Below are 137726 nucleotides of genomic sequence, written 5' to 3'. Positions count from 1 at the left end.
GTTGTTTTCAAGGCCCATTTCCTGGGTCCTCATGTGACCAAGTTAGCAGCTCAGGGCTGACTCGGAGGCACTGTAGGGAGGCACCTGCCATAGTGTCCCAGGAACAGCATCCCAGCTGCTGGGGTGTGCTGTGCACAAAGGCTGTCTTAGCTTCCTTAGTCACTTTTTACCATGCCCTGGCACCTTATGGGCATCCTAAGGTAGGAGAATGACAAAAATGTTGAGCTGTGAGGGGCAGATGCTGAGCCTGGGCTTCTCTCAGAGCAGAGAGGATGTACCTGTGTCCCTGCTCTCTGTGGGAGTTTGGAGCCTTGGAGGGCTTGGGGAAGAGTGCTTGCCTCAGACCTGGCTTTGCCTCCCTAGCGAGGGAGCTCCACCTCTCACTCCATTCTCGCTTCTGAAGTAGCCGTTAGGTCAGCCCTAGTCTGGGGACCCGACTTAGCTCTGTCTTAGCATGACATCTCAGCTGTATGCAGAGCTGCGTTCTCTCAGGGTGTGGTGGCGCACGCCTGTAACTACAGCAGCTGGGGAGGCTAAGGCAAGAGGATCATGAGTTCAAAGCCAGCCTCAGTAACAGCGAGGTGCTAAGCAACTCAGTGAGATCCTGTCTAAATAAAATACAAAATAGGGCTGGGGATGTGGCTTAATGGTTGGGTGCCCCTGAATTCAGTCCCTGGTACCAAAAAAAAAAAAAGATGAGGTGTCCCCCGCACTCATCCCATCAGCTGCTCTCCAGCTGGCCACTTGCTGCAGCCCTCCCTTGGGAGCGCCTGGTGCATGGAGGGCAGGGCCGCAGTGAAGTCTGGCTTGTGTTCCTCTAACGCGAGTTTCCTTCTGTACCAAAGCTCATGCGGATGGTTCTGAATGAGTCCTTGAAGGCCGTGAGAACACGAGGATGGGAAGAAAAGTGAGTCCTCATGCCGAACCTGAGTCCTGGGGCCACTAAGGCTGGAGGAGGGAGTCCGAGTTTCTCGTGTAATTCTTTGTCATAAAGAGGTTCTGGAGTTCGTGTTGAAGGAGACCCCCAGAGCTAGAAGTTAAAAGTGGTCTAGTGCCCATGGAAGTGCCATTGCTCTGAGCCAGAGCGGTCAGTCCTGAGAGTTAGAATGGAGTCTACTGGGCACACTGGACCGGCAGCTAAAGATGCCCTTTTTTGATAAAAAAAGAGACATGTTCAGCTCTGTTAGTGGTCACTGCTCCCTGTTCTAAATGTGTCCTACCCCTCCCTGCGTCCCACCTTCAGCAGTGGTACCTGGGGTCAGGTAGCCTTTCCTTCCCCACTGTGAGCTATTTTCTCTAGTCTCTGGCTTCCTTGGGCAGCAGTGGGCTTCCGCCCGGGAGTCCTGTGCTCTGCCTGGGTTCAGCTCCAAGTTTTTTAAATTAATAAAAATTACCTGGGGCTGGGGATGTGGCTCAAGCGGGAGCGCACTCGCCTGGCATGCGTGCGGCCCGGGTTCGATCCTCAGCATCACATACAAAAAAAAGATGTCGTGTCCGCTGATAACTAAAAAATAAATATTAAAAAATTCTCTCTCTCTCTTAAAAAAAAAATTACCTATAATTTTTTGTAAGTATAAATGATACATGCACAATTTAAAGAACTCAGAGAACTACTATGGTTTTTTATGTTTGTTTAGGTACTTGGGATTAGACCCAGGGCCTTATACATGCAAAGCATATGCTCTACTGCTGAACTACTTCCCATCCCTGAAAAGTCACTTTCACTTTTTATGGTTGCTTATGAACGCACCTGGAGTGATGGTGTCCGCCTGTGGTCTGTGACTCGGGAGGCTGAGGCTACCCTCAGCAATTTAGCAAGACCCTGTCTCACAAAGGCCTGGGGAGGGAGCCCAGTGGTGGAGCATCCCTGAGCTCTGTCTCCAGTATCCAACGAAACACAGTGCTGCAGGCATCTCTCTGCGGAGCACTCCACGTCTTACTGAGTGTTGGCCTCTGTCTGCCTTCTGCTGCTGCAAGGTTTTGTCTTTATTCTCCTTTTTGAATTTTTTTGGGTGAGTGGGGAGAGTGGATTAGAAGTGTATTTGGAGTTGACTTGTAATTAAAAAGTGTGCCCAAAGGAGCTGCTTTAAATCCACGAACCTGCCATTGCCCAGCTGTCAGAGGGCTGTTGGGACAGATGCAGCTGGAGGCCCAGGCTGCCCTAGCTCCTTGTCTTCAGAGTCACACAGTGAACAGGCCCTGGCCCCAGCCCACTTTCTCTCTTCATGAAGGAGATTCAGCAGGAGTTGGACAGTTCACTGAGTGCCTCGAGGTGTGAATTTCTGAGGGTGAGCCTGCACTCAGGCTGTAGCACCGGGTTTTGTGTGATTTTCATCCTTGAATTCCCAGTGAGGACTCTGTGAGAGCTGGTGGGTCATCCTGAAGGGACCGAGGGCCTAGGGGTGACTTTGTTGTGATTACCTTTTTTTGGTTCACAAGTTAGAAAAGTCGCTCCATCCTTGTGGTAACAGCCACTGGTTGCAGAGGGTATCTTGGGGAGCACTGGTAACCTCTTCCCTGGGCAGGCAGCTTGGGCCTCGCCACATCCCGTCCCAGTGCCCACAGGCAGACAGGTCTTTGTTTCTAGTGCATGAGGTGTCAGCAGGAGCCCAGCAGTGGCCTCCTGCTATGATGTCTTTCTCTTGGTTAGCTCGGGTCTCACCTCCTTTCCTGTGAGTCTGGTGGAGTGTCACTTTTCCTTCCTTAGCCAATTGTTCTGTGTTGGAATTGCCCAGGGGCTCTGGGCTCTGGGCTCTGCACTATTAGGGGCTCTGCACTGTTAGCGCCCCTGGGGTTTTGGGTGTGTCTAGACTGCTAAAGACTGTTTGCTCCCTGGGGATCTCTGATCTGAGGGTCCAGGGCCTCCTGAGATCATTAGGCTCACATTTCAGGAAGAGCTACCACTTGCATGTGTTCTCAGCCTGCACTCCATGTGGCAGGGCTGAGAGGCCAGCAGGTGGCTTGCAGCCCACAGCCCTTCCTGGCCTCTGCCTTTCTCTCCACCTCTGCTCTGTCTTGATGCATATTCCTGAGCTGTACCCTGCAGGGACAGCAGAGAGGACCACTTGGCCAAGGTGGCATAGTGTCCTGCCTCAACCTGGCCTTTCCCACTTGCATCTCGATTGTTGCAGAGGTTGCTGGGGCCCACATGCACACTGTTCCGGTGCTGGCCGTGGCCACGACACCCTTGATTGCCACCCTTCTTGCTGCACAGACCACCTGTGGGTGCAGAGAGTGATGTGTTCCCGGTGGAGGTGCCCACCTGTGTGCATTCTTGCTGGAGCTTTTAGAGGGGACGGGGCACCAGTGGCGTGTGGCCCTTGTGGCTGCTGCTGTATTTGCCCTCTTACTCAGGCAGGTTGAGCAGCTTCTGGAGCTGCTGATCACCGAGATCCTGCACCCCAGCAGCCAGGCCCCCAACGGAGTGAAGAGCCACTTCATCGAGATCTTCCTGGAGGAGCTGACCAAAGTGGGAGCTAAAGAGGTGAGGCCAGTGTCGGTTGGGTGATGGAGCTCAGTGTGGCACGTGCCGGGGACTGACCAGCTCCCCTTGCTTTCCCGCAGCTCACCGCAGATCAGAACCTGCGGTTCATTGACCCCTTCTGCAAGATCGCTGCCTGCACTAAGGAGTAAGTGGCAGGTGGCTGGGGCCTGATCCTTCCTCACTTGCTTCTGGGTGAGACTGCCTTTGGGGATTGCTGCCCCTTTTGACTGTGTTTGGGCTCTGGAGGCTGCTGGCCATGGGGTGAGGTGGGAGGCTGCTCGGCCCTGCTTGTGGAGAGCCAAGTCCAGCAGGCTTTCTGGCTTCCGTTTCACCCTCTCAGCTCCCTGGTTTTGCATAACATTGCTCGGGGCATCTTTGAGACCATCGTGGAGCAGGCCCCATTTGCCATTGAGGACCTCATGAATGAAATGGATGCGCAGAACGGGGAGGATGAGGCGTCAGATGGTGACGGTGAATCTCTGGAAGGTGAGTGTGAATAGGACCTGCCATCCCATAGACTCTGCAGGTGAGGGTCACAGTATACTAAGGTGGGCTTCTGCCCTCCGGTGGCCTGTCCTGGACTGAGCCTGAGTGGCCTGCTGGGCCCCTGTTTCCGTTCCGGAGCTCCCTGGCAACACAGTAGCCAGTGACCTTGGAGAGCACCAGGCACGTGTCTCTGCTTTCCTTGCTTGCTGTGGCCTCCAGTGCGATCAGCACTGTCCAGCTGCCCAGCTCATCCCTTGCTCCCCACTAATACCCAGCCCAGCTCCCTGGAGGCCCTGCTGTGCCAGGCTACAGTGCTCCCTGGGGCCTGCCTGCACCCTGTCCACCTGTCACTCAGGCTGCCTGCCCTCCCCGTTTACAGTGCAGCCCCTGCTCTGCCTTATGCTGGGTTACTCCATGTTGGGTCACTCACGATGACAGCCATCAGCTGCTCTGTCGAGCTCCTTATTCCTGGCCCATGTCTCCCACTAGGACCTGGCGCTCTCTCTGTGTCCCTTGCACCTGGGTACCATGCTGGGTGTAGTCCCTGACTTCCTTAGGTGACTTGGGGTGCTCTGGCAGCAGCAGATCTAGCCTGCCTGCTTCCAGTCTTGCTGTAGGGGCTCTGTGTACCACGTGACATGTCCTGTTGGAAGGGCAGGTCACCCATGGCTTAGGACTCAGTGCCCATGCTGGTGAGCCCTTGGCCTTCCTGGGGTCAGCCCACACCCCTCTGTCCCCAGCGCATCATCTGGGGACATCTGTGTGCGCCTTCCCTGGCCCCCCTTGCCCTCTTCTGTCATCCTGGAGTCTCCAGGCAGGTCCCTGAATCCTGCTTGTGCACCAGAGCAGCCCACGGCCCTGCCGCAGTCACTCTCCACGTGTGCTGCCCCCACAGCTCTGTTGTCCTGTGCCTGCCTTCTGAAGTCAACACCAGCAAACCCCTGAGCACCCAGCCTGGCACGGGGGCCTTGACTGAAGTGGTCTCCCATTGCCCCTGGTCCAGCCCTCTGGTTGGGTTGGCTGCCCTTTGACCTTGCTGTGGAACTTCACCACCAGCTTTGCTGCCTGAGGTCCGCCGAGGCCCATCTAGGAGACCTCCCAACAGCCACCTGCTGTCCTCCCCGTCCTGTGCCTGCTCTGTTCCCAGGGGCTTTGGATTTCACGAGGTCCTTTTCATTTTAGGCTCCATACGCAGGACTGACCTTGAGAAGGGCAAGGGGACAGGAGACGATGAGGACAGTGCTGGCCCTGTCCTCCAGGTAGGTATCTGGGCCTGTGGATGGTGAGCTTAGCCTTTGCTCTCCTGCTCTGCTGCTGACTCCAGAATGGAGGGTGATAGCTATGGACTTGGAGACTGACCTTCATGGAGGTCAGCTTTGGAGGAAGGACAGACGGCAGGCCTGCTTGCCTTCAAAGGGCAGGGCCAGTGAGTGGGATTGGGGTCACGTTCTGGGAGGGTGGGTGCAGAGGCTGGCCCCACAGCAGTCCTTTTGCCACGGACAAGTAGGCGGCCTTCCCAGACCTCCCCTGCTGGGTGGGGAGCTGGCTTCATGAGGGGACACATGCTGAGTGGTTGGCGTTGGGTTGCACTGGGAGCCAAAGCAGCGACCCGAGTTGGAATACAGTGCTTACTGCTGTAAGGTGAAGGAAAATTGGGCACTTTGGGCTAAGAGTAAGATTATTGTCACTTGCTACTTCTGCATCTGGTTGTGGCTGCTGGGAATTCAAGGTTGTGAGTGGGGCTAGCTTTGTAGCCCTCTAAATGTGCCGGGCGGTGCCACTCTGGAGGTACGGAGACCCTGAGCCTGTGCTGGTGTGGGCCAGTGGATTGCAGGGTCCACGTGCTGGACTGAGGTCTGCTTGGGAAGGGACTGACCTGGCCTCCCTTTTTGAAACAGTTTGACTACGAGGCCATTGCTAACAGGCTGTTTGAAGTGGCCAGTCGGCAGAGCACTCCTTCTCAGAACAGGAAGCGCCTCTACAAAGTGATCCAGAAGTGAGTGTCTTTCAGGGCACCTGGCCTGTCCTTCTCCAGCCCTGGAGCTGCCTGTCTTAGCCCCACTGCCTCTGCTGACATTGTGCCCCCGGCACTGTCCCTGAAGCCACTCAGCCAGGCAGAGGACTTCAGAGCTCCCGTAGACAGGTGTCTCACCAAGGGCAGGGTGTCTTGGGCCCCTCAGCAGCTCTGGGTGTGTCCCCAGGATGCAGAAACAAGGCTGTGTGTGACAGTCTGTCTTGCTCTTGCAGGCTGCAGGACCTGGCTGGAGGTGAGGATTGGATTGGCTCCATGTGACCCCATCTTGGAGGTGTTCATCCCTATGGCCCTGTGGTGGTTCCCCGTGCTCCCTTATGGCTTGCGGGGCAGGGCAGGGCAGGCAGGGCGGCAGGCTGAGGGTTTCTGCAGCCCTTGTTCTCTAGTGCTTAGTGATCCTCAGCCCCTGGTGGCTGTGAGACATGGTGCTGGTCCAGGGCTTTGGAGTGGCTGATGGTGGTGTTGCCACTTGGGCAGGGAGCTTCTCCACTCTGCAGCGTGTGGCGTAGGTGACCCAACAGGCCGCTCCTTGGGAGGGTTATGCAGGATTTCAAAATGCAACCAGTTGAAGTATTTTACCTGGGTGCTTGCGTGCCCGCCCCTGGGTTCTGACAGCAGTGTTGACTGTCCTGTTCTTCACTTATTTGCCTGTCAGTCCATCCTCTGTCCACGTGGTGGCCTTTCCCTGCTGGCATCAGGAGCTGAAGGCCAGCAGTTTTAGTGAAGTTCATGCAGTGAAGGGCATGAGTCACACACACTGGGTGGGCCCGTGCAGGGCGCAGCACCCACAGTGGTACAGAAGGGACCCTTGTGCCCCTCCACGGCACTGCTTGTTTGAGAAGTAGACCGGCCTCCATGTGATCTGAGAAGGGCTTCCCAGGTGCTGCTGTTCTGGGCGGGGACGGGTCAGGCTTCACACTGTCCATCTCAGCTGTGGGGTTGTTGCTCAGTACCTCATGCCTGGCAGTAGAACAGGCCCTGTCTTAAGTGCGGCGCGGGCAGGTGTGTGCGGCACATTTCAAGCCACTCTCAGCCTCCTGACTCACCCGGATTCTCAGGCACCTTCCCCGAGGACGACATCCCGGAAAAAACCTACAGGCATCTGCTCGAAGGGAGGCGGGAGCGCAAGATGAGGAGGCGCTCACTGAAGTCAAGGTCAAAGAACAAGAGGAGGAGGACTGGAGGTGACTATTGACGTCCAAGTGGTTCACCTGCTGCCCTGTCCCTTGCCCCTGGTCACCTCTGATGTCTTTTCCTAAGTCTCCTCTTCAGACACAAGTGCCCGCTGGCTTCGAGTTCTGGGACGCCCTGCATGGTCGTGGTCTCAGGGCTTGACCCTGGGACTACTCTCCACCATCCCGCTTCCTTGCCTGAAGCACACTGGCGGTGGGAACTGCCCTGTCCACACCATGGTGCCTTTCTCTGGGCCGCCTACCTCTTTTTTTCCCATGTGCCCCTCCTCTTCCATGTCCTCTGGCAGTCCTTGAGCTTCACAGCTCTTGACCTTGTCAGGGTCATTTTTCCTCCCTGTCCCTCCCTGATGGCCACAGGATTGTGCTGGACAGGGCACCTATGCTAAGGACTGACCTGCATCTGTGCCCTGTGGTAGGCTTGAGTGCCTGCTTGCCCTGGGGCGGGCAGTGCCCTGTGCCAGATATGGCGCTGCAGGGACCTGAAGAACCCTCCCTGCCATCTGGATTGACCTGGCCTGGGCCGCCCACTGCTGTTGAGCCCTTCTGTGTTGTCCCCACCTGGGCAGTGACTTCCCAGCAGCCTGCCCTCAGCTGGGCCCCAGCACCTGAGCCGAATGCACAGGTGTGCAACTTGAATCAAACTCAGGGCTTGGCAGCTGACCCTGAGCCAGGGTCGTCCCTCCTCTCCCTGCGCTGAGCCAGTCCCACCCCCTCCACGCCTTGCTCCAGGTCTGATCCGTCCTCTTGACAACTGGTTTTTCTAGAGATGTGTCTCCAAGCTTGGCCCTCCCTGTCACGAGCATGGGTGACTGTGGAACATGCCATCTGTGCTGATGTGGGTCCCCTGGTGGGCTGTGGCTGCTGTGCCTGCAGGGGATTTGTTTTGGAAGAAGTGTGTTCCCTGTTTCAGCAGGGGAAGGCGAGGAGGAGGCCTCTAGTCCAGACCTGGGCTCAGGGACTGAGAGGAAGAGGAGCCGGAAGAGGGTCAGCCCCAGCGTTGCACGTGCAGAGTCTGGTGGCCAGAGCGGGGTCCAGAAGAGGAGGAAGCCGAGGCAGGGAGGAAGAAGAGGCCGTCGCTGAAGAGCAGGAAATGACGTGGCCAGGCCAGGATGGGTGGCCGCTGAGCTTGCTGTGGCTTTCCTTGTCTGCAGCTGAGGTGGCTGAGGGGCAGGAGCCTGGCCTGTTGCCATGGCCTCTGAGTGCCCACGGCTCCTGAACTTCTGTAAGGGAAGAAGCAGGGGGTGGGGAGAGTGGGGGCCCTTCATTTTGTGCCAGCCTCAGAAAATGCACCTGTGTGTGGTGGCCTTGAGCCAAAGTTCAGACTTTGGGGACTCGGAGCGCCTGTCTCAGCCTGGCCTGCACCACTGGGGTCCATGAAATAAAACACTGTACAGTCCTTTCCACAGCTCTGCTCCTTCTGGGGCATCAGGGTAGACACTGAAGCAACAGGTGGGGCTCCTGAGCACTGTTTGCATTTTATATCCATTTTTGTGGGGAAACAGTCTACCAGTTTTCAGAACCTGGTGAGAGCTGCCAGAGTGTTGGCAGTGCCCAGCTGGACAGGGCTCCAAGACTCCGCCCTGTCACTCACCAGCCTCACCGGGAGCCGGGGTTTCACACAGCTCTTGTTGATTGGCATATCCACGGCAGGAAAATCTGGCTCCTGGCATTCTGGTGGGCCTGGAGACCACAGCTGTGGCAGGAGGCCTGGGCATGCCACACGTGTCCCCACCTGGGCACTCAGCCCCCATCTGTCCTGCCCAATGGGTTCCTGGGGCTGGGGTCGGCTGGGAAGCAAGTTGGAGGCTATGGGGAGGGCAAAGCCATCTGTCACCTCCTACCCCATGGGTGGAGGGGTGCCTTAATGTAGGGGAGAGGTGTTTAAGACTTGGCCTGCTTGGTTGTGGGCTGCAGGATGAACTCTGCAGGGCAGGTATTGGTGGAGCCAACTGCTGGGGCTAGAGGCAGTGTGCCCACTTGCTCAGGGACAGGGTTTTTTGTTGTTTTTAAACTAAAGGCCTGAGAGCCCCACAGCATGGTGGGTCATCTGCCAAGAATCTGCTGAATTCAATGTTTACCTCATCCAGAAGCCCTTCCACAGGCAAGACTGGGCGTCCGAGCAGAGCCTGGGTGCCAGGGCCTGGCGGCACGTGAAGTAAACCATTGCATCTGCACCTGGCACCTGCCCGTCTCCCTGCTCACGGAGGGTGCCTGGCTGACACCCAGGGTTTCTCTGTTCTTTTGTGCTCTCCCGCCAACTCCCTTACTTGTAGGTGTTCCTGGAGCCAAGGTTGCCCTGCCCCTGGCTTTACGGTTCCCTTCCTGCTGGGTGCCCTCACCCCACTTGGTAGCCACCCCACTTGCCCCTTTTGACTCCTATGTGTGTTGCCCCACTGCTGAACCCAGTAATCCCCGTGGGCTCTGGTGTCCATGTGAAGGACCCTCCTCACCCAGGCTGGTGGCTGAGAACCCCCCAGCACAGCCTGCTCCCCTTGGCCCTGTCTACAGACCTGTACGCAAATGTGTGGGCAGTGTGGGGGTACCTGGCCATCAGGTCTCCTGGGTACTCTCTTGCCCTGTGCCTCTGCTGGGTCAGGGCTCCCCACAGCATTTGAAGCCCGTAAGAACATGTAAGAAACAGTTCGTGGGGCCTCTAGTCTCAGTGACCTTGCCCATTAGGGAAACAGCATTTCCCACAGTTCCTTTGTCCTGGGCAGCTTGCACACCTGTCTGCATGCACAAGTGGTAGGGGCCCAGCTACAGGGTGCACACACCAGAGGGTCACTGTGGGGACTGTCCTACAAGTGCAGCTGGTGGGCAGAGGTGCTCCGTGGTGGGTGTGGTGAGGGCCTGCCAGGGCCCCCTAGCCTCTCATTTATTTTTTACCATTCTCATTCCCATGTGGGGATAGAGCCCAGGAGTGCTTAACCACTGAGTCACATCCCAGCCTTTTCTGTACTTTATTTAGAGACGTGGATCCTCCTGTCTCAGCCTCCCAAGCCTCTATGGTTATCTGTGGTCCTTTTAAGACTGGTTCCCCATCTTAAAAAATGTTGAGATGTAATTCAGCCCAGCACTCGGCCTCTGCAGCCCGTCTTGGAGCAATTTATCACCTCAAAAAGAACCTCCAGTGCCATGCTCACTTGTCCTCCAGCAGACGGGGCAGAAAGCCTGGGTGGGCCCTGCTGCAGAAGGCCCTGCCGAGGCAGAGATGGGTTGTAGGTCACAGGGCAGGGACGTTCACTTAGGCTTCCCTGAGTAACTAAATGGTGAGGACATTCTGTGGCTCAGGGACTTGCCGACTTCAAGGAGCAAGCACGCCGTTGCGCTGCCACACTGTTCAGATGTGACATTCTGGGAGGCCGAGCAGTAGCTCCAGGGCTATAAGGCTAGCAGGGCCATCTCGGGGCCATCTCAGGGACACCGCGTCCCTCCAGTACATGTCGGTGCAAACAGACAAGGAGCCCAGCTGCAGCCTGATGACTGGAAGCTGCAAAGGGTGGCTCAGGGCAGTCCAGGCCACCAGAGTGACTCCATTCCACGGCTGGTTCTGGTGGAGAATGACAGTTTTGGCTCACAAGCCGTTGCCTTGGCTAGGACGGTCTCTGCACTGTTCTTCCATAGTGGCAGTTGTGACGGCAACTCCCCCATTTTAGCCTCCTGTTGGGAGGCTGAGGCTTCTGATTCCCAGTGAGGTTAGGCGCTGGTGAGGTGGGCATGGGGCAGAGGGCAGGAATGAAGAGCCCTGGTGCTGGGCACATCCTGGAGAGTGGCCCAGCTGTAGGATGGTGAGTGGAGTTAGGACAGTCCTGCAAGGTAGTGGGACTGGAACACTGACCAGTTCTTGGGAGCCCCCACCTTTGCTTATACTGCTTCATAGACACAGTCTGGCAGGAGGGGACTGTCCCTCCCTGCTGGCTTAGAAGGTCCCAAGATGAGAACCAGACAACAGTTGGGACCCACAGGCCAGACCCATGCCATGGCCCTGGCAGGTTGGATGAGAAGGAGGCCCTGCCACTGTTATGTGGCCCTGCCACTTATGTGGCCCCACAAGAGAAAGGGCCCAGAGTGGGGTCCATGTGCACTGGCCCCCACTGCAGGGTGAGGACCCCTGGTGGAGGTCCATGGGCATGCTTCCCCAGTGGGCTTTTCTACTGGGGAGAGAAAGGTCACCAGAGAACCTAGGGGCACTGGCTTGGAATTAATTCTGAAAGGCGTTGCTGAGGACAGGCTGGTTGCCTTCTGAACTGGACCTGGCGGGAAGAAGCAGTGACACCCGCGCCCATCTCTCCCCACAGCCGCTGCCATTAGGGGTTTTGAGATGTCCCTCAAGTGCCATATGGTGGCCACCAAGCTGTTAGCTGGCATCTCTCTTTGACGGGCGCCCTGCATCCCCTGGAGTTCACTGTGCAGACAGCTCTGCACCCATGTGGGTGTTTGCGCACACCTACCCATTGACACCTGTCACCCGCACACTCACCACTCACCCACCTGCCCTCCTGCCTCCTGGTGTCTCTTCCATGCACCCACCCACCTGCCTGCCACTTGTCTCTATCCAGGCGTGGCCCTCCTGCCCACACCTACCTGCCATCTCTCTCTCGCGATAGCATCTACTAACCTATGACCTTAAGGAACACAAGTGAAAAACCACGGTTAATTCTGTCTGTGAAGTAGCCCATCCCCTGTGGGTGTCGTGTCTCTATGGTGGCATCCCCCACAGGGGCACCTCTCTCTCCAAGGCATCTCCCAATGGTGTCACCTCACCCCCGGTGACATCCCCACATGGACATGCCCACAGAGCCCCTATGTTGACATGGAGTCTGCCTCACTGGGGGCAAGGAGACCAGGCACCTGGCTGGGCTCTGGGGAAGTGGGCCCAGTTTCTCTGGCCTCGCCCCAGGATGTTGCCACGCCCCTGCTCACACAGGCTGTGTCCCCTCCTGCCTGGGACCTGCACAGGCACCGTGCCAGCATCTGCCTCTGGGGGTGCCCCTGGCCCTGGAGTGGGTTCTGGAGAATAGGCTGCTGGGGCGTCTCCAGTCCCTCTGGGGGCTCCTTGTGGTCTCCAGGGAACGGGCTTCCGGGGCAGAAGCTTTTCTCCCAGTGCTCCTGGCTCCCACCAGCCGGAGTCCTGCCTTGCTGAACCTGACCTGCGCTCTGCTCTGCCAGGGGCTGCGTTTCTGCTCATCTCCCTGCCTGGGGATGGAAGTCACAGGGTCAAGGGGATGGTTCCCGAGGTGCTTGTGTGTCTCCTGCCTCCAGGTCTAGTCTGGGCTGGACACAGGCATTGGCTTTTTTAAGTCTTATAGGTTAATTATTAAATTCTGTCTTGATACAAATTAAAGATGTGCCTGGATTTGGGGAGTCGGGCATTATCATAACTTAGCGTAAAAGCCCCGACTCCGGCTGCTTCAACAGGAAAGGCTGCTGGCCCCATGTGAGGTCACAGCACTGCAGGCCTGCGCCCCTTCCAAGCCCACAGCTGCCGGGCTCACCCACTGGGGAGTGACTGCACCCCCGCCACCGTCCCACCACTGACTGGTGTGCTTGGGCCACATGTGGCACTGGTCCCACAGGGGCTGGTCACAGGAGAGGGCACACCCAAGAGCCTGCTGCGCTCTGATGCCAGGCACCTCAGGAGCAGGACATGGGGGCCTTGGGGAGGTGGCGGTGGCCTGTCTTCTCCAGGCTCCACCAGGTGGCAGAGAGGCAGGAGGCTGCACCTTTTCCTAGGGCCAGACTCCTGCTGCAGGTGGATGCCCCCCTGGCCTGGCTGTCTTCCTCTGTGCGAACGACTTCCTGGGTTGACCTGCCCCTTCCTCCCTGGGACAGGAAGAGCTGCGCGGAGAGGACAGCAGGCAGGCACTCCGAGGTGGCTAGCAGCTGGGTTTCCTCTTGAAAGAATCCCCCTGGGGAAAGTTCTGCTCAGACCAGGGCATTTCTCTGGACGAAGGTGCGGAACAAGCTGCTCCTGGGCCTTGTGCCTGCACATATGTCCCCAGTGGCAGCTCCTCCGCAGCAGCTGGGCACTCTCTCAGACTGCACAGAGCTCCTCTGGGAAGGAGGAGGCCTGAACCGGTGGGGGGGTGGGGAGCAGGAGCGGTGTTTAACGGGGGGCCGGATGTTCAGCGCCTGGGGTTTGGTGGCTGTGGCTGGTGTGTCACAGAGGTGTCTGTGTGCTGGTACTAGCTCAGTGGTGGAGCACTTGCCACAAAGCAGAAGGCCAGTCACCTTCCTGACCTTGAGGTCATTGAGAGGCAGGAGAAGTGTGAAGGACCCACGTGTTCCCAAGTTGAAGTTGGTGGTGTACCTGGTGGGTTACTGTATGATTCTTTTTTTTTTTTTTTAAGTTGTAGATGGACACATCTTTATTTATTGATTTCTTTTTATATGATGCTGAACTGGATGCTTCATGCATACGAGGCAAGGGCTCTACCACTGAGCTACAGCCCCAGCCCTGTGTGATTCTTTTTTATCTATGTTTGGAATGCTACATATTTTTCTACAAAAAAGCTGGATGTGGTGGAGCAGGCCTATAATCCCAGTGACTCAGGAGGCAGGAGGTCAAGTTCAAGGCCAGCCTGGGAAATTTAGGGAAAACATCTCAAAATAAAAAATAAAAAGCACTGAGGATGTGACTCAGTGACAGAGCACCCCTGGGTTCAGTCTTCTGTACTGGGGGGGAAAATGCAAAAGAAAAGCAAAAGCAGAAGTATTAGGCCGGTCACAGTGGCACATGCCTGTAATCCCAGTGGCTTGGGAGGCTGAGGTGGGAGGATCACGAATTCAAAGCCAGCCTCAGCAACTTAATGGGCACTTAGCAACTCTAGGACACTGTCTCTAAATTAAAAAGGGCTGGGGGTGTGGCTCAGTGGTTAAGTGCCCCTGGGTTCAATCCCCAGTACCAAAAAAAAAAAAAAAAGGTCATTTTAGGAAACACAATTTTCACAGTTTCCCCTCTGTTGTTGGCTTTTAGGATTTTAGAAATGGGCTGTTTGAAAAGCCAAGCATTCCTGGGAGGAGGGAGTCCATTAGTGGGTTGGTGAATCTGTTGTCCTGTTCCTGTTTATCTAGAAGCAGTGCTTTCCTTCCACTTCTTGTTTGGGTCCCTGCTCTGCGCTCTTCAGGTCTGTGCCCAGGATGGGTGGCTGTGTCCCATGGGGACGCTGTAGGCTGTCTGGGAACCACCAACTTGCTTGTGTGTTTTTACATCATCTGCGTCTTAGAAAACTCTCCCAGCCAACTGGCCCCAGGAGATGCCCTGCCTGTGTTTTCCCAGAAGGCTCTTTGAGGGAAACGCACCTTCTCGGAGAACACGCCTGCTCCAGACACACCAGCGGGCAGGCGTCCACCTGGCCAGCAGTGGTCCCCCACACAGGGCCACTTCACAAATGCCAGAGGTGGGAGGACACGGGCAAGTTCCCCAGCCCTGGCTCACACCATCCTAGGCAACCTGAAGTTGGTGCTATGGCCTGTGACACTGCCCCTCCTGGTGGTGTAGTGCTCCCCGCCACGGGCATCCTGAGCCAGGAAGCAGGCATTCCAGGAGAAAGGGGGGTCTGCCATCTTCAGCTCCCGGCTGCTGCTGTCTGAGGATCCGGAAGGAGCCAGCGTCCTTGCCACCATCCAGGTCGGCTGGGCGTCATGTGGGAAATGGACTCTGCTGGATCAGGCAGAGGGGCCATGACTGTCTTCGCAGACAGGCCCTCTCCCTTGGTCTGCAGCTCTCCCCAGAGCTGGTCCTCCTGATAGGCCCCTGGGGCAGGTGGGAGATTTCTCTGACTGTGGGTGAAGGTCGGCTTTCTGGAATGGCCAGGGCCCTCCATCTTCCTACTATCTAAATTGGGATGCTACAGCCCCTAGGGGGTGGCATGTGCCCTTGTGGGCCCCAGTGGGTCCACCCGCCATCGTGATGCGCTCAGCTTGCTCCACGACGCTCCTTCACGTTTCCCACTGTGGTGCTTGGGGACCTTCAGAAAAGTGCAAATACCACATGGTTGTCCAGGGCTCCGTCGTACCCAGAGCCCCCGTTCTCCAGGACCTGAGAGCTAGCAGGCTGTGGGCAGGAGGCCCTGGGGCTTCTTGCGACTCTGCTGGATTTCCCAGGAGATGCCCTGGGTGGCGGGGTGGGGGCTGCAGTCCCCAGCACAGCCCCTGATGCGTGCAGCAGCCTGCGCCAGATGCTCGCTCTGCTGTGCCGCCTGAGGGTCCCAGGCGAGCCGAGTTAGGAGAAGTGCCCCCCCTCGGCCTCAAGAACTATGGCTTCCATGTGAAAATGCAGGTGTGGCAGAGGGGGCCTTTCAGCAGAAGCCAGGGCAAGGGAAGGACAGGATGGGCTGGCAGGGCTGGCTGTGGGCCTGGGGGTGGCAGGGCTGGCTGTGGGCCTGGGGCACCACCCGCTCGCAGGCTCTCCCCACCCTGTTCCAACCATCACCTGCCCCCTTCCTCCCTCGTTCACCTACCGCCTCTGGTCTGAGCCCAGCCACAGAGCTCATGGGACCCCGCCACGGCTCTGTCCATGGGCCGGGACCCCAGAGCTCTGCCCAGCCTGATTCAGCCTCTCTGGCCTCCAGCATCCCCAGAGGTAGTGAAGGCACTGCAAACCCCGTGGGTACAGACCTGTGTCCCCCATCCATTTCCTCAGGCACAGCAGCACGAGGGCCAGACCGCGGCCTGAGATGGTGTTCAGCTCTTAAATAACCACGCAGACCTAACACCACTGAAGATAGCGTCAAAACCGTGTCCCCTGCCCAGGTAAGCCCCAGGGTGGCCCACCCAGAGGAGCTCACGGTGCGGGGCTCAGGACCTGGTGGGCAGCACAGGAAGCCACGGGCCGTGTCGGTTTCTGCGTCTCTGTGGAGAGTGGCAGGACCTACCTCCTGGTCGAGGATTTGATAAGTGGACACGGTGAGGCACTGGCAGTGTGTCTGGCCCCGAGCGGCTGCGGGCAGGCCGCGGCTGGGGGTCCTACCTTTTCTCCCTCTGCTTCCTGGAGTGGAAGCCACCCTGCCACCTAGAGAGCTGGACGTGGAGCCGGAGGACCTGGTGGGTCCTGAGCCTGTGGGAGCCCGCAGGGGAGAGGGCCCTTCTTTCTCCGGGGACGGTGGGTGCGGGGAGTGGGAGAGCCAGCTTCCTGGGGGAGCAGTTTGTCTAGGGGGAGGCCTGCTTTTGGAGAACACATCGTCACCTAAGGAAGGGGGCAGAGCTTCCGCCAGCCCCCGGGAGAAGGAGCCATCAGCAAACCCTTCAGCTAATTGTCTTCAGCGATCTCTTGAAATCTAAGGGCTGTTACAACAGTAATTTGTGCCTCTTAAATAGTCAACTATAAATAGTGGGACAAACCGAGCGGGAAGCAGGAAGAACAGGGAAGGTGCTCGGAATAGCAACTAACCTAGAAAGCGAGTCGAGTTGACGTTGAGCGGTTGCTGCTGAAGACAAAGGAAAGGGTGAGACCCCCGGGTGCCTCTGCTCCTGCCCCTGCAGGACCCTCCGTGTCCCCGTGGCGGCCACAGCCAGGCCAACGTGGTGAGCACAGAGCGCCTTGAGCCCTCAAGACTTTCCACCTGGCTGGCCACGGGGCCCGGCCTGGCAGTGGGGAGCGTGGTCCTGGCCCTGGAGCCCTGTGGTCACCATGTGGCCTTGTGCCCAACACCAAACAGTAGCAACTCAGGGACAGCCACGCAGGAGGGGACACCCCCATGCAAGCTGAGGCGTCCTCCCCGGCCTCCACCTGTGCTGCATTCACGAGGTGCCCACCTGCCCCTACGAGCGAGGCCCTGTCCTGGGAGGCCACACCTCAGGGAGGTGACTGTCCGCTTGAGGATGGGTGCTGTGGTTCGTGGGCAGGGTGACTCTGCAGGTGTGGCCAGAGCAGTGCTGCCGGCAGCAGGTTCATGAGGCGCCGGGTTCCCGGAGGCCGTCAGCGCAGCCCACCCAGAGGGAGCCTGAACCCGCCACGGGGAGCCCCATCCCTGAGTGCCGCGGGTGGGCAGGAGGGTGGCTCCCAGCCCCTCCCGGCACCCTGCTACCTGGGAGGAGCACCCACCCCACCTCCTGCCCCCAGCAGGAGAGAGGGAGGGCTGGAGACCTGGAGGGCTGGCCCCAGGCATCTTCCCGAGCCTCCAGAACACTCCCGGACTGAGCCAGGGCCAGGTCGTGGGCTCGCCCGGCTGCTGGGGCTCCCACTTCCCACCCGCCTCCTCGCTCCCTCCCTGTGGCTCCCTCTGGGCCCCTCTCCTGCGCACACCCCATGTCCTCGGCTCCTGCCAGCCTCTTCCTCCTGGGGCCTCCCAGCGTTTGAATCTCGCACACCCATCCCTGGAGCCCTGACCTTGCACCTCCAGCAACCTGCCCCAATCTCTGTGGCCTCCTCCTGGGGCTGGGCCGGGGGCCAGGGCCTTGCATCTGGGTCCTGCCCCGCTGGCGGCCCCCACCTCTACCTGAGGTCCCAGCAGTCTCTGGGCAGTGCTGCCCTGGGGACTGCCTCGCTCCCCTGCTCAGAGGAGAGGCCAAGGCTGTCTTGAGGGGCCTGCTCTGGGGTATCCTGCCCCAGGACCCCCAGCCATCCCCAGGGGACAGACTGGGGTGGCAGAGCAGGGCATGGGACTCTTGCAGGGGCACAGGACACTTGTGCTTGGGGCTGTGTCCAAAGGTGGCAGGTGCTGAGCCCTCAGTACTGCCCTGCTGCCCTCTCTGCTCAGGAGGTCACCTCTACCACTTGACCCTCTCCTGTGAGAGCCGCAGCTGCTGCTGGTGGACCCCTCCCTTCTGCCGACCCGCACCCTCCTTGGACCCTGAGCAGCCTCTGTCCATGTGGAGAGTCCAGGGCCTGGGGCACTTGCAGTGCAGTGAGCTCATCCCAGGGACTGTTGCAGAGACCTGGGTGGGTGGTCAGCAGGGGCCCAGCCAGGGGACAGGCCACATGGGTGGGGGAGGGAGTGCGAGGGAGCCCCATCTGCTATGGGCAGAGTGGCCCAGGAGACGGTCTGTGCACGCTGGCCCCGGCAGGTGCTGCCCTGGAGGTGAGGGGTGCTGCTGACCTGGGCTCGGCTCCCTCGGGGTCCACTGGAGATGCAGCCCCCTGCTGCCTTCTGGTTGCAGGTGGCTGTGGGTTCGACACTGGATGCCACTGTTTGCCGCCTGGGATGGACAGGCTGGGTGGCAGGGTTTCAAGGAAGGACCACAGGAAGAAGTTGGCAGTGCCACGGCTACTCAGCCTCCCAGGGGGCATTGGGGGACTCTAGGCCACCTCGTCTGCCATTGCTCCAGATGACCCGTAACACACCTGGGCATTCGAGGCCACCTTGGGTGCGCAGGGCCAGCAGGCCCTCTAGGAGTGGGGCTGTCCCTTGCCTTGTCCCTGGAGGGCCCAGGAAACTGGACGCTGTGTGTTTGCTGCGGCAGCGCTTCCACCCAGGCAGCTCCAGGGCTTCTCTGCTGACGCCTGGACTCAGACCTGGACTGACGCCCCCAGCATGTCACAGACAGACTGACTCGACGGGGGCTGGGGGAGGCGCCAGGCAGGGGCCCAGGGCCAGGGCAGACTTCTGAGGAGTGGGCAAGAGCGCAGCGTGGCAGGCCTTTGCCTCGCAGCACAGTGCTCTACCCCTGAGCCCCAGCCCCAGCCCCGGGTTTCTTTTAAGGGAGGAGCGAGGCTGCCCTCCCTGATCAGCTCAGCTGCCCTGGCCAGGGTCGGGAGAGGGGAGGAAGGGACCGAGCCCAGAGGAAGGTGTCCCCACTGAGGTCCCTGCCTCCCTCAGCTGGCTTGGGATGCCCGGGAGGAGCCTGAGGCCCATGGCTGGTGCAGGGCCAACCCTGTGCCCAGTGCTCTCCCTGTCCCCGCGCCTCCCGGCAGGTTCTTGCAGTCACATGTGCCTGAGCGTCAGGCTGGCAGGGCCATGATGTCCTCTGAGAAGGGAGGGGCCCGTCCCGGTCCTTGGTTGCCAACATCAGAATCCTCTCTGGCACATTCAGCTGGAAAAGGAGTTTGAAAGGATGGCAAGGAGTGTGCAGCCTTATTAGGAACCAGAGAAACAGATGGAAGCTTCCAAGAGCCAGCCATGCCTGAGAGTTTGCCGAGAACTGCCCCCTGCACCCCCTGCTGCTGGGCCACCCTGTGCCCTCGCACAGGAAGGCTCTCCTTGTGAGAATGGCCCCTCTCCTCCCTGGAGACGGCCACTTGCTCCACGTCACCCTCCAACACACATGCCTGCTGAGCCAAGCTGCCTCCTGTGTGAGGTCTCACCCGGGTCAGTGACCTGGGCATTCTCAGACACTGACAGGCCATTCAGAAGACACGGGACAATGAAAAGGAGCAAATTATGCAGGCACACATCAGCCGAGGGGTCTCCAGAAACCAAAGGAAAGGCGGAAGCCCACAGACCACACAGGTAGGGTTCCTTTTGTGCAGCATCCCTGATGAGGCCATGAATCAGAGGCCAGAACCGCAGCCAGCAGGGGCTGAGTGGGAGGCAGGAGGTGTGGCTGAAAGGGTGGGGGACCCGGGAGGCCTGGGTGCTGCCTGTATGGTTGTCGCAGCTGGCGAAGTTCCCCACACTTGTGCTACCCCACCCGGAGCCGAGCGTCGGGCGCCGTCTGCACTGCTTCTCACAGCTCTGGGATCCACTGTCACGGCCCATAATTTCCCCCCTTTTTTCTGCAGTTCTGGGACCAAACCCAGGGCCTCATGCCTCCTGAGCAAGTCCCCCTGGAGCTCCCCCTGCCCAGAGAAGATGTCTGATTGAAGCAGAAATCCAAGGTGCCCAGGACCAGGACGGGCGCAGCCACGCAGGCTGGAAGCCTCCTGAGAACAGGGGGAGAGCACTGTCCAGATCGAAGCCTGTAGCCTGGGGACACAGGTGCCGCTGCCTGAGCCTTGTCCCCAAGTGTCCCCTCCTGGGCTGAGCAGGGGTGTGGGCATCGGGGAGACGAGGGACCTCAGCGCAGAGTCTCCCTGGCTCCCTGGTGTCTGAGAGGCCGGCCCTGGGCCGCGACTCCCCCCCTTCCCGCCCCTGCTGCGTGGGAGAGGGTGAGAGCAACTCCAGGAACAGCTGCAGACACCTGGCCCCACTGCTCCCTGCTGTGTCCCCTGCAGGGCGCCTGCCGCCCCATGACCACCCACCCGCAGGTGTCCACCCTCGTCCTGTGCAGAGGTCACCAGCACAGCAGGTTCCAGAGGAGGTGGAGGGTCTTGGGCTCTGCTCTGACATGAGGAAGGGGCTGGGCCAGGCCCCCCCGGGACCGTGCAGCTGATGCAGGCCACTGGGTGTCGCCCGTGGCGCTGGCAGGAAGGGAGGGAAGCCCATGGCCAGCTCTGCCCCTCCTGGTGCCTGCAGCCTGCACTGCTGTCCCCTCCCCGTCTCCCTACTTGGAAGTGGCTGTGCTCTGGGACTCTGCCTGCTGTGGGCCCAGAGAAGCGGTGCGTGTGGCCTCCATGCCAAGTTCAGCAGCACCAGGACCGCTGTCACCCTCTGCCCCTCCCCTGCCTGAGGTCTGTGGCCACAGCTTCTGGGGCACTTGCGGGGCCCTTCATCCTTCAGACGTCCCCTGCACAGACAAAGCGTCTCCTGCTCCCCTTGACGTGAAAAACCTCCCATGTGTCATCATAGCCCTGTGTGTGCATGTGCGCGTGTGTGCGTGCGTGTGCGTGTGCATGCGAGTGTGTGTGCATGTGCGTGCGTGTGCGCGTGCGTGCGAGTGTGTGTGCATGTGCGCATGTGTGCGTGCGTGCGTGCGTGCGCGCGCACGCATATGTGTGTGTGTGTGTGAGCATGTGTGTGTGGAGAGTGAAGAATGTAGGTTCTAGAATACAGAGTCCAGTGCTTGGCACTGGAACTTACCTGCCACTTAAACTTGGGTTTCCAAAACTCAAGGTCACGCATGCCACATCACAGAATGTCCCCTGGAGCACACAGGCCCTTACAGCCATAGTCCAGGCTCGAGGAGAAAGGGCCGAAGGGATCACCTGTCGGCGGGGGCAGCACACCTAAGGGCCTTTCTGGAAGTCCCACCCTGCCACTCACTCGCACGCTCCTCTGCGAGGAGCTGGGAACGGTTCAGGGTCACCCACGGCTGGGCCATCATGGTGGGGTGTGGCAGAGAGGAGGGAAAGGACGCTGGGCAGGTGGCGGGCAGTCTCCCATGCTCCACTCCGTCTGGGCCCCTTTTCCTTTCCTGGGGCTTCTGGCTGTCCGGCCAGTGTGGTGGTCCAGGCCTGCAGGACTTGGCACCGGGTCTGGAGGAAGGCAGAGACCCGTCCAGTGCCCTCAGGTCCTCAGGGTCAAGGTGGGTCTCCCTGTGCCTGTTTGCAGGTCAGCATTCACAGGCAGGTCCAGGCCGGGTCTGCTGCCCAGGGCCAGGGTGTGGGCCCCAGGCTGCCAGGGTGGCACGGCCTCTGCTTTATCTTGGGTCTGCCAGATGGGCCCCGGAACCTGGTGACGAGTACAACAGTGTCTCAGCCCATAGCAGCCCCGGGAGCCACGTCCCGTTGTGCGGGTGCTGTCTTCCCCAGGTCCTTCACCTCCTGTCCTGAAAGGAGCAGACCTGGGCCTCGGGGTTAGCCATGACACCTACAAAGACCCTGCACCCACAAAGTGCGTGTTGTCCCGGGGCCTGCCTGCAGCCCAGTCCCATGCAGAGCATGGCTCCCTTCACCGCCCAAGGACAAGGGGCCAGGCCCCTTCACAGCCTTCCTGACCCATGGCCACCAGCTGAGCTCCTCTTCAGAATCCCTTCCCAAAGAACCCCACAGATCTGCTTCTGCAGTGCTGGGGTTAAAGGGCCTCAGCTTGGATGGCGGTCAGCCAGCGTCTCCTGCTTCGGCACCCACCCACGCCGCTGGTCTATGTGCAGCCCGCCTGGCTGTGTGCAGTGTCCAGAAACCTGGGTATCCAGCTGCCCATCTTCCTGCCGACATGTCCCCCAGCTGGTGCATCCAGAGTGGACGGGAGCTGCGCGAAGCGGATCCCAGAGCTCTGCTGGTGATGTGCTGAGTGGTCAAAGACAGAATCTGCCAGGCTCCGCTCACTCCCCCTTGCATTTCTTTCTTTCTTTTTTTTTTTTTTTTTTGAGAGAGAGAGAGAGAGAGAGTTTTTTTTTTTAGTATTTATTTTTCAGTTTTCGGTGGACACAACATCTTTGTTTGCATGTGGTACTGAGGATTGAACCCGGGCTGCACGCATGCCACACGAGTGCGCTACCACTTGAGCCACATCCCCAGCCCTCCCCCTTGCATTTCATAGTAGTGAGAGTGCTCTGGAGATTCCTGGAGCAGGAAGTTGGAGTATGGAATAGTGATAAAGAAATACACGGTGTGTACTCTTTCAGGAGATGTGTGTGGTGGCTGTGGATCATTTCACTCCCTTCTCAGAGATGAGGAGACTGAGGGTCAGAGTGGCCACTGGCCTAGGAGCACTAAGGCATTTTCTAGTCATTTGATCTGTTCCCATTTTCTCTTCACTAAAGTGAAGATAATATACTTTAAAAAATAATGCTTATCTTTCAGGATTTTTTTGGGTCCAAATCCTTACCTGCGAAGAATAAAAACTGAACTCGAAACACATATGGACTCCTGGAGGAAAGGCAGGTCCCTGGGGAGCATGTGGCCCTGAGGAAGTGCTCACAGGGCACAGCTGCGCTCTGTGCCTGTGGCTGGGGCTGTCTGCCCAGCATCACGGTCAGCCGTTTGCATCTCATGGTCCTCTGGGAGTGGAGTGTGACTCACTACTTCCTCCGAAAGGCAGGCTTACCTGCAGGGGCACTGCCACCAGGAACGCCACGGTGCCACCGCGTGAGGCCACGGTGCCACCGCGTGAGGCTCCCTCGTCAGGCGCTGGTCCCACGACGTCTTTCACAGACACCATTCAAGTGATGAGGCCTGGAGAGAGTCAGCCGCTGGGCACAGCGGCCCACACTGGGACCCGGCTCTCAGGGAGGCCGAGGCGGGAGGGGCAGCTTAGCACGGCCCTGTCTCAAAATGGATTTCTTAAAAGGGCTGAGCCGTAGCTCCATGGTGGAAAACTGGTTGGTCCACTGTGTGCAAGGCCCTGGGTTCCATCCCAGCACCCGCCAGGAAGAGGAAGGGAGGGAGGGAGTGAAGGAGGGAGGGAGGGAGTGAAGGAAGGAGGGAGGGAGGAAGGGAGGGAAGGGGGGAGGGAGGGAGGGAGGAGGGAAGAAGGAAGGAAGGAGTGAAGGAAGGGAGGGAGGGAAGGAGGGAGTGGAGAAAGGGAGGGAGGGAGGGAAGGTTGAGGCAGAGAAGACCTGGTTAAAGTCATGGGATCCCTTTGACCCAGGAGCCATTTTCTCTGAACAGCCCCGTGGCTCCCCTGACCTGCGAGAGGGGCACCAGGAAGGCAGAGATGGTGACAAGGACAGCCACAGTGCTCAGGAGGTGGCCATGCTGGGGGCAGGCTGATGCAGAAGGAGCCACCAGGACCAGGGGATGGGGGCGCAGGGTGTGCTGGACCTCAAGAGGGACAACAGTCTCCCTGGACAGATCCAAGAGGAAGGGACTTGGGACGCACCGAGCGCCGTGGGAGAGGCTGTGGGAGAGGCGGGCTCAGGTCCAAGGGAATCCAGAGCAGAGCAGCAGGGCCACCAGCTGGGGGTGGGTGGGACAGGTGTGTCCCCAACCGCCCAGGGCTGTTCCACCCTGCTCTTGTCCAGGCACTGGACTGGAGGGAAGCCCCACCTGGGACCCTGGTGGAGGGCCTGGCAAAGGGACCATGGGCCAGTCAGCAGGAGGCAGCTTTACGACCCAACAGAAGACAGCAGGCTCCGCTGTCCGGTCCCCTGTCCCCAGGGCCGAGGAGGCAGTGTCCGTTGGAGGGCAGGACCCTCTTTCTTCCCACCAGCAGGGCCCAGCGTCCTGCGGCGAGGACGTGTGGTGCACTAGGGTGTTCCTCCTCCTCCGAGGCCATTGCGTCTCACATTGGCTCTGGCGCAGTCACCCCTTCCCCAAGGGTCACTCACCCCCCACCCTGCCACCCCCACCTTGCCCCAGAGCAGGGGCAGAGCTGCATCCAGGAGCAGCGCCCTGGTCTCTGGGTGGGTCCAGCTGAGCCGCCGCCCGCACCGTTTCCCTGGCCAAAGGGGAAAGCCCTTGAAGAACCACGCAGCCAGGGGCTCTCTTGCCCCCAGCCACTGCTCTTGAGTGGCCCAAATCCGTGACAATGGGCCACCAGCCCCAGAAGTGGTGGCCCCCTGAGCCTGGCTGCCCCCTGGTGGCTGCTTCCCATGCAGAGGGCCCCAGAGCCCACCAGGGACAGAGCCGCCTGTTCAACTCCCAAGTCACCCCAATGGGGAAATGCCACTGGGCTTTGTTTTCATGCAGGGACTGAGAGTGGGTGCTAGTCCTTGGGAGGTGCGGGCCACTTCACCCATGACAAAGAGGCCCTCTCACATCCTACAGAGATGACGCCCGATTGGCTGAGTGTTTTCAGGAGACTATTTTGCCGTATGAATTTAGAACCTTAAAAAAATAATCCTTCAGGGGACAGGGACTCTTCCTCCCATCTTTTCTTTGTAGCTGCCATAAGGTGAGCGGCTCCCCTGCCGTGATGTACAGGAAGGACCCGGTGACTGTGGACCGCAGAGCCACACCAAGCCTTTCCTCTGGACCTTGCTGTGTCAGGTGTTCTGTCTCCGCGGTGACCCACGAAGCTAACCCAGAAGAAGGACATGTGGAATACCACGCTGCCATTGAGACCCGGGGATCCCCGCTGAGTTCTGCTGAGGACTGAGAGCCATCCCAGTGGCCTGGTGGGCCAGAGGGAGGACAGTGCCCAGTGAGTGAACCGTGTGCCACCAGGGGCGCAGCACCCGGGACCTGGAGGGAGGCTGCCCCACGAGGCCGAGGCCCCGGGCCTCCCTTGTCTGAGGGAGGCTCCCCTGTGGGGAGGCTGGCTCTGGCCATCGAGGTCTCCGGGAGGAATGCAGGAGATGGGTGTGGAAGCATGTGGAGAAGGGCGAGGGGCCAAGCCAGAGCCACAGTGCCAGCCACAGCAACGCAGGCTCGCTGTGAACTCAGGCCTCGGTTGGCAAGGGGCGCACTGGAGAGTCAGCAGAAGTCAGCTGGAGCCAGCAGCCGGGAGCTTTGAGTGAGGACCCCCCCCCCCCACGGGCTACTATAGCTACTTCTCTGGATTTTCCCATTTTTACAATGAAATCGTATTATTATTTACTTACTTGTTTATTTTGGCACCGAGGATTGAACCCAGGGCCAGTGAGCCACACCCCAGCCCTTTTAAAATATTTTACTCAGAGACAGGGTCTTGCTGAGTTGCCTAGGGCCTGGCCTGAAATCCTATTATTTTGATAATAAACGAGCCGCTCAGACAAAATCAGGCAGAAATTAAACGAACGGAGAGCTCTGCCACGTTCAGCCCTGACCAACCCGCAAGCTGTTTTGGGGGGAAGCTGAAAAACGGGTTTTATTTGTGTGGAGAGGCAGAGGACCCAGAACACCCAGGTATCTTGAAAGAGAGCAGTTGGAGGACTCACGCGCCGGGTGTCAAGCTCTGTGGCAGTGCGGTGGCCGACCGTGCACATTGGCAAGAGGGGACAGGGAGACCCTGGGCGCCGCGGCCCGTTTCTGTGCTCCTTGGTTCTCAGCGGAGGTGCTAATGCAGGGCCCAGGGCAGGACTTTCTTTCCAACAAATGGCCTGAAGCTGCTAGATACCCACGTGGAGACCAAGGGACCTGGCCACCCCACCAGACTCAGCCTGAGGTGGGGCCCGCTGCCAAGGCCAAAGCTGGAACCACAAACCCCCCGGGAGAAGAAATCAGGGGAATGGGCCTTTGACTTGGGGTAGGCACAGCTGTTCAGAAAGGACACAGAACCATACAAGGAAATCGGACTCATTGGATCACGTCAAAATTAAAAATTCTGCTCACTAAGAAATAAATAGGCCACGGGCTGGGGCTGGGGCTCAGCAGTGGAGCGCTCACCTAGCACGTGCGAGGCCCTGGGTTCGATCCTCAGCACCACATAAAGATAGATAGATAAATAATAATAAAAAAGAAAGAAACAGAGCAGGACTGAGAGGAGATACACACAAAAGCAGTACAACTCAGCATTAGGAGACAAAATGCAATTCAGAAATGGGGGATCTGAACAGGCGTGTCACCAAAGGAGACTGGCAGAGGGCCAAATGCACACCAAACACAGCAACCTCAACAGGCGTCAGGGAGACCAAGGCCAAAGCCGCACGGAGTTCTCCACAGTGCTCACCAGAATGGCCCACCGAAAGTGAGGGTGTGTTCAGCAAAGGCACAGAGCCCCTGGGACCCCCCCGGGGGAGGGCCTGCAAAGGGCACATCCCTGGGGGAAGAGCTGGTGGCTCCCTTCCCTCTCTGTCCTTCTGTGGCACTGCACACTGAGCCACCGTGCTCTACCTCTGAGCTACACCCCCAGCCCACTTTAAAAATTTGTGAGGGCTAGGGTTGTGACTCACCAGTAGAGCGCTTGCCTAGTGTGTGCACAGCCCTGGGTTCGATCCTTAACATCACATAAAAATAAAATAGTTATTGTGTCCAACTACAATTTAAAAATAAATATTAAAAAAATTTTTTTTGAGACAGGGTCTCACTAAGTTGCTCAGAACCGCCTGGAAGTTGTGATTCCCCTGCCTCAGCCTCCCCAGTTGCTGGGATTACAGGTGTGAGCTACCACCCCTGGCTATAGACCTGGTAGCTTCTAAAACTAAACAGACAACTGCCCTACAACCTCGCAATTGCACTACGAGATCTTTACTAAGAGAAATGAAAAGAGAGAGCCCCAAATTGGCAGCGGCCCAGAGGTCCATCAAGAGGAGAAGAGACGAGCCTGGACCGTGGCTGACGCAGGGCGTTCAGCTCAGCAGCAGGAAGGACTCCATCATCTCATTCCAATATCCATGCGTCCAGGAGCTCTGTGGTGAGGAAAGACCCCCAGAGCAGAGCACCTACGGTGGTCCACTCCTGAAGTTCTAGAGAGGCAAGCCGACAGCGAATCCATAGTGCAGAAGACCCCGACGGTGGTGGCCGCAGGTGGGGTGGGGACGGGCCTGCGGGAGGGAGCAAGGCCTTCTGGAGCTAGGAGCTCTTGTGGGGTTGGGGTCCGGCGCACGGGCGAGTGCGCCTGGGAGACCATGGCCTCGTGCCTCCGTTTTCTGCAGCCCGTCCTTCAAGAGAACCTCAGGTAACTGCTGTGCTCCGGCTGTGGCGCTGTCCCGTGGGGACAGGAGGGTGTTCTGTGTCCACGGCTGACTTCGCAGCCTGCGCACTGTGGTGCAGAGACGGCGCGCCAGGCAGGCGCGTGGTCAGCCAGGAGGTGTGGACCACCTGGCGCCCACGGCTAATGCCCGCCTCCCGACGGGGTCACGGGCTCTTGCCCTAAGTGCTCACAGCCCAGTGTCACAGGAGCAGGAGGCGGGGACAAATGAAGGGCACTCACAACCTGGTCTCCCACCAAAAGGGGTGGATGTGACGTGATGTATCACAGAGACCTCGGGGTGTGGTAGGAGGCCAGGCCAGAAGCCCCTCGGGTGGGACCCATGGAGTCCAGGGGGACGATCCAGGCATGGGAAGCAGAGGGCCTTGCCTGGGACAGGGAGGACCGACGGGAGGACCGTAAAGGGCCCGGGGTCCCTTGGAGGGTGGGGAGGGGTTCGGAGCAGGCCCTGGTAGGGGCTGCACAGCCCTGTGACTGCTCAGTGTGACAAGTGCTGCGGGACAGGTCACCCCAGCACCGTTAGTGTGAGGCTGTGTGAGTTCCCCCTGAATAAAGTGTGAGTGAGTGTCTGTCTGTGTGTGTGTGTATGTGTGTGTGAGTGTGTGTATGTGTGTATGAGTGTGTATGTGTGTGAGTGTGTGTGTGTCTGTATGTGTGTGAGTGTCTGTATGTGTGTGAGTGTGTGAGTGTGTGTCTGTATGTGTGAGTGTGTGTGTGTGAGTGTGTATGTGTGTCTGTATGTGTGTGTGTCTGTGTGTGTTTGTGTCTGTATGTGTGAGTGTGTCTCTGTGTGTGTATGAGTGTGTGAGTGTGTGTGTATGTGCGTGTGTCTGTATGTGTGTGTGAGTGTGTGTATGTGTGTGTGAGTGCGTGTGTATGTGTGTGTGAGTGTGTGTGTGTCTGTATGTGTGTGTGTCTGTATGTGTGTGAGTGTGTGACTGTGTGTATGTGTGTGTGAGTGTGTATATGTGTGTGTGTATATATGTGTGTGAGTGTGTGTGTGTGAATATGTGTGAGTGTGTGTGTGTGAGTGTGTGAGTGTGTGTCTGTATGTGTGTATGTGTGTCTGTGTGTGTGTGTGAGTGTGTGTCTCTGTGTGTCTGTATGTGTGTGTGTGAGTGTGTGTGTGTCTGTGAGTGTGTGTCTGTGTGTGTGAGTGAGTGTCTGTATGTGTGTGAGTGTGTGAGTGTGTGTCTGTATGTGTGAGTGTGTGTGTGTGTGAGTGTGTATGTGTGTCTGTATGTGTGTGTGTCTGTGTGTGTGTGAGTGTGTGTGAGTGTGTGTATATGTGTGTGAGTGTGTGTATGTGTGTATGTGTGTGTGAGTGTGTGTCTCTGTGTGTGTGAGTGTGTGTGTCTGTATGTGTGTGTGTGTCTGTATGTGTGTCTGTGTGTGTATGTATGTGTGTGTGTCTGTATGTGTGTGTATGTATGTGTGTGTGAGTGTGTGTCTGTATGTGTCTGTATGTGTGTGTGAGTGTGTGTATGTGTGTGTGTGTGAGTGTGTGTGAGAGGGAGAGGGAGGGAGGGAGGGAGGGAGGAGGGGTGGGACAGGAAGCTGCCTGGGTGTTCCCTTGGCTGGTGGCTCCTGGGGCCACAGTCCAGGGGGTGCAGAGCCAGTCCTGGCCCTGCGCCATGGCCCCCTTGATGGCCTGGCATTGGGCCACCTGCCATCCCTGTCACTTGCCAGGTGCTGCAGGGGCTTCCTGCTGTGGGGACTGCCTGGTGCCCCCTGGACAGGCGGGGCAGAGTAGGTCCCGAGAACCCCAGGCCACACGGTGACCAGACCCAGGTCCAGATGCGTGCTGCAGGCAGTGAGAGACAAAGTATTGAGGCAAGAAAGGCGACCTTATCTGGAAACCCAGCTGGTCGGGAGGACGGCAGCCATGGGGTCCCTCCTGCTCCACAGACTGGCGAGGGGCTCTTGAAGAGGAGGCCTGAGGACACAGGAACACCAGGGTGGTGCCAATAAAGTCCAGAAGCTCTTTCTGACTGCAGGCCACAGGTGCTATGAGGGTCAGTTGTGTCCCCTGGGTGCCAGTGGCTCCAAGGTTTCTGACACTAGGTCTGTTGTCAGTTAGATGGCCGTCTTAGGCTACACATGGACAGACCACGTGCCTCTGCTGACTGCGTGCAAGACTGAGGTGGCCAGAGGCTGTTGGTGTCCACTGATCCGTGACACGATGGTGCGCTAGTACGTCTCACCAAGCCGCCATCTTCCAGGACCATCACACTGTGAACGTGGTGCAGATGCTGCTGCCACACCACACTTGCCGATGGGCAGGCTGGGAGATAGATAGCTGACCTGCCCTCTCGCAGGATCTCCGGGGGGCCCCAGGTCCTCCATCCCCAGGCCAGCCTCCCTGCAGACAGTGGCTGCACAGCCGGCACCTGCCCTGCCAGCACAGACCTTCTTCCTTCTGTGGCAAAAGGGCTGACCCCACGAGCAGCCACTGGGAGAGGCAAGAGGCTTGCAGACACCTCCAGCCCTCTCAGGGACCGGCTGGCCATTCTGAACCTCTGCCTTCTCTTTTGAGCCTGGAACCCTAATGCCCCGCACAGCCAGTGTAAAGGAGGAGACTGGAGGTGCCCCCAGGGTGCCACGGCCCTCCAGCTGAGGCCCGGGGACTTCCAGGCTGGTGGAGCCAGGCCCACACCCACCTCTCTGCAGGGACATTGGATGCAGGTCACCTCATATCCAGTGTTACTTCCAGAAAAGCACCCTGTATTCTGCGGAACCAGCTTCACGTGAACAGCCCAGCAAACCCCAGTGGCCCTGTGGGTGATCCCCACTGTCTCCTGCTGAGCCCGCAGGGTCACATTGCTGTGCCGTGGGTGGGTGAGCCTGGATTCCTCTGCATGGCTGAGGGACAGTCCCCTTACTTTTGTCCCTCCACCTGCAGGCGGTGGCCTGGGTTGTTTCCAACATCTTTCTGTAATGACGGAACATGTTTTTGTTTCTTTTGTTTGTGTCCCTAGAAGTGGCGAGGTGGTGACCCTGGGTCCACACTGTTTTCCAAAGCTCCTCATCTTTCACATCCCCCACCCCAAGGCCTGTTCTCCTCTATTCCAGCAGTGACCCTAGTGTGCGAAGCAGCTCCTCACCTTGGCCGCCCTAGTGCTGTGACGTGGTGTGTCACTGCAGCTTCCGTGTGCCTTTCCCCGATGATGAGTGTGCTGAGCGTTGTCCCAGCCCCTGATGGGCCTTCTGTCCCTCTGCAGGAACGTGGGTCCATCCCCTCTGCTCACCTTCTGCGGAAGACTTGTCTTCCTTCTCACTGAGTGATGCTCTGCACACCAGTCCCCATCAAAGGGATGACTGCAAACCTTTTCTCCCATCCCATGAGCTGTCTTTCCACAGTTTTGATGATGTCGTTTGTAGCACAAAAGTTTTTTTAAAAATTTAGGAGCCAAAAATCATTCAATGTAATACACCATATGAATACAAAACCCCAACCCCACCGCACCATCTCAAAACATGCAGAAAACAAATTTGACAATGTCAAACACCCTTTCCTTTTATTAAGTAGGAGTAGACAGTGCCACCCTCAAATTGACAAAAGGCACATAAAAACCTGCCATTAATGTCATAATTAATGATAAGATCTGTATTAAAGTTTGCGTTACTGGTGATCGAACCCAGGGCCTCATGAAACTTGGGATACTCTATACCACTGTGCTACAATCCTGGCCCTGAAACCTGTATTTTATTTCCTAAGATAGAAAGAAGATAGATATACCCACCTTCACCGTATCTATTCACCATCATACTGGAGGTGTTAGCCATGTCATTTGGAATAAAAGATAAATAAAATGCATTTATAATTAAAAAGAACAAATAAAAAATGCATCTAGATTGGAAGAGCAGAACTACCATCTATATTCACATCTATCTTCATCTCTACATTATAGTATTTCAAAAATCTTAAGGAATTCAGTAAAAACCATTACAACCTACAAATGAGCTCAGAAAAGTTAAGATTCAAGATCAATATACAAAAATCAATTGTGCTTATGTGTACAAGAAAAGAACAGTGGAAACATGGAATCATGACCTCGATTCTAGTAAGAGCAATATCAAAAGCAAACTAATTAGAAATAGATTTTAGAAAGATGTGAAACTTGAACACTGGCTTGTTTAGGTAGGCCCTAGTGTCTCCCCACATCCCTTCTTGTCTCTAAGGACCCTCACTTCATGGAAATAGGAGAGGGATTGTGCACATTTTGTGTGGTCCTGGGGATTGAACCCAGGGGTGTTCGACACCTGAGCTACATCCCCAGCCCCTTTTATTTCATTTTGAGACAAGATCTCAACAAGTTGTCCAGGTTGGCCTTGGTCTAGTGATCTTCCTGCCTCAGCCTCCCTAGTAGTTGGGAAAAGTTTTAAATTTTAACAAAGTCCAACCTGTCTATTGTTGTTATTTATTTATTTATTCATTTGTTGCCTGAGTTGTTTGTGTCATATCTAAGAAGTTACTGTCTGGTCCAAGGTCATGAACACTAAAGGTTTTCTGATTTCAGACTTACACTCAGGTCTTTGATTTATACTAAGTTTTTTTATATGGTGTGATATAAGAGTCTCACTTCACTTTTTTGTATGTGGATAGTTAAGTTGTCCAAAAACAATTTGTTGGAAGACTGTTCTTTCCGAATTGAGTGGTCTTGGAACACCTTCTGGAAACCAATTGACCCTAAGTGTAAGGGCTTATTTTTGGTCTCTTAATCTGTCTCATTGATCTGAATGTCTGTCCTTACGCCTGCACAAGACTAGTTTGACTGCTACAGCCTTGTGGTGAGTTTCGACTCAAGAAATGTGAGTCCTCCTGCTCATTCTTTAAGATTACATGGTTAATCGGATTCCTCTGGATCCTTTGTATTTCTATATAAATTTCAGGATCAGCTCTTCAATTTCTGCAAAAAAAGGCATCTGGGATTTTGACAGGAATTTAGCTGGAGCTGCAGATCTACTTGGGGAGTAGTAAGTCTCCAATCCACGGATGTGGGGTGTCTTTCCACTGAATTAGGTGTCCCAATGTCTTTCAACAGTATTTTCTAGTTTTCAGTGTATGAATCTTGCACATATCTTAATTTACTCCTACGTATTTTATTCATTTTGATGCCATTATAAAAGGAATTGCCTGAATTTCACTTTCTGCTTGTTCATTTTCAGTGTGTAGAAACACAATAAATGTTTGTATATTGATCTTGCATCCTGCAACCTTGCTGGATTGGTTTGTTAATCCTGATGTTTGCTGGGTGTGATCCTTAGGATTTTCCATATATAAGATCATGTCACATGTGACTAGAGATCATTCCTTGTATGTATGTATGTGTGTGTGTGTGTGTGGGGGGGGGGTCCTGGGGACTGAACACAGGGCCTTGTGAATGTTAGGCAAGCTCTCTACCAACTGAGCTATATCCCCAGCCCCGACTTTTTTAAAAAAATATATTTCTTTTTTAGTTGAAATTGGACACAATACCTTTATTCTATGTATTTTTATGTGGTGCTGAGGATCGAACCCAGGGCCCCGCGTGTGCTGGGCGAGAGCTCTACCGCTGAGCCCCAGCCCCAGCCCCACTCAACTTACTTTTTCAGCTAGTTGCCTCTTCTCTGTTCTCATGCCTGTTGTCGTGACTGACATGCCCAACAGAAGAGGTCTTGGTGGACATCTCCGCGGTATTCCTGGCCTCAGGGGAAGCATTCAGTCTTTTACCAGTAAGTGTGATGGTAAGCCGGGCGGTGGCCACGTCTGTAATGCCAGCAACTTGGGAGGCCGAGGCAGGAGGATTGCAAGTTCAAAGCCAGCCTCAGCAGAGTAGTTAGACACTTAGCCACTCAGGGAGACCCTGTCTCTAAATAGAATATTAAAAAACAAAACCCAACCAATCAAACAAAAATCGGCCGGGATGTGGCTCAGTGGTTAAGCATCCCTGGGTTCAGTCCCCAGTACCAAAAAAACACCCAAGTGTGATGGCAGCTGTGGGTTTTGTGATTGTGCATTATCAGGTTGAGGAAGCTCCTTTCTGTTTCTACTTTGTTAGTTTTTTAAATCATGAGACGGTGTTAGACTTTGTCAGATGCTTTTTCTGCATCTATTGAGATGAACATGTTGCTTTTGCCCTTTATTCTACTGATTAGGGCTTCACATGGACTGATCTTCACACTCTGGGCCAACCCCGCGTCCTTGGCACAAATCCCGCTCACTCATGGGTGTGACTCTTTCCTTTTGTCACTGAACCTGGTGTGTTGGAATTTCACTGAGAACTTTTATATCTGAATTCATGAAGAATGTTGGTTGGTGGTTTTCTCGCGGGTTTGGATGTCAGGTGGACCTGGCCTTACAGAGCGGTTGGAAGTGTCCCTTCTGTTTTTGGAAACCCTTGTTGAGGATCGGTATTAATTCTTCCCTGGCTGTGTAGCCACCACAGCCTGGGTTTTTCTTTGTGAATAATTTGGAAAAAAAAATTACTGATTTGATATCGTTACTGGTTATTAGTCTATTAAAATTTTCTCTTACTTCTTGAGTCAGTGTTGGTAATTTGTGTCTTTTAAAGAATTTGCTATAGTTTGAATCTAGAGTGTCCTCGAAGGCCCATGTGCTCAGTAAAGACTTGGTCCCCAGCTCTGCACTATTGGAAGGTGGTGGGAACCATCCAAGGCCTAGTGGGAGGTTTTAGGTCAGTGGAGGTGTCCTCTCGAAGGGGACAGAGGGACATCAGTCTCTTCCTTTCTTTTTGCTTCTGAGTTACCATGAGGTAAACGGGCCCCCTCCATCACACCTTCCTGGGATGATGTACTGTGCTGCCACAGGCCCAAAGCAACAGGATTGATTGGTCATAGACTGAAACCTCTGAAACCATAGACCAAACAAACCTTTCTTCTTTTTAAGTTAATTTATCTCAAGCATTTGTTACAGTAACAGAAAGTTGACTAGCACAGGATTTTTTAATTTCATCTAGGTTATGTGATTACTTAGAATATTCCCTTATAATTCCTTTCATTTCTGTAAAGTCAGCAGTAATGGCCCCTCTTTCAGTCCTTATTCTAGTAATTTGAGCCTTCTTTCTTTTGTTCTTGATTAGTGTAGCTAGAGATTTATTAGTCGTGTTGATCTTTGAAACAACTTTTAATGATTTTCCCTTTTGATTTTCTATTCTCTATTTCATTTATCCACACTCTAATCTTTGTAATTTTTAAATTTCTACCTTCTTTTGGGTTTGCTCATTTTTTCTAGCTTCTTAAGATGGAAATTTAGGTTATTGATTCGAAATCTTTCTTTTAAAATACACACTTGATGAGCCTGGCACTGTGGCACCCCTGGGGTCCTAGTGACTCAGGAGGCTGGGGCAGAATTGCAGTGTGAGACCGGCCAGCTGGGCAACTTTGCCAGACCCTGTCTCAGAATGAAAAACAGAACAAGTGGCTGGAGATGCAGCTCAGTGGGGGAGCACCCTCCCTCAATCTCCAGCATTGGAAAGAAGAGTATTTTTTTGAGCAGCTTAGGATTCACAGGAAAGCAGAGTTTTCATGCGTCCCAGCAGATGCACACGAGTCTCCGGCCATGCACACCCGCCCCAGAATGAACCCCACAACAGCCACATCAGCTGGAGTCAGTGACACTTAGTTCCCAGGCCCAGTCAGAGACCCCAAGAGTGTGGAAGTGAAGCTTTTCCACCCCCACGGAACCACGTGGGGCTTTCAGACCGGCTTCTTTCACTTAATAATGTGCAACTAAACCCCTCCCTGTGTTTTCACAGTTCCAAGCCAGCCTCAGCAGATCAGTGAGGCATTAGCAACTCAGTGAGACCCTGTCTAAATAGAATATTAAAAAAAAAAAAAAAAAACAAACCAAAAAACGAATGGTTGGGGATATGGTTCAGTGGTTAGGCACCCCTGGGTTCATCTCTTTTTAGTGCTGAGTAGTATTCCGTTGTCTGAATGGGCCAGCCTTCTTCATCCCCTCACCTCCTGGGGGTGCTTGGTTGCTTCCAGGAGGTGACAGTTATGAACAAAGCTGCTACACACAGGTTTTCAGTCCATCTGGGCAAACCCTGAGGATCGTGACTCCTGGATCATATGGAAAGAGTTCACCTGGTTTTATAAAAAACAGCCAGGCTGTCTTCCAGAGAGTTGGTGCCATTCTGCATCCCACCAGCGATACATGAGCGCCTGCTGTTGCACGTCCCCCAGCATCTGGAGCTGCCCAGGGGCAGGTCTTCACCCGGGGGTCGGGGGTCGGAATCCGCTGTCAACGTGCCATTGCTGTCCCACCTCCCTCCCTCCCTCCCCCTCTCTTTACTCTGTCTTTGTGGTGCTGGGGCTGGAACCCAGGGCCTTGCGCCCGCTGGGCGAGGGCTTCCTGGTGGGCATTCGTGGCCTTGACTCTCCTCCGAGCACCCCTGGGGTGCCTCCCATGAATGTAGATACGCTCCTTTTCAGGCATCTGAAGAACCGGCGAGTTCTCCTTCTCATTTCTTTGGGGACCCGCTGGCCGTCCAGGGGTTGGCTGCCTGAGAATTCCCCACGCTCCCTTCTGCTGGTGACGCCAGGTCTGGTTTCCCAGCTCCCCACAGAGGCCACTCTGCCCCTGCCTCCATGGCCTGGTCTCCTGGTCACACACCCAGGAGCCTGTGCTGCAGTGACACTGAACAGCCAGCTCTGAGAGTCCCCAGGGAAAAGCCGCCCACGTCCGAGTCCAGGCCAGGGAGGACAGGCGAGTGGTGGGCGTTTCAGAGCGCAGCCAGGTCGACCGTGGCCACTGTCGGCAGATGGGGCCTCTGGGGGCTGGCCCCTCCTGCCCCTCAGTGGGTCCTAGGCTGCTTCCCAGGGCCTCTGGGGAGGCGGGAGAAATAGGGCTGAAAAGCTGCGAGGCTCTTATCCTTCCAGCTCATCTGCTCTTCCTGGATAAATGCTCCACGGCTGTCGGAAGCCCTGGACTTATTTCCAGAATTCTGGAAAAGTTGATCTCCATGCTTTTTTTCAGTGCTGGGGATTGAATCCAGGGGGCTCTGCCCTGGGCCACATCGTCCGTCGCCCTTTCATTTTTCATTTTGACTTCTGACCTCTGGCCTCTAGAACACGTTCCCACCCGAGGCCACCTGGACTGTGACAATTCCTTAGAGCAGCTCTGGGACACTTATCAGTTTTCAGGGACAGTGCTCTTGAGACTGTGGTCAGTTGTCACAGCAGAGGGAGCAGAGCACTTGAGGGCCAGGTGTGGGCATCCGTCCCCGGCATGGCCACGTCACTTCTGTGTGAATCTCAGGCCCATGTGTAGGCCCACAGCCCTAGCCACCCCAGGAAGCACACTGCCACCATGTGTCCCGCAGGGAGCACGGGGCGTGCGGCAGACCAGCAGGACTCCTTGGGGACAGGACCCTCTCTGGTGACCAGGCCGTGTGAAGGTCCAGGACATACTCGGGCCAGCGGCTCAGCCATCTGTATCACCTTTCTCAAATCTCCTATCCACCTAGTTCGTTTAATTTTAAATTTTAGATGGATGAGCTTTTAAAGTGTTAGTTTTTCCCTAAAGAATAACATCCATAAAACGACGGCAGCTATCTATCCTTGTTCTGATCGGCAGAGAAGTGAGCCCCCGGCCTCTGGAGGCACTGGCCGCCCTGCGAGTTCCTGTTTGTCTGTGGCGGGCTCCTGGGAGACGGTGCCGCGGAGGAGCAGAGGCAGCTGAGCCGCAGGGCTCCTTGGGCTCCGTGGGCTCCTTGACTGAGAGAGCGTTGGCCCACAGCAGCCTGCGATGATGATGATGATCGCAAGGGCCTGCTGCTAGGCAGCCGCACTCCCAGGCCGCGGCTCCTGGACCCACACTCCAGGCCACGGCTCCTGGCCCCAGTTCTGTCTGCTCGCTGCTCGAGAGCCAGTACTCCAGAGACCAGAGTAGGTAGGAGTCAGGTTTGTTCAAAGAACTGATGCCCGAGAAGTTGGAAGAGGAGGAGAAATTGTCCCCCAAACAAAGGCCATCTCAGGGAACTGACACTAAAGGGCTTTGGCGATTGCGGAGGGGCAGGTGCAGCAGGCAGGAGGGCTGCGCTGAGGGGTCTTCCCTCTGAGGCTCACGTTTTCTTTTCTGCTGGAATATCCTTGAGATCAGAACTGACTCTTTCCTCCTGGGCTGGTCCCTATAGTTATTGAGATGAACATATTATTTCCCTGCAAGTTAAACATTATTTCACTTTTAATTAAAGAACAAGAGTCCTTGGCCCCCCTTTGATGTCACCTGAGGACCGTCAGATGTCTTGGGCTCCGGGAACCTGAAGAAGATCCCTGATGAGGACTGATGGTCAGGGTCATCTGGCTCCTCTCCTGCGGCAGTCAACTGTGGCAGTGTCTCAGGGACTGAAAGTGTAGGGAACTAGAATCCACAAAGCTGGCAAGCGGTAAAATCCAAGAAGACTGACCGGGGCTGTTGGTGAAAGGGAGCTTATTTGGCAGCAGTGGTGCAAGATGCATGGCCTGGCCATAATCGCTGCCGTATCTGAGCTCCCAGGGAGCGCCCTCGTGGGCCCAGTGCAGGGTCTGTCCCCAGTGCAGCCCCAGGAGTGCTGAGCCACAGGCTGGGCCGCTGCATCTGCTGACCTTGAGTTTGATGATGGCGGGTGGGCAGTAATGGCTCCCAGTGGACAAGGCCCTTGGCCATAGGAGGCCCCAGGGAGGCGCACATGCGGGACGGGGGTGGGCAGGAAGACCCCACGGAAGGTGTCAGGGCCCTGTAGGGAGGGCCAGCAGGGGAAGGGGAGCCAGAGCCCCTGTGGAAAGCTCACTTTTAGGAAAGCACATGGGAGAGGGTCCTGCGAGACAGCTACCTGGGGCTGGTCAGCAGGGTAGATGGGGGCCAGGTGTTCGTGGTGTCCCATGCAGCTCCTCCCCCAGGGGAGAACTGCTTCAGAACTGCAAAGGCTGAATGAGTCCTCCACGAGTTCACTACTGGAGACCTAATCCACAAAGCCATATGCTCCTGGTGCACCGAGGGGCCTTCGGGAGGCCACCAGGGTTAGATGAGGTCGTGAGGGTGGCCCCATGGCATCAGTGGCTCTACAGGAAGAGGAAGGGACCCAAGCTGCACGCCTGCTGTCTCCCATGTGACGCCCTCTGCCATGTCGTGATGCAGCACACAGCCCCCCCCCCCCCAGGGGCCGAGCAGGGCAGGTGCCACTGGGGAATTCCCAGCCTCCAGAACTGTGACAGACTCGCCAACCCCAGATCCCAGACCCTGCATTCATGGTGAAGCCCTCCGTCCCAGGAGCTCTGTTAGCAACGCACGGCTGGCACTTGGCAGGAGCTACCCCTGTCTCCTGGGCCACATGTCCCTGTGTGTCTGCCATCCCACAGGAGCACCCAGGCTGCACCTGAATAAGGAAGCCCCAGCTTGAGGGGGGCCGGGGTCGCGCCCTGTCCATCAGGTGTCATGTGTTGCAAGTGCTCCCACAAAGCCCAGCACCTGTAGCTGGGACCTTATGTGTAAACAGGTCTTGTGGGTGGGGTGGAGAGGCAAGGGTGGCCTCTGTCAGGACCGGGGCCCAGCCAAGAGGGTGCCCTTCAGGCAAAGTCTTCTTTATTTATTTTTATTTTTATTTTTTTTATAATTTTTTAGTTTTCGGCGGACACAACATCTTTATTTGTATGTGGTGCCGAGGATCGAACCTGGGCTGCACGCATGCCAGGCGAGCACGCTACCGCTTGAGCCACATCCCCAGCCCTAGGCAAAGTCTTCTTTAGCCCTTTCCTCTGACCCTGAGGGCCAGCACCCACTGGCTTCTTCCTCCTGAAACTGACCCCAGAGAGACACAACTGGCTTCTTGCGGGGCTTGACCAGGACCAGAGGACCGGAGCCGTCCTGCCCTGAGCAGGGGTCAGAGCAGCCAGCGTAGCCAGCCCGCCCTGCCCTTGCCTCTGTAGGTGAACACTCACACTGGGGTCGGGCAAGCCCTCTGCACACCTTCAATCCAAAAATGCCTTTAACCTCCAGCCTGGGCCAAGCGGGATCCTAGGGACCTGGGTACTGGTTCCTTCCATGCTCCATGCCTCCCGACTCCAGCCTTGACACTGTGAAATCCACGACCTTGAGGGCAGCAAACCTTAAGCAGATGACCAGTTTTATTTAGCTGCAGGTAGTTTGTAAGTTGTTTGCATCCAAGTCCTGGAAGTCAAATCCTGTTTTCATATTGATCTCTCTTATGAAGCCAGCATCCTTGTGGACGCTCCTGCTGGGAATGCAGGCAGGCGGGCTGTCACCTGTGATGGGACAGTGCAGGGCACGGGGACTCTCCAGGCCACAAGCCTGCAGCATGATGGGCCGGCTGTGTGGAGAGGGCTCTCTCCACGGGCCCAGATGTACAGTCTGCATGGCCACCTTCTGCTCAGGAGGACTAGTCAGACCTGGAAACACAGGGTGGGGTGCTGCTTGTCTCCACCAGACGCGAGCTGTGGTTGGGTTTGCTGTGTGTCTTGGTACATGTGAGCGGCTGTAATGAAGTGGCACCCCCTTTCTCCACAGAAAAGCCCTCTTCACCATGGCTGATTTTAGGACTGTCAGCAAAAGAGTCCAATGTGGATAAACTTCCTATTTTCATGTCGCCCTGTTTACTAGGCCACTGGCCGGGGAGATACCAGCGCTCCAGGTGCTGGACACCCCTTACTAGCTTTTCACAAACAGGTATCCAGTATAGTAGTTTGTAGAAATGTGCAAACAAGGCTCTGGCCTTGAGCTGGGCTTCACAGAGATGTCAACATTTCTAAGATAAGTTACAATTGGGCTCCGTGGTAACAGCTGGCAGGGGAGGAAAGAGAGGGGAGAAGAAGCTCTCCTTTCTCAGGTGTGGTCCTTGAAGGGTTAACGTGCCCAGAACAATGAGAGAAAAAGCTGCTTTATGTGAACTTCTGCAGACTGTGAACTTCTGAGCCCCTCCCCTTACATGCTGGGTATAAAACTCTGAAACTCCCTGAACTCGGGGTTCAGGGGATTAATTGATTATAGCAAAAGCTGTGCCCTCTGAACCTGGCTGCAGCCAAGTAAAACTGTCTCCTGCTGTCTTGGGTGCCCTGCCTGTCTGTCTTTACAACAGTAACAGAGTAGCTGAGCCTGGCAACTCATAAAGAACAGAAACGTATAGCTCAGGTACTGGACTCGGGAAGTCCCAGATCAAGGTGCTAGGGGCTGCTGCTGGGGAGGCCTGCTCCCCGGATGGTGTCTCCCTGAGTGGCAACTTCTCGTGGCAGAGGAGCAGAGGGTGAAGGGACTTTATAGAGGCCTGAATCCCACCCCTGGGGGCTGTGCTCACCACCTCATGGCCCTGCCTCTCAGCTCTGAAGCTGGGGGTAAGTTGCCACATGAATGTTGGGAGAGACCCCGCCATTTAAGCCATAGCCCTGGGGTTAGGATTTAATGGTGCCCCCATCACTAGGTTGAAGCCCTGACCCCCAGGGTCAGAGGCCACCTTATTGGAGACAAGGGTTGTCGGGAGCTGCCCTGGAGCACCCTTTAGTCCTGAAGCAAGAAGTTCTGAACGATTATTCATTCTGCAGCGACTTGGGCGTTACCTCTGCTCAGATAATGAGGGGTGGCCCCAGGAGGGGGGGGGGTGTTGAGCTAACTCACCTGTTCCTCTGTGATCCTACCCCTTTGCCCTTTCTGGGGATAGCATCTTCCATGGAAACTCCCCTTGTGTGTCCCCTATATAAGACTAAAGAATTCCCGTAGAAAAGATGGAGGAACGAGATGGACATCTTTCCCTAAGTACATGTATGAAGACACAGATGGTGTGAAAATACTTTGTGTAGAACCAGAGATATGAAAAGTGTGCTCTCTATGTGTAATATGAATTATGATGCATTCTGCTGTCAGACATAACAAATTAGAATAAAAAAATAAAATTAAAAAAAAGAATAAAGGATTCCAGTGGTGCGCTCTCTCTTTCTGTGGACCCTTAAGTTTGGAGAGACGCCCCTGGATTTTGAAAAGGTACTTCTGTGAGTTTGTGTGCTTTCTCCGCCACTTTCTTAAGTTATTGGAATAGTCAGATTTTGTGAACCCAGCTAGGATAGATGGCGATAAATGGAGGCCCCACCGGAGCTGTTTTAAGGTAGCTGATAAAATATATATGGTTAAAGTGTAGCCCTCTCCCATAAGCATATGACTTATTGTGGAACTAATGTGGATTTGTGTTTTGCGATGTTTTAGATGAGAAGTTTTGAATTCATGAACTGGAAAGTGATGGGCGAGGATGAAGGGAGAGTGGAAAGACTGCCTTATTTGTGGGCCATTAAAATTCCAGAAGTTCTCTGCTTCTAAAAAAGTAAAGTATCTTTAAATTTTTAGAATTTGATTCTTACTTTCTAGAATTACTTGGACACTCTGAATTGGGCAAATAAATTGGCTAAGCCTCTTTCTGCATCCTTACCAAGAATTGAAATCCAGTGAGCGGTAACTCAGCTGCGCGCACACACACAAACACACACACACACACACACACACACACACACACACACACGCAGGGCTCTAGCCTGCCGCTGGCAATGCTTTTAACCTGTAGACAGCCTGGCCTGGGTGCCCACGCACGCCCACTGGCACCAGCATCTGCCACTGGAACCCACTTCTGAGTTGGGGGGCCTTGGGGGCGCCCAGCACTGTGAAGGGAGAGTGCAGAGAGGGAGGCCCAGCTGCAGGACAGCCACCCACTAGGATCCGGGGTCCTAGGAGCCATCCCTGGAAGCACCCAGTGGCACTGCCCCGTAGGGATTCCGAGCGGGAAAAGATCAGGCAAGATCTGGACATCCCGTGGCCGCAGGAAACCGGCAAAACACCTGCCTGCCATAGTTCTGCAGAGGGACCTCGTGGGGAAGAGCGGACAAATCGGACAGAATGGGACCAACTGGAAAGCCCCGGGGACGCTTGACTTTCCAGGGCACAGGGCAAGGGCGCAGGCGCAGGGTGAGCCCAAGCGGCAGCAGCCAGGCTCACCCCACACCCCCTGGCCAGAAGGCCGGGAAACACGGGGCCCATGACCCCAGGGGACATGGACACAAGTCGCTAGGCAAAAGCCCCGTTCCAGCACAGGCACAGACGATGGCCGAATGTGGAGCTGGCCTGGGCTGAACCGTGTGTCCACTGGGTGCAGCCCCAGCCCAGGGACAGGTGCGGGCATGGGTGCGGGCACGGGGCCTGGCATGGGTGGTGACCGGACACTGGGTCAGCGTGGTTCTGGGGACTTTCGCTGCAGGAATCAGGTGTGGCCATGGGACAGGCAAAGAAGCAGACAGCGAAAAGCGGCCTCAGTCAGCCGCGTGGTAACCCAGGCGTTGCCATGACAACCACAGCTTGCCTGGGAGGCGCAGCCTGCGGGCCAACAGCAGCCGCAGAGACCCTCCCAGCTTCACAGGATGCGGTTCAGTCACACCTGCGGGTGACAGGACCCACGCTCCGACCTCGGCCGACTTTGGACTATGGAGAACCAGAAGGGCTCTCCAGCCCGCGCTGGGACAAAATGGCCACCGAGCCCCACCTCCCACGCTCTCCCCGGCTTCCCATTGGTCCTTCCACTGTCACTCACACAGGGCTTTGGTCCCGCCTCCCAGCCACTAACCTGCACTTCCTGCCTCCCAGGGTCCACTTCACAGGGTCCACTCCCCAGGGCCTGCCTTACTTAAGGTGCCCACCTGTAAATACTGGGGAAAGGTCGTTTTCTCAGGCAACATCTAATTTCACAGGCTCCTACGTTGCTGCCCTAATCCCAACTTGTTCTCAAAGCTAAATAATCTGATTTTTATCCCTCAACAGTTTCCCTTAGAATTTCTTTAGGGCTGTATTATTAAGGAAAATGGCAGAGACACTGTCACATTTATGAGTGATGCATATGTTTGCTTGTGTTTTATTTTTGAGGATTATAAGAGTACATTTGATCATCACGAGATAATTAAAGGCTGGCAATCTGAGAAATTTTTTCACAACCTTTCATGACAATCAAATAACCTTATTCTTCTTGGTTTCTAACTATGTAAATACAGAATATAGACAGATATGTGCGCAGAAATTTTGTGATGTCACATAGAGGTAAGGGTGCACCCCTAGTTAGAAGTAAGTTAAAGGGATCCAAATATTATAAGAACCATATGGTTTCATAAGATAATTGTAAGCTATGTCTTGATTCTTAATGCATATTTTTCCAGGTATTTTGATAATCTATTGACATTAATTCATAAAATAATTAACATATATGTCTAATTGTTTAATTAATATGTATCTATTTGCTTCTAATCATTTTCCTTCAACAGAAAACACATAATTTATATTTCTTATACATGCATTTATCTGATGCTCTGTCTTTTTTTTTTTTTTTAGTGTTCGGTGGACACAATATCTTTATTTTATTTTTATGTGGTGCTGAGGATTGAACCCAGAGAGCGCACTATCACTTGAGCCACATCCCCAGCCCTCTGCCTTTTATAGTTAAAAATATTTAAGATAAATTTATTTTGCTATAAAAATTTGCTTTCAGAGATAATACAACTATCAAGTAATCTCTAATTCTCAAATTATTGTACAAATTTTTATAAGATGATAAACATATGATTTTGTCAACAGAAATGTCCACGGGCTTTAACTATATTTTCATTGAGATATTTCTTCTTATCAAGGTTCAATCATTTGTTTAGATTCTAAGATTTATAGAAATTGTTCCAAAGTGTAACCAAAAGAAAAAATTCTAGAAAAGAAAAAGAAGATACTTCCACAGAGAGGAAGCACACAGTGGAGCACCTAAGGAGAAGAAAGGGATCATCTTTGGGTAAACAGGTTCTTTATAGTCTAGATTTTTATGATAAAAGAATTTTCCTAAATAAGCAAATCCTTATATCATTATCTAGACCAATGATAGAGAAAGCTAAAACAATTGAAAAACAGATTTATGTATAAGTGGACTGACTATAATAATCTGAACTGATTAATTCTAGGATATTTCAGGCTTTTCCCCCTAATTTTATTATACTAATATGAACCAAGATTTTGTCCATATTTTGACTGATAATGACCTATTATTAAAATGTTAAGTTTCCATTAAGTAAGGTCTTTATTTGCATAGTGATTTTTTTTTTTTAGTTAAATGCTTTTATTGTTTGAGTACATACATAAATTTATGCCACCAGGGCAGAGGCTGTGGATGACTCATATTTCCAATTTGGGGGAAGGACCCGCTTGGTCTTATAATACCAAGCCAATCCGTGAATTCGGCTCTCTATCAGAATCAGGCGGAATTTAGCATCCTTATCCTTTCTATTCCTCTCAAGATGCTTTCGAACAGCAACTGCTTTCTTAATTAAATGATAGAGATCCTCAGGAAGATCAGGGGCAAGTCCTTTGGACTTCAGGATTCTCAAGATCTTATTGCCAGTCACAAAACGTACTTGTGCAACACCATGTGAGTCCCTCAGTATCACACCGATCTGTGAGGGAGTCAGACCCTTCTTAGCCAGTTTGTAAATCTGGTCCTTCACGTCGTCAGATGTCAACTTCAACCAGGTGGGGACGCTACGGCGAAAGGGCAGAGCCGACTGGGACAGGCCCTTCCCGGGAGCATGCATGCGACCCACGATGGCGGCAGTCAAGGACCAAAAAGAGCACATAGTGATTCTTAATGTCTAAGTCAAGGATTAATTTTAGTGTAGAAATTCACATCCTTGATTATGCAATAAATATTGTAAAATGCTGGCTTAAATTCCAATTTTGATTCTCGGATATTACTTCTGTTTGTTGGATGTTTGTGGGATCTGGGAGAGCATTTTATTAGAACTGGAGCTCTCCAAATTAAGGTAATACATTAGTTTTGAGCAATAAAAGTTATAAACTTTGTGGGAAATTCATTATATAAATTCTGACTGGACCTATAATTCATGAAACAGTGTAAGACTTGTATATTACTCCCTACACTGGGAAATGACCTTAATCATATTTTCTAAAAGACAATTAAGAGGTACCTATTTAAAGGATAATATTCTGAGACATAGGGATATTTTGAGACCTTCTCTCAGGAGAAGATTGAGGGTTCTTTTTAAATTTATCCATTTACATATAATATCAAAATAAATCACTAGTCTATATACTTAAAATTGCAATGATTAATAAAAGATGTCTCATTTTCTTATCCAGCTTCAATTACTGTCACAGAGTAAACCTTAAAAAATGGCCCACTGGGAACTTAGATCAGAGGGGACCTCTCAAAACTAACTTGAACCAGAACAAATTCGGGGAGATTTTCGAGAGATCCAAATTCATGTATTGTAATATTTCAAAATTTATGCCAATGTCTAATAACCTTATCTAGAGAAATACTTAGCTAAACTTTAAAATAGAAGGCTATCTTTAAACAGTTTTAAAGGAGATTTCTTAACCGTGTCCCAGTGACACAGAATAGGGACAATTCTGACAGTTTGTCTGGAGCACAGACAGTTCCCCAGGACAAATCGGTATCCAACAGATAAAGAACGATTTTAGTAAGCCTTTAGAAAAATCCTACTATTTTCATAGAGAGACTTAAAAAGACAATACAGCACCTTAGACTTATAGGGGCCACCCATTTTCTAAAGATGAGTTTTTCATCCAGTTTGCCCTAGATATTCCAAGGGGTTTACAAAGGTCAGCATAATTCTAGCGAAGTTTAGATGTTATATCAGGGTTAAATGGAGCCAAATGAAGAAAAAGAAAGTTAAAGATACAGACAGAAAGAGATTAAAATGCTGATCTCACCACAAGAAAAATAAGCTTCCTAGTTAAAGATTTTACTCCTCTTCTAAGTTATAAACAGATTTTTGGAAGCCTTTAAACATTAAAACAGGGCCTTACTTGGAGCCCCTGTCAACAGTTTATCACTGAAAAAAATTACTCTGGAAATAGTTATCCTTAAAATATTAGACAGACAGCCATAAATAAATCAGCTCAACAGCCCATAACATACTTCAATAAAAACATATAACATGATAGACCTTTTCTCAACCTCAATAATATGACACAATGCCTACATACATTGATATTTTTGAAATTGATAAAACCATAAATCATACATAATTATTAGAGCTAATTTTACTGCACTAAATAAAGTTATTAAGGACTCTCATAGAACTTTTTCTTTTTACACAAAGATTATTTTGACATAAACCCCTCAAAATATCATTGCTAGCTCAATGTCATAAAAAATCTTAAACTAGATCACTGTCTTAAACCACACTGTTACCTTCTTTTTACCCCTAATATTCGAGATACTAACTCCCCCTACTTAGGTCAGCACTAAGTTTGGTAACGATGACAGTTTTTCTGTTCATTTTCCTATTCCATTTTCGTTAGTGGTGAAAAAGAAAATATCTTCCCTATGCTTATGCAGGAGCCTGCAAGCTGCTTGGTACAGGAAGCCACAGGACAGAAATCTTCCCGCCCTTCTCTCACAGGACCCTGCAGCCCAGCTGGGAGGGTTATTTTTATTTGTTTTTAAGGTAGAGCCTTTATCGCAGAGTTTCTCAAACCTGAGCTGCCCGGAACTCCTGCAGGGCCCGCTCTGGCAGGCCTGGGGTGGCAGGTCATTTGCATGGATCCTGCCCAGGTCTTGCTCTTGGGCCTGGCTGGAGCGACCTTCAGAACCAATGCTTTGTAGAGTCAAACCGGCTAATTCTTTAAATCACGGAAATAGCCCCTGACCTTCCATGTTGAAGCAGGAGGAACAGCAGCCGGAGGCCCTCCCCACCACAGCGTCGCCAGCCCCTGGGTCCCATGGAGCGCTTCCTCCGCACAGGAAGACCCGAGATCCTCACAGAAATGCTCAAGCTCAGCCGTGTTCTTAGCCCCATTTAAAATGAGAAAACCCAGACACACAACGAGTAAGACATCTGCCCCAAGACACGGCTGTCAATCACAACCCAGATGCAGACCTGGGCCTGGGCCAGGCAGGGTGGCCACGGGCTGCAGAAGGTCTTGGGCACCCTCATGCTCTGGCTGGAGGGAGGAGAAGACATTGCAGAGGGGCAGGCAGAGAGCCTGCGTCGGCTCCTGAGAAGGGCCATTTTTTGTCGCCCTGGGGATCAGCAGGGAGACTGCAGCTAGATGGCCCAGGTCTGAGAAGGCAGTTTACTCATTTCAGACACCAACAGAAATTCAGTCTGGCATAATAGTGTCGATTATCTTAATAGATAATTATTTGCAATTAGCATTTTAATCTGTATAAGAAGATTGCTTTTAAATGGCTTGACAACAATTCTCAAGGGTTTCAAACATCCCGACAGTTTTACATACTCTGCTAATTTGCAGAAAGTGTAACCACACCCCCCAAAAAGTGTGCAAGAGGCCCACTAGCAAAGACTGTAGCATTGCAAACACGGTAACTTGATCATTGGCGTTTGGCTGTAATTTTGAACACACAAAGGCCAAGCTGAGTTGGGGAGAGCACTGTGGGGTCAGCTCCTAGCCCTAAGTCAGAGTGAGGGTCACAAAGGCCGGGTGCTGGGAGCACAGGCCCTAGCTGGAGTCCACCATCCAGAACAGGCCCGGGGACACAGGTGGGCTGGGCCAGGAGAGCAGACGGGTTTTGCCTGGAGGGCTGTGGCTCAGTGTGGCTCTCACAGGTGCCAGGGAGGAAAGCACCTGCCACTCAAACCCACGTAGCGAGCGAGCGAGCGAGCGCGCGCAGGCCGCCTGTGGTGCCAGTGGGCAGGCCTCCTCCAGTGAGGAAAGGCAGGCTGCTGAGCTGGGAGGGCTGGACGTCTGCATGTGACCAAGACCCTCAGCGGGGCTGAAAGCACAGTCACTGTCTCGCTGCAGGAGGCTGGAAGACAGAGCTCAGGGTGCGGGGGGCAGGTTCCTCCAGAGCCCTCTTGACCTGGGTCCTCACATGCTCTCTCCAGGTATCTCCAGCTCCACAAGGCCAGCGGGCTGACGGGCAGCCTCACCCTGCGGGTGGGACCTCAGCAGCCTCACAGGCCCCAGGGGGCTGTGGTTTGGGGAATGGAGCGGTCCCTGCAGAACCTCATAGTTGGAAGGCACAGCGTGGACGGGAAGGAGCAGGAGGCCCGAGGCAGTCAGGAAGCGAGGGGCAGCCCAGGAAGGGCAGCAGGCCTGGGAGAGGACACGTCCGAGGACACTGTCTGAAGCAGAGTCCAGGGGCACCTCAGCCCCTGCTGGCTCCACACAGGCTGCTTCCTGGTTGTCACAGGAAGTGAAGTCGCCCTGGCCCAGGGCGGGTCGGTGTGGGGGGCCCTTCTTTAGACGAAGCCCCAGGGGTCCAGTGCTCAGCTGGCCTCTCCTCAGGGCCACAGGCAGAGGTGTGAGCTGGAGCCTGGGGTGGTGCCTGGTCATCAGCTCCTGTCCTTGTTGACCAAGAGGCAGGGTGGCCTGTGCTGTCTGCAGGGCAGGCTGAACAGATGTTGGCTGCAAGATGGCCCACGCACTCAACCCCCTCCATCTGGTCCTTTATCACCTGTTTGCCTCAAGGCTGAACATTCAACCCTGCTCAAGGCTGAACACTCAACCCCCCTTGGGCCAACAAGGCAGCGTGCAGACCCAGAGGCCCCATTAGATTTGGGCTATAAAAACTCCCTCCTGCCGGGCCCCTCTCTCTCACTCTCTCTCTCTTGCTCTCTTTGTCTTTCTTGCGTGCGCTCTCTGTCTCTCTCTTGCTCTTGCTCTCTCCCTCTTCATCTCTCCTCTTCCCTTCTCTCTCTCTCTCTCTCTCTCTCTCTCTCTCTCTCTCTCTCTCTCTCCTTTCTCTCTGTTGCACTGCTGCAATGCAGACCTTTTGGCTGCTCCGAGTGTTGTGGTCACTTTCCTTTCAGCCTGCGTCTGAGGGCTCTCCCACTGGGACACAGCTTGGCCACGAGGACCTGCTTGGAAGCCTGTCCTGCCCTGGCCTCATGGCCTGGTCCCGCCTTTGCTGTCCTTTCCAGCCCAGCACAAAATAGGTCCCTGGCCTCTCTCCGAGGCTCCGTTATGTCTCTTCCACAGGGAGAGACGGTGCCCGAGGGTGGGTCTCCATCTTTCCCTGCCCACTCTCACTGCCTTGGCCCTCCTTTGGGACACTGTCTCTCGTCGCCCGTGGTGCATGTGCCTGACAGGACTGGCCCTCTGAGGGGCAGGCGCCATGCTGAACCCCTACCCGGGTTCCAGCCTGGAGCAGGGCGGTCGGCCCTGGTCCTTCACTTTGCCTCTGTCCCCCGCAGGGTACTGTCTCCAATGGCAGGAAAGCAGGGTGGCAGGGGCGGGGCACTATGGGGCTGAAGGAGCCTCAGGCCCAGCTGCGCACAAAGCCAACAGAAGCCCACCCGGGGCCTGCGATTTATCCTCTCTGATGCAAAACTACAAAGGCACCGTGGCTCAGCGGGGTCTGACATCCCCCAGTCGTGTCCCCGCTGTCCTCTGCCAACGAGGGCCCTCAGAGCCGCGCTCAGGTGCTCCCCGAGAGCCGGCTCCCCGCACACCTGGGCCTTGCCTCCTGTTGGATCAGGACCAGGCAGAGCGAGCGCTCACCTCCGCTGCAAAGTGACAAAGGGGATAGAGTTCAGGGTGACACGGTGGGCTCTCAGGGACAGATGAGACCCACACTAGAGGGAGACTGGTCTATGAGCCCAACCAGCCAAGCTTGTCCCCTCTTCGTCCCCCAGGCCAGCCCAGGCTTCCTCACAGGGCGGCCACAGCGTTCCCAGGAGCACAGGCCCCAGCGCACACTCTACGGTCACTACTGTGGTTCTCAGTGTGGTCATCCCTGAGCACACCCAGCGCAGCGTCACCCCTCCTCCTCCTCCTCCTCCTCCTCCTCCTCCTCCTCCTCCCTCCCTCCTCCTCCTCCCTCCCTCCTCCTCCTCCTCCCTCCCTCCTCCTCCTCCTCCCTCCCTCCTCCTCCTCCCCCCTCCTCCTCCTCCCCCCTCCTCCTCCTCCCCCCTCCTCCTCCTCCTCCCTCCTCCTCCTCCCTCCCTCCTCCTCCTCCCTCCTCCTCCCCCTCCCTCCCTCCTCCTCCCCCTCCCTCCCTCCTCCTTCTCCTCCCTCCTCCTCCTCCTCCCTCCTCCTCCCCCTCCCTCCCTCCTCCTCCTCCTCCTCCCCTCCTCCTCCTCCCTCCCTCCTCCTCCTCCCTCCCTCCTCCTCCCTCCCTCCTCCTCCCTCCCTCCTCCTCCCTCCCTCCTCCTCCTCCTCCCTCCTCCTCCTCCTCCCTCCCTCCTTCCTCCTCCCTCCTTCCTCCTCCCTCCCTTCCCTCCCTTCCCTCCTTCCTTCCTTCCTTTTCTCCTTCCTTCCTCCCTCCTCCTCCCTCCTCCTCCTCCTCCTCCTCCCTCCTCCTCCTCCTCCTCCCTCCCTCCTCCTCCTCCTCCTCCTCCTCCTCCCTCCCTCCTCCTCCTCCCTCCCTCCTCCTCCTCCTCCCTCCTCCTCCTCCTCCCTCCCTTCTCCTCCTCCTCCTCCTCCTCCTCCCTCCTCCTCCTCCTCCCTCCTCCCTCCTCCTCCTCCCTCGTCCTCCTCCCTCGTCCTCCTCCTCCTCCTCCCTCCTCCCTCCTCCTCCCTCCCTCCTCCTCCTCCTCCCCCTCCTCCCTCCCTCCTTCCTCCTCCCTCCTTCCTCCTCCCTCCCTCCTCCTCCTCCTCCTCCCTCCCTCCTCCTCCTCCTCCCTCCCTCCTTCCTCCTCCCTCCCTCCCTTCCTTCTCGCTTTCCCTCCTTCCTTCCTACCCTTCTTCCTTCTCTCCTTTCCTTCCTCCTTCCATTTTTCCTGTGTTGGGCATTGAACCCAGGGACACTGACCATGGAACTACCTCCCGACCTTGTTAATTTTTTTTAAAATTTTGAGGCAGGATCTGGCCAAGTTGCTGAGGCTGGCCTTGAACTTGGGATCCTCCTGCCTCAGCCTCCTGAGTTGCTGAGATCACAGGTGTGCACCTCCAAGCCTGGCTCTTTTTCACCATTTTGAATGGTTATCATTGGCTAAAGCAAATCCTACACCACAGGAGCAGCCCAGGCCCCAGGTAGAGGAGAGGATTTCCCCACGCCCACCCTGTGGAAGGAGCTGAATCTTCCAGGGTGATGGCCACGGTGGGAAGGGGCTCCCCAGGAGGACCGTGGAGCTGATGCTGTGGGATGTAGACCCCTGCAAGGCCGCTGTGGACATGTGCACGGGTGCCTCTACCTCATGGCTGTGGGACGGAGGGCCACAGGCCCCGGGAACGGCAGGCATAGGAAGGCTTTAGTGCAAGGGTTTCAGCCAGAGAGGGGACAGGCCCCCAGCCTGGTCCAGCGTCCAGGAAAGTGGAGGCAGGATGTGGGGCACAGCAGCGGGAAGGGCACACCAGCCTGCAGGGAGCAGACCCCCACAGGCACTCGGCGCTCACTGGCCAGGCTTCAAGAGGGGAAAGCCCTGCAGCTGCCCAGCTGTGCTCTGGGCAGAAGGCGGGAGCAGGCGCTCGCTGTGTGGATCCAGCAAGGCCATGGGCAGCATCAGCTGGGAGCCGCGGGACGCACGGCAACTGGCCTCTGCAGCAGGGCCACTCTTGCAAATCCAGACCTAGTCTCCTTTGGTGCAGACATTTAGAAATTTCACAGCCTCTCGGTCACACAGGCTGCTAACTAGCGTTTGTTGACTGCACTGAGGAACGGCTGCTCTCAGCAGGCCACTGCCAGGTGACCAAACAGAGTTCAAGCCCAGATCCCAGCTCCCGGGGGTCCAGCTGTGCTCCACACTCAGTGGGCCCCTGTTGGACCGGGAGGGGCTTCCTCTGCAGCACCAGCCACTCTCGTGCCCACAGTGCCCACGGTGCGCTGCCCTGGGTGGGGACAGCTGCTGCCCATTCAGACTCCCTTCCCGTCTCACTCAGCCTCACGACCCTGAGAGCAGGGGGTCCAGTGCCTGTCCTGGGAGGCCAAGCCACTTGCCAGGGAGGCAGACTGTGAGGTTGAGACTGGCCGCTGAGGGAGCAGGCTGCGCAGGAGCCAGAGGGTGCAGTCCCCAGGAAGAGGGACCCAGACAGGACGGGCACACACTTGCCCAGGTGTCCCTCTTGCCCACGGACTCAGCCTCACCTGAACTTTGAGATGGTCCAGGCCAACCTCTCTGCGGCAGGGGCTTCTGCCTCTGACCACTCCACAGCAGTGGCCTCTCCCCTCAAACTGGGAGCCAGCGTCCCTGTCCAGCCTTTAGCTGGGCACAGCAGGAGGTGGGCCTTCCCTTCTGTTTTTACTCAAATTATTTTCCAGGGACTGAGTAAAGACACTTTATGCTGAAGGGACATTTCCCAGCTGTGTGACCTCAGGCAAGTTACCTAGCTTCTCTGTGCATCCTCAGTTGGAAACCAGGAAGAACAACCATCCCTCCCTGAGCGCTGGAAGGTCATGTGAAGGGCACTTAGAATGGTGCTGTGCGTGCAGCACGTGCAGCAAAGGCCAACTGCTGTCACGCCGTCATCACTGCCTGTCCTGATGTGGTCGCTCAGGTTCACAGGGCGGGGCTCTTTCTGAAGAAGGCATGGACAGAGGCAGAGCAGGCCTGACCCTCGGCTTCTCTCCCTTCAGATCCGAGGTTCCTTTAGGTTCTGTTCCCAAGGGGTGGCAGGAGCTGTAAGTCCCAGCTGCAGGGGAGGCAGGGACAGTGGTAACCAGGCGAGCCTCTGGCTGACCCGGCCCACTGGCGTCTCCCTTGTCCACGGGAGCTTACAGCCAGCCCCGGCTCCCGCGCCGCATGGCTGTATTTACCTTAAGAAGCCTTCGGCATTACATAACCCCGTGGTCCCTGCAGAGACAGGACGTGCACCACAGTGAGCCTCTGGGGCCATGGGGCTCTGCCAAGCTGGTGTGTCCTGACCTCGGGACCTCGGCATGTGGCTGGACACGGAGACAGGGCCTTTGCAGGGTGATTAAGTTAAAGTGAGGTCATCAGGGTGGCCCTAATCCAGCAGACTGGTGTCCGTGTAAGAAGATTAGGCAGGCACAGTAGCACACGCCTGTGTCCCAGCTGCTTGGGAGGCTGCGGCAGGAGGGTCACGAGTTCAAAGCCAGCCTCAGCAACCTAGCGAGGCCCGAAGCAACTTAGGGGGACCCTGTTTCAAAATAGAGAATAAGTGCTGGGATGTGGCTCAGGGGTTAAGCACCCCTGGGTCACACATGGAGAGACATCCCCGTGGGGACAGAGGAAGACACCTCTAAGAGCCCAGGAAAGATCCCCGCAGGGGTCCGCCCTGAGTCACCTTGATCTCAGACTGCCAGCCTCTGGGACGGAGAGGACATCAGCGTCTTGTGAAAGCTGGGCCTACGTCCCTTCTCAGAGCAGCCCTTAAAAACTCACACAGCACATAAACAAATTAAGAATCACCTGTCCCCAGGGGGTGGGGGGCCCTCCTGAGGTCTCCGCAGAAGCGGAGTTTGTTTTGTGCCTGCTAAGGCAGCACGCATGAAGAATGGGCCTCCGGGAGCCAGACTCTGCCTGGGGGCTGGGCACAGCAGGGCCGGGACAGGACGCTCCCGAGGGGAGTATGGGTGAGGGCCCAGCGGACTGGTGGGTGGCTCCCTAGGAGGTGGCTTTGTGGATGAGAGACCCCACAGTGGACCTCCCAGGGTGAGTTCACCGCACACTCCCAGAGGCCTGGTGACCCTGGCCAGGCCCACATGTCGACCCTCTCTGATCAGACAGAAAGCCTCGACTCACTTGGCTGGCCGGTGAGTACCCTGTCCTGAGGGGCAGTGAGGGTACGTACTCCTCCCAGAGTCTCTCGAGAGGGCCCGGACGCTGCTTGGCCGCCTGGCCGTGGGCGTGGACTTGCACAGCCAGCGCAGCCCTGGCTTTCCCGGGAGCTTGCTTCTATCCCAAAGGTGCAGAGTGCCTCTGTCTCCCAATTCCTGGGAGTTGGATGGTGCAGGGTCTGTGAATGGGTTAGGCTTCTCCTACGTGCATCAAAAACACCAAATCTGAGCAGTGAATTTTTAGAAACAGCTTGTCTATATTTTTAACCCCCAGAGAATACCTCAGAGAATATTTGGGCCCAAAATAGTAATAAAGTTTCTCTTTTTAAACTTTCACTTTATTTTTGGTACCGGGGATTGGATCTAGGGGCACGCGATCACTGAGCTACATCCCTGGCCTCGCTAAGTTGCCCAGGCTGGCCTTGAACTTGCGACCCTCCTCCCTCAGCCTCCTGAGTAGCAGGGATCACAGGTGAGTGCCGCCACTCCTGGCTGCAGTTGTGCTTGCTCACCCACGTCCAGGTGGGGTGGGGGCGGGAGGGAAGAGCCCTCCTCTGAGACGGGTGTTTCCCTAGAGGGGAGGGTAGCTGGGGCGGAGGCTGCCCAGGGAAGCCCCCGGGGCTCCTGCCTCCTGGGGAGCTGGACTCCCTGGCGGCCTCGCGGGGGTGGTTGTGGGTCTTGGGTTCAGAAGGATGCAGCACAAGGAAGCGCCCCTCCGCGTGCCCCGCCAGAGCAGCTTTCCCAGGGAGGAGGCTAGGGGTGCTGCGGCAGGGGGCGGGGGGCTCGGGGCAAAAGACACGGAGCGGGGTTCGCGGGCACAGGGCTTGGGGTCTGGTGAGGCCTGCGAGAGACAAGGAGGGGAGGAGGGTCGGTCAGGCAGGTGGCGCCTCAGACCCACGGTCCTCGGGGAAGACCTCCCGGGGTCCTGCCAAGGAAGCTCACGTGTCCCTGACGGGCGGGGGCAGCCCGGGGCAGTGCTGTGAGCCCTGCAGCGTCATCCTGCCTTCTGGGCCCTGCCCCTTGGCCTGGCCTCTGCCCACTGGCCCTCTCTCCTGTCTGCTGGGCCTGCAGTGTGACTCCTGAGAGGGCGCTGGCGGGAGCTTCAGCGCTCACCTGCCCGGGCCTGTGCCCGTGGAGGCCGGGGCCCACCGACTGGCAGCGCGCGGCGCTGGGAGGTGGAGCCTGGACTTGAACCTGGGGCTTTTCTGTTTGTCTGGGTCTGCTCTGGGTTGGAGTCTGGCTTCATGCACAAGACGGTGGCCCTGGCCTCGGTGCTGGGGGGCCAGGCTTCTCCCAGTCCTGCCCACGTGGGTCACTCCTGTGTTCTCAACTGGCCTCTGGGTGTGTGCTGGCCCAGGCCGCCTTGTCCCGCTGGGGGGTCCACACTGCACAGACGTTCTCAGAATCACTCCGTGGGCGAGGGCTTAGCTGGGGGTCTCCAAACTCTTTGCTGCAAAAAAGCTCCCACCTACAGCCTTTGCCTCTGCACAGGTCCATGTTTAAAACAGTCTGTCTCCTGAAGGACCCATGTGGTCGCTTTCCTGACCGGGATTAATTGGAGAACCGGTGTCTCTCCACTTGTGATGGTGTCCCCCTGCTGGGGTTGCCCTGGGGCCATTGGCCTGAGGCTTTCTCAACGCTGGACTTACCTGGCCGTCAAGGGCTCTCTGGGCCCTTCTGAGCTGGGAGCCTCCTCATTTTACAGAAGAAGAGACTCGACCCTTGTGGGTCACTCCCTTGTCTGAGGTCACAGGCCAGCACTGAGCCTGGGTGCTCAGTTCCCCAGCGGCAGCAGCTCCTGGGGGTCCTCACTGCGACTGGCCATGGCCTGTCCTCCCTATGGACTCTCCAGGAGCCAGACCGTGGCACAGGCCCTTGGACAGGGCTTGATGGGAAACCTCTCCAGAGAGGCCACCTAAGAACGGGGAGACCTCCCCAGTTTGGCCTTGGGGTGTGTGTGTGGGGTTCCTCGCAGACTCGGTTTACTTGTCCGTGAAATGAAACACCAGAAAATCACCTTCTGAGAACTAGAGCCAAACTGAACAGGGGGGACTCAGGTGCTGTCCTCCTTCTCGCACCTTGAGAAATTCCCTAGCTCACCTCCTGCCCCCCCACCCCCATTTTAAACATGAGAATCTGGGGACCTGTCACCAGCCTGCTCTGTCATTAACAGAGATGAAACACATTTGTCAGAACTTACGGAATAACAATAAACTTCCAGGGTCACCACCTTCCCTGCGGGTCACCTGTGGGACAGGCAATCACAGGTGCTCTCTTTCTAATACCTGTAACGCTGCAGTCACACGTGACATTTCATACAGCCCCATATAGAGGTTTCAGAAAGGCTAGGACAGGGTTATGGCAGCCACAGGGGTCAGATGGCTGCCCTGAGAGCCCAGGTTACTGACCAGCCAGGAACCAGTTCAGGGGCAGAGCTGGGCAAGCATAGAACTTATTCTAGACCAAGGTCCTGTCGGATGGCAGTTTCACAGTGTCAGCTTGGAGTGGGACTTACGGGCAGGAGAAATGGCACTCTGCTAAAGCCTGAGGACAGGCATTTGGAGGGTCATCACGGTGGTGGTTTTCCTGGGCAAGGCTCATGGTAGGGACCAGGTGAAGGGGTCAGGGTGACACCATGTCCAGTCTTAGGGGTCTCGAGTACCCATCATTTGGTGGTCTGCTGTGCCCCCTTGGCTCGTGGGCCTGCTCTGTGTAGAACCCGAGTTTCTCCCCTAACAGGAAGGCAGCAGTGTCAGTGTCCATGAGCAGTGGGTGCACTGTGGACAGCCAGGCTGGGCCAGAGCGGTGGGCCCTGCTGCTGGGTGCTGGGGGACGCCAAGGAGCAGCGGGCATTTCCTTACATGCACAGCAGGATTTCAGATGCCTCCACCTTGCGTCCTGGCTGTGCCAAGTGGAATGCCCCATGCAGACACGTGCACACTCCCAGGGCGGGTGCATGACTGAGCCGAAGCACAGGCACCTGGTAGAGTCCAGGGAGGTGTCCTCCAAGCCCCCTTCCAACGTGTATGTGTCCCACTGCAGCTTCCCAGGGGGAAAGTCTGCACAGGTCTGAAGGACCACACCTCCTAACCGAACAGAGATCCGATTACATCCAGGAGGTGTTACGCCATCAACGCAAAGTGAAGTGGGCATCAAATGTCAAAGTAATGAGATGCATTTTAACTAGTTTGAAAAAGTGACTGTAAAATGTTTCCTTCATAAGTCTAACATCACTCTCTGGCATATAATAAGAAGTTTACACCTGCCCATCAATAAGCCTCATGTTCATCCTTTCAGAAGCTTCCTGGACAGTGGCATAGACTGCTTTTTAATATAGTGGATCATTGTGTATCTGTTGCTCTTTTTATTTTTAATTTAGCAAACTTTGGAGATCATGTTGTATCAGCGTACACAGCATTACATTAAAATGTTTTAAGTCAAAGTATGAAGTGAACATTCTGGGGTTATTGAACCAGGTGCCCTTGGTTATTTTCAGGTGTTTTGTAATTACAGGTAACACTCCCAAGTCAGCACATCCTCCTAGTCAGCCTGCAGGTGCCTGTGGGAATTTATCCGAGGGCTGGATTACTTACAATGGCAAGGCAGGGATCAGGGTTTTGAAATATTGAATTTCCATGAACCATGCAAACCGCAGCTGCTTTTCCAGGAGGAGGGGAATTTTGAGTACGACAGGTGACTCACTTTTTTCTACTCAGGTATTTTCTGAAAAAAATTGAAGAGGCTTAAAAGGAGGCTCAGCCGAACAGTACAAGCTCTAGGTGTCTTAAATCAGTTTTCTCTTGAAGCCGGTCCAAGCTCAGAAAATCCAGTGAGGACCTGGGCACTGAAGCAGGTGCCGGGTCCACTCAGTATGAAGCGGAGCAAGGGGAGGGCAGATGGCCCTGCTCCTTGGTGAGCCCTGCAGGCAGGTCCTGTCCGGGGCCCTGTGTCCCCGCGGCCCTGAAGGACTCCCTGGCCGGCTGGTAGGATCGTCCTGCCGGCCAGGTATCAGAGAAGGCAGGTGGCCGCTCCCCGGGCGCAGATGACAGTCTTGGGCCAGGAGGGGACAGTGGTCAGTGACTGCGGCTTGGGAGGGGGTGCTCTTCCGGAGGCCAGCTCTGGGGCGCCGGCCCTGGGAGTCAGGTATCGATACCATGTCGCCAGCCCGGGCCACAATAAATAAGTCAGGGAGCGGCACGTGGGTCTGGAAGGCGATCCCAGCCAGAGCTGCGCTCGCAGGACGGTCCCCGCCGCTCCTGGAGGCGACCCCGAGCGGGCGGGGCGCGGCCAACGCCCCCAGGCTCCGGCGGCGGGAGGCCAGGAGGCCAGGAGGCCGGAGGCCGGGGTCTGCGCGGCCTCGCCCGCCGCCTCGCGCCGCCCGCCCGTTGTCCCCGCGGCGGCCGGGTCGCGCCGCGCCGCCCGCGTCCCCCGTGTCCCCCGCCCGCCGCGCGCCGGCGGAACTGTGGCTGGTCGCGCACAGGAAGTGGCGGCGCGGCGAGGGCGGAGGGCGGCGGGCGGCGGGCGGGGCCGCGATGGGGGCCGGGGGCGGCGGGCGCCGCACTCGCTGAGGCCCGACGCAGGGCCGGCCGGGCCCAGGCCGAGACGCAGCGGCCAGCGCGGCCGCCAGCGACCCGGACCGCGACGAGCAGGCGGCGGCTGCAGGTGAGCGGCGGCCCCCGCCCGGGGTCGACCCCGCCGCCCGAGGTCGGGCGTCCCGGCCTGCGCCGCTGCGGGCCCGAGAGAACGGGGCGGCGGGTCCCCGCGGTCCCGGGCCTCCGGGCCTCCCGGGCAGCCTGTCCCGCTCGAGGCCCGGCCTCCTCCCGGCCGCCCGCCTCGAGCCCAGGGGCCTCGGCCCGGGAAGGGGCGCCCCGAGAGGGGCCGGCGGCCGGCCAGGGGGGCGACGCGAGCTCCGGCGGGGCCTCGGGCCCCCTCTCCCGCGGGACCGCGCTCGGGACCCTCGGGGCTCCAAGGGGGACGCCACGCGCGCGCCCCCTGCCTGATTTCGGGGCGCGGGATCCGGGACCCCGCAGGGCGCCCCGGCCCAGCCGCAGGCTGTGGGCTAGTTTCACTTTTTGCTGGCTCAGGCCGAGAGGGAGGGCTGCAGGTGGGACCGCCAGGCAGATGACGCGTGCCCAGGGTTCCGATTTGACTTTGGCGTGGAGACCAAAGGCTGGCCGTGAGCCTCCACCGGTCCAGTCAGGTGATGGGTCAGTCGATAGCCAGAGAGCCTTTTGGGAGGAAAACACCTCCATCCCAGGGCCACCCAAAGGCCCTTGGAGCAGTGGACCCAGGGTACTTAGGAAAGGAGAATTACTGGCAGCTAGGCTGCAGTGGGAAAAATGTAGTGTTTTTTGTTTTTTTGAACTTTGAGAGAAGTTTAGTGAAATAGAGAAAATGATTCTTACCAGTGGCCTCTCTGAAAAAAAAAAAATTAAATCCAGTATTTAAAGTCTTGTCTAAGAGAATAATGCAGCAATTGGGTTATTTTCCTGGGTATATTAAGGTCTTATGAGAGAGAACCGTGTGCAGTGCTGTCCCAGGCAGAATGGGATAAGGGCCACCATGTTAAAAATGAAAACCATCCCAGAGAGCCAGGATACAGGGGTCCCTCTGGCTGGCCAGGTGCTGGCGGGGAAGGCCATGGGACCCATGCTGTTGAAACCAAAAGGCAGTCTCCTTTTTAAACTGCTGCTCATTTAGGGATCGCTGATCCATGTTTCCCCAGTTTGCAAGCCTGGGAGGGGTCTTGTGGGGTCTGAAGGTCGGCTTTGATGCTTTCCTTATTGCCACCCACCCCAGTTTAGGAGTCAGTCCTGCCTCACCCTGTATCCACTTTCCCTGCTCTCAGGAAGCGCCTTGATTACATTGTTTCTGAACACTGCTACTTGGCATGATGGGAACAGAGCCTCTTCTGGCCTTGGGAGAGGCTTCAAGGAGTGATTCCCCCTGCGGCTGGCTGTCCCGCTGACTGTGTGGCCACCTGGGCTCATCTGCAGCCTGTCCACCGCAGGAGGTCTCCATCTTGGCCGTACCTGAGAAGTGTGTCACATCTGGTTAAAGACAGCCAGGTGATGAAGGCCGACATGATGTGGGGACTCTGGCAGTGCAGCCTTGCCCCAGACTGGCCCCTACCAGAAGCCCCCATTGGCAAGGATGTACCCTGTGCTGACAGGTCTATGTGCCAGGGCTGGGGCGGCCAGTGGGAAATGTCAGTTTTATTTTTGATAAGTGACCTGTTCAGTCGCAGTCGTGTCTGCTTCCCGCGCTGTCACCGCACGTGCTGACACGCAGGTGCCTGCCCTCCACGTGTGCTGTGGCTGGCACTGGGGGGTGCCAGACAGTGGTCTGAAGAAAGAGAGGGTCAGTTACTTGCCCACCATCATGTCATAGATGGGCACAGCCAGAATTTGAAGATCCTGGGGACTCCCAGTCCTCAGACCCACCAAACTTCATCTCTGATGGAATTGGAGGTGGAGGAGATATTGAGGTCTATTTGTAAACAGGGGAAACGAGGTGTTGGAGAAGAGCCAAAGTCACTGGCTTTTTGGAGCAGAGAGGAGAAGGACAGTCACTGGCTCAGTCCCATGTGGTCCTTTCCTAGGCTCCTGGCCTTGCTCAGCTCCCACTGTACTGCCCAGGGGTGCAGCCCTTGGGGCCACGTGTCCACCCTAGTCACCGTCAAATCCACCTCTGGCCAAGGCTCAGCCTCCCCTCCCCACACTCCTCTTCCTCCCTTGGCCTGTCAGAATCTCTGTCTTGATTTTCCTGTCACAAGTTGGGCAGGCTGGTATTTAAAGAGCCAAGCGCTGGCCACATCTGTTTCCTCTGTGCTGACTTGTGTGATGCGGGATCCCCACAACTTAGTCCTCCCATCGTCTGCGTGCCCGTTCGGTTGGACTGAATTTTATGAAACAAAACAATTGCTCAGAAATTTTGTGGGGTTTGCTTTGGGTTAACCAGAGTTTGGGGTTTACATGAGCTGTTCTAGGTCATAAAGCAAAGCGACCGTGACAGTCTGTTATTCCTAAAGCCACTTCATGGTGTTGAGGATCATTCTGAACTACTAATTTCAAAATGCTGCACTTGGTAACCATTCTCGTGGGTCACCTCCAGAAGGTCTCCCCTGGTGATTTAGAAGAATCTGCCATGTTCTGATTATCTTTGCAAAACAAGGTATGGAGTTCACACTGATGACACAGGTCGGGTCTGGCTCATTTGTGAGGACAGAGAGTCAGGTTGATGGTGATGAGAGGGCAGTGGGCACTGTGCCCCATTGCCACACTGCCCGTGTAGTGTGGAAGGGCTGCAGAAAGGGCACGTGCAGTGGCAAGCAGGGGCAGCTCGAGGGCCACGGGGAGGCGGTGGCAGGCTCCCGCTGGAGAACTTGTGTCACCTGGGGCCAGGAGCTGGAGCCAATGCCCCTGTGCCAGCTGCGTGCATCAGTGATGGAGACTGTCCCTGTTGCTTTAAAAGTGGGTGGGGAGCGAAACCCATGATAAACGGCCACGTCCAGCCACAGCTCCAGGCAGGACAGTTCTGGGCTCTTCCTCGCAACATTTTGTAAGTGTTTGCTGATATCAAATCTGCCCCTGCTTGATAGCTTGCTCTGTTTATTGTTCTGGGGGGGTGCCAGGGTTGCACCGCTGCGAGCTGCTTTACGTGCCTGTTATTTTGAGTCTCAAGCCCACAAGGAGAGTGGTGCTGCCCCGGGTCCTGATGAGGAGACTGAGGTGGGGAGGCCTGGGCAGCGTTGCCCAGTCTGATGGATCTGGACTTCAGAGGTTGTTTTTCTACCCACCTCCCATGATGCTCCGAAAACTCAATATATGAAAACCCACTTTTCTAAACCAAGGAACTAAGTGATTGGCTCGATACCTATATTGGTCTTAAGATTTTTCACTTGTAGGAGGCTGTGCTTGCCAGACAGCGGCTCAGAAATTCCATCCAAAACAAGAGAACGGCCATGTGCTGAGTGTGATGCTGGATGGGGGGCGGGGGGGGGGGCAGCCCGTCGGTGTGCACAACTCGGGGCAGGCTGAACGCGGAACGCAGGGGCTGAAGAGCTGCTGGTGACTTTTTTGGCAGGGGGGGGTGGCTGGGGACTGAACCCCGGGCCCCACCCTTGCTGGGCAAGTTCACACCACTGCGCTTCACCCCAGCCTTTTGAATTTTGAGACAGGGTCTTGCTAAGTTGCCAGGTTGTCCTGAATGCGAGGCCTCCTGTCTCGGTGTGCAGCGTGGTGGGGACGACAGGCCTGCCCCATGGTGCTGGCCCATGAGCTGATGCTCAGGGCGGGCTTCCCAAGGACTGATTTCTGATTCTAGCTGCTGTCCTGGTGTGACTGGAGTCGCCGAGTGAAAAGAGTGTCCGTCCTTCTTCCTAGGGAGGTGCACAGACGCTGTTCTTGCAGAGAAGTTTGCAGTGGGTGTACTTTGAGTCTGGTCTGGTAGTGGTGATTTTTGCCAGAGGAGTCAGAAATCAGATTGTGAAGGGAAGACCACTCAGTTGGGTTGTGTGGGGAGCAGGTGCCCGGGTGAAGCTCAGCCTGTGAGAGAGGTTTGCTGGGGTAGCTCTGGAGCCTGGAGGGAGGGGCAGGAGCCGCGGTGGAGGAGGCTGGAGGGAGGTGGCTCTAGAGCAGCTCTGAGGAAGGGCCGGCCAGCGCAGGACAGAGCCCCTCACCTCCCTCAGGATGCTCCGTGTGCGTGCCCCGTAGAGTTGCCCCTATGGTGCGGCCTGAGCGTGCCCCTGCAGAGGTCCCAGGGTGCTGCAGTGAGCTCTTAGCTCCCCTGGGGTCACTCTCCCTGCCCCCTTGCAGCAGCTCTGTGGCCGAGAGCAGGAAAGCCCCTGGCTCTGGGTGGCGGACTTGAGTAACTTTGATAATCCACAAAGATGGAAACACACAATCTCATGTGTGAGCCATAAGTGATGGGCAGTATTTTGGTTCAGCTTTAGAAGTAGCCTGGGGCTTCAGCAGGCCCTCTGAACCCCCGCTGGGTGGCTTTGCTGGGACCAGCAGGCAGCTGGCATGTGGGGATGCTTGCCAGGTAGGAGCAGTGCTGCCCGGCAGACCCTGGAGACCAGAGCGCACTTTCCAGCAGAGGGCGCTGCCTTCTGATTCCCACGACGGGGGCAGGTGTGCTGTGGCTCACTTGGGTCTTGCTCCAGGCTGGTGGTTTCATTTTCCTGGAACCCCATCGTACCTTTTAATTTCTTTCTTTGAGTTTTATTGAGTTATTGGTTACAGAGCGTTTCTTTTTGATCAACAAAGTTACATAAACATTGCAGAGACAGCTGCTGACAGGGACCAGGCAGGAAGGTCAGGGAAGGGCGGTGGGCAACGGCAAACAGGGCTTGTGGCCCAGGCTGCCTCCAAGGGCCTGGCTTGCCTGACCACCACCACTGACCTCAGACACATGTGGCCTGGCAGAACCAGGACCAGATTTACCATGTCAATGTTCTTCCAAAAGAAGTCAGAAATCTGGATTTTCCTGCAAGTTGTTTATTTTTAACACCGCACATGCAAAACTAACAATGTTGCTGTCGGATTCAGCCCCAGGCCACTGTCTTTGCAACTTCCTGTTTGTAGCATTTGTTTATTTCTTGAAATGAATAGCTGAGCTAATTAAATGAGGACAAAATGGGCACTTCCAAAACACATGCAAGGGAAACAGGAAATTAATAGCAAAACTAAACATTTTATGTGTATGTGAAAGCCGAGAGTTCTCCACCCTGCCTCAGGCATGGCTGCTGGGCACAGGCCAGGGCTCCTGTGATGGTCTGAGAAGTGGGCAGGAAGTGGGCAGAAGCTGGGGAGCCCGGTGGATGCCACATCACTCAGGGGACTTGGTGAGAATTCCGTGTGGAGGTCAGGTCTGTAAAGGGACATCTCCAGCGCAGTGTAGGTCACTGGAGGCCTGTCTCCTGGTGCACACGTGAAGAGTCCTCCAGCGGCCAGTGCTCTGGCCTCGAGGTGGCCTCCAAGAGTGACTGTGCTGGATCCTGCACCAGCGTACACTCTGGGTGGCCACGCTGGACTCCTTCCTGCAGACAGGGCGGTCAGAGTGCTGTCTGCTGGCCTTGGCCGCCCTCCCTGCTCAGCAGCTGGGAGTCCCTGTGTTCGCCGGCCCCCATGTTTTCTCTGTGGCCGTGTGCTCACGTCCATTCCCTGCTCGTCAGGTGGCCGTTTCTCTCGGCGTCCTTCTCATCTGGCCTCTGTGCTGTGCACCCTCTCGACTCGGCCCCCCTGGGCTCCTTTCCTGGGCAGGCCTTCCGCTTGCTTAGTCTTGTTTTTACAACTTATTCACCTCTTTTTTGGGGCATTGCCTCCCTGTGCTGCTTAAGAAGGTCCTTCTGAGCCCAGGCACACGTGCGTTCTCGTTCTCTTGTGAACTGTGAGGTTCCTTGGCAGTCCCTGGACCCTCGGTCCCTGCAGAGTGACTGTGTCTTGGCAGCTGGGTCCTGTGAGCCCGCGATGCTCCGCCTGCCGCCCTGTCCCTGTGTTCCCAGCTGCACTGAGTTTTGTTGCTTTTGTAAATCGTGTTTTTGAGATGCCTGGCTCCTCGAGGTGCTGCAGAGGGATGCAGTTGGCTCTGGGGTACTGATCCAACCGCCAGTGACCCGACCGTTGCCGATGGTTCCTTTGTGTGTTTTGGAACCTTCTGTGTCGAGATCCACAGCCTCTGGGAATGGCTGAGGTCTGTTTCCTCTGGGGGCTTCAGCAGCCTCCTTTCTGCTTTGCTGCCTGGGCGGAGCGCAGTGGGGCACCCCATCTCGTCCTGACCCAGAGAGTGTCCCAGGCTCCCCTTCTGGGGTCGGTACAAACACAGTGGCTGCCTGGTTCTGACCCGTTGCTCCTCCTCAGAACATGGAAAGTGCGAATAAACTGCCGCAAAACACGAAGGTACGAAGGCGAGAGGCCTCCCCTCACCAGGTGCCTCAGCAGGTGCCCGCCCAGGGAGGTCACGTGGCTGAGCGCTGGCCACACTGTGGGCAGTGGAATGCTGGTGCAGGTGTGGTATGGCTGCCACACCCGTGCAGCCACCGTGGGGGCCTGAGACTGCAGGGCGGCTGTGTCCCACAGAGGTGTGCGCCTCTCAGGAGCCAGGTGCTGAAGGCCTGCGGTAGGTTTATTATCACAGCAACCCAAATGCCTGTTTTCAAATGAAATGAGACAACAGCTCTGGTACCCAGTGATCCACTGCCTGTGGTCAGTGGTGGCCCAAAGGTATTAAATAGCCCAGAATGAACACTTCCTGAGTTTGAAGCGTCACCCCATTCTGCGTGCCTAGTGAACTCTGACCCCTCCCTGCCCCATCCTACATGGGACGAGAAGCACCCCTTTCTCTAGCCTGCCCCCACTGTGCGCTGCCTGCTGGCGAGATGCTCAGTGATCCTCCTGGTTACCAGATCCACTGTCTGGGTGTCTGCACTGTGATCAAGTGACCCCCAGTGACCTGATGGTGGCCCTGAAGTTAAAAAGTGGACACATTAAGGAGGTGCTGGGCATAAACACAGAAGGACAGGTGGACTCCGGCGAGACGGGGCGATGCTGCAGGACCTCAGGAAGCCCGCATCTGCAGCAGGGTAGCACTCCTCACAGACACCCGGCAACGTCCCGAGGATGAGGGGCACCACCATATTCACGCGGGGGAGAAGCAGCCCCGGTCCTGCTGGTCACTCTCCCGAGGATGGTGGCCAGCCATGGGAAGCCCAGAGTGCGCCATTATGTCCACGTGAGGTGCCAGCAGGGCGCGTGGGGCACGGGCACCCCTGGGGCACCCCCGCGCTCCTCCTGGTGCTGGTGCACCTGAGGTCTGGGCACCTTCAGCACTTGGGCGAAGTGAGATCAGGAGAGTCGCAGGAGGCGGGCGGCGGGTCCAGAACATACCAGGGGAAGCCAGCTGTGCCTGAGCAGGGGCTCAGAACAGCGGCACCTACGGCCAGCAGGTCACGGCCATGTCTCAGGCGACGCCGGTGCTGGTGCCACACCACTTCTGCTGGGAGTATTGCTGGCTTGGCCGCCCTCAGGCGGAGGGGGGAGGTGACAAGGCTGTCCCCTGGCCGTGGGCTTCTCTGGAGTCCTGGTTTGTTGGCTCATGGACTGCGGTTCCTACCTTTCTGCCCTCCCTCCGTAAGCGACAGGCAGTCCCCCCCATTCCTGGAGCTTTGGCCCCCTCTCCTTTCTTGTCAGACGGCGCGTACTTGTTCCGTCATTGTCAGAAGGGACCACCTAGGCCCTCCGTGCTCCCTGTGTCTGCTTTTGTGTTATTTCTTCCTCCCTGGGGTTTATCCAGGGTGCTCTTCCAAGGCTGTTTTGGGGTGGAAGCTCAGCTTTGTGATGTTCTCCGGGCTTACTTCCTTGGCGCGGGTTCCCTGGAGAGACCCGGGGCTGGGCCGTCCTGCTGTGCGGGGCTGGGCCGTCCTGCTGTGCGGGGCTGGGCATCTGAGCTCGGGGTTTTCATTGTTCAGTTCTGAGGGCTGAAGAGTTTGCCTGACTCGCCCCGACCCCCGAGTTTCGCAGCGGGTGCTGTTGTGCCCTGAGTGCGGGGCCGTAGGTCAGTGCTTATTCCTGGCTTGGGCTCAGAAGCCTCCCGGGCAGGGCCGTGTGGGGCTGGCTCTGGTTTCTCCCAGGGCTCCACGTGGGCTGTGTCGCCCTGGGCCCCGTCCTGGGCTCTGGCCTCCTGCCTCGTGGGGCGAGGGCTGCACCCTGCGTCCTCCCAGGTCTGCCACAGGTGCCACTCTGCCGCGTGCTCCTGAGCTCCCCGGGGTGCGAGCGTGGCCCTCCGACCGCGACGTCCCCGCCGTCATGCCCCCAGGCCTCTGACACACCGTCCATCCGTCCTCTGGGCTTTTCTCTGCTGCCTTCTGGGTTATTTGTTCAGCTTTGTCTCATCTATTTAGTCAGTTTTTAAAAGCAATTTATTTCAGTGGTTATATTTTTCATCTCTAAAAGTTCTCTGGCGCTATTTGATAATAATACAAGTGGAATGACAGAATCTGAGCTTCTTTCTTTCTCTTGCTGGGGTGGGGATGGAACCCGCGGCCTCGTGTGTGCCAAGCAGGGGAGCAAGTGCTCTACCCCTGTGCTTCCTCCGGCCTCCACCCTTTATGCTGCTGCCCGTCGCTCAGCCTCGTCCACGTGCCTGTGGTCCTGGGTTTTGGGCAGCTTCAGGTCAGGAGTGGGACTGATCTGAAATCACTTCAGGTTAATTTCCTGCACTCAGAGGGGACCTGTGAAGAGGTCACTCACTAGGAAGGAAAAGACCCCAACAGAATTCCGAGTCTAGAGGTTGCTGGTGGTGGGCGTGAAGCTCTCCGAGTCCAGGTGGATGAGCAGGACAGGACAGGTGAAGGGACAGTGGCCTTGAGTGGAAGGATGCTGGGGAACCTTGTCCTGGTGGACAGCTGCTTCGCAGAGGCAGAGGGCAAGGTCCGGGGCCTTCCACTGTGCCTTCCACTGGAGCACCGCCCATCCGTCATCACCCGGACTTTGAACCAATCTGGGACACACTTTCAAAACTGAAGCCCTGGTGTCCTGAACTTCCCTGTCACTGTCCGACTGCAGATGGAGAAGGGGCCATCACTATCCTGTCTGGCAGCTGAAGAACCACCACAGGGCACTGTGCGTGGGACCCCCAGCGATGCCCGGGAGCGTGGCGTTTAGAGGGTGACTTCTGAAGGAGGCTGACTGATGGTGAGCCAGGAGCGTGGTTTATAAAAGGTGGAGCCTCTCAGCCCAGCAGACTTTGAAAGCAGGAATTAAGTGTAAAGGGAAGGCTGCCGGCCCGGCGCCTCTCCTGGGCTGTGCCCCCAGACCCACTTCTCCCATCTTCGTGTCTCCATGGCCGTCTGACCCCTCCTCCATCCACAGCCCTGGCCCGGCTTCACCCCTCACCTGCAGCACCCAGGGGTGCCCATCAAGTCCCCTGTGCTGTACGCGAGGCCACAACTCAGAGGTCCAGACGTTGGGAGCTCCATGTGGCTCCTCTTCACGCTCCCTGCTCCCCACCTCCAGCCTTCAGACTTCTCCGCCAGGCGCTCTCTGCCCTGGGCCCGCCTCTTCCCTGGGCCTCCTCTGACAGCCTTCCTGTCTTCCCTCCCCCTGTTACCCAGCCAGTCCCCCTTCCGGAGTCTGAGTCAGGTGTGTGCACACGCAGGCTGCACCACGGCACGCACGCTGTCTCCGCACCTGAGTCAGGTGTGCGCACATGTAGGCTGCACCATGGTGGGCGCGCTTCTCTGCACCTGAGTCAGGTGTGCGCACACGCAGGCTGCACCACGGTGGGCGCGGTGTCTCTGCACCTGAGTCAGGTGTGCGCACATGTAGGCTGCACCACGGTGGGCGCACTTCTCTGCACCTGAGTCAGGTGTGCGCACACGCAGGCTGCACCACGGTGGGCGCGGTGTCTCTGCACCTGAGTCAGGTGTGCGCACACGCAGGCTGCACCACGGCACGCGCGCTGTCTCTGCACCTGAGTCAGGTGTGCGCACACGTAGGCTGCACCACGGCACGCGCGCTGTCTCTGCACCTGAGTCAGGTGTGCGCACACGTAGGCTGCACCACGGCACGCGCGCTGTCTCTGCACCTGAGTCAGGTGTGCGCACACGTAGGCTGCACCACGGCACGCGCGCTGTCTCTGCACCTGAGTCAGGTGTGCGCACACGCAGGCTGCACCACGGCACGCGCGCTGTCTCTGCAGTCCACTTGGTTTTCTTCTTGCTTTTTCTAGCGCTGGGGATTGGACTTGGGGCACAAGCACACTAGACAAGTGCTCTCCACCGAGCTGCGCCTGGCCTCTGCAGCCCGCTTCTTCCAGTGATCCTGCTGACCTTCCCTACTGCCCTTGTCCCTGGGTAGGACTAGGGGGCTGTGCTTGGCCCTGTGGCATGGACGTGGGGGTACGGCACCCATGGTGAGCACTGGAGCTGTTCCCACCTCCCCGGCTTCAGCGGGTAGGAACCCTTGCATGGCTCTCCTGGGGTTATCAGCCAGGCTGTGGAGACAGACTCCACATTTTGGACTCTAGATTCGAGTTGCCAGCTGTCAGGGCACACCTGTTCCACTCACCGGGAGCTTTTGGAGAACGGCGGGGATGCAGGTGCTCGACAGACTGACGTTCCCACTCGTTTCCTGGGCCTGAAAGCCAGTAAGCTGATCTCGCGCGGCCATGGCTCCCGTCACGAACCCGCAGTCGCCTCGCTGGTGCTGTTCCCGATGTGTGAAGTTGGCCACTGAGGACGGGTGGCAGGGCACTGGTCAGCCGTGCTGCGCACAGGCCTGGTCTCCCCTTGGGCTCGAGGCTGGATCTGGGTTGTGCTCAGTGGAGCCGCAGCTCCAGCTCCGTGCTCCCCGGCAGCGGCAGCGTTGGAGGGAGCCCGTGTGTGCCAGGCCTGCCATGTGAACCCTGACTGGGCTGCCGGGGACCTGGTCACAAGCACCTCACCGAGAAAGGACCCCGGGCCACAGTGCCCTCGCTGCCTGGCTCTGCTGTTGAAACTGGTCCTGAACATGAGGGTCCCGGCCTCGTGCCCAGTGCTGAAGAGCAGACACCTGAGAATCACTGAGACCAGGAAACAGGTTTTGCTTAAAGGGGAGAGGGCGTCCAGAGCTGGGAGTGGGGTGTCCTGCCCCTTTCATAGATTTCAGCTCTACGTGACCAGAGGGCAGGAAGACAGCCTTCCAGGGGGTGATTGCTTGTAGTGGGAAGGGATCCTTCCCCTCAGTGGAGGCTGTCAGCAACCAGGTGGTGGGGACGTGCCGTCTACCCATTTCCTTGTCTTGGACAGTCAGCTACCTGTCCTTTGCCCTTCTCACTGTCTCCTTCCTCCTCCGGGTGGCTCTCCCAGGGTGGCCTCGTCAGCCCCTGTCCTGTTCCTGTCCTTGTTCCTGGGCTGTAGGGCTGCGTGACCCCTGAGCAAGGACTCATCCTGTTTCCGGGTGTGCGTGTGCCGGGGAGGTCAGGGGAGCTTGGAGGGGTGGTGGCTCCTCCTCCCTCACCGTGGTCTCCACAGACCTGCTGTTGGTCTGTGTTGGCCAGGAGATCACCACCCCTGTGCTGGCTCAGGGCTCCTGGGCCTGAGTCCTCCCATGCCCAGCAGGCTGAGGGCAGCCTCCAAGCCACCCAGTGGGGCAGAGAGACGCTGCCACTGCCAAGCCGCGCGAGCTCCTCGTCCACCTGCCTGCCCTCTCTGGGCTGCTTTCTGGAGAGCAGAGACAAGGGCGTTTGCGGGGCATGCTGGCTGATGCTGTGAGTCCCTCGAGACATTTTGGAGTCTGGCTTCATGGGCAGGCATTACCACAGCTCAGAGCAGGGGAATTCCCGTCCTTAGGGAATGCGGGTGAGGAGTACCCCAGACACCTGTAACGCCTTGATGGTGGCGCAGGTTTCATAGACCTGGCCCATCATTCCCTGTCCTGCATCTACCCGAGCCACGATGCCCGTGGCCTCCTGGGCTGGCAGTCAGTGGGCAGGGACGGCGAGGCGACCTGGATTCCCATCAGCTGGACACTGCCTGGAACGGGGGCCGGATGGAGGGGAGTGCACTGTCTGCCCAGCCTGGTGGTCTTCCTGACACGGGAAGGGGAGAGAGGATAAAAATAACTTTAGAAAGAAAAGAAACTTGGAAAGGAAATGATGATCACTAACTGTTCTCACTTTTCATCCATCACTTACTTATTCCAGAAAGGAATCCATTTCTTCCAGATTTTCTGGAAGAGAAAAAAATGAGAAGTATTTAATACTGTCATATTTTTATTGTGCACCTTGCGGTTTTGTGGTATTTTGGGGAATGGCTTGTCTTCTCTTTTTAGTTAAGAAATACTGTAATATGTGAAAATACATAAAGTATGGGACCCCTGTGCCTCCCATCTAGTGGAGGAATGGCCATGTGGATACGTTGGACCGAAACCTTGTGGAATTCTTCCCACGTCAGTGGCTGGGGGAGGCGCCCACTGTCCCTGCACACAAGCTGAGCCACAGGGCTCTTGAGCCACTGGAGAAGAGGCTGGTGGGAGCTGAGGGCACTCAGGGTGCCACCACACCTGGCACTTTTTTTTTTCCTTTTTTACGTGGGAGGGAACCTAGGGCCTCATGCCTGCTAAGCGTGCACCGAGCGTGGCAAAGAGCAGACGTCACTCCCTGTATTTCTGAATTTCTTAGCACAGGAACGTAAGAGGTGCACGCCTGTAGTCCCCAGACACTGGGGAGGCTGAGCCAGGAGGATCGCAAGTTCAAGGCCAGCCTCAGTAACTTAGCAAGACCTGTCTCAAAGTAAAAAAGGCTGGGGACATGGCTCAGTGGTCGAGTGCCCCAGTGGGGAGGTTCGAGCACAAAAATCGCTACTGGTTGTGTAGCTGTGACACCACAGGCATTGTGTCTTCTCCCCTCCTGGCTGGGATGCCAGCCTGGCCAGGGCACATGTGCGCACATGTCCCTGGGCCACCTTGGAGGCTGACCAGGCCATGTGTTTGCTCTCTGGAGGGCCCTGGTGGCCTTGACCTCCTTGTCTACCCAGGGAGGGGAGCAAGTGGCCCCAGCTCCAGGGGCCCAGGTCCCATGTCCCCCTCCCTCTTGCAGCTCTGGGACGTTGGGGACACTTTCCCAGGCCAACCCCCCCCCGGCCCACCCCCGGCAAGTCTTAAAAGCAGGAGCTCCACGTAACTGAGCCAGGGCATCCCGTCAGACCACGTGGCCTCCGGGATGTGGGCCGCTGGAGCCGGGTTTTCCCCTTGTTATTCAGCCCAGCTTGTTTGGAGAGTCCTAAATAGGCCTAGGGCTGAGGGCCAGGTCACATGTCCAGCCCCCGCTTCCCGCCCCCTTCACCCCTGCTCCCCCACCCGGCCTCCCCCTCCCTCCCGCCCTTTCCCACCCTCCCCCTCCCTCCCTCTGGCTCCATATTCTGGAGGTGTAGGGCTACAGGGGTTGGGTAATGCCTCCTTCAACCAGCAAACCAGGCTGCAGTCCCTCTGCTGAGTTGGGCTGAGGGCTGCTCGGCCCGCTCGTGGGTGAAGAGGACAACGGGAGTAGCCTCGGGCGCCCTCGTTCCTGGGCGCTCCTGACCCTGTTTCTGCTCAGGGTGGCCCTTTGCGTCTGAGGGAGCCCTGGCAGCATCTGCCCTGCCTGGGGCTGGCTGACCTGGCTCACTCTTCAGGTCCCAGTGCCCCCTAGCCTGGAGGTCTGAGGCACTCACCGAGTGGCAGGATTCTGCCATCCGTCCTTGGTGAGAGGACCGTCAGCATTCCAAAGCTGATATTTGGTGATTGTGGTACAGCTTCTCTCTCTGTCTCTGCCCTCTGACTTCCTCTGGACTCCCTGGAATCACTCAGCATCGACCATCGCGCCTCATTGTCCCTTCAGATGGTAACGTTCACCCCACAGGTTTGAAGTGAAGGCTCGGGGAGTCTTCCTCTTGGCTGGGGTGTGGCGTTGTGAGCCGCAGGTGGCTCTCGGCCTGAGGTATTAACCGTCCTTACAGAGGGGGTTGCCGACCTTGCTCCAGGAGGGCCCCGGAGACCACAGTGGCCAGGTGCCACGTGCGCCTTGGTGACAGTCTGGCTGGAAACCCAGCTGTGTCCTGTTTCTGGACACGTGGGGTGTGCGGTGTAGACGGGCTGTTCAGTGGATTCCGGGCCTGGTTGCTGAATTCATCAGTGTGATAACTGCTCTGGTTACGGAGGATGCCGCACCCTGAGGAGAGACCCTCGGGGTACTTAGGTGTGAAGCACTGTGGGGTCTGAGCAGCCCTCTGGCCAGGAACGGGGAGGTGTGAGGAGGAGCCAGGAGCCCAGCCTGGAGGCTCGGGGTCAGGGAGCCAAGACCTGGTGGAGCCAGGTGTTCCGGTGTGAAGTGATCGCGAGAGGCTGGAGTTAGTGGAGGGAAATAAAGGACAGGAGGGAGTTCTTAGGAAGGAGCCCCCGGGAGCAGAGGGGCTGCTCCAGCCCCAGCCCTCGGAGAGCTTCTGGCCTTGGCCCAGGCTGGGGTGCAGTGTCGCTGCAGCTAGCAGAGAGCCTCTCGTCTCCCCCAGTCAGCACCTGGCCTGAGCTGCAGGCTGCTGGGCCTCAGCCTTGCAGAGCTGACGGCGAGACGGAAGGGGTCAGGCCGACTCAGCCACAGCCTTTCCAGGACCAAGCCCGGTGACAGCTGAAGGCCTGCCACCATGTCCAGCGTCCAGTTCTCAGTGACCGCAGCCACCGTAGGAGAACTGTCAGTCATCCAGATGGGAGTCAGCAGATGAGGGGTTCAGGGCTGTGGGTGGATGTTCCCTGAGTTCAGCGACAGGCCAGCTGAGCCGTGGAGAGGAGAGCAACGGCGCGTTCAGTCGATGTTGCCGGAGATGAGGTGGCGAGCCTGAGGACACAACACCGTGACGTGGGGCAGAGAGAAGAAAGAAAAGGGGGCCCTGGAGCAGCCTCATCTGGTGGAACAAGGGGCACGTGGTAGGAAGCACTGGAAGAAAGGCAGCTGTTCTTCCAATTGGATGAAAACTCATGTCCAAGAAGCCAGCGCCTCCCGAGCCGAGGAAACAAAACCACAGCAGCGCACGTCACGCGCGTCACAGGGCTGATGCTCAAGCCCAGTCAGACCTGTCCCGCGCCAAGGAGCGGGTGAGAATTAGAACAGGTTCTCCTTGGAAACTGCAGTTCAGAGACAAGGAGGGGCAGTACTGGGCCCTTCTGCGGAAAAGCAGCGGCTCGACCCTGCCTCACAGCACGTTGACAGTTAGCTAGAAGCGGGTCCCCGAGAGAGTGAGACCTAAAGACCGGAGAGGAAAGGCTGTGTCGCCGGCCTGCCTCGGCCAGCTTGGCCGACTGATGCTTCTCACAGTCCTGGGGGCAGCAGGTCCCGGGTCTGGGTGCCGGCAGATGGGCTTCTGCCCGGGTCCTTCCCCACTGCCCTCGCCTGGCGGAGGGGGAACAGGCCCGCCCAGGCTGCGGGCCCACTCTCAGCCCCCAGAACCTCATGAGGCCCCACCTTCATGTCCTGTCACGTTAGGCTCTGGGGGAGGGGACACAGCCCACGGTGTGTGTTCAGTGGAACAGATGGCATTGCGACGTGAGGCATCAGGGCGAACCTTGGGGACATGGGGAAAAAGGCCAGTCACGAGGAGACAGATGTGTGATCCCAGCAGAGTTCCGGAAGTGGTGGGAGTCAGAGGCCAGAAAGGCGGGTGGCAGGGCCTGGGGAGGGGCTGGGGTGGGTGTTTCGCGGGAGGGGCAGGTTGTGGAGATGTCTGCCCAGTGTCAGGCGGCCAGTGCCCCGGCCTGTGCACAGGCGCAGTGAGATGGTGAGTTTTCTGTTTACAGCAAATGAACCCAGGATTGGCTGACCTGGGTGGGCTCGCTGTGACGGAGGGAGGGCTTGGTTGGGCTGGTGTCGGGGGACTGTGGGAAGGGGCAGTGTGGTCAGGAGGCTGGCAGAGCCCTGGGGGTGGAGGAGCAGGAGGCCTGGGACCTTTTGCTCCACCCGGGGACAGGCCACCTCTGGCTGCTCCCAGAGCCTCAGGGCTGCAGGTTGCCGTCCTGTCCTGGGATGTGGCCTCCAGCTGCCTCAGGGTCTGCTCATGTCCAAGGCGTCCATTGGCCTCTTTGTCACCTACTGATGGGCCCCAGGGGCGGTGCTCTGGTGCTGGTGGGAAGGGAAGGTGAAAGTGCAGCTCTGGGTCCCTCCCGGCCTCTGTTGACAGGAGCCTGCCCGTCCGGTTCACCTGGCGGTCCCGTTCCCTCACTCATGGTGTGTCCTCTCCCTTCCAGGCCCTTCAGGTCAGACATCTCCGAGGAAGTCGTTGCCTGCCCCGCTGACCGCGTGCCTTGGTGAGTGCCGAGGGTGCCTGCAGCATGCCGCGTTTCCATTCGTGTCCCTGGGCCCCTTGGTGACATGGCCAGCTTTGGCCAGCAGAGGCTGGAGACCAGTGACCTCTGCACCCCAGGTTCCCACCAGCTTAGATGTGGCTGTTGGGGCCACGGGGGCCGTGGGCGCCGCAGGCCTCAGTGTGATGCCCGTTGGCGTCTCCAGGGCCTGCGTAGGTAGTTCCTGTGCTCAGAAGGGGGTCCACAGAGCTGCTGCCGTCTGCTCCAAGTCTGCATGATGAAGTTCAGATACTTCTGTTCCTGGGAGGGAAGAGCTAAGCTGGAAGGGGCCAAGCCCAAGTGTCACTGGGCCAAGGCCACTGCTGGGGCACAGCTGGGGTAGGGGTCCCCTCAGCAGAGCGGCCCCAGAAGCCCCTGGGTCTCCTTGAGACTGGCTGGTAGCCCTCCATCTGGGACCCCTGGTGAGGCTCTGGGTCAGTGCACATGGACCTGAGAGGTGGAGCCTGCTCCTGCAGGAAGCCCCCGGAGCCTGTGCTGGTGGGGATGCAGAATTGGCTGGCCATTCAGTCAGGTGACAGGCCCCCAGGCCCGAGGACAGAGCTGCCCCTCCAGGAGGTCCGCAGGCCTGGGGCATCTCTCCTGGGCTCCCACAGCCCCTCCTAGGGGTCTGCATCGTCCCCCGGGGCCTGCTGGTGTTAGGGCTGCGCCACAGGCTCATCCACGGTGGTCAGGCCTGGGCGGGGGCCTTGGCTCTCCTCCGTGGACCTGGAGACAGCTGCCTTGGAAGTGCCTTCTGTGGTCTGCCTGGAAACTTCTAGGGTTAGCGCGCAGTCCAAGTTCTCAGTGGGCAGTGGCCAGGCAGCGTAAGCTCCTGGGTCGCAGCATGACCCTGGTGGCCGAGAGCCACTGCTCCATGAAAACACACCTGATGGGACAGACGCAGCCTGCCGCCAATCCAGTGGTTATTTAGGAAATCTGACTCAAAATAGCGTCAGCCCTGTGGCCCGGGCCCTGAAATGCCTCTTTTTTCCTGAGTTGAAATGACTTTGTGTGGCGTCTCTGTGGGAGTGAGTGCTTTATTGACTACTCTGTAAGAGCCACTGTCCCAGTGAGGGCGCTAGCCGGGCGCCCCTGCCCTCCAGCTCTCCCAGTCAACCAACGCTTGCTCCTTATTGATCTGCTACTTAGCCGTGTGCTTTGTTAAATCGCTGCAAACTACTACTATGTACAAAAGAAAACAAAGCACATTGTACCTAAAGCTAAACCCTCCCTGCTCCTTTCTTTTGACTTAGAATAGTGGTCCCCTGCTGGGCTGCCAGGCAAGGTGAAAAGGGTTGGGGGTGGCATCGGGGACCGGAGCCGGGGAGGCGCCTGGTCTCGGGCACACTAACCCTTGCTGTGCTGGGGTTCCACGCCCCAGAGGAGACGTGAGAGGGCAGAGGCTCAGACTTTGCCCCGCCGGGCGTCTGGGGAGGCCGGTGTCCTGCAAGGGAAGCCCTTTTCTTAGACGCAGCAGCAGATCTCACCAGGTTCAGGGCCGTGGAGGAGCCTGTGGAAACCACCATAGACAGAAGGTCAGAGGGAGTTAGTTTTTTTCTTAATATTTAAATTTTAATTATAGAAGTTAATATGCTTGTAAAAACTGCACCCAGATGCAAATCCAATGAGCAGCTGAAAGTGTGCTTCCCCTGAGCCGTGGGGGATCTGTGCAGCCCTCGGCGTGCGGCAGCTCTGGGGTGTGGGTGCCTTCGCGGCCAGGTGGCGCTGTCTTGGGGCTCTCTTAGCACAGAGCTGCTCATCTGTTAAGGCCTCTGTGTTTGTGCACGTCCTAAACCACACACATGTGCCTTGCACACGTCCATCTGGGTGATCTTTCAGTGCAGACGCCTGGCCATCCGTCATGGCTGCGGCATGGCCTGGAGAGCCAGTGGAGCTGGTGGGCTCGCCCTGTGTTGAGGGGCTGGCTGGGGTCAGAGGTCACCTATCCAGATCAGAGGAGCCCTGGCTGCTGGCTGGCCCAGATGCTGCCTTCGTGGAAGGTGGACTTTGCCTTCCATGTGGTGTGGACCTGGCCCTGCCTCTGTCCCTCTGGCCTGTGCTCTTTGTAAGTCCCTAAGGTGTCAAGGTGGTGCCCACGTGGCCTGGGCTGGGATCCATTCTCCACTGGGAGCATTGCTACCTGATCCGGGTGGCCGCGCCCCTCCTGTGAGGCATGGGTGAGGGCTCGTGTCCGGCCTCTATTTTCTGGTGCCTGGTGTTCAGCAGCGCTGCTTCCCCAGCCCTCTGTGGTGCTGGCCAGCAGAGATGAGGGGCTGTGGCCTCTGTCCAGCTGTGCTTGGCCTTGCAACTCCTGGGCATGACCATGTGTGTCTTGTCTTACGGACGCCATCTGTCTGACTGGGCGTGGTGCTGGGCGTGGTGCATGATCCAGCAATGAAGGTTGCCTCTGAAGCTGCCTGGCCCCGGGGACCCCAAATGTCTGCCCGTGCTGGTGATTTGGTGCCTCTGTGGCAGGTGTCCTAAGGCTTGAGTGTGTCCTGTGGCGGAGGCTGGAAGGCAGAGTCTGGGAGCTGTCCTCCTCGTCCTCGGGACTCGGCCCTGGTCTTTCCTGATTACTCCCTGGGACCTGGAATCAGGAGGTCAGAGCTGGAGGGCCCTGGGGGGCACCCACCTGATGGTGTACACAGGGGGCCGCACCTCACGCCTGCTGTCTCCTTGTCCCTCTAAGCGAAGGTGGATTTCTCTCATGAGGGTGCTGGCCGCTGGAGGCCCTAGCGGAGGGCAGGAGCCGCCTGTGTGAGCACTCTGCCTGCCCATGGCCTCCTGCCACTCTTGTTACTGCCCACAACTGGCCTCGAGAACTTGGGCGTTCTGTGTGGACAGCTGGGCGTGCCCGGGTGGAGGGAGCGTGCTTTCTTCTTCCTGATCTTTCTCTCTCTTACTCTGTTTTTAAGAGACAGAGTCTGCTGTGCTGCCCAGGCTGGCTCCAAACTCATGGGCTCCAGTGACCTCCTGCCTTAGCCTCTGGAGAGGCTGGGACCACAGGTGCTCGCCTGGCGCCAGCTCTCGGGATGGACGCCTCTGTGGCAGGTGTCCTAAGGCTCGAGTGTGTCCTGCCTCAGCACCTGCTCTTCTTGCTCTGATGAAACACATTGTTTCCCTCCTCTTGTCTGACAGTGGTCACACTGATTGATCTTCGGTGGCAAACAGAAAACTCCTGTGTCCTCAGCTTAGCCAGAGCTGGTCGTGGTCATCGGTCTGTCCTTGTAAGTACGTGGCTGGGGCTGGTTTGCTGATAAGTGTCATGGTGAATGTTCGTTTATTCCTGGGCGAGACTGGCCAGTCTTATTCCTGCTGCTTGCCGTGTCCCTCCATCAAGTGAACCACTGCCATTGGAGATGGTGGCACCTGGCAGGGGCCTTAGGTGAGTGTGCACCCTGAATGGACCCTAGTTCCAAGCGTCTTTATCAGGAAGTGGGTTGAGTTTGTGAAGCTGGTGTCCACATCGTCAGAGAGACGCCACGACCTTCTTACAGGTCATCTCATGCCCTCCATCCTGCGTCGACGGAGCGAGCCCCGTCGAGGGGTCACAGGTGTTACCTGACGGCTTTGTGACTGTTAGGCTCTGCTTGCTGATTTTTTAAAAGGACTCTTGCATTTGCTTTCCGTAGTGGTGAGCTCAGGAAGGGCGTCCACCTTTTGGTCTCTACACACTCTCAGAAGAGCGCTTGTTTCTGGGAGTTGGGTCTGTTGTGGTTCTCAATGAGGCGAACTCCCCTGTGCCCCAGTGGGCACCTGGCAAGGTCCGAGGTGGTTTTGATTGACACAGCTGGTGGGGAGCAGCGGCCGCTGGTATCTAGTGGGTGGACATGAGGGAGGCTGTCGTGCAACTGCGTACACAGGACATGCCACCCCAGACAGGGTCCTGCCCAGCTGTGAGTAGGGCGTGGTTGGGAGATCCTGTTAGTGACATGTACTATGTTAGAAATTAACAGAGGACATGGAAAATATCTGTCACGGGGCTTGGGTGTGGGCCCGTGGTGGATTGTGTGCTCAGCGTGGCCGGGCATGGTGCTGCACTGGTAATCCCAGTGACTCGGGAGGCTGAGGCAGGAGGATGGAAAGTTTGAGGCCAGCCTGGGTGACTTTGCAAGACCTTGCTTCACAGTAGAAAACCAGGTCTGGAGGTGCAGCTCAGGGATCCAGCACCTGCTTCAGTTTCCAGCATCAGAAGAGGAAGTGGCGGGGAGGGGGGGGACTTGAAGACCGCTAAGGGCAGGGCCTTGTTTCTGGTTTCACACGGCACACACCCCTGGCGGGCACACACCCCTGGCGGGCACACACCCCTGGCGGGCACACACCCCTGGTGGGCACACACCCCTGGCGGGCATCACTCTGCGCACAGCGGCCCTGGGCCATCTGGATCTGGTGCGCCCCGGGCGGCTGTGTGTCTTCCCGGCACGTCTGCTGCTTACCTTTGAGCCACACTCCTGTCCTTCCAGCCTCCTGTGTCCCGGGCCACGTCTAGGGCTTTGCTTGTCCTTCAGCCTGTGCCTGCGTGTCGCCTCTCACTGCTCCGGTCAGTCTCCCTGCCTCGTGGCCTCTGGCCGCACCCCTGCTCTGGTTTCCCACCCACTTCTCGCTGCCCCTGCGGTGGGATGCACAGCCGTCCCGCACCTGTCCTCCTTGCCCGCCTTCTTCCCGCGGGGCAGGACCTCAAGCCAGCCTTGGGGTTCCCGAGTTTCCGGACTGTGTCTCCCGGCATGCTGGCCACCTGGGTGCCCAGGTCCACCTGCGGCTCTGGAGACAGGCTGGGTCATGGCCTGCAGACGAGGGGCCTGACCCTTGGAGAGGGGACCCTGGAGTGCATCGCAGGACAGCCATGGCCACCAGCACCTGACCCCACGCACGGCTGGGGTCTTCCTACGTCACCTCCTGCTCCATGGCATGAGGCCGTTCCCCTGTGCAGCTGGGGACAGAGCCTGCCCTGCACTCAGGGCCACCCGCAGGTGTTTACACGTGGCATGTGGGGTGTGGCGTGGTGTGGGTGCTGTGTGCAGTGTGGTGTGTGTGTGCTCTGGTGTGCGTGGTGGGTGCTGTGGTGTGCTGTTGCACTGGTGTGTGTGTGCACTGGTGTGTGTGTGTACTGGTGTGTGTGTGTGCGTGCTGGGTGCTGTGGTGTGCTGCTGCACTGGTGTGTGTGTGCACTGGTGTGTGTGTGCGTGCTGGGTGCTGTGGTGTGCTGTTGCACTGGTGTGTGTGTGCACTGGTGTGTGTGTGTACTGGTGTGCGTGTGCGTGCTGGGTGCTGTGGTGTGCTGTTGCACTGGTGTGTGTGTGCACTGGTGTGTGTGTGTACTGGTGTGCGTGTGCGTGCTGGGTGCTGTGGTGTGCTGTTGCACTGGTGTGTGTGTGCGCTGGTGTGTGTGTGTGCTGGTGTGTGTGTGTGCGTGCTGGGTGCTGTGGTGTGCTGTTGCACTGGTGTGTGTGTGCACTGGTGTGTGTGTGCACTGGTGTGTGTGTGTGCTGGTGTGTGTGTGCGTGGTGGGTGCTGTGGTGTGCTGCTGCACTGGTGTGTGTGTGCACTGGTGTGTGTGTGTGCTGGTGTGTGTGTGCGTGGTGGGTGCTATGGTGTGCTGCTGCACTGGTGTGTGTGTGCACTGGTGTGTGTGTGTGCTGGCTGTGTCCCTGGAGGACTGCTTGCTGGGCAGTCCGTGCACACCGGCTGAGTGTGCACTGTGGAGCTGTGGACAGTGGCTGGCTGTGGAGAGGCAGCCTGAGGGGCGGCTCACCCTGGGGGACACTCTGGCTCAGGCTGCTCTTTCTGGACTGGTAGGAACCGCTGGGTGGCTGGCTGTGCCTGGTTAGTCAGTGACCAGCTCGGCTGGCTGGTCTTTCTGGGGATGAAACGCGGTGTTTTCTTAACTGGACACTGACCTCCTGGCCTGGCCTCTGGGTCTGGAGGGTGAGTGGCCAGAGCAGCACTGGGGCTGGAGCTGGGGACGTCTGATGGCGATGTCTGCGTCCTGAGGCTGCTGCGGTGCGGGTGCAGGTTCGGCAAGCAGTGGACGGCTGAGACGGGCTGCTTTGTGGGGTGGCTGTGTGGAGGGGGCTTCCCTCTGTGCAGTCAGCCCTTGGTTCTGTGATCCAGGTGGAGGAGGCGCAGCCCAGGGAGGGAGGCGCAGCTGGCATGGTGTGTGGGCAGTGCCAGCCAGAGCCGGGCCTGCTCTGCAGGCAGGTGCTTAGCGATGTGCACTGGGAGACCCGCTCCAAGCACCAGGAGTGCGGGGTCATGTTGTTTGTGAGGGAGGGCCTGGAGGTGGACAGACTGGACAGGCCCCAAGGGGTTGGTGAAGGCACAGTGGTCGTGGGCTGGGAACCTTGCTGGTCAGTGCCCAGCAGACAGTGCGTGTCCTCCTGTGGCCTTGCCGGCTCCCCAGGGAGTGCCTGCTCCCTGCCTCCTGGTCACTCCAGGAGCGTGGAGACTGCACCGCACTGACCTTGAGACCCCCAGGAGCCTGCAGTTAGTTGTTGAATAGTTGGAACCGAGGGCCTGCCCTGTGCCAGGCATCCCCTTGGGGTCAGGGGCTGAGGGAAGGCTGCAGGTGGGAGTCCCCTGCAGTGTGTGCTCTTAGGCTTCCTGGGGCCCTCTGAGCTCCACAGACTTGTGGGACTCCCGTCCTAGGAGCCCTGACCGCACAGGGCAGCAGTGGGCACGAGGAGGCGCAGTGCTGGCGGGTAGCACGGGCCTAACTCTTCCTTGCCATGGTTTGGTCAGGAAGTCAGTCCCCTCTGGTGCTGTGTGGGCCCTAGCCAGGGACAAGGGGTCACAGCTGCTCTGCACGTCCTCAGTGGCCCCGGGGGAGGTGAACCAAAGGACCCCTGCCCGGCCCCTCCCATGCCGAGAGGGCTATCATGAGGAGGAGCTGTCCCTGGAGAAGCCAGAGCCCGGCCACAGCCACCGCTCTGCAGCCAGAGGTGTGGGTTGTCAGCAGAGGAGGTCCCAGAGAGGGACTTTGGTTCAGGGCTGGCAGGGTCCTGGGTGAACCTGGGAGGAAGGAATTTCAGCACGAGTTTCTGGGAGAGTGCGTCGTGTCCGGGGAGAGTGCAGCGTGTCCGGGGAGAGTGCAGCGTGTCCGGGGTGACCGGCTCAGGGAATGCCGAGGGGCTGCTGCTTTCAACAGAGGGTCTGTGCTGAGGCGGGTCTGTGCGTGGCGACGGGCGGAGTCACACTACTGCAGCACCCCGTGAGACAGCTCTGCTCTCTCCGAGGCTCCTTTTGGCAGTGAGGATGAGGCGGGCACCTGGGCAGGGTGCGGGTGGCAGCTCAGGGTGGGCTTCCCAGCGCAGGGCTTGCCGCCTTTCTGAGACTCAGCATCTCTCTCTCTTGGTGTCCCCAAGTTCCTGTAGGCATGCACACCCTACCCTCACCATGCACAGTCACACGTGCACACACGTTCTTACACACCGATGCACGCACCACACACACTCACACACACTCGTCACAGGGTCATTTGTTGGCCAGATCAGTGGCGGTCTTGGCCAGTGCGGGGTCTGTGGCTCTGTGCCTGCTCTTGTCAATCAACACCACATGTTGGTGTTGCGGCAGGGAACTGGCAGGGCATGCTGAGGGACAGCAAGTTGGGGCTGCGTCCCAGGGTGGAGCGCTCTGTAGGTGACAGGCCGTGGCAGGCACCAGGCAAGACAGTGGGCGTGAAGTCGCAGCGTCTGCCCCTCGTGGGACCAGTTGTGCAGGTGCTGTGGGCAGACCAGCCGAGGTGGGGGCCTGCAGCACAGGAGCCTGTCCCGTCAGGAGGCCCTGCTTCTTCTCCCAGCGCTCTGCACAGTGTGCCCACACCGCAGGGTCTGCCCTGCAAAGGGGAAGAAAGGCCCGGGCACTGGGCACATTTGAGGAGTTGGGGATCGGATCTGCAGCCTGCAGGGGCAGTAGGCACGGCCTTGCTGTCTCTGGGTGGAAGTGGGCTCGGCACCCCTACGCCAGTGTGTCTGCCAGCGTGGACCTGTCTGTGTGCTGCAGGGACTGAAGCCGGGGAGCTGGGAAGCCGGGGAGCCGGGAAGCCGGCGAGCTGGAGGTGAGTGTGTCTGGGGTTTCCCGACCCGGGCCACGGACTCTTAGGATGCAGGCTTGCCTGATGGTCGGACCTGAGCTCCTGGACTCTCTCCTTCTGCCACTCCCTCGATGGCCAGTCACGTGTCGCACCCTCGAGCCAGCCGGGTCTATGTGGACACCAGCTGGGCACCCTCTAATCTGATCCCAGGCTGATGCTGTCTGATCCCCTGGGTTGAGGGCACAGTCCCCAAGACACCTGCACTCCAAAGGCTGTGACCTGGGCTGCTGAGCGCAGGGCGTGATCGGGGCCCCTCCTCGGGCTTGGTTGACTTCCCGGGAGGCTCTCTGAGCTCAGGAAACACCTGCATTGTCCAGTTCCTGATGGAGGGTCCCGTGCACACCGTGCGGGGAGGCGGAGAGTTCTCCTGCGGGAGGCTCCCACGGGGGATGGCTGGGCCCCTCCACAGGGGGATCCGAGAGCAGCCTGGAGCCCGCCGCTCTCGGGCAGGGGTCTCTGGAGCTGGGCTGCCAGCTGTCCTCCCGAGGTGGGTGGTGGGCCTGTCGCTCAGCCCTCTTGCCCTCTGGCCTGGCGACTAGCAGTGTCCCCAGGCTGTCCCATCAGGCCCTGCGATGGCCTCCCAGGTGTGCTGGGAGGCTCTACCGACGCCCTGAGCTCTGGGAATTCCGAGTGGCAGGGCGCTGTTCCTGAATGTGAGCCGACTCTTCTAACAAGAGCTGCTTCTGCTCCTCATCACTCAGGAAGTCCCAAGGGATTTGGGAGCTCGAGTCAGGAACTGAGACCAAGACTAAAAGTCAGTGCTTCCTGTTTCACAGCCTCCAGTTCTAGGCCTGTGGGCATTCTCACAACAGGTCTGTTTGCTCCTGTGACGTGGCTGGTCGGGGTGGGCCTGTGCCTGCTGCTCTGCCCCTGGCTCTGCCCTCCCAGTTGTGGCGTTCTGACCTCAAGGTGGCTGCTGCCTCCTGGCCATCTCATCTGCATTCCAGGCACATGCAGGCTTTTCCTTTTGAAGAGCTTGCCCCGAGTCGCTCTGGTGGCTGTCCTGTGGGTAAGGAACAGGGACATGGCAGCCAGCTCTCCTGCCTCTGGCCAGGATTCCTCTGTATTTGTCCTGCATCCAGTTGGGTGCAGACAGGTGTTTTTCTGTTTGTGCCTCCCTTGTCCTGCCTGCAGGCAGAGCCCTGTGCCCTGGGGTCACTCTGCAGCCTTAGCTAGCCAGGTCCAGATCTCCCTCTGTGGAAATCTGAAGGCACTGGGAGACCGTCGGGGCGCCTTCTCAGCTGGCCGCGGTCCTGGCTCCGTGCCTGGGCATGTGCAGCTGGCAGCCTGGGCACCGCTGAGCCTCCCCCGGCAACTCGGTCACAGGTGAGGGGACTGGAAGTCCCTCTCTCGCTCTTTCCAGTCTGCGAGGGAACGAGGGTGGATAAAACCTGGGCTCGTCACCTCCCTGCCACCTCCTGTGCCACTCAGCCCCACTGGGGACCCACCCGAGCCTGGCTGAGCCACAGGTAAGGGCTGAATCTGGGCACCCTGAGCAATACTGGGTCTCAGCCTGCCCCCAGGACACTCCCCCCCCCCCCCGACCCCGAGCTCCACAGCACAGGGGACCCTGGGTGACTGGGACCTCCCCGCCCCTCCCCTTGACACCGACACGTGCCTCCCTGCTAGAGCCCATCTGGGAGGTCAGATGTCACCTGAGTGACTCCACAGGCTGGCCGCGAAGGCCAACTGTGAAGCTCTGGGTCTCAAAGCCGGACTGCGCCCGGGGCCTGTCGCCACCCCACTGCGAGGTGCAGGGTGAGTGGACTGTGACCTCAGCGTTGACTCCCCTTCCACCCTTAGACTTCAGTCCTCTCCCCTCAGCACCGTCCGCCGGGTGGGGCAGCGGATCTTGAGTTAGCGTCCCGTTCTGGGAGAGCTGGGGTGGCCAGCTCCCACGCTGGCTTCTCTCGGCCATCGCGTTTCCCCTGGATTGCCAGCCAGTTGGCATAACTCACGTGTTGTCCTCACTGTTGCAGGGTGTGATCTACCTGGGATCCCAGGTGGTCCACTTGGGCCTGCGGCTCAGCCACCTCTCCTGACCTGCACAGGGCCGTACAAGTGGCATCAACGGGGACTAGCTGGCCCGGGAATGTGTGCTGCAGAGGAGCACCCAGACCCTCGGGAGGGAAGCGCACGCCGCAGCCACGCGGGCAGGGTGGTTTCCGAGGAGCTCAAGTGGGCTGGACACGGGGCCCTGGCCTGCATGCCCCACCCCTAGCAGTGGACGACAGGGTGGATGTCGGGAGCCGCCCCAGTCACCCCAGGTGCTGAGTGCCATCAGCTAGGGTGAGGTCACCTCACACTTGACTGCAGCTCTGGCCGGTGCTGTGTGGCCTCGCAGTGGGGTGGAGGAGAACACTTCCTAATGGAGTGGGTGGGGGTCCTGCTCTGCAGATCCTGGTGCGTGGGGAGCCCGGGCTGGGACAGAGCCCCTCACCCTGAACTATGCCGGCTTAGGCCGCGGGGGAGGGGCAGGCTAAGGAGATGGTTTCTGCACAGGGCCCACCCTGGCACCTTCAGCAGACCCCTCTATCCTCTGGGAACCAGCCCCGTGTGCGTGGCTTCCTGTAGGGGCGTGATGCAAACAGGAAGCTGAATTTATGAATCAGGCACAGGAGGAGACCCACAGTGTGACTGGTAACAAAGTAGAGCCTCTGCAGCGCTGTCCTGGGGAGAAAGCCGCTCACAACGTGCGCATCTCTTAGTGCTTTTGGAGGGTTGGCCTCAGGTAACTAAGCCCGAGGGTGAAGCCACAGTGTGGGTGGCAGCGCCGGGCAGTGCACCAGGTGGCTGTCCCCAGAGGCGCTCAGGCTCTGCTGGCTGCAGGACAGGTACGGGCACCTGTCGCTGCAGGAGCGGCAGTGGGGTGGGCGTGGAGCGCGGGAGCGCCCTGGCCTGTTGAGGAGGGGGTGCCCGTGCCTGGCTGGGCTGGAAGAGCAAGCCGCAGCCCAGCTCCGCGCACGTGGTTCCTGGAGTGCTTGTCTGGGTGTCCAGCGCCTGCGGTCTGCCCTGCTTTCCTCTCTTTTCCTTTCTGCTGAGGGTGGAACCCAGGGCCTTGCACGTGCCCGGGAGGCGCTCCGCCACAGAGCTGGTGGGAGCCCCCGCTGTGGTCTCTGAAAGCAGCCTGCAGCTGTCTGGGGGCTGTCCGGTGCACAGTCCTTCTGAAGGGGGGCTGCTTTTTCTGGTCTGACAGTCCCCACTCCCTGTGCGATCTGACCACTGGCCTCTTGTGCTCATCAGACGTGTCCTCAGGAATGGCCAGCTGTGGTCCGTCCTGCACTCCTGTCCCATCCTGTGCTTTGTTGGATGGAGCCACTTGGCCCCAGAGTGGGGGAGGGCTCTACCGAGTATGCAGGAGGAGCCCCGCAGCCCTGTGGCCGGGCGGGTGCCGGGCTCGGTGCTCTGCACAGGGGTCTCTGGCTGAGGGGTCACGTCGAGGTTCACTGTGTGGAGAAGACACACTGGCTCGTTCCGGGGCTCAGCACACAAGCACAAGCTGAGGAAAGAACATAAGACACGCTGCCCTCCCCCGGGAGGCCCATGCCACCGAGGACGGTGCCAACGCATAGTGCCCAGGGCCCGAGGCCTGCGCAGGGCGGGACAGGGCAGGCCAGGTGCAGCTCAGAACCAGGAGGGAGGGACACAACCAAATGGCTGCTGTCACTCAGGAAGCTGGGACAGAGGGAGGAGTAGAAAAGGACAGTCCCTCCACACTGCAGGAGTGGCCGGCTGTCCACTGCCACAGGCTGCCAGAGCCCCACGTTGCCCTCGTCCTGTTTCTGCAGGGAGAGGGGCCTGGCAGCGGTGCAGGGACTCTGGTGTGCAGGTCACTCCCGGGCAAGCCGGCACAACCCTGCCGCGGAGCCTTCTCCCCAGACCAGGCCTGGCGAGGCGGTGCCCAGCCGTGGGGACGCCACAGGCCTTGGGGAAGCTCAGAGAGCTGGGTGAAGGTGCCATCTGCGGAAACCAGCCAGCCTTGAGCAGGAGGGGCTGTGGGTCAGGGCTCGGAGGGGCACACGCAGTGCCAGGCTGGCAGAGGTGACCGGCAGCTCTGCTGCTGAGCTTGCGTGTCTGGCCAGGTGGCCACGCCTGATGCCAGCTGCGGAGGTGAGGCCCGAGGAGCCCGACTTCAAGGCCATCCTGGGCAACTCAGCAAGGCCCTGTCTCAGAATAAAACAGCAGAGCTGGGGAGGTGGCTCAGGTAGAGCACCCCTGGGTTCCATCCCCAGCACCCCCCAAAAACCCCCCAAACAAACCAAAATGGTGGAACTGGGCTTCCTGGCTGAGAGCGGCAGGCAGCATGGCTGGGGTCTCAGGGCAGCGGGCACCTGGGGCGCACGTGATGAGCATGTCGGTCGTGGGAGACTTGGCACCGGGCGGGGGCCGTGTCGGCCAGGGTCTGGGTCGGGTGGTGGAGGCCTCTTTCTGGAGGACCCTGAGAGGGTTCCTGTGTTGGTCCCTAGGAAGGTGAGGCTGAGCCGCCCCGGGGGTGCGTTGCTGTGCAGAGGGCAGAGAGGACCCAGCCGGCTGGGGAGCAGGGGCTCTGGGCTGGGCCTGGTGAGCTGGCCAGGCAGGACTGCTCTGCGCCCCTGGGTTCCCAGCTGCTCCACGTGGGCTGCAGCCCCCTGGGCTCCAGGGAGACCGTTTACGTCCCACCAGGCACATGCATGAGCAGGGGCCTGCTGGGGGTTGGGTGGCCATCCCAGGCAGCGGGGCCACATGGCCCTCCCAGATGCCCAGCGCAGGTTTCCGGAGCCGCGGCAGCAGGGAACCTGCCCTTGCAGGCCATGGCTGCTGTCCTGAGAAAGCTACCACCGCCCCTTTCTCCAGCTCGGGCAGAGGCCAGGGACCCTCTCTGCCTCTTCTGTTGCTCCACATCCCTCTGTGGTCAGCAGGGCTCATGGGTCCAGTGGTCCTGGCTGGAGTTGATCCTGATGTCCTTCAGTGGTCCGGGGTCCCCCACTTGGGAGTGTCGAGGCTGGGCTCCTCATGGCCCCCACAGCCTGCTCTGGGCTGAAAGGAGGAGGTGCCCGTGGTCACAGGGATCCGTACCTGGAACCTCCCTGGGTCGCAGGTGGTTCTCACATGGTGGACTGGGCCTGGAGCCAGCGCTTCGTGGCTCGGCAGGCTGGCCACAGGCTTCGGGAGTTGGGAGCAGGCCTTCCCTCTGCATGCTGCTCTTGTCCCCAGACCTTGGTGGCCGAGGTCCTTCCAATGAGAGACTGGCCCTACGTTCACAACAGCTGTCGAGACCCTCCGTGCCCCCTCCTCTGCACGCCGCCCCGTCCTGGGGCAGCGGGGCAGCACCCTTGCTGGGCCCTGCCTTCCCACGCCCTCCGTCCTCTGTGTCAGGGCCTCTGCCAGCCCTGCCCCCCTCTTAAGCCCTGTATGTTTAGTAGGTGACCTTGGGGAAGTAGGTGACCTGGTGCCTTCAGGGAGGCACGGAGCACATTGAGGCCACTCATCTGACCAGCCTGGAGAGCAGGAGGGGACGGAGGCCTTTGCCAAGGGCCTCCTTCCTGCCCAGCCTTCACCCCCAGTGGGGGGCGGCTCCCCACTGCTATTGGTGCTGTTTTTTGTCCTTGGCTCCTGGCTACTAAACCAGATTATTTTAAAATTTAATATTGGCTTTCTCTGGAAGGTTCTAGGTTGGTTTCCAGAACACTTGGTTTCTACTAGGAGTCTTCATAGCAGGAGTCTCAGGAAGGGCCTTGCTCACCACTGAGACTCCCTGGGCCCGTTGCACATGGCTGTCCCAGCCAGCGGTGCGTCCCCTCCCAGGCCACCTGTCCAGTTGTGGCTGCCTCTCACCTCCTCTTGGCTCTGCAACTTTTACTGGAAATCATCTCTCCGTGTGTCTTTTATGTTCATTATCTATTTGAAGATCGTAATGATGATGCATGCTCATTTTAAAAAATAAAGGATTTTAGACTTACTTCTACCAGGGTTCTGGGACGACTGGGCAGGGATAGCCAGGGAGACCCTGGCATGGCGCCGTCGGGCTGTGGGCAGCTGTGGGAGCCAGGGCAGCTCAGTCCTCTTTGGCCAGCTGTCTCAGTGTTACCATCATGCCCACCTCGGGCAGGTAAGGGGTTGCTGCTGGTCAGCTGTGGCCCGAGAGCCGCCACGGGGGCTGGTGGGGGCGGTTTTTAAGGTGAGTGCCAGACCTAGACCAGGCAGGCGTGAGGCGGTCCCTTGTCTTTTGAAGGCTGTAAGACAAGGCTGCTAACTCGGGAAGTGAAGTGCTTTAGACTTCCTCGCCCGAGGCTCCGAGCACAGAGCCCAGTGCTCTGCCCTTGGGGGGCGTGGCTGCTCATGATGTGGGTGCACAGATTCTTGGGGTGTCCTTTCTGCTCCCCAAGACTTGGTGGAGAGGGTCACTTTTCACTGCTGCACTGAGGACGGCCGGAGCCTGGGCAGTGCCCTGGTCCATCCCCCTGCACTGGTGAGCCTGCAAACAGCTAGCCCGGCCGGCGCAGGATGGGGACTGGGGTGGGGCGTAGAGCCGGGTTTTCCCCTTAATCACACTGTGGTTAAAGGGCCTGAAGACTGCCCCACCCGGGAGGGAGAGGCCTTCTAAGGTGCTGGCAAGTTGGTTTTGGTTCTTAAAATTCCTTCCTTCCCTCCTTCCCTCCCTCCTTCCCTCCCTCCTTCCCTCCCTTCCTTCCCTCCTTCTATCCTTCCTTCCTTCCCTCCTTCCTTCCCTCCTTCCCTCCCTCCTTCCCTCCCTTCCTTCCCTCCTTCTATCCTTCCTTCCTTCCTTCCTTCCTTCCTTCCTTCCTTCCCTCCTTCTATCCTTCCTTCCTTCCTTCCTTCCTTCCTTCCTTCCTTCCTTCCTTCCCTCCTTCCCTCCTCCTTCCCTCCCTCCTTCTCTCCCTTCCTTCCCTCCTTCTATCCTTCCTTCCTTCCTTCCTTCCTTCCTTCCTTCCCTCCTTCCCTCCCTCCTTCCCTCCCTCCTTCTCTCCCTTCCTTCCCTCCTTCTATCCTTCCTTCCTTCCTTCCTTCCCTCCTTCCCTCCCTCCTTCCCTCCCTCCTTCTCTCCCTTCCTTCCCTCCTTCTATCCTTCCTTCCTTCCTTCCTTCCTTCCTTCCTTCCCTCCTTCCCTCCCTCCTTCTCTCCCTTCCTTCCCTCCTTCTATCCTTCCTTCCTTCCTTCCTTCCTTCCTTCCCTCCTTCCCTCCCTCCTTCCCTCCCTCCTTCCCTCCCTTCCTTCCCTCCTTCTATCCTTCCTTCCTTCCTTCCTTCCCTCCTTCCCTCCCTTCCTTCCCTCCTTCTATCCTTCCTTCCTTCCTTCCTTCCTCCCTCCCTCTCTCCTTCCCTCCCTTCCTTCCTTCCTCCCTCCCTCCCTTCCTTCCTTCCTTCCTGTCCCAACCTTTTTCTGTAAAGTTTTTAAAAAAGGTCTTTTTACTCCTCTTGGCAATGGTCCAAGTGTCCCTTGGGCAACGTGAGTGATCATCTGAGTAACTCTGTCACCCTACCGGCATGCCACGCTGGTTCCCACCTCTGCCAGCTGCGGGCACATCCTCTGCCAGTTTACATCCTGATGCCAGCAAGCCAGCAGGTGCCCAGGTGAGGGTTCCGACCTGAGAAAGGCACCAGGAGTTCCGCTCTGCCCTGCATGTGGGTGTGGGGCAGGGTTCCGCAGCAGCAAACGTGCTTCTCTCAAGGGGAAGAGCCACTAGAAAGTCATTAGGAGTGTCACTTTTTCTATTTTTGTTTTTTGGCACTGGGGATTGAACCAGGGTGCTCAACCACTGGGCCACATCCCCAGCCCTCTGTAGTTTTTAATTTGGAGACAGGGTCTTGCCAAGTTGCCCGGGCTGGTCTTGAACTTGCGGTCCCCTCCCCCAGCCTCCAGGTAGCTGGGATGACAGCCGTGGCCACCGTGTCTTGCTTGGTTTGACTCCTTCGAGGACTAAATGACGATGCCTTGAACATGCACTTTGACCGGGCTGTCCCTTGTGTCCTTGTCTTACCTCACGAGCGTGTTGGGACATGTGTGGAGGATGTGGCAGGCAGGGGTGTGGCAGGCCCAGGGGTCCTCAGAGCGAGTGTGGTCCCGCACACCTTGCTGCATCCACACAGTGAAGGTCTCGCAGCTGATTCACAAGAACGAAGGACGGCCGCCCAGCCCAGCTCAGCGTGCCTCGCTCCGGTAAGCCTTGGAGCCCAGGATGTACTGTCCTCTCCTGCCTGGGCAGCAGGTGGGTTATGCAAAGGCCAGAGAAAGTGCCCGGAGCAGCATGCAGGACTCAGGCTTCTCGGAGGAGGCATGTAAGAGGTGGGAGTCTTCTCTGAGAGGAGCCCAGGGGCCTCTGGCCAGTGGGGCTGCCTGCCCTCGCAGCACTCAGGCCAATGGTGGCCAGGTGGACAGGCAACACGCATCCTCTCCACAGTGCCCTGGGCTGCGTGCCTGTCCCCATGCAGAGAGGGGTTTCATCTCACACTGCAGGGGCAGTGACATCACCAGCAATAGCCTGCCTGTCTGACCAGCATCCCGAGGAGCAAGGTCCCTGAATACATGCAGGGAAGTAGCCTTCTCAGATCACACACCTGCCAGATCCCCGTGTGCAGAGAAGGGCTGCGTCCTGCGAGATAGTACACATCTAGTCTGCAGCCTGCTTGTTCTCCTAACTTGGCGAGGTTTTCAGGAACAGAGAGGGGCCCTCAGGGACAGGTGTTTTACTCTCCACAGTTTCTTTAAGGACAAAACGTGTAGGAACTAATTACCCCCATTCTACAAATAAGGGAATGGAGGCCCAGAGAAGTTCAGCATCCTCCCCAAGGCCACGCAGCCTGCTGGCGATGAGCCAGGTTCACCTGGCAGCATGCTCCATGATCTGCTCACGTGGGTCATAAGGACCCAACAGACGACTCTGTCACAGCACCCAGTGGGGAAATCAAGTCACAGAGTCACATGATGCCACGGTGTGCAGTCATACTTAGTGCTAGCCTGTGTCCAGCATGAGCGGGCCTCAGAGTGTGCCACCCTGCTGCATCCAGTGCCTTCTCCTTGCTCATGTTGGCGCTGCTGGGAAGGGACCCTGCTGCACAGGTGCACCGAGCTGCCCCATCCCCGGCCTGCACTGCCCTGCCAACACCCACCTGCCGGCTCCTGCAGGCTCTTGAGGCTGTGTGCACCACTTCCCCATTGTCCCCTGCGGGACAGTGGCCTCTGCCCACCCAGACCCCTGGCTTGCTGGCAGAGCGGACTTGGCAGCCCTGTGCCTGCTGCCCGAGGGCATCAGGTCCCGCAAGTGGACCCCATCTTACACCAGAGCCCACTGCAGAGGGGGCCCTTCCTGTGGGAGACTGGACCTGGCCTCTGCACCCGCCTTTGGCAAGCGCTGCGGGGTCACGGTGAGGCACGCAGAGGGCCGCGGGCAGAGGAAGCTCCCCGTGGGCCTCGGGATGCTGACCGGATTCTGTTTGCTTCTCTGGCTGTTTGTTCCTTGTTTGGTTTGCGTAGTAACCTGCTCTCCAGGTAGGAAGGATGGTTACCCGCTGGCCCCTGAGGTCCCGCCAGCCTCCTCCTGAGCCTTTGCCGCTGTCTGTGTCACCGCAGTGACACAGTGGCACAGTGAGCCTGTTTATGGGTGGGGCTGTCCTTAGCTGCACGTTCTGGGTGAGGGCAGGTTGGGTTGAGGAGGGGGTACCTCCTGGCCAGAGGGCACAGTTGCTTCCCGTGGCCACCTCTGTCCTGTGCCTGAGGCTGGTCCCTGCAGCACTGGGGAGAGCCGAGTGGGCATCCAGGGCCCCAGCTGCCCGCTGCTTCTCCGATGCCTGCCATTCCGTAGTGAGTCCCACAGAAGCACCTGAAGGAGGGCGCCCAGGGCTCTGTGCCAGCCAGGTGGTGGATACATGCCCTGAGCCTGGGGGCGCCTCTCCTTGCCCCTGGGCCCTTGCCCTGGTGTCTGGGCTTCGGATGTGGTCAACAGGCTGGTGGGGGCAACCCCCAAGGAGCTGCATGGGCTGCATGTGACACGTGGGCTTCCCGGGGGCGGAGGTGACTTGGGACCTTCTCCCGCCCTGGGAACCTGCAGCCGCTGTTTCCCATCCTGTTCAGCCCATTTCTTGAGACCCGGACATCTCCCAGGCAGGTGGACAGTGTGGTTCACCTGTAGTTCACCCTCGGTGCTGGGAGAAGTCGAGCCACCCGGCTGCCGGCCCTGGAACACTCCTGGGCACGGAAGTGACTCTCGGGCTGCTGGGGTAGAGCCACGGGCGGCCGGCGGGGGAGCTTGGACACCCGGGCCCCTGGTCTGCGGTGGTCTGGGCTCCTGGCAGGGCTATTTGAGTTGGCCGGGGTTCCAGCAGGGGAGAGCTTTGGTCACTAACTGAGAAGGCTCCTGGCAGGGTGGCCTCAGAGGCCACACTCTTCTGTGCCTCCGTGGGACAGGGAGACTTGTTCAGTGGAGTGTTGGCCGTGCGGCCCTCACGGCCACTCGGGGACCTCTGCACCCAGCTTCTTGATGGCGTGGAACCTCGAGGGGGAAGGCTGGGTGGGGTGAGGAAGGCAAGGAGTGTGTTCGTCCCTGGGCTGGGTGGCAGAGCGGAGCAGGGGCTGATGGCAGGCCAAGGGGACCAGGGGCCTGGCACCTGGGCTGCACCATCTGAACCAGAGCTGGGGCGGCCTGCCTTCACCTTCCCTGGAGGTGCAGATGGGGTCGGGCTGGGGGCCAGGGGAGGCCGCGCTCTGGAGGCGGGGCCACGTGCCCCTCATGGCGCCCCCACCCGTCCCCTCCCTGGCTTTGCCTCCTGCCCCCCGCCTGGTCTCTCTGATGCCTGTGTGCTTTCCTCCCTGTCTACGCGGGTGGCATAGGCCAGAGGCGTGGGGGCTGAGACTTGGACTGAGACTGGCCTGCCGCTCACGAAGCCCAGGGCTGGTCCAGGCCTGGTGGTTGTGGCCAGTCCTGGGCGCGGGGCACTGAACGGGTGTCAATGAGAGAACCAACAGAGCTCCGTGACGCGTGTGGCATCCATGTGTTCCCATGGTTGTGCCCCCAGGCCTGGCTCAGGGACCGCTTACTACTAACCAGGGGGAGTCAGTGACACTTGGAGTCTCTCTCAGCTCACTGCATAAGGGGAGCGTGGACATTTCATGAGATTACCAAAAGAAGGGTTTCCCGATGCCTCATGAACTCGCTGTTCTATGTCGTGCCCTGAGGAGACCCCAAGAGATTGTGCCCATGTGCTCCTGTTCTTCTCTTTCAGAAGTTGTGTATAAGTCGTTAGTTTTTCAGATGCAGGAAGATGATCTGTAGACGTATTCCTATGCGTTATTTTTGGGTAAGGATGATGAGGATTGAACCCAGGGCTGACCTACCACTAAGCCACATCCCAGCCCTTTTTATTTTGAGGCAGGGCCTCACTAAGTTGCTGAGGCTGGCTTTGAACTCGCAGTCCTCCTGCCTCAGCCTCCTACGCTCTGGGATTATAAGTGTGCGCCATCATGCCTGGTTCCTGTGACATTTCCTTGTGTAGTTTGTTAAACTATTTTTCTCTTCTTTTTTAACCTGAAAAAAGAAACGGGGGGAATGAACCCTGAGTGGTCGTGTAGAAGTAGGAAGTGAGCTGACTCCAGTTTGGGGACCCTCACTTCCTGCTGGTACCGCGCCTTGCTCAGATGTCCGTGGAAGGCCAGGATTCAGTAGAGGAGTTCATCTGTGCCAGGGCACCTGGGCAGAATCTGTATGCCCACGAGACCCAGCTTCGGAATGCTCCTGGCTTGGACAGCAGGACAGAGCGTGGCCTTCGCCACACTCCCGCCGAGTGGGGACAGAGGGCCCAGGGTTGTTTGGGTTCTGCTTCTGGCCTGGAGAGAGGTTCCAAGCAGTTTTTAAGAATTAAGGAAGTAACTGATGGACGGATGGCCCTGTGTGCACAGCCACCACGTGGCCCCAGGCTGTGCGTGTGTGTGGGAGGACTGCCGTCTCCGCCGTGGTGGACAGCGCGGGGTGAGTGGGCGGCTCTCACACGCTCAGCCCACTTCCTGTGGAGGTGCCCAGAGGTGGTGCCCAGAGGTGGTGCTGGACCCAGAAGGTGTGGTTCCAGACTCTTTAGGAGCCACCCGTTTTCCACAGCGGCTGTGTCTGTCCGCATTCCCACCAGCACTGTGGAGGGTCCTTCCACTCCAGGCCTTGCTGGCCTGTCCTCATGAGGGGCGGGTGTGGCGGTGAGGCTGACCTGTGCTGCCGCAGCTCTCTGCAGGGGCAGGAGCCTCCCCCAGGAGATTGCTCATGGCTCTGCCGGAGCCAGGCCCCTCGGTCAGCGGCCTGACCACCTGGGGATTAGCCTTAGCCAGCTCCAGGATGCTCAGGGTGATCCCCCGTGCCCCGCCGGAACTAGGTGGCTGGATCATGATGGATGGTCTCCCCGATGGTTTCCTGACCTGCTGGAGAAGCCGTGGGCATGGTGTTCCCACCTGGGGCGTGCATTTCCCCGTGGGTGCATCTGAAGCTATCTCTCCGGGACCTTCAGGGGGCCGAAGGAGCAGCACCCCTGGAAGAAAGTGTCCAGTGGTGGAATCTCACCCTTGCTGTCCTCATATCCTCTCCCAGCAAATGGCCTTGGACAAAGCCGTGTTGGTGGATAGCTGGAGGCCCTGGTTGCCTCCTGATGCACTGGGATGTCTCTGGCAGAGGGAGGCTCCAGTGGGAGCCTGAGCGTCCCAGAAGGTGTCACACCTGGAGGCCCATGAGCTCCTTGCGCCCTTGCAGGTCTCCGCTTTGCCATGCATGGCCCTAGTGCTCCGTGATGGCTCCTGGCCCTGGTGCTCCGTGATGGCTCCTGGCCCTAGTGCTCTGTGATAGCTCCTGCAGACATGGCCGAGGCTCGTGGGCCCTGAGGGCATCAGAAGCCATCCTCTGCTCAGCCTTCTGGAGGTTGTGGCACAGGCCGGGGGTCTGAGCTTTGTCCCAGCACCAGCTCTGCTGGGGGTGTCCCCAGGGGCAGAAGAGCTTCCCTGCCTGCCCACTGTTTGCCCACCTCCTCTCCCTGGGGTGCATTAACATCTGGATGAAGTGCACAAGCTTCCCGGGGATACCTGTTCCCAGTAGCTGACTTTGGTCTTGTTTTAAAAGCACATTCTCACCTTTTGTGCTCTCTGTACTGTTCACTTCTGCTTTACAGTAAAAACGTCCCTCCCCTACACCTGAGTCGGATGGACGCTCCTGCTGGCCAGCCACGTGGGCCCCGGCTTCTCAGGCCCCTGCTTGCGCTGTCAGCTAGAACCCTAAGGGACCCTGCCTTGAGGAGAGGGGCCCCGTAGAAGGTGGCCCTTGGTGGCCATTCAGGGTCCCTGGGACGGGGTGTGTGCATCAGGGGCAGAGCACAGCAGCCTCTGAGCCACCCTGGGCATTGCCGCAGCCAGCTGGGACCAGCCACGGCTCAACTTGGGCGCCCACCTGCCTTTTCCGCGGCCCTTGCCACACTCCGGCCAGGTCTTACTAGCAGGAGGAAAGTACGAGGCCCTCGTGGCGTGGGCTGCCGGTCACGCTTGCTGAGCTGGGGGCAGGAATGGCGTTCCTGGGGCCCTGTGAGCTGGGCTCTGCTGCACACCTGGGACTTGCAACACGTCCCAGTGGACCTTTGTCTTGCCCCTCAGTGTCCCGGGGGAGCTGGGTTGGCAGCAGTGCTCTTTGGAAGGGGGATGCCAGAATCTGTCAATGGCCACCTTGCATCGGAGCAGTTCTGAAGCATGGTCAGAGGGCCACACGGGCCCACAGAAGCTGCTCCGCGTTTGCCACTGCCACTGTGCAAGAGGCTCCTCAAGTGTCTCACGCCACCCAAGTGACAGGCGTCCAGTGCCTCACACAGTCTGGGGACGGAGCGGCTCAGCAGACAGTTTGGGCTTCCATGGAGTCAGGTGGGGTCAAGATGTTGGCCTGGGCTGAGCCTCCTGAAGGCTCAGTGGGGCCGGATGCCTCCTGAGGCCCAGGTCACACAGCCCCCAGCCCCATCGCCAGGGAGGAAGGCCAGCAGCCTCAGGATGGGAGTGAAGTGTCGGGCCCTGCCAGAGGCCCTGTGTGGTGGTGTGGGCTGCTGTTCGGCCCCAGTGTGGGGCCACACCAGGCCTGAGCCCTGGTGTCCAGTACCATTGGGCAGCTCCGCTGTGTCTAGGGCTGTGGAGGACACAGAGGGGAGCCTCCCCCGCCCTCCCCATGTGGCTGTTCCCCTGCGAGAAAAGCCATGCTGGGCGCTGCTGTCTTCCAGGAGAGTTCTTGCCTGGGTCTCGTCCGTCTCCCAGCCCGGCCTCTCCCAGCCCAGCCTCCTGGCTCTGCCTGGGGCACCTTCCTTTCAGAGTCAGCTTCAGGCTGGAGCTGTAGGGTCAGACCTCCGGCACCCGCCACTCGCCAGCCAGGCCACCAGCTCTGAATCCGGGGAGTCCACACGGAGCCCCTGCCTGGAGCCTGGGACAGGTGTCCTGGGGAACAGCCTCTAGAGCTGGGCGTGGCCTCTGTGGACCCTGTCCTGTGCTCAGGGTCACTTGGGGGTTTCCTCAGCCCTGGCAGATGGGGTAGGAGCACATGGGGCTCTTGGGTCCCCAGCCACATGGGTCAGTGCTGGGCGGGGCCCAGTGACCTGCGACTCTCCTGTTGACTGTGGCTCCGGGTGAAAGCTGCTTACTGGATTAGTGGGCTTGACGGCAGCGGGTGGAGGAAAGGCCAGTGCCGTGTGTCCTGCTGCAGCGCATCCTGCTGTCCCTGTGGGAGCCTCTGCGACCGCCAGGTCACTGTTGGACTGCTCAGCCCCAGAGTCCGTCTCCCCAGGAGGGTGGCTCTGAGCACCCGGCTCCCTCCTCCTGCTGAGCACAGGCTCTGGGCAGCTGTGGCGCCCGCCAGACGTGGCACGGGCCTGGTCACAGCGCACATCTTGGATCGCATCCCTCACCTTCTGGCCCGAGGCCGACACCTACTCACCCGCCAGGCTCCCTCCTCCCGTTGAGAGAAGCCCAGGAGGTGCAGGATGCTGGCCGGGTCCTCAACCTGCCTCTTCTCGGGGGTCTGCGCTGGGCTGCTGGCCGTGGCCCTGGCCTACTATCTCTACTGGTAAGCGAGGCCGGTGGCCTCCCCCTGCCCACCACTGGCGCTCCACTCCCCCTCACAGGTCCCTGCTGTGGCCGGGGTCTCAGGGCCAGGGAAGGGGGCCCAGGTGGCAGCGTGCGTCCGGCCCCGCACAGGGCCTACAGGACTGTCCCCTTTTCAGCAAAGGCGTCTCTCTTCGAGATGTCCCTGAAAATGGCGAGAGGTGTCACTGTGTCCTGTGGGTCCTGAGTGCTGGCTGCCTTCCCCAGGAGGACAAGTGTCCCACCTGCAGACTCAGCTGTGGCCTCTGCCTGCTCTCGCCGTTGAAGGTCTCTGTGTCCTGCAGGGTGCACTGGGGGTGCTGGCCCACACAGTGGCCTGCGCGTGAGCAGCAAGTGGGGGTTCCCCTCCCACTGACCCTTGGACCCAGGAGCCCTTTACAGAGGCTCGCGCTCTTCCTGGCAGACAGCCAGGCTGCGCTCAGATGGGACGTTGGCGCCTGGGCCTCTGTTCTCTGGCAGCAAGGTGGGGACGAGAGGCCTGCGCCGTGTGCCGAGGGCCACGGGGACTCAGGACCACCGTCATCGGGGGCTGGCGGTGCTGGCCGAAGGGAAGCTGGACAGGGCCGTGTGGAGACGGAGTTAAGAGCCTGGCCCGCCAGGGAGAGGGGTTTGTCCCCTCTTCAAGGACTTGAGCCTCAGGGTGAGTGAGGCAGGATGGTGGCTGGTGAGGATCCCAACCCCAGGAGGAGGCCACTCTGTCACAAGCATCAGGACACTTGGTGACTGTCCCCAGCAGCTGGGCGGGCGGAGTGTGGTGGCCAGGGCTCACCTGCCTCATGGCACCTGGGGAGGGCCAGGGTGGTCTGGGCTCTGGCAGGTGTGTGGTCAGACACAGGAGGCCCGGTCACCTGCCCCAGCGCAGGATGGAGTGAAGCGTCTCGTGAAGTACGGCTGCTCTGGCCCACGGGGCGTGGTCGGAGCTGGGCGCTCACCTCCCCGTGGCAGGTGCACCCGGCGGTCATCCGCCCGATGTGCGGTGTTCCCTCTCTTGGTGCGCGTCCAGCCTGCCGGGCTCGGCTCTGCCCACCTGGTGGGCCCAGCTTGAAGAAGGCTCTGAGGCTGCTGGGTCTGCCTGGGGGCGGCAGCTCCAGCCAGGCCCTCCAGAGCCCGCCCTTCCCCGGGCTCAGGACTGGAAGAAATGCCGAGATTGCCGTTCCCTGCTCCACAGACTCGCTCCTCCTGGTCACTGCTGAGCTTTCCGCTGCCGCTGTCCCAGGCCACACGGTGGCCCTCTCCGCCAGCACCAGCTCAGAGTTCCCTGGCTGGGCCGTCACCAGCTGAGAAGCCATGCTGGCCTGCTCCCTGCCCAGAGCCCGGGGCTCCCTCTGCTGTGGAGCTGTGGGGCGTGGGGAGGGCTTCCTGTCCCAGGAGGGGCCACCACGTGTGGGAACTTGGCAGTAGGCCAAGGAGAAGGGCGCACGCCCTGGGTGCTGCTGCAGGGGGGCACCTGGCCCCCACAGGACGCCCGTGAGCCCCACTCCCTGTGACCCTGCCCTCTCCAGCACTGGCTCCTCCCCAGCCGCCGCATTGCCAGTGCCAGGGTGGTCACAGCAGCCCAGGTGTCCCGCCCCACAAGGCAGCACGGGGAGGGGCTGCCCCCTGGCTCACTTGTTGAGGCCGGGTCTTCCCACAGCAGGCTCCTCCTCCTGCCTGTAGGGGGCGGGATGGTGGACATCTGCCACAGTGCCCAGCCCCTCAGGGATGATAGCAAGGACCCCCAGAGCCCCTCGTGGGTCCCCCTCCACAGCCCTTCTGCCCTGGCATGGTCTCAGGGGTGGACCACGTTTTCCTCAGTGCTCTCTGCTTCAGATTTGGGTGCAAGGTCCCCAGGCCCCATCTGTGATGGGGAAGAAATGCCCAGATGCCTAGCTACACATCTGCTGTCTCCTGAAGGTCCTTCTGCTTTGTTAAAGTGATCAGTGCCTGCTGTCGGACATGCGCTTACCGAGGCTCTGGTGAAGTGCGTGGTGAACAGAAGATCACGGTGCTTTAAGTTGATAAGTGGCAGACGTAAAACCCATTGCTCCGTAGGTCCACGCCAGGCCCTACTGCTGGGCTGACCAAGGGCACCTGACCCTGGGTGGGAGTGGCAAGTGGGGTCCAGAGCATGCTGGTCACTCTCTAGGGACAAACCAGGGAGAACTCTGGCATCAGGCTTGTGCCATTGACCTTTTTGCTAAATCTACTTGCTGCGTTGACTTTTGTCTTCAGGATGGGGAGAATGGGGTTGCCTGTCCTCAGTTTCAGTGAGACCCTCTTGTAGTAAGTCATTTCTTGGGATTAGGGCTTAGTCATGCAGTTTTGCAGATGCCAGAAATGATCAATGACTTATTATTTGTTGGGAAAATAGCACCTTTGTTTCTGGCTAGAACCTGAGCGACCTCCGTAATTGGCTTAAGGGATCTTTCAGATGTAAGCCTGTCACTGGGGTGGGGGACTGGCTATGCCTTTGCGTGTCACAGAAATGCGGGGCCCTGGCTCCCGTTAGTCCTTACAGTCACCTAGTGGCACTGGTGGCAGAGGTCAGCTTGTTATTTTAACCTTCAGGTGAGAGACTGGCATTCAAATGGTCCCATCATGTGCCGAGACAGAAATGGGTCAGAAACCCTGGCTCAAGCACCCTGGCCGGGCTCTCAGTGGACACCCGCTCCTGGTGCCAGGTGGAACAGACGGCAGCAGGTGTGCGGGGCCCGCTGGGCCTGGGACACTGAGAAGTGACCTTCTCTAGATCGTTCTTTACCAAGTTGCAAAAGGAGCTGTTTGTCATCGTCACATAGGACACAGGTTCTTGATCCGCATCGACTTTGTGTCAAGGTGTTTTGACGTTTTATCGTTGCGGCTAGTGGCTGCCCTGGTTCTGAGCCAGCCAGCTGCAGAGTGGGGGGGCTCTGGCCCCCACTCCTGGCCTCAGCTTTGGGAGTGTGTGGGTGTCGCTGTCATGCGATTTGTTGGTTTAACTCAGTCCTCACAGATATTTGCTGAGCATCTGCCCCGTGCAGGAGCTGTCCTGGATTTCTAAGTTTTCAGTGACTAAGAGATGAACCCTCACCTGTGTAAACAGTGCCTAGTGACTCCTCACACTCGTCAGGCGTCTGTTTGATTTATGCACCTGCCACCTCAAGGTTTCTGGTCATGGAGTCACTCTTAGATGTTTTCTGGGTTCCTTTAAAATTTTTATGTTCTTAAACTTTGGCTTTTTTGTTACATCGACTTTAGACAAGACTCTCCTGGCCTCTGCTACGTGAAGTAATGTGGGGTGGTGGCATTTGTATTCTGTTTGGTATCATAATCAAGTTCCAGCTGCTTCCAAGGGTTGATCTAAAGTATCAAAAACCCACAACAGCATCACATTCGTTCTAAAACTTAGTTACTGCAGAAGCCACCGGGAAGGCCACGTGATCCCAAGCCGTCAAGTCTGTGCTGCTTGAAGGAGGGGGGGCCTGAGCACCTGGTGAAGCAGATGTGGAAGTCCTACCCCATGTGACTGTGATCACCAAGCACTTTTTATTACTTGAAAATCTTAATTCCTTGTCTCTTCATTTTTGAGAAAAGAAACATACTCACTTTCAATACCCCAAACTCCAAGTCCCTTAGTCAGCTTCATCTTTTTTCTTGAACAAATTCATTTTCTTTTTGACAGTGTTTCTCTGACTTCGTGTGAATCTGACCGGATTCTTTCCAGGCCGTCCATACAACTGTCTTCCTGGGTTTCTTTTCATGGCAGGATTGGTTATTCATTCTTTTTCTTAAATCCCATGCCTTCCTCTTCATTTGATTCTCTCTTGTTTTGCTGGACCACATCCTCAAGTGCATCATCTTTTTTCACAAAAGATGAATGGATGTTAAATTTTCTGGAACTTTGGGTGTTTTTTGAGACTCCATAATTTTTATCTTCATACTTTGCGTTCTTTGTGGTTTTGATAGAAAACAAAGGGTATTCAAAGTGAATTTAGTGAGGAGAATGGAATACAGTAGCCTACTCCAGCAGTGGGGCAGGATGAAGCAAAGCAATGGAGAGTCTAAAACTCCAGACTGTCCCTGCTGCTGATGGAGTTTATTTCAGCCAGATTTTTGTGGGAAGAAAAGGGTCTAGGGAAAAGCAGCAGAAAAATTATGAGATTACATTTTTATTTGTCCCAGGTCCAAATTCTGCACAGTTTATAAATCAACCAGATTTGGGGATGCTCAGATACTGGTTGCTCTAATGTCAGAGTCCTGAGAAAACCCTGTGGGGTCTCCCCCTTGGTACTGGTGTCCCTGAAGTGCTGGTGACGTGGCTGCTGCGGGCAGTGGGAAGCCCATCTCCGGGCCTCTGCACATCTATCCTGAGCACAGGCGTCGGTGTAGACGTGTTCTTCCAGACACAGATGGAAGAACGGCCCTGGGGCTCTGTGGGGCAGCTCTGCTGATCTGGGACGGGGCAGATACAGTGACCTCCAGGGTGTCGTTGGGCTCGGGTATAGCCCAGGTGGGGTGTTTGCCCAGCGTGCTCGAGACCCTGGGTTCTGTGCCCAGTTCCAAGAGGGCGGAGAGCAGATGCTATCAAACATTTCCACCTCTGTCTTCCGGAAATGACTTTGGACGCTGTTGACTTCAAGGATGTCTTTTGGGTTCTGATGACATTTATCATCATATAAGTGACGCCCATTTCATGACAAAAACGAGAAGAGCAGAAGTGTGCCCTAACCTGCTCCTGCCCGAGGCCATCGTCAGGAGACCCCCTTCGGTCTTGCTGGGGACAGTATCTTGTAATGGAATGTCCGTGTGCCTTTCTCGCCCAGCACAGGGAGGGGTGTCTGTGTGTCAGTAACTCCCGTGGCTGGCTCTCGGTGGCCACGTGTGTGCTGGAGGCCGTGCTGTGGGTTCCCAGCCTCCCTCTCCTGGGCATCCCTACTGCCACGGCCGCCTGGGACCCCAGCCCCGGTCTCCTCAGGCTGCCTTCCGTGGGCTGGGGGCTGGAGGGCACTTGCCTCGGAGCCCGGGGACAGCAGGGAGACACCTCCCCGGTGGCCACGTCTCTCCCGTTCCTCAGCCCTTTCTCTGGAGCCTGGTCTTTCCGAGGTAGGTTGTTTGAAGAGTCGAGGGCACCTGAGGCAGCCTCAGGGTCAGCGGGTGCTGCCAGCAGCTGTCTGTGGTGCGCGGGACCTTCGCAGCCTGGGCTCGTGGGCCTCTGTCCTCCCCGTGCCCTGAAGGGCCTCCCCGGCGGCTTGGCTTTGTGGGGACAGAGAGCCTGAGCCCAAGTTGGCTGCTGGACCTGATGTCAGGAAGAGCCTGAGTCTGACAGCCCTGTTCCCAAGAGTGGCCTTGACCTGTCCCCTCACAGGATAGGAAGGGGACTGCAGCAGGGGCACCAGCCCCCACGTGGTCACTGTCCGCTGCGCACTGGGGAGATGGTTGTAGCAGCTGCTGTGGTCTGCGGGTGTCCCCGGAGGTGCTCTCGAGGCTCACCATGTGGCGCTCATGCGCTGAGTCAGGTGACGCGGATGACGGTGGTCACGCTGCCGGGCGTGGAGTGTGGAATTCGATGTCCTTCCTGGGGGCCGCCCACCCAGCATGTGAATCAGGGCCTCTCCCCGGCCAGGCTTGGTGGTCTGCACGTGAGGCGGGCCCTGGGGGCAGTGAGTGGCGGCCCGCCTCCTGCCCTCCCTCCGATTCAGAGCTAGCCTTTGCCGGGGACCAGTCCTGGTTCTGTGCCCTGAGCTCTGCCTCAGCGTGGACGGGGAAGGTGGACGCTGTCTTCCTCCCCAGGTGGCAGCAGGTCACTCTCGCAGCCCCCAGCCCTCTGCAGTGGAGCCGGCTTCCATGTCCCATGTCACAGAAGCTCTGTCCTACACCAGTGCTGTACGCTCTGCCCCTCCCCCTCCCGCTCCCGACTTCCCACTTTTCGGGGGGGGGGGTCCAGTCCCTCCTGGAGCCAGCCCTGCTGGGCGAGGCCGGCTGCCCAGGGCCGCCCTGTTGGCTCAGAGACAGGAGGTGGTTTCTACATTTGGCAGAGGGGGCAGGGGACTTGGCAAGGTCAGGAGAACGAGGTTCACAGTCAGGAGTGGGGGCTGCAGGGGGCTGCGGTGGCGGGCGTGGGCCCTACTGTGTCCTCCGACTTCCTTCCTCCTGGAGGCGGGGGGCACGACGCTGCCAGGCCAGGGGGCTGCTTGAGGCTGCACCCTCAGGAGCCACACGAGCACCGCAAGCTTCTGGGTCCCCAGGGGTCAGGCCGGTGTCCCAGAGCTCCTTGCTGTGTGCCAGGTCCCCATCACACAGGCCTCCACAGCCTTGTCCCGCCCTGGCCAAGTGGGAAGGAATGGCCCCACGGCTGGCCCTGATAGGTCACCCACTTGGCAGCATGGCTATTTTCATGGGACGTGGCCGAGTGGTCCCTGGGCTGTCCTTGTATCCTGCTGGCTGAGTCCTGTTGTGCTGCTGTTGGGCAGGAGGCCACAAGTTCCTCCAGCCGTGTGCCCTGGTGGTCAGGCACCCAGAGCTAAAGGAGCCGAGGAAGATAAAGGACAGGTACGGAGCCTGTGGCCGCAGCCCAGCGTCCCTGCCACACTGGGGAGGGGCAGGCAGCAGCACACCAGGAGGGAACAGCGTGGGCCAGGCCTGAGCAGCACAGAGTGGGAGACAGGAAGGTCCCCAAAGCACAGAGAGCCAGGTGCATTCCCCAGCTCCAAGATGATGTGCCTTTTCTGGCAGCCAAGGCAGGTGGCATGGTCAGGGGCGGGGGGCACCTCTCCCATGGGGACCTCAGCCCTGGCCTCTGTGGGTTGAATTACCAGTGGGAGTTGTGGACAGAACTTCAGTTTAGTTTGAACTCTTGGGACTTCGGGGGGAGCCAGAGAGAGGAGAACACAGGCCAGTCTGTTGAAGGAGAGGGCGAGGGACGCAGGTGCCGAGCTGCTTCTAGACCAGCCCCGTGTCGGGGAGAGAGGGTTGCAGTGGGGTCCACAGGGCTCTGTAGACCCGGAGATGGTCGCTTTCCCTGGAGAAGCTCACGTGGGCAAGGGGAGCAGAGGGATGGGTTTGGCACTGTGTGGCAGGCATAGGTGGCCTCCCACAGTGTCCATCTGCACCAAAGCTGCGGTCCCTGGGGACCGCAGCGGGAGAGCCATGATCCCTCTCTCCCGTTGGCCTCACAACTCCCTCCCAGAGCTCGACGTCCATGGTGCCAGGAGGGGGTCGGTGCACCTGGGATGGGGTGCAGGGTGGGAGCTCTGCATCAGCACAGCTCTTCCTGGTCCCCAGTGTGGGACAAAGGTGGCGGGAGGAAGTGGGAAAGCAGCTGGTCGCACTGGGGAGACCCCAGAGCACCACACGCCTTCTCAACAACCCCAAAGAAGAGGCCCTTGCCCTGCGTCTCGGGGCACAGCCTCCGCCGCGCTTCCCCTTAACGTTGCGTTCTGGTTTCTGGTGCTGGGGATCGGGCCCGGAGTGCTTCTCCACTGAGCCACATCCCCAGCCCTCGCTGTTGATTTCTTATTTTGACATAGAGTCTCACTAAGTTGCTGAGGGTCTTGCTAAGTTGCTGAGGCTGGCCTCAAACTTGTGACCATCTTGCCTCAGCCGCCCGAGGTGCTGGGATCGCAGGTGTGGCCACACTGCGCATGGAGCCTTACGCGTTGCTGGCCTGGTCAGGTGTTTAGAGACGTCTATAGGTAGAGCATTTTTGTAGCTGAGATCTTTCTGAACTTATGTCCAGACAGGTAACTCCAGTGGGAGCCTGGCCTTCCCCAGTCGCTACCACAGGGGCTCCTGCAACTGTGTCCCTCGCTCTTGAGGGGCATCCAGAGGCGGCAGAGGGCCATCCAGAAACCCACTTAGTTTAATTCATTTTAAAGCTGTGGGTCATGATGCCTGTTCAGGGTGAATGTGGCGACATTTCTGTCTCTGAAAAGGGCTGTGTCCCTCCTGAGGCCTGCTGTTCTCGTCTGAGAACCTGTTGTGCCTGCCATCCCAGGTGCCTGGGGCCGCCCTCAGGACCCTCTCACCGTCCTGGGAGCACCTGGGGTAGGGCCTGGGGCCCGGAGGAGGAGCATCAGGATGGCCGCGCCTTCTTCCCCAAGACCACCCAGGGCCGCGTCCATTCCTCTCCCCACGTGGTGGGGGTTCTGCCCCGCCACTTCTGTTTTTAAATTACTTTTTTGTTCATCTGTTTGTACGTGGTGCCGAGGACCGAACTCAGTGCCTCACACGTGCTAGGCAAGCGCTCTGCCACTGAGCTGCAGCCCAGCCCCCTGCCCTGCCACTTCTGACCTCCGAGGGGACGAGGAAGTGCTGTGGACTTGCGGTCCATCAGCCTTACGTCTGCCCAGATGGGGGAGTGACAAGCTGTCCATGTTCCAGGGGACCTGCACTCCATCTGCCGTGTGGCCTTGTAGGCATGGAATAGGACCATGCCTGAGAAACATGAGCCCGCGTGTTGAGCCTGAGGCAGTCATCTGCAACGGGCACTGCTGCAGGCCTGAGGGTGGACTCTCACTACCGTAGCCCAGTTTCCCATGTCCAAGTCAGCTGGCTGTGACCACCTCACGTGTGCACACCCGGTGGGTGTGTGGGTGTGCACGCGGGCATCTTGCAGGGGCACATGTTGCATGCACGTGTCGTGTGCATAGACATGGGCGTGCAGCACCGCGACTGCCCCGCCACAGAGCACTCTTCTGCTGCACTTGGCGGCACCTGTGTGAGCAGGCTGCCACGCCCGCAGGCCCAGAGGCTGGCCACAGGCCCGTTGTGCAGTCACCAGGCCCTGGAGCTGTGCACAGCCTCTGCCCACCCCAGCACCCCCTCCACTCAGGCCTGGGAACCAGCAAGACACTGTGGAGGCCACTGAAGAGTTTGGAGCTTGAGGATTGGGGGAGGTGGGGTGGCGTGGGGGTTCTTCACCAGCTGCCCTCTTGCTTGGTGGCACCAGGACCCCTGTCCACTGTCCCTGCACAGCCCCATCCCCCTGTGCTCTCCTGCCAGGGTTTATAGAGTGGAGATGGCCAGTGGCCCCCACACCTCGGGATCAACCCTCGACCTGCTCAGTCTGTGCCCCGCCCCCCGGGGACCTGGGGGAGCTCCCTGCCCCCTTCTTGCCTCCCTGGGGCCTCTGGGCAGCTTTAGCAACCCACTTTGGGGAGGGGTCAGAATGGAGCCAGGCCACTGGTGTGGCTCCTTTAGGCTGCTGTGTGGCTCTTGCCCATCTGCCGGGCAGCCAGGCTGGACTTGCTTGACCCTGCCTGCTGGAACAGTGCCCAGCGTCCCCAGTGAGACCGGAGCCACAGGGCTTCCTCTTCACTGGGTGCAAAGCCACTCCCTTCTCGCCCTGGGCACTGCTATCCATGGCCCTGCCCCGGATTTAACTCTCGGAGTTTGGGGTTCAGGTGCTACACAGGCCCGCCCATGACCTTGTTCTTCCAGGAGATTGGTCAAGTCAGCTCTGATGACAGGTGGATGAAGCCTCGCTGCAGCTTGGCCCCAGTGTACGTACGGCAGGCGCACAGTGTGTGCACAGCACCGTAGTGTGTGCCCGGCCAGCCACCGGCACGACCTCAGCTGCCCAGCAGTGCCCAGGACCTGGTCATCCACCTGCAACCACGGCCTTGGTCTCTGGTCTGCTCCTGTGTGCTTCAGACCCCTGGGAGGCCCCCGCCCCACTCGGGAGGGAAGGGACTCTGAGGGCGGGGCCAGGGGGTTGGCTGCTTTCCCTCAGAGAGCGAAAGCCTCCCCCAAGGCCCTGCAGGCCCCACCGCCATCTCCCTGGCCTGACCTGGCCCCTACCTGCCCTAGGTCAGCCTTCCAGGAGCAGATGGGTCACCTTCCTGGCTCAGCTCTGGGCTGGGGCTCAACTCGCAGAACCCAGGGGTGGGATGGTCCTGGTGGAGTTTGTCCCCAGCAGCAGGCAGCTTGGAGCGGCCAGCCACAGCGACTGGTCACCATGAGAGCAGAGCTCTGTCAAGGATTGGAGGGCAGTTTAGGAATGTGATTGGATTGCACCTTTCTGTCCCTTGGTGGGGAAAATAAGTACTGCTAAAAGTTTCCCAGAACCCAGTAATGATTTAAGTCAGTTTTGCATTTTATTGGCTTTATCGATATCTAAATCCAACAAATGCAAAGCCCGAGGCTCAGAGAAGGCCCGGGTGAGCTGTTGCTGCTCTCGGCCTGTGTGCTTGGTGCCCAGTGGCTGTGGTCAGCCACTTTCCATGTGAAGGACCCAGGACACCTGCCTGGTGGCTGGCCCCTGGGACGCGGGCGACTCGAGGGGTGTATTCAGTAGGCTCCGTGGGCTCGGTCCCTTTCGTGGTGGGTTTTTCACATAACTGTGGAGTTGGCTGGTCCAGCTTGGGGACCTTGGGGTGTTCTGAGGAGGCTCCAGCTTTATCCGTGTGTGGCGCCTTGGCCTTGTCTGCGTCAGTCTGACCTCAGAGTGTGGCGACTAGAGACCCTTCTTCAGGGGCTGCAGTTGGGGCGGGGCTCAGCTGGGTGGGTTTTCTGGTCTCCTGAGGTCATCTGCCTGCTGGCAGCCGGCCTGGTCTGGGGACCTCGGTAGGGTGGTCCGTCTCTGCCCCTGCGGGCCCGCCCCTGTGGGCTCACCCCTGTGGGCTCGCCCTCCTTTGAAGGCCAGGGGGCAGAAGGGAGGCTGTGGGTCGGGAGGCCAGCTGGAAGTCACAGGATGCCACTCCCACAGCACTGCTGTGGGATGAGCCCTGAGCCACCCAGGTTCCAGGACGGGAGTGGGCCCCGCCTCAGGGAGCAGGGGCGTGGCTGGACCAGGGCAGCTGTGGGGAGGCGCATGTGGCCCGGGCACAGGGTGCCGTTTGTTCTGTCTGCTCTCATGTCCGTCAGCATGCAGAGAGCTCCTCCTTCACCTGCCCTGATGCTGTGTCACAGGCCCTCTCCTGTGTCCTCCTCTGCCTGGACCCACAGCTTCCCCTTTCTGCCTGCCCAGAAGGCAGTGCGCAGGACAAGCTGGAAGCCACGTGTTGAAGATGGCAGAGCTTCCAACCAGGACCTCAAGTGACCACATGGGGAGAGCTGCCAGCAGCTCGGGCCCTGAGTGACCACATAGGACCCAAATGACCACGTGGGGTCTGATGGGGTGGAGCAGAGGTTCCAGCAGCCAAGGCCCAGATGACCACATGGTCCAGAGCTGTCAGCGACCGAGAACTGCTGAGGGGGGAGGAAGCTTCTCCTCTGGGTCCCTGTGACACCTTGGGTGGCCTCCAGCTCCACGTGGGGTGTCCCTCTCTCTCAGCTCCCCGGGGTCTCCTGTGTACACGGCACTTGGTGAAGCAGACCCCTGGCCTCGGGGGTGCCCTGTCTGCCCTCTGCGAGTGGCGATTTCCCTCCCCGTCCAGGCCCAGACCTCCTGCCAGTTCCAGGTGTGGCAGGTGGGTGGGCCAACGCGCACGTCCGCTATCCCAGGCTTGTTGAAGACAAGGTGTTCCCGCGGGCGCCACCCAGGACTGAGTCGACCGTCAGACCTCACAGTCAGATTGGGTTTGTTTGGTCTAAAGTTCTAGTTGTGCTCCTGCTTTGTAAGTGCCCTCGATTTCCAGACTGGCTGAGTGACTGGTGAACAGGCCGCACCCTGGGGAGAGGCTCGGGTGGGCCACAGCTCGCATTATGACCTCGCTAGTGATGGTCACCAGATCTGTGACCCCCTGCGCTGCACAGCCTCCCAGGGGCACCCTCTCCGCTGCTGGGCTTCTGTCCTCTCCTTGGCTGCCACGGTGTCCCGCCCCCACATCCCCTGGGCCTTGGTCACGTGGCACAAAGACAAGCTGTGACAGGAAGCCCCTGGTGACAGCTGTGGCAGTGAGAGGCAGGGGCCGAGGGCATGGGGGGCTCACCATGGGGAGCCGACTGACTCCTGCACCCAGTTGGTGGCACCTCTCAGGTCCCTAGACCTGGCCCTGCAGGGCAGATGCTGCGCCCTGGATGGAGACACCTGAAGCTGCGCCCAGTGCCCTGCTGCCCTTGTCCCTCACACCGTGCTGCCTGTGGGCTCCTTCTCCAGCGTCTCCTGGCCCAGGGCCTCCGACCACGGCAGTGATGGGCAGAGGGTGGGCGGACGGGGAAGGGACTGAGGCAGAGGGAAGGGGCCAGTCATTTCCTCGTCCTCCTTTGTCATGCCCTTGAACTTGTACATCACTGAAGACCACAGACAACCGGAGGGCTCTTTATCCTGTCAGTCAGCCTCCTGTGGAGGTGTGGGCAGCAGACAAGCCTCGGCACACGTAGGCTGGAGGCCAGCCTTGCCTCGGTAAAGCCTCGGGCCAGGCGCCGCTGTCGTGGGGTTGGGTGCGCCTCCCCCAGAGTGGCCTCAGGGCTGCTACCTCCTCGCTGGACTCTCAGGTCCCAGGGGCAGCAGGTCACCTAGAGCAAGACATGGCTGAGGGTGAGTGGGAGGCAGCTGGAGGAAGCTGGTGGCTCTTCCAGGGCCGTCTGCAGAGCCAGAGGGCTCTGGACGGAGGGACGGACCTCCACCCCTCAGGAAAGCCAGACAGTCCTCTACATGCAGAGCAGGTCAGCAGGGTCTTGCGTGAGCAGAGTCTCGGGGCCCTGGCCGTCACCGGTGGCCAAAGGGAGCTGGACCAGGGACTGAGGTTGGGGTCCTGGCAGAGAAGGGACATGCCTGGGAGGTGACCCACAGGGGCCCTCTGGCTGGCTGGTTCTTGAGAAAGTAGATGGAAGGGACCAACCATGGGGAGCAGGACTGGTGAGGGGTCGATAGGGAGACAGGCACCTGGCGATGGACTCGGAGGTAGGGGAGGGGGGCTAGGTCTGCTGGTGTCTGGGAAGGCAGGGGACATTGGGGCAGCCGGGCCCCATCTTTGGCATAGTGGGGCAGGGGAAGGATGTTCTCAGGATAGCGGGATCCAGGAAGACAGAGGAAGCCCATGTGTCTGAGGGCCATGTGAGCTCACCAGGGCTGCAGCAGCACCGCAGACCAGGGCTTATGTCCAGGATTCCTTGTCTCAGGGCTCTGGAGCCGGGAGCCCTAGGTGGCAGCGTGGCAGAGCTGGTCTCCTCTCCCTGGCTTGTGCCTTCAGTCTCCATCCTCCATGAGTACTCCGGTCACACTGGATCCGGGCCCAGCCCATGTCACCCTGATCACCTCTGCAACAGCCCCATCTCCAGATAGTCAGGTTCTGGGTCCTTGGGTCACCTTGGGTGGGCTTGACTCACTCAGGTGCACTCAAAGCCCCCCCAGCATCCTTGGAAGGTGCCACGTGGGTAGGGTAGGCTGGGTATCCACCTCCAGCTGCTGAGCGCTGGCCTCGGAGGTCACACTAGGCCCCAGAGGTCATGCCAGTGCCTGGAGGTCCTTCCAGGCCTAGGTCCTGCCCAGCGTGACTTCCCTCCTGGCAGGGAGAAGCCACTGGTAGTTCCTGCCCCAGCTCTGGGGATGTGCGGGGTGTCCACGGGAACCCAGGGTGGGGAGGGGGTGAAGAGGACCCTACCCCCATGAACCCCATCCTCACGTGTCAGACATGCAACTAAAGGAGGGCTTTGTGCCCCAGAGCCCCGCTCCGGCCCTTCTGGCCTTGGTTTCCCTTCTGCCATGCAGGGAGTTAGACCTCAGGACTGGCCGCGTTGGGGTCCTTATGACATCGCAGCAGCAGGAACACAGAAGTCACGCCCGCCCCGTGATACCACCCGTGGGCTGTGCAGCACAGCGGCTGTGGCCCAGGAAGCTCTGCAGGCTGCAGCGCAGTGGACGCTGGTTCCCGCTGAGCCCTCCCTGGGCACCATGGGCACAGGAGAATGCTGGGCACCTTCGTGCCTTCTAAAGACACAGCGCTTCTCCTCCCTGGAGGGCGCAGGCTGGCCACATGTGCCCCTACAGCAGGGTCTGTCCAGCGTGGGAGGAGCTTCAGCTGCACGCAGTGCTGCGGAGGGGCTTCAGCCGGGGCTGAGCCAGGACAACGGTCAGAGGCCTGAAGTTCGGCTGTCTGGCCTGGGGGTGGCGGCATGAGGCAGGCCTGTGCCCTGTGGGCTGGCAGGTGCCCGTTGTCTGTCTTGCTGTGCTCTTCGCACTAGAAGGCCGCGCGTGGCATCCGAAACCTCAGACTCAGTGAGCGTGGGTGGACCTGGGCCTGTGGCTGCCTGTTTCCTTGCCTGGTGGGCACGAGCTCTGCTGGCCTGCTCAGGGAGGTCTTCAGGGATGAGGCAGGAAGGTGGTGTCCCAGCGTTGCCTGTGTTGATGACCACGTGGGATGGAACATGGGCTCAGCCCAGACTGTCCCTGGTCAGGCTGCTGGAGGCTCAGCAGCCACCAGCTTCCCACTGGTGGTGGCTCGTGGTGCAGCTTCCACCCCGGCTGGGCCGGGGACCCTGAGGGACACATGGTGCAGGGAGTACCCAGCGCCCCGTAGAGTTTCCAGAAATGTCGAGCCTACAGCAGCTGAGGACGCAGGCATGTCAGCTGGGGGGACATTCTCCACGGCCACTCCGTAGGCCCAGAACCTGGGGCAGAGGACCTGAAATCCTAGGAGGGGTCCTGAATGTCATCGGGACCCTCGGTGGGCTCCGTGTGGATGGAGCCCCGAATGCTACTGTCACGGCAGTGCCGAGGTTCTTGGGTGCCATTGAGATCATCCTGACTCTGGGGACAGAGGGTGACATCCAGCTGTGGAGTGCCCTGCAGCCAGACACTGAGCCGGAGCCTGTGCAGGAGAAACATGCAGGGAGCTGCAGAATAGTAGGTCAGAGTTCAGTAAGCCCCCCGTGGGTAGCATCCAGCAGAAGAGACTCTCAGAGTTATCCCGTCCTAAAGCCCTGGGGCAGAAGGCCCATGGGCCTGGACAGCCAGGGAGCAGGGAATGAGTGGTCTTCCTGGTGAGAAGGGCCTGAGCTGATATCCTGTTAAACTTGAGTTTAAAAATGTGAAAGTCAGTTTAAAATCGGGGAGAGCATTGTCTGGAAGTTGCTCTATAGGGGCACCTGAGCAAACCCTCCTGGGGGTGGAGTTCAAACCCTTCCCCATGCTCTTCTGCTCCGCCATCCAGAGGAGCTGGGAGACAGACGGGCAGGTGAGGGCTGAGAGGGGCAGAGGTGTTCTGTGCGGAGGCAGCTGCAGGTGGTGTGTTTATCAAGGTCGGAGCCGCTGAGGCCAGAGGTGGGACAGGGCACTCAGAGGGTCTGACAGCTACAACAGACCCCCTGGCAGGGGCACGGTGTGGCGATGGGTGAGGCGGTCATCCAGCAGGTATCTTAGGATAGCCAGGTGGAGATGCTCCTGAGAGCAGCCGGCTGAAGTTAGCAAGTGAACAGAAGAAGATGTCCCCCAGCTCGGGGTCTGGCCACAGCACATGGTGAAGTCATCACCTGAGCATCGCGGGGAGAGGTGGCCGGGGGCCTGGCAGACAGGTGGCAGGACACTATCTCAGCTTGGGGTGGATCAGTTGGGGTGGCCTTGCTGCCATAACTAGGCCCTGGGGCTGAAGTCAGCTGGGCAGCCAGCTGGGCCCGTCTGTCCTCGGCAAGGTTCCCACGAGCCTTGGAGACTGCGACCTTGAAGTTGGACTCCAGGCACCGAGTTCCAGACAGCAGAAAGGAGTGGGGTGTGGCACTTGGGCTGTGAGAGCAGGGACAGAGAGGGTGGCAGGGGCTCAGGCGGTCCTTCAGGGCCACATACATGGGGGCAGCCTCCACACAGCAGGGCTGGGGAACTCCTGTGACAGCCCTGTCCACTCAGACACTGGGATGCAAATGGGCGTGATCTCCAGGCTGGATGCAGCCCTAGGGCCCCCAGCAGGTGGGGCATGGTGGTGGCCCTGGGAGGGCCACCCAGGGACTGCAGGTGAGGCCTGCACCACCCTGACGGCCAGGCCAGGACCCCCTGAGCCTTTGCAAAACAAGAACAGTTGGTCTGTCGGGAGCCTGTTTGGTGTTGCTAGCTTGGAGACCAAAGCGGACAGCACAGCCCATGGTCTCACCGTGGTGGCTCTTGGCGCCTGGGCTTGTCAGAACTCACCACACTGCACCTCACGCAGTGAGCGTGATGTGTGTGTGAGCCACACCTCGAGGTGCTGGCTCCACATCAGGCTGCTGGGGCGCTATTGAGGGCAGACACCAGCTCAGCCTTGAAGCAGGGCAGAGAACCTTATTCTCTGGCAGGCCAAAGGGCAGCAACCAAGTGGCCTCTGCGCCCTTCAGCCCCCAGCAGGAGCTACAACACATCTATTATAGCCCAGACCACCACAAAACCACAGGCAGAGGAGGAAGTGGGTCGGAATAACCCAGTTCTAACCCAGGTTAGGGGACACTGCACAAGAATAAAAGCCTCTGCGCATGGCCACACAGGTGTGCTTAGCAGGAGGGGGGTTATGGAGGCGGGGTTCTCACGCGGAGTCTAGGGTAAGACGAGTCGTCTGCTCAAGGCATGTATAGCTTGGCCCACCGCCAGGCTCCTGAACCTTGCCTGGAGATGGAACCGCAGGAGTGGTGTGGAGCCTGCTCCAGGGCACCAGGGCAGCTGTGCCAGGGAACCAGCTGGCTTTAGGACCTGCTTATTCTGGCCCAAGTGCAACAGCCCAGCCCCTGGGGCTTTGGGGCCAGAGAGCCCGTCAGGCTCCATGATGGCTGCGCAGCTGCCCTGGCCTGCCAGTTGTGCTCCAGACTGCCCAAGGGACCCCTGTCCTCAGGGGGTGGCTGCTGGACCTCGGGCTGTGCCCATGGACTCTCAGACCTCATGGCCTAAACTGGGCTCTGGCTCACCTGCCAGGCTCCTGTGTGACTCTGCGTCAGGCACCCAACCTTCCTGTGTTTCAGTTCACTGACAGTCAGGTAAAGGCAGAACAGTGTCCACCGTCTGGTGCTGACCGCTTCCTGTCCTTGCAGGACTGCTGTGCTCAGCGAAGGAGCCTGCGCCCGCCCCTGAGCAGCGACCATGGGCCTGCTCGCCTACCTGAAGACCCAGTTTGTGCTGCACCTGCTCATCGGGTTTGTCTTCGTGGTGAGCGGCCTGGTCATCAACTTCACCCAGCTGTGCACGCTGGCGCTCTGGCCCATCAACAAGCAGCTCTACCGCCGCCTGAACTGCCGCCTGGCCTACTCACTCTGGAGCCGTGAGTGTCCGCCCGCCCTCTCCTCTAGGGTCCGCGCAGCCTTTGGCCCCTCTGCCCCTCCCTGAGGCTGGGCCTGAGGAGCAGAGCAGGTGTGGCCTGAGCCCTCTCCAGTGGAGGGACTGAGGGCTGCTCCGTGCTGTCCGAGTCACTCCGGGCAGCGGATCTCAGTGCAAGCCTTAGCTGGGCTGAACCATGTTGTGTCCACCCGTGGGAACATCGGGACCCCGAGAGGCCGATCCACCTGGTTTAGTGCTGGGGATGTCTTCAAAGAAAAGTGAAGACAGCCGTCAGCTCAGCCTCCCAGCCCAGCCCCCAACACGCAGCTGGTCTGGCTGCCCGGTACCAGAGCCTGGCGGAGCAGACCTCAGGCACGCCACGCTCCTGAGCGTACTGCAGTGTGCGTCGCCAAGAGAAAAGGACGGGACTGCCCTTAAATAATGTGTGTGGGGGGTGTCCGTCTGTCCATCTGCACGTGCACAGACCCCCCACCCCACCCCACCCCCGCCATCTGCAGGATGGCAGAGAGCTGCTCGCGCCAGCCCAGGGGCGCACGGGCAGGCACGTCCTCACAGGGAACATGGCAGTGCTGTTGGCAGCTCTGGTGGTTTGGTTTTGGGTCCAGTTACTCCACGAAATAGCCACACAGGCTAGAGATCTGCAGGAGCACCTGTGCGGACAGGTGCCCTCATGGTACCACATTCATTTTGGTGCAAAGCTGGCAGTAAGCCTGGTGCCCTTGGTGGGGACTGCATGTGGCTGTCCCCCCAGTGGGAGCCCCCATGGACACCAGGAGCACCTCTGCTGGTAGCAGCTGTCTGCCAAACACTAAGTGAAAGCAAGGTTCACCACAAAGTTCAGGTGTGCTGTCGTTTGTGTTTTGTGTTTTTTTAAGACATCGTGCGTGGGTGTGCATGTGAGTGTGGCAGGGTGCGTGACATGCCGCCAGAGAGGTGTTCAGGGAGGCACAGGAGGGGTTTCTCATCTCCCTTGCACAGCCTGCTCCTCAGGTGTCTGGGCATGCGTGTCTGAGCGTGCGCAGGGGGAACGCGTCCCCTGGCCATGCCTCAACCCCCACCCTGCTCAGGAGCCACAGTGGCTCCCTGATCCACTGCCTCAGATACCCAGCCTCACCCTCCCTTCAAGATAAGAGACCGCGGCTCCTCTGTGGGAAGGGAGAATTAGGAACCTGCTGTCCAGCACCTGTGAATGAGTGTGAGTAGGCTTGGTAGAAACGCACACAGAAGGGGCAGCATTAGTGAGGACTGAATCAGACTCCCATTTCCAATAGCATTCAGAAGCAAAACATAAAACAACCCAATCTTTAAGGAAAGGAAACCTCTCAGCAAAAACGGAGAGAGTCAGGTTAAAGTAGGGTGCTCATATTCAGGCCCTGATAGCAGGCAGCCACCATGGAGGGGAGCCCACACCACCTGGGGGCATGCACAGAGGGTCGCCAGCGCTGGACTCCGCAGAGTGGGCGGTGCGGGCTCTGCAGGCTGGAGAGCATGCAGTTCACACCCATGGTCAAGGGCAGACCCCAACTGCAGACTTGAAACTACCAAGACCAAATTGAGAAGGAACCAAGAAGAACTTAGATAAATGAAAATCGTAGACTAGACTTTAAAAGTGAAAACTTGATGGGTTGATTTGACATTGCGTTAGTCCCACAGAACAGCAATGTACCGTCCAGACACAGCAGAGGAGCCGGAGATGGGAAGTAGGGAAGGACACTAAAAGAGATGGCATGAATGTCCTTGTCACGGGGTTCGGGTTCCCATCCCAAGGAGGGGGGCAGGTTGGAGCACATAGGAAGAGGTGGTGGCTGAGAATTTCCCCTCGCTGACGAGAAGACGGTTCTGCAGGTGCAGGAAGCAAACACGTACAGACCTCGCAGGAAAAACCACAAATGTGCACCTGGGCACATCGGGGCAAAATCACCAGCCTGAGATAGAGGGGCCTTCAGTGTGCCGGGAGGAATGTGGGAGACCCGTCAGGGCAGGCAGGGCCTCACAGCACTGCAGGAAGAGGGCCCGACGTCCTCCGTCTGCAGAGGCCAGACTCCAAACCTCAGCTCCAAACCTCTCATCTGTGAAACAGACCCGATCCCACTCCGCTGTGTGGTGGAGTTAAAGGAACACACAGAGCAGCTGTCCTGCAGTGGTCAGGGAACCCCTACTGCTATCGGGCACAGAGACGGCTTGGTCGTTGTTCGAGGACAGCAGCCATTTGAATGATGGGGACGTTAAGTCAGCTGACTGAATCTCCGTTGCTGGCTCTCAAACTGAAGGGAGGCCAGCTCTGCAAAACGCCCGCCCCAGACACCTGTACTCTCCCTTCACAAGAGCAAGCAGCAGCAGTGGCCTGAGAGCCACCAGCAGCTGAGGGGTGAAGACAAGGCGCGGCGGGTGATGGGGTGCTGCTAGCATTAGACAGGAAGGGAATTCCTGGGTGGGGGGCAGTGTGGGTGACCCTGAGGACGTGGTGTAGAGTGAAGTAAGCCGTCACTGGAGACAAATGCTGCGCACCTCAAGTGCCAGGAAGCAGGGTGTGCACCGAGAGGGGAGGGGCAGCAGCTGATCGGGGTGTGTGACAGGTCCCAGTGCCCGCTGTGCCTCCAATGGCCGTGCTGCACTAGACACTTGAACGTGCAGTAAGAGGGCAGATCTCATGTGGAGAGTTCCTGCTGCAATTAAAAGAAAAAGTCCCCGTCTAGCAGCATGCACCGTGAACAGCAGCCCCCAGCCCGTGTGGCCTGCGCTCCCAGGAGCCAGGCCCGGGGGGCCCTCCCCCAGTTAGGTCGGAGTGTGCTGGTGGGAAACAGCCAGAGCCACGCCACCAGGTCCTGTCCGTGTCCACCCCAGGTGGCCCTGCTGGAGAGGGGAAGCCGGTCAGCGGCGCCCTTCTCAGATGCGCAAGCCAGACACCGCCTTGGCCACCTTTGTTTTCTTTTCAGACAGTTTTACCGAGTCAAAAGTCCCCACTTAGCGTGCCTGGCCCCATGGTGGGGCCCCACCAGGCTCCTGCCTGAGCATCTCTGCCCAGAACGAAACCTGGGGCCTTAAGGGTCATTCCTCAGCCCGCCCTGGCCCAGGCAGCCCTGAACTGCTTTCTGTCCCTGTGGTATGCCTGTCCGTGTCACAAGGTGGAATCACAGTAGGTGCAGCAGCCTCAGAACTCAACCCTTGCTGTGGCTGAGCTCCGCCCGTGTGCCCGGACAGCAGCGGGGGTGTGGGTGTCGGCCACGGGCTGCGCAGCCTGCGGCTTCCCAGGCACATGCCAGGTGGAGCTGCTGGCCTAGGTCGTGTGTGCTGGGGACCGTGGCTGCAGACCCACCCGGCTGCTTTCCAAGGCAGCTGCACGATTTGATGTCACACCATGAGTGCACGAGGGTCCCAGTCCCCACAGCCTCGCCTACGCTCGCTCTTGTCTTGGTGGCCGTGAGTGCTCTCTGGACTGTGTCCTGCTGGTTCTTGGCAGAGGAGTCGGTGGGGGCTCCCTTGGGAGCCATCAGTTATCATCCCGTGCCAGAAACACACGGCCGTCCTCTGCTAGTCCTGCACCTGGAAGCTGTCCTGGTCCTTTGAGGTCACCCTTCTCAGACAACTGGCTGTGGGTCTGGCTCCAGCTGCCCTCCCATGTGCAGACGGGTGCCTGCCCCCCACCCCCTCCCGAGCTGCACAGATGCAGGGTCCTTACCACAGAATTCTCTAGACCCCGAGTTCTCTTGAGAGTGAATGTGTGCATCCCATGAGCCCTCCAGGAGGAGACACGGTGGATGCCACACGCCTGGGTTGTCCTGAAGCAGCCACCGTCCTGCAGGCTTTGTGCAGACGGTGGTGAACGACGTGGCGCTCTCAGTGAAGGTGACCGCCCAGGTTCCGGGGAGCCTGCTCCAGTGCTCCCGCCCAGAGCCCAGGAAAGAACCCGGCAAACTCCTGTTGCTCTTTGTTTCAAAAGTCAGAGACACAATGTAACAGGAGAGTGGACCCCAGAGAGAGCCTGGCAGGGGTTGCTTTTCCATGGTCCTGTGTGTGGGGCTGCGGCTGTCACCAGCTCTCGGGCTGGGCCCCACTTGGTCCTGGGTCCCGCCTCTGCGCTGCAGGCTGGTACGGTGCCTGTGAGCAGCCGTGCAGCTGTGCCTGCCCGTCACCTTTCACCTTGAGAAAGCTGGGTTGGGAAACTTGTTAATATAAGTCCTCAAAACTTAGTTTGGGCAGAAAATCCTCCTCTAGTGAGAATACTGTGCTGCAGTCTGGCTGGGCACAAAATCACTCGGCTATGGCTCTTAGCAATACTGGCCCTGCAGGCACTCCCAGAGCATGCCAGAGACTGCGGGGGACATGGCTGCCTGCACCAGAGGTGGCCCTGCCCATGGTCAGGGCTGCACAGTGCCAACTCCCTCCTCTGCCCACAGAACTGGTCATGCTCCTGGAGTGGTGGTCCTGCACGGAGTGCACTCTGTTCACCGACCAGGGCACGGTGGACCACTTTGGGAAAGAGCACGTGGTCATCATCCTCAATCACAACTTCGAGATCGACTTCCTCTGTGGGTGGACCATGTGTGAACGCTTTGGCGTGCTGGGGGTGAGCAGGGGGCCCCAGGGAGGCCCTGGGAATGAGCAGCGGGGTCCCAGGGAGGTGTAGGGGGGTGAGCAGCGGGTTCCCAGGGAGGTGTGGGGGGTGGGCAGCGGGGCCCCAGGGAGGTGTGGGGGGGTGGGCAGCGGGTTCCCAGGGAGGTGTGGGGGGTGGGCAGCGGGTTCCCAGGGAGGTGTGGGGGGGTGAGCAGCGGGTTCCCAGGGAGGTGTGGGGGGGTGAGCAGCGGGTTCCCAGGGAGGTGTGGGGGGTGAGCAGCGGGTTCCCAGGGAGGTGTGGGGTGGGGGAGGGGTGAGCAGCTCGGTACCAGGGAGGTGGGGGGTGAGCAATAGCAAGGTGGGTGGGCTTTCCTTCCTTGGAGATTTTCAACCCGGATTCCTCGGAGCTAGGCAGTGAGTGGCCAATTCGCAGGGCCTGTCTGCAGGATGCCCTCCACAGTCCCCACCTGTTCCTGGAACTAGCTGTCAGCTCATTTCTCATGGTTACCTTCTCCTATTGGACGATGGCACCTGAGCTCACGGAATTGCTCTCACTAGCTGAGTGGCTGCAGACAAACGCAAACACCACTGAGGCAGGATGAGGGGGCTTCACTGTAGCAAAAGCCTGTGGCTGTCTCAGGAAGCCATGGCACATCTGTGCCTCCAGGTGACACTGATTCAAGTCACATACACTCGCAAGGTAGGGTCCCCATGAATAGCACATGCTTTGAATCAGGAAAGCCACAACTGCAGAGCAGGTCCCTGGGGCAGGATTGCAGCTGGCCTCATGCTGCCCTGCGGTCTGCCCCCCACCATGTACACCATGGCACCTCCCCCCCCCCAGAGCTCCAAAGTCCTCGCCAAGAAGGAGCTGCTGTACGTGCCCCTCATTGGCTGGACGTGGTACTTCCTGGAGATCGTGTTCTGCAAGAGGAAGTGGGAGGAGGACCGGGACACGGTCATCGAGGGGCTGAGGCGCCTGGCTGACTACCCCGAGTACATGTGGGTGAGTGCTTGGTGGGCAGGGACTCCCGAGGGGCTGTCCTGGCTGGTGACAGCTGGCATTCGTCGCTTGCCCCTGTTCATTCCAGCAGCCCAGATCACGGTTGTCAGGCCCCAGGGGACCTCCTGCCTCTGGTGGTGCAGACCTGGGGGCTTCCCCAGGGAGGTGGGGTGTGGTTTCTGCCACCCCACCCACCACAAGACCCTCCCCAAGCCCGCAGGCCCCGCTCAGCCTGTGCCCTTGTCTTTTTCTACATCTTCCCTCTGGTCTGTTCTTGGAAGCCTGGCTCCTTATTTAGTACGTCTAATGCCCGTGCTGTCAGGGATGGACAGACCTTCTCCACCCTGCTCAGAGGCTGCTGCCCAGAGATGCTGTCAAGTTTCACTTCTTTCTGGAGACTTCTTTCAGGAAAGCTGGGCTGCATTCCATTGCAGCTGGAAGGCAGGGTGTAGCCCTAAAATAAAATTGCATTTCAAAGAACACCACGGCTTGTCACCAGAGTGGTTCTGTGTCTGATTCTACCAAGTCAGCAGCAAGTGCGTCGCTGTGGCTCAAGGCCGCCGGAGGCCTGGATCATGCTGAGCCTGACACTTCCGGGCTTCTGTTCCAGCTGCATGCCCTGGCATAACCCTCTTGCCCCCATGTTCCATGCCCTAGTTCCTCCTGTACTGTGAAGGGACGCGCTTTACGGAGACCAAGCACCGCGTCAGCATGGAAGTGGCTGCCTCCAAGGGGCTGCCCCCCCTCAAGCACCACCTGCTGCCTCGGACCAAGGGCTTCACCACCGCGGTCCAGTGCCTGCGGGGCACAGGTAGGCGCCCCAGGGCCGGATGCAGAGCCTGCCCGACACGGCCCTCAGGTCCCTTGAGCAATAAGCAGGGACTTGTTCAAAACAAGCGTGTTTCCTGTAAACACAGGACACCAAAGCATAAAGGGGAGAATGGAGTAGGTGGGTTAGCGGTTGTTGGTCTGCAGGTCACTTTCTGAGGTGATGAGATGCTAGGTAGTGGGAAACAATTAAAATAATAAGAACTTTAATAATAAAATAATAAGAAAACGTATGTGGTGGCAGACTTCACGCAGGAGGACAGAGCAGCAATGTGTCTAGTTAGTCCGAAAGGCTGGAGGGAAAGGGAGACAGTAGGGACCCTGGAGCCAGGCGGGGATCTGAGCCCACAGCCACAGTGGGGAGCAGGCTGCATGCTCTGTGGGTAGAGCTGCCCAGTCGCTGTCCCTTGGGCAGCAGCACCACCCTGCAGAGTCCCTGTCCATCCGCTCACCAACCTGTTTCTCTTCCTCAGTTGCAGCTGTCTATGACGTGACCCTGAACTTCAGAGGAAACAAGAACCCGTCTCTGCTAGGGATCCTCTACGGGAAGAAGTACGAGGCGGACATGTGTGTGAGGTGAGCCGGCTCCCGCCCCTGCTCCTGCCAGGAGCCCAGGCTGCACAAGCCGCAGGGCACATCACAGTGTCAGAACTCTGCAGCAGCCCTGTCCTACCTGAGCCAGAGGCCTTCCATAGGTCACGTCCAGGCCTGGGGGCTTCAGGCCATCCACTGGAGAACGTGGGACAAAGGGAGGAATAGAGGGGCCTGTGCGTCCCCAGCTGTGTCTGCCCTGGGCCAGCACAAGGCTCCTCTCCTGCCCCTCCCTCCACCCTTGGAAGCCCAGGCGGGTCTCTAGGAGTAAAGCTCCCTGACCCTCCCTGGTGTACTGCAGGTCTGGCCAGGGTCAGAGGTCTGGAGCCCCAGGTGCTGACCACTGACCTCCCGTGGAAGGGCGAGAGCCTGGTCTCCTCCCTGGTGGGCTATGGGGCCCCTGCAGAGCCTTCTGGTGGAGAGCACCTGGCCCCTGAAGACACCAGTCCAGGGAGGGCTTCAGCAGGGTCCAGGAAGGCAGGGCCTGTTCAGATGCCATGTTGAGTGTTAGGGCTTCAGAACACTGTGCCCAGCCCTGTCCTGTGAGGCTCAGGAAGGATGCTTCTTATCCCCATTCACAGAGCGCCCTGTGCCATCGCCACTCCTTGGTGGCCCCAGTCTCTCTGGCTCCTGAAGAGAAGGTGACCCACCCGAGCCCCGATTCGAGGCCTAGGTGTGTCTGAGTTAGCCACAGGTGTCGTCCCAGTGGGCCTCCTTATCTGTCTCTCCTCTGCGTGAGGGGGCAGGCGGGCCGGACGGTGCTCTGCCTCTTCTCCTTGGTGGCCCCTGGCCTTCCCCAGCCTGGTGCTCTCCTGGTTCCTGTTGGCTGTCCAGCCTTTTCTGATGGGTTCGTCCTGGTCCACCTGGGAGGTGGCACCTGCTGCCTTCATGTTAGCGAGTTTATAAAAAAATGCCAACAGCTCTTGTGTCCACACTGTGGGAAGTTCCCAGGGACAACTCGTGACCTGTACAACAGGCTCGATGACTTTCCTGGCAGTTGGCAGGCTAAGCAGAGGTTAGGGTCTCGTTGCACCCTGGGGGTGCACAAGGGGTGCGAGCCGGGCTCTCCTCCTTGTATTGCTAATCTCTGGCACAGGTATAGTAGTTCACCTGGGGCGCTGGTCAGTTCCCGTGGCCAGGTGCTCGTCAGCTTTGTGTCACTGTACAAGTACCTGAGGTCATCACCTTATAAAAAGGAAAGGCTCAGCTCGGCTGCACCTCAGTCTTCACCCACAACTGGTGGGCCGCTGTTCCAGCCTGTGGGGAGGCAGCGCCTCGTGGCAGGAGCCCGCGGCAGAGCAGAACCTCACCTCGTGGCCCCACGGCCCCCTGTGAGGCAGGGCCCCGTGACCAAGTTCCGCCCACAGCCCCCCGTGAGGTTCCCACCTCCCGACAGCCTCCCTGCAGTCCACACCTTGACAGCTGGGTCTTTGGGCGACACTCGAGACCCAAGCCCTAGCTCTAGGCTGGCGCCCAGACGAGGGTTGAGCCTTGGTGACTCTGTCACCCTCGCAAGGAGCCTGGGGGATAAGAGGCAGAGACTGTCTGGGCAGCTGCCCAGGGCCAGAGCTGCTCAGTCGCCCCTCCAGGGCTCAGCCTGGAGAGGCCGCCTCGGTCTGCCCATTGCCCTTCGCGGGGTCTGTTCTGCCGTCCCACTTCAACAGCTGGGTCCTGAGAGCCCCGGGGCTCAGTGGGCTTGTCCTGGCCATGTCGTCCTTCAGAGCAGCTCCATCTAGCGGTCCAGCGTCCCCGCCATGCATGGCCCAGGTCTTCATGCCATGGCCTTCCGCCTCCCTCTCACCCCACAGGGGCTGAAGTCCGGGAGCTGTGGCCGGACCTGGCTGGTCATTGCAGTGACCCTGAGGGCCTCTGTTCTCTCTGCTTTCTGCTTTTCACTGTTAGTTTGAAGCTACGATACGGCTGATTTGGCCCCCGTTAAGTCCACTGAGCCTGGTTGGCTCTCAGGGCAGCTGACCTGCCCCACCTGCGGCTTCAGTGCTGCTCTTCCTTAGCCAGGTGAGCATGCAAAGCTACGGCGGAGTTGAGCAGAGGTACAGCTGCCCCCCTGCGAGTGACGCGGGTCATCTCCTCTGCTGCCCTTCTGTGTGCAAGGACTTGTGCGCCTTCCCAGACGGAGGGGGAGCCAGTCCTGGGGCAGAGGCTGTTGCACCTCCTGCCTGTGCCCTGGTGAGATAGGTGTGGCCCCTCCCACGGGCCACTGCTCCTCCTGCTGATGAACACAGAAGTACTGAACCGTCTTAATGGGATCTTAGTGACTTGTACTTTCTGTTTATTCAACGTCCAACTTACTTTCGACATAGGAGCTGTGGTATGTCACATGTGGAAATTTCTCCAGTTATTGTCAGGCTTCACCTGCGTACCCCTCTTCCCCTGCAAACGGCCCCCAGGGCTGGCGACGCAGGAGTAGATTTGGATGCAGCAGGTCAAGACTTCATCTGAAGCAGCTGTTGGGAGGCTAGTTTAAAGCTGCTCCGTTTTTTCCTTTCCACATTTGAAGCAAGTAGGTTCCCCTTGTGAAGAAGTGACCTTCTTTCCCTAATGAAAGATGTTTTCACTCAAAGAACGAGCACGTTACTGGGCACAGTGGCGCATGCCTGCAATCCCAGCAGCTCGGGAAGCTGAGGCAGGAGGATTGAAAGTTCAAAGTTAGCCTCAGCAACTTACCAAGACCTTAACAACTCAGTGAGACTCTGTCTCTAAATAGAACATAGAAAAGGTCTGGGGACATGGCTTAGTGCACCTGGGTTCAATTCCCAGTACCAAAAAAAGGCGGGGAATGGGGGGGCTTGTTGGAAGACCCAGCCTCCCAGGTTAATGTGAGGTGGCCTTCACAGGGGACGGGCTCATGCTCTGTGGCTGGGTCACTTGTGGTTGTCCCCAAGCCTAGAGGCATCCCTCAGCCTCTCTGGGTGCCCAGCAGAGTCAAGACTGCAGTGGACTTACAGTGTGTGCCTAAGAACCGGCGTCCCCTGTCACTCACTCTGCTCTTGGTCCCAATGAAACAGGAGGTTCCCGGTGGAGGAGATCCCTCAGGATGAGAAGGGGGCAGCGCAGTGGCTCCACAGGCTGTACCAGGAGAAGGTAAGGACATCCGCTCCCCTGGGCCCCATCTCCTGGGCAGGTGTCGGGCTGGCGAGGAAGGGCAGCCAGCGGCACAGAGCACACGCTCCTCACGGGCTTCTGGTCCTCCTCTTTTTTCTTCCCTTTTCCTCAACTTCTGAGATGTTAACTAGAGGAAAAGGAGAAGGACGACATCACGCGCACGTAAGCATGCTGAGACTGTCTCATCACACCTGTTCTTTGTACGTAAAACAAATTCTAGGTACGGAACAGACACTCAAGTCCTGGATGAGATACAGACAATGCTTGAAGGCTCTTATGGGAACCACCCATGTCCTGTTCCCATCCCCCACAGCGCCTCCCCCATACCCGCTTCCCATGCACTTTGAGCACACAGTACCTGGGATGTTGGGTCTCCATTCTCAATGTGCTCGGTAGTCACTAGAGAAATTCCTGGAGCCTTTGAAAAACAACATCTTAAATGCCCTGATAGGTTCTTAAGAAAGTAACGGAAAATCTCTGGGGACCCAAAAGGGACACAGAACTGAACACCAGGGTGACCAGCCCACACACCATGTTACAACCTGGCTGCAGCATCTCCTCTGACTTCCGTGCCCTCAGCCTGGGCGTGGGACTTGTGCCAACAGGCAGCTCTGGAAGCATAAAAAGTGATTCCAAGAGAATCCCCTGAAGTTTCTGAGAGAAAGTTGCACTGGAGGAGCACGACCCAAGCCACGCTGTCTAGCTTCGCACGGAGGAGACTCCGCAGAGATGAGCTCCTCACTCCAGTCCAGGCACTGGGGGAGCCAGACCTCCTCCAGCCCAGCAGGCTGGAAAGCCACAACCTCGACAGAGACTGATGGGCGAGCAGGGAGCAGCCCACCCAGGAGGAGGGTGTTCAAAATGAGAAGCACAAGAAAGAAGGGAAGGGGGAGGACGGGACCTGGGAAAGGAGGGGAAGGGCCATGGGAAGGCCTGAGAGCAAGCAGAGGAACGGCAAGTGGCCAGAGAGGGCAGCCACAGGACGGGCGTGGGCCGTGCCCAGGCTCCCCATGCCGAGCACGCACATGTGCACACATTTACATGTTCGTTATGTGCAGATGCACGATAGAGCAAACCCAGAGAAATGACAAAAATGACGGCAGGAATTATTTAAACAGAAACTAAAGCTACAGAAAAGCCAGTGAGATACACCAAAAGCATTTTCCGTAGGAATATTAATGAAGTAGCAAACCTTAGGCAAGAGCAGTTAATGAGATTGTGGACTGAACAGGAATGTAAAAGGAGAGCAGGGAGGAGTGAGGTGGACTCTGTGCTGTGTGCTTGGGAACTTGGAGAGAGCACATCATTTCTGTCAACCTCTCTTTATGATAAAAATGCTCCTCAACACAGTTAAGGCCAAATATGATAGCTACAGCGAGCATCATCCTGAATGGGTGGAGATCGGAAGTCCACAGTTTGCCCTAAGGCCTGGGACGAGGCAAGAAGGCCCACCCTCACCGCCCTACCCAGCTTGGCCCGAGCACTTAGTCAGGAGAAGGAAAGAAGGGCCATCACAGTGGAGAGGAGGGAGCCTACCCCATTTGCAGATGGTGTGATCTCATGAAGAGAAAAGCCTAAAGACACTATCAAAACCGTTAAGATTGATAAATTCAGTAAAGGTACAGGATACAAGATCAACGTACAGAAATCAGTATTGCTTCTATGCACCAAAAACGAACTAACTGAAAAAGAAATCCCAAGAGCAGCCCAGTTTACAACAAATAAAGCCTAGGAATACACTTAACCAAGGAGGTGAAGAATCACTACAATGAAAACTATAGAACATTTATGAAAGAAATTAGAGACGTACACCAAAAACTAGAGACGTTCAATGTTCATGGGCTGGAGAATCAAGGTTCCTGTGGGGCCACAGCCCAAGCCAGCAAGATCAAGGTGGGGGCTGCAATGCCTTACTGACTTCAAAGCACCCTTCAGAGTCCCAGGGACCCAGACAGCATGGTCCAGGAATCTCACGGGCCCTAGGCCAGCAGAACAGGACAGGGAGCCCAGGAATAAGTCCCCGTGTTTTAGCGCCCTCACCGCAGGCCTCCCCTCGGAAGAACTTACATTGGAGCAAGGATGTTCTCGCCAATGAGTGGTCATGGCAAAGCGTTCTCCTCATATGGAAGACTAAAAGCAGACCCCTGTCACCACACACCAACTCAGAGCAGGTTGAAGGCCTCAGTGTGAGCCTCGAAACTGAAACTGCTACAGGAAAATACAGGGAATGTGACCTGAGCGTGTCCGTGGTTTGGACATAAGCCCAGAAGCCCAGGCACCAAAGGCAAAGTTTGACAATGGGATTCCATTCAACTAAAAAGTTTCTGGACAGCAGAGGAAACAGTCAGCAGAGTGAAGACATAACCCAGAGGGTGGGAGAAAATGTATTCCAGCTATTACCTGAGAAGGATCAATAATCCACAATACTGTCATTCAAGCAGTTGAGTACTAGGAAAAGAATCCAGTTTAAAAATGGGCAAATGATCTGAAAGGATGTGTTTCAAGAGAAGGTCTGCAAACGACCAACAGTACATGAAAACATGCTCAGCATCACTAATGACCGGGAAGCGCAGATCAAACCACAGTGGCATCTCGCTCTAGTTAGGACAGCTCTTGTCAACAAGACCGAAGACAAGCCTGTTGTTGAGGATGTGGAGAGGGGACGCTCATACACTGTTGGTGGCAACATAAATGGTACAGTTGTTATGGAGAACAGTACGAAGAGTCCTCGGAAAACTAGGCATAGGGTGGTGGGCAGCTCAGTTGCAGGGGCATCCTAGAACACATGAGGCCCAGGTTCCACGGCCAGTCCACGAGGCAGGGAGGAATGGGGGGACTTGAAATGGCGCCACGCAGCCTCACACCCACCCCTGGGAAAGGGAGACACCTGCACCCCTGGTCTATCACAGTGCTCATCAAGTAGCCAAGATATGGGGTGGACCTAGGTGTTCCTCAGTGGATGTACCCAATATGACACTACTCACCCTAAAAACTGTTACAACCCTCATTTGAGTAACAGAGATGGAACTTGAGGACAGGGTATTGGTTGAAAAAAGTCAGGCATAGTAGGACAAATACCATGTGTTCTCACTCAGATGTGAGCTCAAACAGAAAGCTCAGAGGTTGAGAGTTCTGAGATGCTAGGGAGGCAGGGGATAAGGAGGGTGGAGAGAGGATGCGCGCAGATGGATAAGAGACACCCTACCACCAGCACAGCAGTGATTAATTATGTGTTTCACAGTCAATAGTAGAAAGGGTTTTGACTATTCCCACCATGAAGAAATGCTAAGTGTTTGAGTGACGGATGGGCATTTCCTGAGCTGGCCATCACACACTGCAGGCATGTACTGAGACCTCACTCCGCGGCCCATAACCATGTGCACTCATCACGTGTCCTCCAAAATGTGAGGGCCAAGTGTGGGCCCCTAAAGCAGCGTGATTCTCACAAGAAGAAAAGACAAATGGAAACAGTGTGTCCTGCATCCTGTAGCTGCACGGCTGTGTCTGTCTGGTTACACCAAGTGCTAAGAAAAGTGCCTCTGGTCTCAGGTCACAATTTGAAATTCTGGAACTCCTAAGTGGAGTGACGCTTGCCAGCAGCAGTACTGGTCAGCAGGAAATTAGAAACAGCCCAGAAGTTCATTATCAGGAACAGTCACGTCGTGTTCGTCTGTCCGTTTGATGTGACATGATAGTTAAAATGAGTGAACTACATGTGCTGTCAGCACAGCTGGGTCTTGGGAATGTGCCTGTGGGAAAGCAGGCTGCGGGATGCTCGCAGCGTGTCCAGCTCCCAGGACTCTGTGGAACCTGCAGGCCGTGCCGGGCACCTCTGTTCATGCACACAGTGCATGGCGACGCGGGTGAGCCGGGCGCAGCCCTGTCCTCCCCCTCTGGCATCTGTTGTCTAGAATAAGCTGAGGCCAGTGCAAGTGGGAGTTTCGACAAGGGACCCGGGCTTGGGTTTCACGTCACCTGCAGTTTTCCCAGAAGTTGTGATGCACAGTGACAGCACCTCAGTTGACTCTCAAGTCCTTGTTTTGAGGTTTGCATCAAGGACAGTGCACCACAGAGGACACAGAATCCGTGGCAGTCTTTTGTTTCTTTCTTCTTTGTCGCTGCTGTTTCTGAGGTCCATCCTGAGTGACAGACTCGGCTCCTGCCTGTAGGAGCCGGGAGGCTCCACGTGCAGCGGTGTCCATTCGAGTGGCTCCTTTTCCTGTCTGTGAATGTTGAGGCCATTTGTACTCTAACAAGAACAGTGCCAGGCGGATATGTGTGTCCAGCACAGCTGCTCCTGGCCATGCAGGGCCTCCACGAGCGGCGGGAATGGGCACAGCTGCAAGCCCGTGTTGGTTACCCCGCCCCCCCATTTTCTATACCACAAAATGCAACAGAATAAAATCGAATGCGAATTGAAAACAAAACTGAAAATGAAAAGGAAATAAAGTGTATGGCGTCACACTCCCCAGGCAATTACTGACATGCGCTACATCTCTCTAAATCCAGGACTACACACGCTCATAGTCATGCGTATTCTATAATTTCGAGGGCATCGTCTGGCACTTTAACCTCTTCTGTCAAAATACTAACACTGCCACACGTGTGTCCCCTTCTGGATGTGGAGCTACCTGGCGGTGTGTGCTGGCGGCAGGGACCTGTTGTGGCAGACCTGCAGCTTGTCCCCCAGCCGAGCTCTGGGTACAGTGAGCCCCCGATGTCACTGTGGAGAGAGCCTGGACAGTGTTGTTGGTGGAGCAGCTGTGGCCAGCTGCACCTGCATGCCACCAGCTCCTACCTCCTCCACCCTTTCCATTAGCAGAGGACGCCTCTCTGCTAACCAGGGCCTTTCAGGGGCAGGCACCCCATGGTGATAGTGCAAGACGTTCCAGGTCCAGGACCCCAGCAGGTCCCGACAGCTGCCACACCTCTCCCTTGGAGCGGCGGCCCTGCAGGGCGTGCCCCATCCCAGCCAGCCCCCTGCTGGTCGTCCTGTGGGGCAGCCTCTCTGGCTTGGCAGGCTGCTTCCTGGCAGCTTCCCGGTCAGAGGGCTGCGTGGTTTCTAGGACCACCGTGGTGCCATCGCTCGGCAGGACACCAGAGTCAGCTCTCGCTGTGGACAGTCCTCCTGCCTGAGCGCAGCGCGGGGCGAGCCTGACCCCGTTCTCTCCCTGCTTCCAGGATGCGCTGCAGGAGATGTACAAGCAGAAGGGCGTGTTTCCCGGGGAGCAGATCCGGCCTGCCCGGCGGCCGTGGACCCTGCTGAACTTCCTGTGCTGGGCCACCGTCCTCCTGTCCCCGCTCCTCAGCTTCGCCTTGGGCGTCTTTGCCAGTGGATCCCCTCTCCTGATCCTGACCTTCCTGGGGTTTGTGGGAGCAGGTAATGAGCACTAGGGTAACAGCCCACCGTGTGGGAGTGTCCCCGCCTGCCGGCTTCGGTGCCCAGGACTGGACGACTCATCCTGGTGGCCCTGTGGGGCTGTGGCTCTCGCCCCGAAGCTGCAGGGTCAAGGAGGTCACGGGGCCATGTCCTCGGCCCACCGCTGCCGTACTTGCACTGAAACTGTCTGGTGAGGACACCGTTGAGATGTCCCCAGTCACTGTGTCTGCATTCAGGCCCCTGGGGGGTGGCTGGGCTGGTGGCCTGAAGGTCCACACAGGACATTCTCATTACTCAGCCACCTCTTGAGCTTTAGTGGTCCTCCTGGTGTGCCTGTCCTGATTACATCGCCAGGTGCCTGCTGGACTTGGCCTGGCTGGCAAATGGACACCCACTGTGCATGTGCCCCTGTGGACTGTCCCTGCAAATGGATGGGCTTCTGTGGAGGGACAGTGTCCACCTGCAGGGCCCCTCCGCTGCCAGGCCCACTTCCCTAGACGGGCTCCTGGCGTGCCCTGCTTCTCCTTCAGGACAGTGGGGGGGTCCTGAGAGGTGACTGGCCTCTGCCATGGGACAGCACATTCACTTGGGACCGCCCTCAGGGGACAGGGGATGTGGCTGGTTTCATCTGAGCATCCTGCTTGTCCATCTCACCTGCTGGGGTTTTGTAAGGCCAGTCTGTTCCCGCCTCTTAGGCCCTGCTCAGAGCAGCCAAGGCTCGTACACGGGCAGGCCGGGCACCACGCAAGGGCAGGCTGGCACCATGCAAGGGCAGGCCGGGCACCACGCAGGGGCAGGCCGGGCACCACGCAAGGGCAGGCCGGCACCACGCAGGTCGGCTGCCCCTGCCCCTGTGGGAGAAATGCCTCAGCTCTTGCCTGTGGCAGTGCAGCCCAGACCCTGCCTGCCCCCGGTGGCAGCCCAGCTCCGAGCTCACGGAGAAGCCCAAGCCCCCTCCGGTGGCCTCCCTGGATGGGGCAGGAGAGAGGGCAGAGGAGGGAGCCCAAGCCTCGCGGCTCAGTGCAGAGCTCAGCCTGACCTCTTCTTTCTCTCTCCTGTTTTTCAAGCTTCCTTTGGAGTCCGCAGACTGATAGGAGTGACTGAAATAGAGAAAGGCTCCAGCTACGGAAACCAAGAGTTTAAGAAAAAGGAATAATTAATGGCTGTGATTGAACGCACATAACCCGACGTGGTATCAAATTAACTCAATTAAAAACAGAACAACACACACAGAGCGAGGGGAAAGAGACACTTAGAAACTATTTTTCTTATTAACTGGTGACTAATATTAACAAATAAAACTTGAGCCAAGAGCAAAGCACTCAGAAGGCCTGCGGTGAAGGCGTGCGCTCCCAGCTCCCACGTGCAGGACCCTCCCGAATCCCGGGCAGAAGCAGCTCCTCCCGGGAGCCCCTCAGGGCTGGCAGGATGGAGGAGGCCCCTGGTGTGCTCCTCAGACTCCACCTCCAAGAGGGGCCTGGGCTGCTCTCTTCTTAAACTTTGGTCGAGGTTTTGGTTTTTATCAGTCATCTCGGGAACCTACCCTGGCCCTCTTTTGCGCCCCCAGACACTGGCTCTTAAAGAACTTTCTGCTGTCCTCCCAGCGTGGGTTGACGGGCCCCAGCCCCCAGAGCTCACTCATCCCACTCGCTTTGCACCTTGGCTTCTGGGTGGTGGGAGGGCCCCAAAGAGAAAGTCCTTTCTGTGATAAGCACATACTGAATGTAAATCAGACTGATTCTGAGCAGGTCCCATGGTTGTCCTGCCTCCCCTGGGCCGGCTGTGTTCTCCAGCACCGTCTGCCCCTCCTCCTTAACCTGTGTGGAAATGCCTTCCAGCTCTTTTTAAAGTGAGTGGGCTCCTGACAGCTCCAGGGAATGCGGCATTCTCCTGTTCCCAGAGCTGTATTGTCCTGTCCCGTTCTTGTCTTCATGGCCACCAGGCTCTGCCCCCTGTACCGGGGCTGGGCTAGAGGGTCATGCAGGGCCCACAGATTAAGAGCCAGCCCTGTGGGGGCTTGGAAGGAGGCCGTCCTCTAAAGGCACGTGGCGACAGCTGATGCCCACCTGTGGGCTGACTTGATCTCACTAGCTGGCCTCTGGCTGGCCTTCCTGATGGAAGCCAGGGTGGGGCCTCCCTCCCCTCCACGAGGGGCTACCCTGTGTCCCGGGGAGGGCCTGCCTCTGTCCAGGCAGATGTCATCTCACCAGGCCTGTGCCCACAGTGCCCCGCCCCCACCTTGGTGACATCCCTGAGTGTCCCCACAGGACAGGGTGTTCTCACCGAGGTCCCCTGGGCCCACCGGGAATGCTTCCTCCTGCAGCACAGGTAATGCACGCTGGGCTTGGTGAGGGCAGCTGCTGGGTGGACAGGAGTGTGTCAAGCCCCTCCTGGCTTCCAGTGAACCCAGGCCTCCTTGGCTACTGTCCACCCTGTCCACCACCTGCATTGGGCTTTTGTCTTGAACCTTGAACTGGCTCTTTTAAAGTCACACTCCCTTCATTTTTTTAGCAAGGGGGGGTGGGGGAACGGGTGTTCTCTCTGATACATTGTAACCAGCATTCTGAACACAGGCAGAAATGGAGGAAAGGCCTGGAGAAGATACGGACTGAGTGAGAGTGACCGTGCCTCGGCCCTCAGTGCTGGGGGAGATTGGGCGAGGTGGTGCCTCCTCTCTAGGGGACGCTTCTGAGCCATGTGGTCTGTGTGGAAGGCAGAGGGGAGCCCCCGTGGGCGTGTGCGGGCTGGTGAGTGACAGGGAGTGGCACGTTCCTTGTGAGGATGGCGGGCAAACCAAGCAAGACAAGAGGAGACACTGAACCTCTTCCCTCGGCCTCACCCGTCTCTCCCGGCCTCCTCCTCTGCTCAGAGCCGGGTGCCCCTCTGGGTGGCCCCACCCTGAGGTTTCTTTTCTTCCCGTGCTGGCTGCTCCTCTCTCTGCCCCTGGTTAGGTCTGCATCTGTCACTAGTTCACTGACACCTAGGAAATCCCAAGGGAAAAAGGCCAAGGGCACTACATGCACGTCCATGCCCCAGGAATGCCAGTCTCCCGTTCTGCCATGAATCAATAGCTCTGGCTTCCCAGAGAGTCTCCCTCCCTTTGAAATCAATATGTAATGTAAATTCCGCCTTGAGTCCATGAGCGAGCCGTGAGGGATCCAGGCACAGGCTTTACCTCTGCCGTGGAGAGGCTGATGACCGCAGCCCAGCGTGCACATCTAATACGAGCCTTCTGAGAGCAATAAAAACTGCACCGTGAATGTTTGGGGGTTTGGGTATTGTTTTTTGAGGGTTCTGGATTTTGCTTTCCATTTGCTTCAGAAGGAAAGGGGAGGAGAGCCCCTTGATTTTAAATTAAATGAGTCTCTGCACGGTGCTTCTCTCTCTTCCTTCACGCTCTGCTTCTGAATCCAGTCGTTTCTGGTGTCATGTCCAAGTTCAGGCTGTGTTCGGGCAGAAGCAGTGCGACGGCCCTCAGACATTGTGCTGCTTGTGGTGTGGGGGAGCGCCCCAGGCCCCGAGTGGCTCATGTCCTCCGGGGCTACAGGTAGGGAGGTGCTGCCCGCTGCCCCCGTGGCTCATGGTGCTCCTCCAGGGCCCGGCACCTGGCCGGCTGAGCTGAGCCTGGGACGTGGTCTCATGGGCTGTCTGCTCAGGCCCAGGAGCAGGTGCCCTGGGGACTCCATCCTCAGCCTTCTGCTGCGGCCAGTGTGTGGAGCCGCCCCCACAAGCCAGCTCAGGCCGACTCTGATGCCGTGGGGAGCAGGGGGGAAGCGGCAGCTCTTTGGGCCTCTCTAGGGAGCTGTGTGGTGCCTGGCAGGTCACAGTGCCTTTGTGCAGCTGCCAGTGTCTAGGGACCTTGTGCTCTTCCCCAGGGGTTTTCTACTAGTGTCCTAACAGTGGTTGTCCCCAGGGCTCAGGGGGAGAAGCTGGGGACAGCTGAGTGGTCAGAAGGGAAGGCACTTCCTCCACGGGGACACTCTCTCCTCCCAGCAAAGGCCTTGAGGAGCTCTGAAAAGGCTTCTCACTGATAAGCCGCTAACCCAGAGAAGGGGGCCACACTGCTGCCTGTGCTTGGTGGTGGCTACCCAAGGCCCAGCCTGGTGAGGTGCTGTGAGGTCCCTGTCCTCAAGGAGCAGAGCTGGCTTGAGGAATTGAGCTCTGAATATATAAACCACTGAGCAACCCGACCAGCACCATAAAGCACTTTCTTATAAAAAACAATGCCGGTCATTACCACCGACCAGTTCTGAATCTGCCTGTCTGCCCCGTCCTCCCCTCTGCGCCGGCTGGAGAACCCCCCCCTGGCCCTGGTCTGTTCGGGGTGTTGCTGAGCACTGACGCTGAAGAAAAGGCAGTGGCCGGACCCAGCTGTGTGTCACGCTCTTGTGTCATTTACGAGATGTCAGGAGGCCACCGTGCCCCTGGGGACTACCAGCTAAATCTGATTCCTGGAGATGAATGTGGCTCTTTCTGCATGTTGCTTTGTCTCTGCCTGAGACCTTATAGGACAGGCCAAGTGACACCCTCCTAGCCTTGCTGACTGTCTTCTGGATCGTGCCACCCAGGCATACCTGCTGCTGCAGACCCCTCCCCGCTGGCCGGCTGCATGCGGTCCCTGCATGCATCTCTCGTGCTGAGCGGTGTGGCGTGGCAGATTCTGACCCTTCTACAGTGTGACGAGGCTCGGGGTTAAGACGGGGAGTCTGATGCACCCGCCTACCTTCTTTCTGGAAACGGCGTGTCCCTGGTCCCCGGGCCTGCCCTTTTCTCTAGTGGGCTGGCTCCCAAGCCCAAGGCAAGCCACCCCAGAGCAGCTTGGGCCTGGGGGGTACACCACTGATCTGGGCTTTGGCTTTATCCCAGAACACTGCTGGGGACTGCCCAGTGGGTACTGACACATGGGCTCCAGACTCTGTTGTATCAGGGCCAGGGACAGATTTTGGGTAAAATGTCACCCTGCGATCTGCTTGCTGGAGAGGGGAGGGCGTGTATGAGTGAGGTTTGTTACAAGCATTTGCGGCTTCGGGGGAAATGGCAGCATTCTCGTCACCTGCTCCGAGAGCACTCTTGGGAGCCCAGGAGGTCACCGGAGAAGCTGACGTGAGTCCGCCTGGGCAGCAGCCACACGGGCTCTTCACAGATGACGGGTTGTTGCAAATCGCTTTGTGCTGACAAGGTCACCTGGAGCTCTCTTTTCTCCTTAATTTTTCAGATTAACTTTTTGTTGCAGAAGTGTTTAGACAGCAATTGAACTGTGAATGAGATACTGAAATGCACTAAATTGTATTAAATTAAACTGGAGTTACTTGATCCAATGAAGACATGCATCTGCTCTAGTTGTATTTATTGTCTCAGAATTGTATGTTGTGACAATCAAATGTTCCTTGCCTCCATGCCAGGAGACGCCACTGGCTTCTTAATCCTGAGGATTGCCAGCAAGCGCGGACTCCACACGAACATCTCTGGAAAGCCACGCAGACCGCGACTGCAGTGCCGCGTGGCAGACGTGGGGGTTCTTTTTCTATCCTTGAAAAATTGCCATGCCCGACGTCATCGCCACTTTCAAAGGGATACATTGTATACAGGGTGCAAATGTATTATAGGGTGTTTCCTTTTGTATACTTCATTTTTACAAGTTTTGCTACTCACGAGCTTTGTGTAGTCGAGGAGAGGTATTTTGGTGTGTGGAAACTTGTCGGTCGGGGTGGGGGTGACTTAGACTTCATAGGGCCCGTGTCCCCAAGGACTGGCGGTGCTGTTCTGCAGGGCCGCATGGAAGGCTGCGTGAGCGGCACTCTGCTCTCGTGCGGTGGTATTTTCTGGATAAATGCTGCAGGCATCGTTCTTGTTTGTTAGAAATGCTGCTGTGAAGGAGAGAGAAAATGTCCACAATACAAGAGAAAGTGACTCTTGGCCTCCTTTCGTTTCTTTATTTCTGGTCTGCACAGATCTTTCTAGGGGGGAAGCAGAGGGCCACCGGGCGGTCCCTGTGCCCTGGCTCTGACCTGGGAGCCACACAGCTGAGGGCACTGCCCTGTCTCTCCCTGCTGCGCCGGTTGCTTTCTGGAAGGGAATCAAGGGTCACGTGGCAGAGAGCACCAGGATGCTCAGTGGCACGTGTGAGCTGAGAGACCCACCGTCCAGGCTGGGCTTTAAAGGCCATCAAGGATGAGGGGTTTTCCAGAGCAGGCGTTCAAATATTAAAAATTGATTTTTTGTAAAACCAAATTCTGTGGAGAAGACAAGGAAACCCCTTTTTCTTCTTTATTCAAAACCAAAATCTTATTTTAACTGAAAGCTACTCCAGGGTCTCATTTGTCCCCCCAAAATAACTCACACTGAAGGAATTGGGTGTCCTGCTCTTGGGAGCAGCCCCTTGATGGACAGGCTGCTCTGTCTGGGGCCTCCTTCCAGGTGGCCTTGGCAACAGCGACCTGCCCGCCTTGGGCTCCTGGGAGGCTGGGAAGCCAGGGCTCAGTCAGGATCTCTGGAGAGTCACACATGCACACACCGCACACCTACGCACTCGTGCCGTGTGACCCAGCACAGGTAAGGGCACACACATCCTCAGGGGTGTGGTCCTCCAAGTACAGCCCCACTAGGAACGGACTTTGGAGAGCGTCCTCACGAGCATGCCTCCTCCAGGGCCAGGACTCGAGCCCTGACGGCCAGGTCCCTGCAGCAGTGGGCGCCCGGGGAGACAGCTCACTGAGACCACGCTCCGGATGGCCTGAAGTCCTGGGAGGAGGCCGCTTTGCGGCAGAGACTGCTCCTCCTGCTCAAGGCCTGCTGCTGGCCGGGCCAGGACGGGCCAGGGAAGCTCGCTGTCAGACTTGTCCTGCCTGCGGTCAGTGGGCCACGTGGGTGCACCCACACCACCCAACTCCCATCCTGAGCCCCGGGAAGGGATGGGGAACGGTCAGTGCAGGCGCTAGAGGACCAGCTCAGTAGGGCTCCCGGTGTCTCTGCAGCCCTCCTCTGTGGGTGTTGGCCTCACAGCACCTGCCAGGATGGAGTCGCTCTGAAGCCTTAGAAGCTCAGGCATAGAAAGTACCAGAA

The 137726-nt window shown here is 58.1% G+C and overlaps 3 protein-coding genes across 5 annotated transcripts in view; 2 read left to right on the top strand and 1 right to left on the bottom strand.

The window, feature by feature from the left end:
* Rrp1 (ribosomal RNA processing 1) overlaps nt 1-8600 on the top strand; it is a 12980-nt gene extending 4380 nt beyond the window's left edge. Inside the window, exons 5-13 of the mRNA XM_027929177.2 lie at nt 846-907; nt 3355-3484; nt 3565-3629; nt 3825-3970; nt 5153-5229; nt 5869-5966; nt 6218-6237; nt 7061-7186; nt 8106-8600. Of these exons, the coding sequence (XP_027784978.2) occupies nt 846-907; nt 3355-3484; nt 3565-3629; nt 3825-3970; nt 5153-5229; nt 5869-5966; nt 6218-6237; nt 7061-7186; nt 8106-8275 (894 nt within the window). The 3' untranslated portion in view covers nt 8276-8600. The remainder of the gene's footprint in view (nt 1-845; nt 908-3354; nt 3485-3564; nt 3630-3824; nt 3971-5152; nt 5230-5868; nt 5967-6217; nt 6238-7060; nt 7187-8105) is intronic.
* A 35921-nt stretch (nt 8601-44521) lies between these two features.
* LOC114087632 (small ribosomal subunit protein uS15-like) lies at nt 44522-45036 on the bottom strand. Its single transcript, XM_034636975.2, has one exon. It carries the CDS (start codon nt 45034-45036, stop codon nt 44548-44550), a length of 489 nt encoding a protein of 162 aa, XP_034492866.2. The 3' UTR covers nt 44522-44547.
* A 13580-nt stretch (nt 45037-58616) lies between these two features.
* Agpat3 (1-acylglycerol-3-phosphate O-acyltransferase 3) lies at nt 58617-136575 on the top strand. 3 transcript variants are annotated; one of them, XM_027929166.2, is made up of 11 exons: nt 58617-58754; nt 74843-74902; nt 78077-78165; nt 114942-115168; nt 119583-119752; nt 120584-120745; nt 121400-121553; nt 122044-122146; nt 125188-125263; nt 130466-130664; nt 131732-136575. In XM_027929166.2, exons 4-11 carry the CDS (start codon nt 114991-114993, stop codon nt 131818-131820), a joined length of 1131 nt encoding a protein of 376 aa, XP_027784967.2. In that variant the 5' UTR covers nt 58617-58754; nt 74843-74902; nt 78077-78165; nt 114942-114990; the 3' UTR covers nt 131821-136575. The 3 variants fall into 3 exon arrangements, with proteins under 3 accessions (XP_027784967.2, XP_027784969.2, XP_071471097.1); XM_027929168.2 differs by lacking the exon at nt 78077-78165; XM_071614996.1 differs by lacking the exons at nt 58617-58754; nt 74843-74902; nt 78077-78165 and adding an exon at nt 104517-104624.
* Nucleotides 136576-137726: the final 1151 nt, after the last annotated feature.

The sequence above is a fragment of the Marmota flaviventris genome, chromosome 8, assembly GCF_047511675.1.
Source record: "Marmota flaviventris isolate mMarFla1 chromosome 8, mMarFla1.hap1, whole genome shotgun sequence".
Taxonomy (NCBI): Eukaryota; Metazoa; Chordata; class Mammalia; order Rodentia; family Sciuridae; genus Marmota; species Marmota flaviventris.
This window is presented reverse-complemented; position numbering and strand designations above follow the sequence as displayed.

What these genes read in the sequence shown, in the direction of transcription:
- LOC114087632 (XM_034636975.2), bottom strand. Translation starts at nt 45,036, where the DNA reads ATGTGCTCTTTTTGGTCCTTGACTGCCGCCATCGTGGGTCGCATGCAT.
- Agpat3 (XM_027929168.2), top strand. Translation starts at nt 114,991, where the DNA reads ATGGGCCTGCTCGCCTACCTGAAGACCCAGTTTGTGCTGCACCTGCTC. An exon ending in AACGCTTTGGCGTGCTGGGG is followed by an intron (nt 119,753 to 120,583) that starts GTGAGCAGGGGG and finishes CCCCCCCCCCAG; the next exon opens with AGCTCCAAAGTCCTCGCCAA. An exon ending in CCTGGGGTTTGTGGGAGCAG is followed by an intron (nt 130,665 to 131,731) that starts GTAATGAGCACT and finishes CTGTTTTTCAAG; the next exon opens with CTTCCTTTGGAGTCCGCAGA.